At 40.6% G+C, this 144,179-nt stretch overlaps 2 protein-coding genes across 2 annotated transcripts; one reads left to right on the top strand and one right to left on the bottom strand.

The window, feature by feature from the left end:
• The first annotated feature begins 24,016 nt into the window (after nucleotides 1-24,016).
• Nucleotides 24,017-46,726, top strand: CCKAR (cholecystokinin A receptor). The gene is made up of 5 exons (XM_063310139.1): nucleotides 24,017-24,422; nucleotides 25,798-26,049; nucleotides 39,302-39,560; nucleotides 43,684-43,811; nucleotides 45,328-46,726. The coding sequence occupies exons 1-5, from the start codon at nucleotides 24,302-24,304 to the stop codon at nucleotides 45,867-45,869; spliced, it is 1,302 nt and encodes a 433-aa protein (XP_063166209.1). The 5' UTR covers nucleotides 24,017-24,301; the 3' UTR covers nucleotides 45,870-46,726.
• Nucleotides 46,727-74,783: 28,057 nt separating this feature from the next.
• Nucleotides 74,784-112,651, bottom strand: RBPJ (recombination signal binding protein for immunoglobulin kappa J region). The gene is made up of 11 exons (XM_063309603.1): nucleotides 112,590-112,651; nucleotides 88,537-88,575; nucleotides 85,951-86,046; nucleotides 84,313-84,478; nucleotides 82,334-82,508; nucleotides 81,541-81,678; nucleotides 81,300-81,412; nucleotides 79,417-79,557; nucleotides 77,887-78,042; nucleotides 76,984-77,087; nucleotides 74,784-76,137 (listed from the first exon to the last, which is right to left on the bottom strand). Exons 1-11 carry the CDS (start codon nucleotides 112,607-112,609, stop codon nucleotides 75,822-75,824), a joined length of 1,464 nt encoding a protein of 487 aa, XP_063165673.1. The 5' UTR covers nucleotides 112,610-112,651; the 3' UTR covers nucleotides 74,784-75,821.
• Nucleotides 112,652-144,179: the final 31,528 nt, after the last annotated feature.

The following is a 144,179-nucleotide window of genomic DNA, read 5'->3' as shown; positions in this document are numbered from 1 at the left end:
TGGCCATCAATCATGACCGGAGCAGGAGAAGGAGGTTAGGGATGCCAGCGGGAGGAGTGGTGGGCAGGCTTGAGCAAGCTGCAATGGAAAACGGGGTGCAAGCGTTTCAAATTGTGAGGCAGGTCCAATTTAACAGTAACTGGATTGATAAGACCAACAATAGGGAAAGGGCCAATGAACTTGGGAGCAAGTTTTTTAGAGGGTTGTGGTGACTTGATAAATTTGGTAGATAGATACACCTGATCCCCAATCTTGAAGTCATGTTGCAAGGAACGATGCTTATCGGCTTGAAAGTTGTAAGCAGCCTGGGCATCAGCCAAAGCTTGTTGAATCACCGGCCAGGAATCAGACAGCTTAACAGCCCAGTCCGATGCAGAACATGTTTGGGAAGGGGGTTGTGGGAGTTCAGGGATGGGAACAAAGTCGTGACCAGAAACCACACGAAAAGGAGTTTGCCCGGTACTTTGATGGACAGCATTGTTGTAAGCCACTTCAGCAAAAGGTAGTAACTCCACCCAATCGTCCTGATGGTAGTTAATGTATGCTGTAAGAAATTGTTCAAGAGTGGAGTTCAACATCTCAGTAGAACCGTCAGTCTCAGGATGGGAAGACGTGGACAGTGCTTGTTTGGTGCCAATCAATTTTAAAAATGATTTCCAAAACTGGGAAGTAAACTGTGTCCCGTGGTCACTGACCAAATGGGAGGGGCTACTGTGGAGGAGGTAGATGTGGATGAGAAACAGGCACGCCAATTGCGGGGCTGATGGGATGGATGCACATGGAATGAAATGTGCTTGTTTGGAAAAAAAATCTTTTACAACCCAAATGACAGTTTTCTTCTGACTGGGAGGAAGATCCACAATAAAATCCATAGAAATCTCATCCCAGGGACGGGACAAGCTGGCCACTGGCTGTAGAAGCCCCTGTGGTTTCCCCCTCTTACGTTTTGACATTGCACAAACAGGACAGGAAGCCACATAGTCTTTTACATCACGTCTCAACGTAGGCCACCAGAATTGACAATGAACCAAATGTAATGTTTTGACAAAACCAAAGTGCCCAGCAAGTTTATCATCATGGGAACGCTGTAAAATCTCAGCTCTTAAAGTTTTGGGCACATAAAGGCGATGTTCCACTCATGCCAGACCGTTTTCAAAAGAAACAGTGTCTTTATTAGCTAGCAACCAAGTGTCAGATTTCAGTGCCTGGAGAAAGTCCTTCTGTAACTGACAAGGAACTTGCACTTTCCGCTTCCCAGACAGGGCTGGGGGCAGGGTTGCCTGCGCACGGGTCTGGCTCTGAGTGACAGCAACCAAACCCAGTTGTGGTTCAGTGAGAACAGTCCCAACCACATCTGCCCCCCCCCCCATTGACAGAGACAGGTTTACTTTCTTTATTTCGAACTGAAATAATTTTGGGAAGTTTTTAACGTAAAGAACACGGTGGAGCTGCATTCTCTCTCAAACGTGAGCTAAGATGTGTAAGTGGAAACAAAACTGACTTCTGTTGGCTACATAAATGTGTCCATGTAGTACTCCGAGTGAAAATACAATACAAATTGGGGATACCATTGCCATCTTCCAAGTTTTATTTTACTTTGCAGACTAACCTACAGATTTCCCAACTGTTCTTTGCTTCCAGGCTAATCAAGGTCATCTAGATGGGGAGATAGTTCTAAAAGCTGGAAGAGGTCTGTGTGTCCCAGATCAAGTAAGACAGATTTCACTTTAATAGCACATCACTTTTTATTCTACTCTATAGACAGAAGAAATTAGGTGGAGGGAAGACAATCACTACCAGTGCTGTTCCCTTTAATGCAGCCTTCCAAGGTTGCTTTTCAACTAAGAAAAATATCATCCTTTTGGGAAATAAACATAGACTCAGTGTCACATTTCTTGTGGTCCTTACCAAAAGAGCGATAGATGGCTGGGTACGAGTATGTTGAGTGACGTCAACATAGCCAAAGGCTAAGAACATTTCATCCAGAAACTTACATTTCTTAAGAATTATATACCAACTGTACTCTAAAGAATAGCTAGATTTATGGATCTTGCTTTGTAAATAATGGGTGTAAAACAAGTTGCTGAGAAGTTGTGTACTGTAAGAGCCAAAGTGGCTGGAGGCAGACATCTTAAATTTTGCCCTGAGATGCTGTGACTGTTTGGTAATACAACATGTTTATTTTGCTTAGATATTTTACATTATATTATTTACACAATACCTGTTTGGTTAGATCGTATCAAGCTCCCTGTCCCCACTTTGGCCTGGTTAAAAAAAAGGGGGAGGGGCAAAATTAGATACCAGGCATGCAGTTTTTAATCAGTTGATAAAACAACCATGGTTTTTGTTCACTGCTGATATTTCAGTTAAGTGCGCATATTTATATTTAAAAAACACTGATTACTGTTAAGCAATAGAAAACCAAAATTAAAAGTTAAATCATTTTCTTCTAATTATATAGTGTCTTTCCTGTATTATCTTTTAAATTTTCACATTCTTTTTCTTGTTTCACAAGGCAGCTCCACTGAGGCCTTCGGCAAGATGCAAATCTATTAATAGTCTAAATCAGTTAATCAGTTTGGTGTTGCAGTTTAAATGCAGAAAGGCAAAAATAGTCCATTCTAGCTACTGGCAGAACTTGCAGATTAAAACTGCTATCACAAAAGTGAGGTTTTTTTGTGATTTTTTAAAAAATGGATTGAGATATTTTTGTATACTGTACATGCTTCTTTACTGTCCATATTTTTCAGATCCTGTTACAGATACTTCAGATAGAAATACAACTTTTCAACCAATTTAGACTTAGGAAGGTCGAGAAAGCTGGACCAATACTAAGTACATACCACATACTGTATATGCTGGTCTATGACCGAAATAAAATTTGGTTTGATACACATATAACCTTATTTTTTCCTTGCAGGCTCCCTCCTTACCAAATATCAGCTTCAGGATACCAACATAATGTGCTAAACCTCTTGCTTCATTCCATGGGTTTGGAGCCTAAGCTGATTAAGGAGTGCTTACATTTGAATGGAAATCTACAAGGCCACACATGATGTCATAGCAGTAAGATTACTGATGGAACCTATTTAGAATAGTAGGAATTATAGTCTTGGAAGTAGGGACGCGGTGGCGCTGCGGGTTAAACCGCTGAGCTGCCGATCGGAAGGTCGGCGGTTCGAAACCGCGCGGCGGGGTGAGCTCCCGTTGCTCGTCCCAGCTCCTGCACACCAAGCAGTTCGAAAACATGCAAATGTGAGTAGATTAATTGGTACCGCTTCGGCGGGAAGGTAACGGCGTTCCGAGTCGTCATGCCGGCCACATGACCCGGAAGTGTCTATGACAACGCCGGCTCCAAGGCTTAGAAACGGAGATGAGCACCGCCCCCTAGAGTCGGATTCGACTGGACTTTACGTCAAGGGAAACCTTTACCTTTACTATAGTCTTGGAAAACACTATCCTAAGCTTTTCTCACTTCCAAATCTATCTGGTTACACAACTGCTCATGGATCAAAGACAGGGTTATTGTTATTTACATTGGCTTTATCCACTTCATGAAATAAACATACCTGACAACTTAATAACAACTCTGAAACTAATAAAAAGAAACCCCAAATACAGATGACAAACAATAGTTTTCATGGGAACCCTTAGGAATATAAATTATCTCACGCTAGCAGAGATAGCCCAAATGTAACATCGAAATTAGTTCTGAACAGACATCTATGAAAATATATATGAAACCTTTTTAAAAAAATTACTTTGTCAAATTGCCATTGAATCCTTCCATTTTATAAGTCTGGGTAAGACAACCATCTTCAGCAAAGGATCGTTACCTTGTCGTGGTGCTGGAGCTTGAGCACCTCAATGATGCCATGAGCTAAACCGTGAAGGGCCACCCAAGACGGGAAGGTCATGACAGAGAGGCCAGACTAAATGCGATCCCTGGGGAAGGTAATGGCAACCCACCCCAGTATTCTTGCCGTGAAAACTAAATGGATCAGTACAACCAGAGATATGTCGATATACCATCAGAAGATGAGACCCCCAGGTCGGAAGATGGTCAAAATTCTACTGGGGAGGAACAGAGGATGAGTTCAACTAGACCCAGACGTGATGATGCAGCTAGCTCAAAGCCGAAAGGACGGCTAGCGGCCGACGGTGCTGGTGGTGAACGGCGAATCCGATGTTCTAAGGATCAACACACCATCGGAACCTGGAATGTAAGATCTATGAGCCAGGGCAAATTGGATGTGGTTATTGGTGAGATGTCAAGATTAAAGATAGACATTCTGGGCGTCAGTGAACTGAAATGGACTGGAATGGGCCACTTTACCTCAAATGACCACCAGATCTACTACTGTGGACAAGAGGACCACAGAAGAAATGGAGTAGCCTTCATAATTAATAGTAAAGTGGCTAAAGCAGTGCTCGGATACAATCCAAAAAACGATAGAATGATCTCAATTCGAATTCAGGGCAAGCCATCTAACATCACAGTGATCCAAATATACGCCCCAACCACAGATGCTGAAGAAGCTGAAGTAGAGCAGTTCTATGAGGATCTGCAGCACCTACTGGACAACATGCCTAAAAGAGATGTTATTTTCATCACGGGAGACTGGAACGCTAAGGTGGGCAGTCAAATGACACCTGGAATTACAGGTAAGCATGGCCTGGGTGAACAAAATGAAGCAGGACATAGGCTGATAGAATTTTGCCAAGACAACTCACTCTGCATAACAAACACTCTCTTCCAACAACCTAAGAGATGGCTTTATACATGGACTACCCCAGATGGACAACACCAAAATCAGATTGAGTACATCATTTGCAGCCAAAGGTGGCAGACATCTAAACAGTCGGTAAAAACAAGACCTGGAGCTGACTGTAGTTCAGATCACAAACCTCTTCTTGCACAATTTAGGACCAGACTAAAGAGATTAGGAAAGACCCACAGATCAGCTAGATATGAGCTCACTAATATTCCTAAGGAATATGCAGTGGAAGTGAAGAATAGATTTAAGGGACTGGACTTAGTAGATAGGGTCCCAGAAGAACTATGGACAGAAGTCCGCAACATTGTTCAAGAGGCGGCAACAAAATACATCCCAAAGAAAGAGAAAACCAAGAAGGCAAAATGGCTGTCTGCTGAGACACTAGAAGTAGCCCAAGAAAGAAGGAAAGCAAAAGGCAACAGTGATAGGGGGAGATATGCCCAATTCAATGCAAAATTCCAGAGGTTAGCCAGAAGAGATAAGGAATTATTTTTAAACAAGCAATGCGCGGAAGTGGAAGAAGACAATAGAATAGGAAGGACAAGAGACCTCTTCCAGAAAATTAGAACCATCGGAGGTAAATTCCAGGCCAAAATGGGTATGATCAAAAACAAAGATGGCAAGGACCTAACAGAAGAAGAAGAGATCAAGAAAAGGTGGCAAGAATATACAGAAGACCTGTATAGGAAGGATAACAATATTGGGGATAGCTTTGACGGTATGGTCAGTGAGCTAGAGCCAGACATCCTGAAGAGTGAGGTTGAATGGGCCTTAAGAAGCATTGCTAATAACAAGGCAGTAGGAGGAGACGGCATCCCAGCTGAACTGTTCAAAATCTTGCAAGATGATGCTGTCAAGGTAATGCATGCTATATGCCAGCAAATATGGAAAACACAAGAATGGCCATCAGATTGGAAAAAATCAACTTATATCCCCATACCAAAAAAGGGAAACACTAAAGAATGTTCAAACTATCGAACAGTGGCACTCATTTCACATGCCAGTAAGGTAGTGCTCAAGATCCTGCAAGGTAGGCTTCAGCAATTCATGGAGCAAGAATTGCCAGATGTACAAGCTGGGTTTAGAAAAGGCAGAGGAACTAGGGACCAAATTGCCAATATCCGATGGATAATGGAAAAAGCCAGGGAGTTTCAGAAAAACATCTATTTCTGTTTTATCGACTATTCTAAAGCCTTTGACTGTGTGGACCATAACAAATTGTGGCAAGTTCTTAGTGGTATGGGGATACCAAGTCATCTTGTCTGCCTCCTGAAGAATATGTATAATGACCAAGTAGCAACAGTAAGAACAGATCACGGAACAATGGACTGGTTTAAGATTGGGAAAGGAGTACGGCAGGGCTGTATACTTCAACTTGTACGCAGAACACATCATGCGACATGCTGGGCTTGAGGAATCCAAGGCTGGAGTTAAAATCGCTGGAAGAAACATTAACAATCTCAGATATGCAGATGATACCACTTTGATAGCTGAAAGTGAAGAGGAACTGAGGAGCCTTATGATGAAGGTGAAAGAAGAAAGTGCAAAAGCTGGTTTGCAGCTAAACCTCAAAAAAACCAAGATTATGGCAACCAGCTTGATTGATAAGTGGCAAATAGAGGGAGAAAATGTAGAAGCAGTGAAAGACTTTGTATTTCTAGGTGCAAAGATTACTGCAGATGCTGACTGCAGTCAGGAAATCAGAAGACGCTTAATCCTTGGGAGAAGAGCAATGACAAATCTCGATAAAATAGTTAAGAGCAGAGACATCACACTGACAACAAAGGTCCGCATAGTTAATGCAATGGTGTTCCCCGTAGTAACATATGGCTGCGAGAGCTGGACCATAAGGAAGGCTGAGAGAAGGAAGATCGATGCTTTGGAACTGTGGTGTTGGAGGAAAATGCTGAGAGTGCCTTGGACTGCAAGAAGATCCAACCAGTCCATCCTCCAGGAAATAAAGCCAGACTGCTCACTTGAGGGAATGATATTAAAGGCAAAACTGAAGTACTTTGGCCACATAATGAGAAGACAGGACACCCTGGAGAAGATGCTGATGCTAGGGAGAGTGGAGGGCAAAAGGAAGAGGGGCCGACCAAGGGCAAGGTGGGTGGATGATATTCTAGAGGTGATGGACTTGTCCCTGGGGGAGCTGGGGGTGTCGACGACCGACAGGAAGCTCTGGCGTCGGCTGGTCCATGAAGTCACGAAGAGTCGGAAGCGACTAAACAAATAAACAACAAACAAGATAACCATCCCCAAAGTTTTTGCTTAGGAGGGCCTGTTTGTTAATACGGTATACCAAGCTTCCAAGTCTTCTATTAATGTCTCCAATTTAGGCATGAAATAATGTTCCATAAATAAAGTGTTCCATAATTTTACAGTCCCATTGACTTGAAGCCAATATTTATGTTTTGAGTGTTTATCTTATTTTTTATTTTATTTTTTGCTTATAAATGTTATAAACCACTTCAGTCACATCCGTCTCTAAGCATTAATACAAATGCAACAGCAGCAGGCCAGTGAGGAACCAGAAACCCCAAGGAAACATACTCTGTAATCAGAGTTATAAACTGTGTATATCATTTTCCTATTTAAGAGCACTCGCCAAAATCATCTTCATCAAGCAAGCAGGATGGAAGCACACTTGCTGTTGCCACGTTTAAATTGAAATGAGGATTTTCAGATTATTTCCACCAAGGATTAAAATGGAAGGCATATGCCATTTTTAGTTAAGCAGTAAATTTAAAAGTCCATTTGATTCTTGTCTACAGAATTTGTAGATTAAGCCAGTTAAAGCTCCTGTTTTGAAAACTGCTGTATTAAAAAAAAAAAGAAGCTTGGCATGTTGTTACCACAGATGTCTGACATGGTGGTACAATGATGGCTAAATGACCCTGCTTGCCCCATGATGTCATTGCCCCTATGTGCCATTTGCAACAATATCATGATGCCCACAGAGCCTCTTGCTTCCTCCATCTCCCTGTGGACACCCATGATTGCAACATGGATAATTCTTCCTGCCCCAAACTATCACTTGCTGGAAAACATCAAGTGCTCCCAAAGACTTCTCCAAGATTGTATTTATTTTTTTTATTGCATTTTTTCACTTTTCAGCCCCCCTCCCCCCCAAAACCCCCTCACAAATGAGCTTACAAGATCAGTGGCAAGACAGTCCAGGTTGTCAGGCTAGTGACTTAGGCAAAGAAAAAGGGACAGGAGAAGAAAGCTACAGTATGTTTCTTAAAAGTCATTGTGTAAATTCCCTTTTCACAGAGCGGTATGGCTAACCGGAGGGTCTTCCTAGCTCTAAGCAGGGTTGGCAACCACAAACCTTTCACTGCAGGACCAAGGTAAGAACCTCTATTTCTTCTAAATCACTAGGACTAAGACACTATTCCATGGATTATTAAATGCTAAGCAACTGTGAAGAATTTTATTGAAATATCCTCAGCATTTTTCAAGAGCAAGATGCCCAAGTTATTAGTTCTACCAAGTTATGACTTCAGAATTCCAGTTGCTGTTAATTGCTATATACAGCTCCTGGGCCTATTGTTTCTCAACTCTTTTTATGTTTCTTTCTTTACAAAAAATCTTGCATTCTGCCTATGGAATGTGTACATTAGCATTTGTTTCACAGATAGGAAAGGAGCCATAACATCATAACTAGGTTTTTCAATTTCCACAGTGCAGCTTGGAGGATGACTGGTTACACAAATGTCTGAGAGGTCATATACCATAATCGAGACAAATATTTATTCCTGTAACCAAGTTTTACCGGACATTCCCTGTCATAAATCTAACACTCAAGTGGATGCTTCAGAGGGGAATTAGAAGCCGTTAAAAGGTAAATTCAAAAATAGAAACACTTGAAGAACAAGATGTAACTAAACACAGTTGTCTTCCATGAAGGTGTTTCCTTCTTGGGAAAAATGCTTGAATGCTACACAGAGAATATAACAGCTCATACTATTTGTTTGGTTACCCATGTGCATGTCTGGTCCTTGGACAGCTCATGTTTTAAAGCCCTCAATGGCTGGAGCCCAAAAGATCTGAGAAACCAACCAGCTTGCCTCCTCTTTAGGCTCTACGGGGAAAACTTTTTGCATTCTGTCCTGTTCATGGCTGAGCTATAACTGGTCAGAAGAAATGAAAAGACCTGCCATGTTGTTTGCTCAAAGGTTCTCAAAAGTTTCACTCTTCTTTTTGATACACTCTTCTTGTTTTACTGCCTGCTCAGGCTTTATCTTCCAATAAGCATTTGGCCTGGTGGCTTTTTTCTGCAATGAATGCATATCTTTGAAATGATTCTGGACCTATTTGCTCAGTCATCTCTGTATTTATTTACTTAACAGTTATTTTAAGACACATGTTCTGCCAAGGCACCCGAGGTGGTTTATCATTTGAAGATATGGGAAGAAATGAATGTGGCACAAAATAGAAGTCAGTCAGAACTTTCTAATCTGGGTTTCTGCTTTTTCACAGGTCAAGGAGGATTTACAGACTTCAGTGAGAGAGGAAGGCAGGCAGGCAGGCAGTCAGGCAGGCAGGCAGCACAGTGACTGACTCAGGATGACTGGTAGATCTCTAATATCTCAAGAGGCACTAAATATTGGACCTGATTGCTCAACCAGAGATGATAGCCCCAGCCCAGATCATGCTATTCCTTATTTATTTATATGCATGGTTTCTATCCCATATATTTGGTACTCATTTGTGTTCCTATTGCAGTTAACAAAGTAGATAGAAACCATAACATAAAAAGTTGTAAAAAAAAATGAATTGTTTAAACTAATATGAAATGTGCAAAGGTTGTTTGTTCTGTTGACCATTAAATAATAGAAACTAAAATATTCAGATTGCTCTAATTTTTTTTATTTGGTTATTCTTAAAAAGCTGGGAAAGCAAATTGCTTTTTCTTCCTCTAATGTCTAACTAATAGTAAGTACCCATTGAAAAGATGCTTTCTAGTCACCACTTGTACAGTGTCAGGTGATGGATTCCTTCTGAGAAAAGCTTCAGATGATAGGTTACAAGATGGACTGGAATAAATGAAGGAGAAATGGATCAGAAAGTATTTGGATCCTAAGTTGCATAAAGCTTTAAAACCAGCAGTTGGAACTGAGTTTAGAAATGTACTAGGACCCATTAGAGTTGTTCCAGTTTGTTGGACCCTTTTAGTGGTAGAATTACAGTTTTTAAATTGTTTCAGTGGTGGCCTCTTACAAATTACGTTGCCTTCCTCAATCTAGTGCCCTTCATATGAGCTCCCGTTATCACCACTCATATAGGACATGTTACCTATCATATTTGGAAGTCATCAGATTAAAGAAGGCTACAAAAAAATACCCCCTACCTAAGTTCAAATGCCTGCAAAACTATAGCCACTTTGTATTTCTAGCAAGAGTTGAAGATGGTGTTATCAGTTTCATGAAGACAACTTGAGCATCATGAAATAAAGATGAAGCTACCAATATTCCCAGGAGAGGTTCCACAGGGAGGGAGAGGGAGTGACAAAATGTGGGTGAGATGAACCATCTATCAATATGTCTCCATCTTCTCAAGAATAAATTTCAATATGGACCATAACTGTACTCACTACTGCTTTCAAGACAGTTCGGCTTCATCTAACTCTCCTGGAAAAGTCTGACAGATGTGGATGCCATTAGAACATTGAAACAGCCCTTTCATCTTTCCCAGAGGCACCACTGCATACAATAAGTGAATCAGGGATGACATTGGATAGAGCTTCTGGCCCTGTAGATCCTTGCTTACAAACTGGTCCTGCTCTTCTTGCCCTTTCTTCTCGTACTGTATCTGTCAGGGTTCTGTGAGTGGCAGGAATCTCAGAGAAGGAATGCCAAGAATGTAAACACCCAACTGCCTCCATTGAATGATTCAAGGGAACATGGGGAAAAGGTGTCTTGACAAAGGGGAAGTTGTGGAAACATTTGTGAAAGATCTGAAGCAGCACTGCATATAAATTCAGTACTGTAATGGTTGCCTATTCTAAAACACTATCAGACTCATGAGCAGGAATTCAAAGATATCTGATTTATTAAAGAATAGTATGCAGGATCACAGAGAAAACTGAGAATGATAAAAGTGCACCAAATGCAAACTAAAAACCCTCGGTGCAAATGAAATCCCCCCCCCCCCGTAGAATCTTCCCAAGTTCACAATTCCACATGCTCCTATGTTCAAAGTCCTTGAACAGAGAACATAACCCAAATGCATTCCTTTGTAATGAATACAGATACAGAGCTTGGTACAAAGTTTCACAGCAGCTCCCTCCCAAACAGAAACACGCATCAGTGCCATGGCATGTGAAACGTTACGATGTATACTATACATTGAAACAGTGAACATGACATACCGACCCCCCAAAAGAAAGAAAAGACTAAGCAGCAGGCTTCAAAGGGTAAGCAAGGTGGAAATGGCGAACTAACTCAGGAGCATTAACATGGCGGGCAGACACCCATTCAGGATGAGGAAAGTGTTTCCATCGGACGAGATACTGGAGGGTGCCTCAAAGCTTGCGAGAATCAACGACCTCCTTGACCTCAAAGTGCTGTTGGCCGTCAATCATGATCGGAGCAGGAGGAAGAGGTTGGGGATGCCAGCAGGAGGAGTGGTGGACAGGCTTGAGCAAGCTGCAATGGAAAACAGGGTGCAAGCGTTTCAAATTGTGAGGCAGGTCCAATTTAACAGTAACTGGATTGATAAGACCAACAATAGGGAAAGGGCCAATGAACTTGGGAGCAAGTTTTTTAGAGGGTTGTGGTGACTTGATAAATTTGGTAGATAGATACACCTGATCCCCAATCTTGAAGTCATGTTGCAAGGAACGATGCTTATCGGCTTGAAAGTTGTAAGCAGCCTGGGCATCAGCCAAAGCTTGTTGAATCACCGGCCAGGAATCAGACAGCTTAACAGCCCAGTCCAATGCAGAACATGTTTGGGAAGGGGGTTGTGGGAGTTCAGGGATGGGAACAAAGTCATGACCAGAAACCACACGAAAAGGAGTTTGCCCGGTACTTTGATGGACAGCATTGTTGTAAGCCACTTCAGCAAAAGGTAGTAACTCCACCCAATCGTCCTGATGGTAGTTAATGTATGCTGTAAGAAATTGTTCAAGAGTGGAGTTCAACATCTCCGTAGATCCGTCAGTCTCAGGATGGGAAGACGTGGACAGCGCCTGTTTGGTGCCAATCAATTTTAAAAATGATTTCCAAAACTGGGAAGTAAACTGTGTCCCGTGGTCACTGACCAAATGAGAGGGGCTACCGTGGAGACGGTAGATGTGGATGGGAAATAGGTGCATCAATTGCGGGGCTGACGGGATGGATGCACATGGAATGAAATGTGCTTGTTTGGAAAAAAAATCTTTTACAACCCAAATGACAGTTTTCTTCTGACTGGGAGGTAGGTCCACAATAAAATCCATAGAAATCTCATCCCAGGGTCGGGATGGGCTGGCCACTGGCTGTAGAAGCCCCTGTGGTTTCCCTCCTTTTCGCTTTGACATTGCACAAACAGGACAGGAAGCCACATAGTCTTTTACATCACGTCTCAAGGTAGGCCACCAGAATTGATGACGAACCAAATGCAATGTTTTGACAAAACCAAAGTGCCCAGCAAGTTTATCATCATGGGAACGCTGTAAAATCTCAGCTCTTAAAGTTTCGGGTACATAAAGGCGGTGTTCCACCCACGCCAGACCATTTTCAAAAGAAACAGTGTCTTTATTAGCTAGCAACCAAGTCTCAGATTTCAGTGCCTGGAGAAAGTCCTTCTGTAACTGACAAGGAACTTGCACTTTCCACTTCCCAGACTGGGCTGGGCTGGGGGCGGGGTTCCCCACACTCGGGTCTGGCTCCGAGTGACAGCAACCAAACCCAGTTGTGGTTCAGTGAGAATAGTCCCAACCACATCTGCCCCCTGGTCAAAATCCTGAGGTAAACGTGACAAAGCATCGGCCAGAAAGTTTTTCTTTCCTGGGATAAACAACTGAAAAACTGAGCCCAGCGAATTTGTTTAGGACTGAGACACCGGGGGGTGCGGAGGGCTTCCAAATTCCTGTGATCAGTCCAAACCTCAAAAGAGCATTTAGCGCCTTCAAGGAGGTGACGCCCCCCTTCCACTTCCAGGGGGTGCGGCTTTTACAGCAAACGCCTCCTTTTCCCAAACATGCCACCGGCGTTCAGTTTCAGAAAATTTCCTGGACAGATAAGCGCACGGTTTTAAGTGATTTTTAGAATCTGTCTGTAACAAAATAGCCCCAGCTGAGGAGTCAGAAGCATCAACTTGGACCACAAAGGGGCATTCAGGATCGGGGTGCTGTAGAATAGGCTCAGCAGTGAAAAGGGATTTCAGTTTTTTTAATGCTGCCTGGCATTCAGGCGTCCAATTCAGCACTGCTCCAGGATGTTTTACCTTGCGTGTCTCCCCCAAGCCCTTGGTACGGAGTAATCAGTGAGGGGCAAGGCAATCTCAGCGAACCCCTGGATAAATTGGGGATAGTAATTACTGAACCCGAGGAAACTTTGCAATTGCCTCTGGGTTCTCAGCTTAAAATTGCCTGAATTTTTGCAGGGTCCATTTCAATGCCCTTGTCAGACACCCGAAAGCCCAGATAGTCAAGTTGGGTCTTGTGGAATTCACATTTGGAAAGTTTGGCATAGAGTTTGGCATTTCTAAGCTTGCGTAACACCTGTTTGAGGAGGCGTTCATGTTCCTCCTCGGTCTCAGTGTAAATGAGAACATCATCCAATTGAACCAGGACCCCTTTAAACAAATGATCATGTAATACTTCATTAATCAATTGCATGAAGACTCCGGGCACCCCTGCCAACCCAAAGGGGAGGACTTTGTACTGAAATGAACCCAGTGGGCAATTAAAAGCAGTTTTCCACTCATCCCCAGCTCGACTGCGGATGCGGAAATTGGCTTCACGAAGATTGAGCTTGGAGAAAACCTTGCCCTTAGACAAATGAGCTAACATGTCCTTCACGAGCAGAAGAGGGTACTTGTTGAGAATTGAGACAGAATTTAACCCTCGATAGTCCGTACAGAGTCGAAGCGTGCCATCTTTCTTTTTCCGGAATAGCACAGGGGCCCCAACTGGGGAATTAGCAGGTTCAATAAACCCCCTTGACAGATTTTTGTCAATAAAGTCCGGTAATGCCTCAAGCTCCTTCTGAGTCATTGGATAAATTTTTGGCTTGGGCAATTGAGCATTGGGAACCAACTCTATTGCACAGTCAGTTTTCCAGGGGGGGGGGGGGGTAGCTGATCTGCTTTCATTTCCCCAAATACGTCTGCAAAGTCTTGGTATCAATCGGGGAAGCCTTCTAAATGTGCCAAGCTAGGGCGCGGCGCGGCGATCGCAGCCCATCCAACCGCCGCATGTGCAGCTCTCTCCGCTGTAGGAGCTTGGTAAAACCCATCTTTAAAAGTCACAGTTCTGTGTTCCCAGTTTATATATGGGCTTCGATAGGTCAACCAGGGGATCCCCAGAATTACCAAGGGATTGCCAACAGGTGCTACAACAAATTTTAAAGTCTCATGGTGGTTGCCCATTTGCATTGCGACAGTTCCAGTGAAATGGGTTGCCACCCCCCCCTGCCATTGAACCATCCAACTGTGTGAAGATCAAAGGCTGCTGGAGGGAGAAGCTAGGCAGGTCCAAAGCAGCAACCAGATCAGGGTGAATTAAACACCTGGAACACCCAGAGTCAACCAAAGCCCAGACCTCTGTAGTTTTTGTGCAGGAGCCCAATTTCACTTTTACTGCTAAAGTGTGACAGTCAGCACTCACCATAGCATCCTCGCGCCCATCCTCCTCCACCTGCCCGCAGGCGCTCTTCATGGCAGGTGGCTGGCATTTCCCGCCAGCTCCTTAGAGTCATCTTCAGCCTCTCCCAAGGAGAATACTTCCTCAGCATTGGCTGCGCCCTTGGCTGCTGTCATCCGCTGCGGGGGGGGGGGGCGATTTGGTCGGCAGCTTCCCCGCTCAATCTCCAGCCTTGGCTTTTGGGCAATCAGCTGCTCGATGCCCTTCCTTTCCACATTGGAGACACTGTCCCCTCACGTAGTGCTGATCTCTCTCCTCATCCCAGCTCTATAGCTTGGCCGGGGAGCAGTCGCAGCACTTTGGGGTGCCCTCATGGTGGCAGGTGGTCTTTCAGATCTTCTAGCTTGCATGAAGGTATGCTGAGCATGCTCAGCCTTGCCTGCCAGACAGATCCATTCGTACAATGACTCTGGGTCGTCTCTACACAACGCCCACCGTAGGATGTCCTGGTTGAGTCCCTCTTTAAACCATTCTATTAAGGTTGACTGAGACCAGTTGGGGATTTTCCCAGCTAGAGCCTTAAACTCTAGGGCGTAATCAGCTACAGACATTTGGCCCTGGGTAAGATCCTTCAGCGCCTTCTTAGCTCTTGCCTTGGCCAGAGGATCCTCAAAATGCAGCTTTAACGCCCACATGAAGTCCTCGAAATAATCAAGTGCAGGGGAGTCAGCCTCACTTAATTGAACATATCAGTCAGCCACTCGACCCTTCAACTTGGTGGCAATGGCAGTTATCTTAGCCTCTTCGGAAGGGAAGTATGCTCCAAACTGCCTCATGTAACTTTTAGCATTAGTTAGAAAGAAAGATAACTTGGTTGGATCCCCATCAAACTTGACAGAAAAGTCTCTCACCCCCACTCTGGTTGGAGTGGAATCGGCAGCTGCTTGAGTGGTTGGGCCCCAGGTTATAGTAGCTTTCCCTCTTTGGGGGCGGACACTGGTGATCAAGACCTGCGGGGTGGAGATTCATCCCGGAGCCATCTCCAGCCCTGCTCCGCCGGCGGTCCGGATGGGGGAGGTTGCATGAAGCTGGGATCTTCTCCGCGCCTCCCCTGCCCCCCCAATGACAGAGACAGGTTTCTTAGCATGTACTCCATCGATTCTATTTTGGCCTCCATCACTCTTAGCCTTTCAGGGGTTTGAGATTCCTCCCTCCCTCGCATGCTAGGCTGTCTCTCTGTTGATACCATGGTAGATTCTACGTCTGGGGTCAGCGGGAACTGATACTTCCAGGATGCCTGGGACATCCCTGGCTGGGGTTGTCCCACTTCATCCCAGGTGATCAACTCAGCGGGCGATTTGCCGGGTGCCGGTTGCTCTGATTCTCCCCATCAGATTCCTCCACCTCAGGACTGGAACTCGATTCCACCCAGAAATCTGAAGGTTCTGGGGTGAGGCTCAGTTCTCCGCTCTTGACGGTTGACTCGGGCATCAAGCTAGCCATCTCAAATCCCCCGGTCGTGAGCTTGGACTCAGCCATCGTTAACTATTTTCCCTCACAAGAAACTAATCTTGGTAGGAGCTAACAGTACAATTTTGGTGATTCTCAGCTTTATGTAATGGTTGCCTATTCTAAAACACTATCAGACTCATGAGCAGGAATTCAAAGATATCTGATTTATTAAAGAGTAGTATGCAGGATCACAGAGAAAGCTGAGAATGATAAAAGCATGCCAAATGCAAACTAAAAACCCTCAGTACAAATGAGATCCCTCCCCCCGTAGAATCTTCCCAAGTTCACAATCCCAGGTGCTCCTAACGGTTCCTGATGGTCTGCGGGAAAAGTCCTTGAGCAGAGCACATAACCCAAACACATTCCATTGAAATGAACATAGATACAGAGCTTGGTACAAGGTTTCACAGCAGCTCCCTCCGAAACAGAAACGCGCGTCAGCACCACGGCATGTGAAATGTTACGATGTATACCGTACATTGAAACAGTGAACATGACAAGTACCATCTCTCCTGCCTGCTCAGAGGCTGTCAGTGGGTTATAAAGCCTTCCTTTTCTGGCTTGAAATAAATATTAGTTCTCTAAGTCTCTGGGGATTTTTTGGCTTGTATCCTTGTCCTAATCAGGGCAGCATGACATAGCACCTTCACTGCTATTTGACTTTTTGCTTGCCTTTCTAACCTTGCAGTAGGCTGCCTATTCTGCTAATGTTACTAGAAACTCTCTATCAGTACTTATACCTGATTCTCTAAAGCCAAGACATCTTTGATGAACAGATGAAGAACAAAACCTTCACATCTAATTACCATGTTGTAAAGGATCTCCTGTAGGAAGGTGTCCTTCTGGACAGAACTACCAAATATCTCCTTTATTCATAACTCTCTTGTCATTGAGCAATGTGTGCATCACTTTTGCATTAAAAAATGTCCTAAAATAAATGAAACCTTACAAATGGTAATGAAAATAACATTTGTATCCTTCCAGTCCCATTTATTCTCTGCACAATATAATACTGTATAAACAGAGGACGCTGTCCAGATTACCATGGGCCATTCCACTCCAAAATGCATTTTCTTATGGATAATATAGACAAAAGCATTACTGAGAAAGCTGATAGTGTAATCTACAAAATTCATCCTTAGTGAGACTGGAAACTTTTGTTCTAGACAGCTGGCAGATAAGACTCTTTTATGATGTTATGTGGAAATAATTCAGTCTAATTTCATTTTTGTTGTATTCCTAATCATAGAAACACGCAGGCTTAGGACTAACAAGATGTCCAGGGAAATGGGGAAAATGGGAAAGATAATCATACGGGGATGTTGGGGAAAGAGAGAATTTGATCCAGCATTTCTTCCCTGTTCCTAACCAGCTTTATCCTACAGTTTTTCCCAGTAGATAACTATTCCAATCCTCCTTCAATGATGTCCCGGATTTTCCCCTCTTGCCTTGTTTCCACCACGCAGACATGCCCACGCCCACAAACATATATCCCAATATTTCCACTTCTGTGTCTTCACTTCCCCTATTTTCCCCTCTTTCCTCCATGTGCTGGCAGAAATGGAGATACAAAGTTGGAAACACACATCTGGAATTCTGTTGTAAGTAAAGTTTAGGGGGTTAGAGGATAATAGATTTCAGAAGACCTCCAACGATGACATGAGCATCCCTTTCTCCTCATTATTCACAGGCTGATTTCTTTATTTAATATGTGATTTTTGATATGTACTTCTCAACTGGTGGCCGAAATAGAAGAACAGGAAGGAAAGAAGGCAGGCAGGCAGGCAGGCAGGCAGGCAGGCTCAAAAGATGAGAAGGAAGAAGGGGGAAGATAGATGTAGATCTAACTATAGAATTGAGATACCATTTTATGTAGAGTTCATGAATAGCCATTCACATCACTGTTTTTACGGTAATGAAATAATAGGGAAACTTGAATATTCTGAACTTTTTTATGTTATCCAAACATTCCAGGATCACACAAAGGTCCATTTATTGTGGCATTTTGTTTTCCAGCAATGATTGGATAGATAGCTGATACCCTTACCAAGTATAATACACAGCCCCTGCACGTAAAGGATGCATATTTAACTTTAATATAAATTGCCATTATAAGATAGGCCAGGGTGGGCAGTTCCCATATCCCTATATTTGTATCCCTCAAAGCCCAGAAAATCATATCATGTTGTGATTCTTCACTGGTTTTGATTAATAAAGGAAAAAAAATATAGGGAAGCCACAGAGGACGTTTAGCATAACTTGCAATCCAGTAACAAAGAATTCACCCCCAAACCAACCTAGCTTCCCCTGCATGTCTCAGACCACCTTCTTGCATTATTGCTATGTCATTTCCAACATTCACACAGCACTGAAGAGTACTTTTTATTACTATTGTTATTATTATTTCCACAGGATAGAAATACGTTTAATAATTCAGAAGAAGAAAACTGAAGTCTTCTGGTGACATCTTTGCAACCAGAGAGATATACCATTGGCATGCCATTGTCTTCTTCCAGATGGTGGTCTCTCATCCAAGGACTAACTAGGTCTGACCCCACTTAAGTTTTCAAATTCAGCCAGGGTTAGGTAGATGCTGCCACTTAGCTAGGCAGAAGAACAGTAATGTCCTCCATGTTCTAAAGTAATGAGAGAATAAGGAAGATGACCTTGTTGGAGATATTGTGGTGGAATGTGAGGGTGACCTTGGAAGATGCGGGAAAGAGATGCTGCCTAGTGGAATGATCAGATAAAAGAGAAGGGAGCCCACAACGGAGTAACGGCCAAAGAAAGAAATTGAGGAAGGACCTGCCCTAACTACTCAGGCAGTGAATATGGAGGCTGGGAGACTTGCAAGATTGATGTCAGTGCCCCCCACCGCCCTTCTGAAATCTATTATCCTCTAAACCAGACAGGAAACAGAACTAGATGAGCTAATTCTACTTTATTGTAAGGCTACATTAACAGAATCTTGCAAGTTAATTGTTCCCAAACAGAACCTTTTTTAGGCAACAATTAATGAAAAACCACTGCAGTGGTTAAAATACTAGATTGTTGTTATTAGTTGCTGTTGAGTCATTTACTAGATTAGGAGCAATAAATCCCATATTCGTGGCAGTCCACTCTCTACCATAGAAACTCCTACCCTGACTTGGGGGCAGTCACTCCCTCCCTGGCTTGTTGTTATGGGGGGAAAACTGGAAGTGCTGTGGATGTTGCCTTGAACTTCTGGAGGAAAAGTGGGTCATCAGTCTAAGAAATAAATGATAAATAATAGTCCTGGTCTCCCCACCATGAAACAGGAGGACTTTAGGCCACTAGGAAGAGAAAGCCACTGATAATCCAGTGAAAACACACCCAGGCAGTTACATAAACAATTTTCAGATAACTTATCAGTAGAGCTTGGCTTTAAGAATGTGCAAGGGACTCTCTTAAGACTTGGGAAATCTCCCACCATACCTGTATGTTGCTGTACTTGTACAGACACAAGGAATAGGACAAGCATTAAGAGAGTCTTTTCTTGCTAATGCATTTCCAGAGCTATCCATCATTTGAAAGTCTTTTGGTTGATTACAGTGTTTAATCAGGGATATTTAAATACATTTGCATATTACCAAAAGCTTAATTAATATAGGTGCTTGCCGAGGACAGTAAGCCTCTCGTGTCTTCAATGTAATGAATGATGGCCCACATCTAATTGTCAGAAGTACAGTCTGATTTCTCCCCATCAAAATCCAAATGCAAGCTTCACTGGCTTAATCTACCAATTAATCTGATTGAAGCTTACAGCTTTGATCTGGGATAGGCTCAAGGGATCTCAGCTCTGCTGGGTGGCAGGGACAGGAGACTCAGCCACCAAGCCTGAACATCAGTGAGCAGCACTGCATTTTGGCCTGCTCAAGGCTGGTCAAAGACTGTAATAAGGATATTTGATTTGATTTTGGCCTGCTTGAAGGGATCCTGGCTATCTCCTTTCTGTGACAGAACAAGCTGCCATGGCAGAGACTGTATTTGTTTTTCTCTAAGTTCTAGGTTTCCTTCTGTCTGCCTGCCAGAAGAACAACTTTAGTCAGGTAGACATATCTGGAAATACCTGGGCCCTATTTGGCCTCAGTGGCTAGGCTTGCAAGTTGCACAGTCCTTACAGTTTTAATGCAGGTCGATTAAGGAAAGCAATTTGTGGATTCCCTGGACTTTGATTCCCCTCCCACCAAGGCAGGAGAAATAACCTCCATCGCTGTCCTTCATATGAGATGGGATTGGGATGGGCGTGTACGGTATGCTTTGAAGAACCAGTTTACCTACTGCTGAACTGCTTGACGAAAAGGTAGCTGGCACAGAGATCCATCTCTACAAAGTTTCTGAACATGGGTCTAAGGATCTTTTAAAACCCACGTCCAAAACATAGCCTGGATGAAAGGTCACAGAGTGAAGTAGTGGGAAGAAGAAAATGATTGATAATGAGTGACTTCCAACCTCAGTTCATGCTGCAAGGGAATGCCAATGCTGGTAGTGAGTATAAGTAGCTTGTGGGGGAGGCAAAATGGGATAGGAGTAAGCAAAATAAGAGATAAGAGACCATCTTGCCAAAAGGGAACCTGCCCCCCACGTGAGGTGTCAGGGGCTAGGTGTCAGCCTTTCTGGGAAACAGATCCCATGCTTTGGATATGCTGCCCCTAGAGGCACATTTGGCTCCAAGTGTTCTTTAATTCCAGCAAGCCATGAAGCCAATTTTATTTCAATAGCATCACTGTGAGTGACCACTAGTTTAGTTTAGGATTATAGCTGGGAATACTATGTTTCTTTTCTTACTTGGTCTGTATTTTCCATGCTGCGTGCGACCCAGAGTCTTGTGATACCAAAATTGGAAAACAAACAAATGAATAAAACGGTGCTCATTTTCCCCAGTAATAAAATGAGTAGAAAATACAGCCACATAAAACCCTTTTTCAGCAGAAGCAGTGGAAAACCAGCAATACAGTCATTAGTAACCAAATCAGCAGCAGAGATGGCAGAGTCCCACTCTTTTTCTCAGTTTATACATCGTTGTTTGTTTGTTTTTTGAATAGCAAGACTAGCACTTTTTCAGAAGCGTGCTAAATCCATGTTTAAGGAACAGGTATTTTGGGAGCCTGTGTAAGACTGGACAAGCGTAAAGTGCTAGTTAGGCACTCTGTGGCCCTCTGAGGAAGCTAGAAGTCCCAACTTTTCTACAGCCAAGCCAAAATGTCCAGCAACTGAAGAGGAGAAGATGTTCCTCAGGATCCTGAAGCGCCAATAAGATGTGACAGATCCTGGTTCCTCACTGGCAATGAAGCATGTTTGATTATGACCACAGCAGAAAGGAAGGAGAAAAGAGAAAACTTTATTTTAAAACTGGAACAGATAAAGATACCTTTAAGATGCCTCAGTGCATGGCTGGGGATGAGAGGAAGATATTAAGAGCATATTATATAAACATGATTATACAGCATGTTTGTGCCTAGTTATGGAGTTATGAGAATTGAACCCTAAGTCTGCTATTTAAGCCAAATGGTTTGCTGTCACTCATGGGACGGCCTGCCCTGGATCAGATTACCTCTTCAAGAAGCTCTCCTCACACCATTACTCATCATAAAACCCCTCAACCTCTGCTGCACTTCAGTATTCTCCTCACCAGCCAAACTTCCAGGCACCATCAACATGACCCCCTGATCTCTCACTACAGTAATGGAACTGCATCTGTGCAAAAGGGTAGATACTCAGGAGCAGGTAGGGTGTTGGCTGCAAGCTGGCTTGTTTGCTTTCCTTCTTCCATCTCTATCCAGCAGTGAGAAAGGGGAGCTGGGAGAAGAAGGCCATTGCTGGTTGATGGACCTGAATGATGGGGAAAACATATACTTGGTTCTCCAAGGAGACTAAATCAGGTTTTGTTGCTTGCTCCCATCTGGCCAATCTTGTCTGGACTCAGAAGGTAAGCAGAGTCTGACTTGGTTAGTATGGATAGGAGACAACTAGGAAATCCTAGGGTTGTAGGAAAATTCCAGAAAGCGACAGTGCTCAACCACTTCCATACTGTTTCCAAGAATAAGGATGTGTCTATGAAATTACCAGGAATGAAGATCATCTTGAAGGAAGAGTTGTTACTTTACCCACTAGTAACAGTGGGATTGATCTGCATTCAACTCTTGTACATTTAGATTGAGGTAAAACAGGAGAAGATAAAGGAGCCATTATTGATACATAATACATTCTCACTTATTTTACGCACAGTTACTCCTGCCAAACCAGTATGATTTTGTTTCCCTGAAAGTGGCAAAGTTTCATTATGCTGTTCATAAAACTTGACACACTTTGATTACCTCAGTGATTTATGTTTGTATTTTATATTACCTGAAACAGAAAACTATTTTGTTAACTTGCAAAATTCTGGTCAAAAACTAGAATATGTAGTGGTTTTAAGTGTTAGACTAGGATCTAGGTCCCCCTCAGCTACAGAAGTTTGTAGGAAGACTTGGGGCCAGTCCAGGCTACCCAACAGGATGGTTGCTATAGGGAAAAACTGAAGGAGCACTATCTACATTACCTTGAGTTCCTGAAGGAAAGGCTGACTCTAAATCAGGTAAATGGAGCTGGTAGAATTCCAGACATCTTCCCATCAGAAGTTAAGATCGTATCTTCAAGGGTTCCCGAGAAGAACCCTATTCAAGAAATTAAATGCAGTCAATGAGTTAATAAATAAATGACTGTAATTTAACACGTGGTTCACTTTTCCACGTGCAAATAATTTTCTATAGAAAGAGATGCCTACAAAAATGTAATGTGTCCCTTGCCTAGCCTTTCAGTCTGAATGAGAACGTTTCATGGTCCGTACGTATTATGAAGAGCATTTCCACGGAATAAATTAGATACGATGATGAAGATGATGTGATTTCCTGTCTGTTTTTTCACCCCTGAAATGCAGAAGAGAGGGGGGAACGATAGTGAGGAAAGGGTGTTCCCACCCTTCACCACCTGGAAGATTCAATGAATTTGAGAGGAAAATGACAGAAAGGAAAAAGATTCAATGTGTATCCCTTTTCTTCACTTCTGATGGCAACCTCCTTCAGCTTGCCAACATCTGCTCAGGTCGCAGATCCAATGACTTCAGTTGGATCAGTAGGATCCTTGCGCTGAAATTGCTAGACTTAATGTATGCACCTTACATTCTCTATCAAAACCCAGACCATAACCGAGAGTTCCTACAACGAATGCTTTAAAATTGTATCTGTGTCTGTTATTGTAACTATAATCTTCTGAAAGTGCCATTCTTAACAGTTTGAACTAGGTGTACCCTACAGAGGAGGCATTTTCTGCAGTGGCGCTCATTTCTGGATGCTTTCTTTGAAAAAGCAGAGCTAGCACTGGTATTATCATCTTTCCAGTGTCAGGAATTTCTCTTAGCGCTGGCATTTTAGAAGACTAACGCGCTCTCTGTCCGCCTGCAATTTGCACAGAGTGCTATGGCTGTTACAAAAAGTGCTTCTATTGTATTTACATGTCTATTTGGATAAAGGGCAGTGCAGACACGTTTTCAACGAAGAAACATTTTCCCAGTTGGGAAGTCTAAAAAAGGTGCGTGTCTCTCTGTGTGTAAGAGAAATGGACAGCAGATAAAAGGAACAGTCCTTTTCAAAACCCTCAGGAAACTATTGCCTCAGGCTGTTATTTTATGCGCATCTTAAAGTCCAGCTGAACTCTGGGGACGTCTGATGAAATCCGTCTTGAAAGCAGCTGTCAAAATCTGATTTGTGGCACTTCAAATTGCAATTGACTGATTGCTTTGGGGGTGGAAGAGGCTTGAGGAAATGTGAGGCGACCAAGAGAAATGGTGGAAGGGGTTAATTCTGTAATCATTCTCCAGTATGGTTATGATCCCCACTGCAGCCACAGTCAATAATAGGGAAGGGGCGGGTCTAGGAGGCAGGAAAAAGAGTTCTGCTGTGCACACATGCGTTCCTTTCTGCAGTATCCAGCTTTCTCATGTCTTACTAGGAACAATTGTTCCCATGCTCCATAGAACACTTTGGACTTATCATTCCATATGGGTGGCTGCAGAACAGCAATCTTGGACAACTGAGTGGGTAAAAACACCCCACTGCAGGTTTTTACCAAGACTCCTTTGCCTTCATCCAAGAATGGATCCTTAGTGGCCAAATTATGCAGCCTGCCATAGAAACCCACCTCAGGAGAAGGAAGGATGGATATCTTTAATGACAGCCTGATTGACCTCAGCTCCAACATTTCTGCCCTCCTGTGCGAACTCGACTTAGAAAATTATACCCTTTTCTGCATGAACCACTCTTCTCGGCCTTTTAAAGGTGGGTGCTATTTTAAAAATAAGAAGGAGCATACCGGTAGCTAATCTAAAGTAAACAATTTGTGAAGGATTTTAAGGCAGGCTGTGTGAAAGGTGACATTTGTTGATCCAGAAAGAGGAAAAGCAAAAACAAGTGTTTTAATTTTTCAATTATAACTACTGGTGGTACCAGAAATGTTAAAAGTTGCAGTGCAGGACCGAAAAGCTTCATGAGAATTAAGTTAAAACATTTGAATAAACAGTCTGAGTGCTACTGCAGTTCCTATAAAGGGTAGATAGCAGGAATTAACCACTTGTGTTAGAACGTGCAATTATGTATTAGTCTCCTGCTGTCTAATGGAATCACAGTACTAGAAAAAATTAAAACTTTTGGTAGTACCATGGTGCAAGAAGCAGGAATAACATTTTAGAAGCCTAGCAGACCAACCCCTTGAAGGAAAACATAGGGAGTGTTGCAAAGAAAATGAGAAGCAGGCAAAGGAGCACATTGGCTGATCAAATTATACTTTAGAGGGTAATGAAAACAATCAAAGATCTGTGGTTTGCACTGGACTCCAGATAAGATTGCTGTAACTCTAGAGTTACTAGAGTTAAGATATCCTCCAGTTCTACTAACTTTAATCATAGTTTCTCAACCCCTTGGGGCAAAGGTACAAAACTGAGAGCAAGTATAAAATTTCCAATCTTTGCAGGCAGGCAGGCAGGAATTTTCAGGAGAGAAGCATCAAGCAAGGGACATGATTAGCCCTTCCTCCATTTGTCATGCTTCCCTGTTTTTTGCATCACTGTCCTTCAGCTAACTGATGTACATGTGCTCAGGATCTAACTGGGGAGAAATCAGTTGGAGCACAAGGCTAAGTTGATCATCTTTCCTCCTGCTTGTGACTTCTCCCCTGCAAATGTCATCTGTCCCTGTCACATCATTCCATTTTGAACCACTGGCAAACCCATGCTTGGTACCCCATAACTGCCAAGGGTGTTGTTCCAGGCATAGTGAAGGAGGACATTGCTCATGGTCTTGGAGAGGAGAAGACATCTGGCAGATTCACTGCACTGGCATTAACAATGACAACAAAAAGGTGGGTGGGGGCAAGGATGTGAAAAGTTCCTTTCCTTCAAGTAATTGTAGGAGTCCTAATAAGGGCAAGCTACCCATGGTGTGCAGGGAAATGCTTGTCTCACTGGTTCCTTTCTAGTTTTCATGTCTCAGTGAGGAAAAACTACACCTCTTCCAAATAAAAACCAGATGCCTTATTCTCCATGTGTAATATGGAGCATAGAAAGGAAGGGCTACCACCCCTGAGCATACCACATGCATCTTGTGATTTTCCATGATGCTTCTTTTGATTCTGATTGTTGTTCACTTTGGCTTGCAGAATTGGACCAGACAGTTCGGATCCTCTTATATTCCCTGATTTTTTTACTCAGCGTCCTGGGGAATACCCTGGTTATCACGGTGCTGATCAGAAACAAAAGGATAAGGACAGTCACCAACTTATTCCTGCTGTCACTGGCCATCAGTGACCTCATGCTGTGCTTCTTCTGCATGCCCTTCACCCTTATCCCCAACCTCTTACAGGATTTCATTTTTGGCAGCGCCATCTGCAAAATTGCAAGCTACTTCATGGGTGAGTCTGCAGAATTGTTGTTACCTCTCTAGGGATCACTGTCAACTCTGCAACTGTCCATCTTGACTTGTTGGCTAAATTATCTTGTAATTTGTAAAAGAAAACCCATCTTGTAACAGAGTACGCACATGTCCAAGAGGGAACAGGCACTTCTTTATTTATTCTGTTCCCTTTCTATGGGCTTTTCTTCTAGGAAATCCAAAGGAAAGTGCCCAGCTGCCTCTCATTTACCTCCAGAGCAACCCTGAGAGTAGGTCAACCAACTATTTGAAAGGGAGATTTGTGGTTGATGGGGAATTTCAAGCTATGTCTCTCATGTCTTGGTCTAACACTATAACCCTATACCCCAAGGACACCTTTCAGTGCTTCCTATACACTCACATAACTGCAGATGGTGGAGAAGAACACCACTAGTGTCCTAACTGACCTTCTGAGAAGTTCCCAAAGGACTCTGAGGTTCTCTGGAATGCGGTTGGAAAATGACATCATTACCTGGGCAACATGTAGATCAGTATTTCCCAACCAGGGCAATTGTTGGAAATTGCACTCCCAGAATTCCCCAGCCAGCACGGCCATTGTGGAGAATCTGGGAGTTGAAGTCCACACATGTGGAAGTTACCTAAGTAACACTGGCTTAGATGCTTCCATTAAAAAAAAAAAAAAAGAAAAGACTGCAGCACTTCCAAACTTGTGTTGTATCTTGTCTGTTGTTATTGGCCCAAAATCTCCTAGTTAGAAAACTAGTCAAGCTGTTCAAGAGCACTGAGGCAGAAGTTCAGAACTTAGGCTGGGTGGCCTTGAATACCTTATCCAGCTCTCTACAGGTGGATTTTGCCCTTTGATACACAGAGACACTGGAAGTGGTATTATCACTAGAGTTGGTGTGGAGTGCTCTGCATGTGGGTGAGCCAAGCTGTTGATATATATGTTACCTAGAAATAAATCCCATTGAACTCAGTTGATCTTACTTTCAAGCAGACAAACCTGAAATCAGGTTGTCCCTCACCTGAGCTGTGAACTCATTTGGTGCTTTTTTTTTTAATTCTAAGCCTCATATGTAGCTTTAGGTAGAGTTGTCAACTGGACAAAACTTAGAAAGGGAAATTTCTGACTGACATGTTTATTGAGCATTTGTGAGTTTTCATATACTTCATATACTAAAGGCATTTATCTTCAGAAGAAAAAGTTGCCCTTGAAAAAGGCTACCAGATCTGGATCACAAACATCTGGATAATCACTAGAGTTAGTTTCCTATTTTTTCCGACCATCTAGTGGTCATCCAGATGTGTTCAGCCCACATCTGGTAGCAAAAGTGGTGTTTCTGTGGCTGTTGAGTTTTTATTACTGTACAGTGTGTTTGGGAACCTATTTCTCCAAAGTCATGCAAGGTAAAACCATAATTAGGCCAACAAAGTCTTACAGAATTGTTGCAAACATTCAAGGTTTCAAGTTTACTCCTGGTTCCAAGATCAATTACATTTTTTCCTCTCCTTTCTCCTTTCCAACTCCTCTCAAAAGGAGGCTAAGAGTAAAGTTTGAAACTTTGCTACATCTGTTGGTAAATACTAGATTATTTTCCCACAACCAATATGACTGCAGATGCATTCTTCCAATGGGGCTTTCCAGGGAAGAAAGGAATTCTGTACATTCTGAGAAGTATATTATTAAGAGCATCATTGCAAGTTAGTTTCTTGGTGAAGGGCCTGGAGTGGGTGGGGAATGTAGGATTTTTAAGCATCAAAGAAGTTGGCAGCCCTGCAATGCAGGAAGCATTGCAACTTTCATCTGTGGATTTATTTTCTTACTTATTAGGAGAAAGCAATTTGCAAAGGGCAGAGAATGTGTGAGAATGATTATTGCAATGCAGGAGAAGGGTAGAATATATATTATTTAAACACTGTAGACAATCTTCAACATTTCCCATTTAAGTTACCTTGCTCTGCTTTTTTCCTTTGGAAAAAAAGACCAAACAAACTAGAAGAGGAGGCAGACTAACTAAATAGGTAAGCAAACAGATCAATCAGGAAGAGAAGAGAGAAGGGAGGAGGGGCAATAGAAAGTGGCCATTTATCTTGTCTACCAAGTCCATCCGCTTGTTGCATCTGCCGTTTCCAGAATCTTGATTTTTATTTCATTTTATTTATTTGCTAGCTTGGTTAGACTTCAATACTACAGTATATGCACATAGGTGAAAATGAATGTGTTCAGTGTAAGAGTGACTTTCTTCAAAACATACACTGCACTGCCCAGCTGGAATCCTTACATGTAAATCCATGAACCAAAATGGGATTGCTTCTGTGCTAGCACACATTGGATTGAGCTAGCCAACTATCCATTTAGTTTATTGAACGGACCATAAATTAAGTCATTGGCAAATATATAACTATTGCAACATAATATCCTATTGTTTTTAAAATATTATATATTTGGTTTTGGTTTTAACTGTCCACAGATGTATTGGGCATAATTTTTGATGATTGTATAATCCATCAAATCCTATCTAAGTAATCTTGTACATCCCATCCAAGTAATTTGGGTTATGAACTCAATCAGAGTTACTTATTCTTAAGTAGGATTGCACTATGAGGCATACTGTTAAAAAATAAAAGGTAAAATTATGAGCTATATACTTCCTTCTATTATACATCCATCGGAAATTATAAAAATCAGGGTCACATTATTGGCTGCACGGTACACTTAATCTGTTTACTGAATTACCTGATTTCCTGGATTTGCACAATATACTGCACCCCAAACTTAGCCAGAGAGGCTGAGTTCACACAGCAGAGAAAAGTTAACCCAAATCTACTTTGCAAATTATAGAAAAAAGCATCTGCTAGCGTGTTAAGAGTGTTGTGCAAATACAGATCTTGTATTTATACAACTGGATCTGATAGGATGATGATCGATTTAGTGAATTCATATGATGAACATCAGTTTTATCACACTTTTTGACTCTGTTTTGAACACATTTCAAGCATAAATTTGTGCCTGTGAAATCTCCATTATATCATAGCCCAATAACCAACAATATAAAAGAACTTAAAATGTAGGTCTCTTTCCTACAGTGGTAATATTAATCCTACTGCTACAGAGTACAGCAACCTTTCCTCGGCTGGGAGCTAAATAAATTGCCTGAGAAATCCCAGGACCTCCAAGGTAGCCACACCAATGTTGGATGTCTTATAAATGATTTCAGTTGTCTGATGACGCAGGAGCTATATAACAGTGTGGTCCCCATCCCAATTTTTGTATATGCCCAACATTACATATGAGAGAGATTGCATTTCTTTGTTTCAGAAAGAATTGCACTGGCTGTCTCAACTCTCCATCAAATGGGCAACAGTGCTGGGCACCTTTCAAATATCCACCTGCTAAAATCACCACTAGCAAAGCATTAAATCCAGAGAGAAAAGGCTCCCAATAAAAGAGAATTTCTGGAGCCGCACTTGCTAAACTGAGACCCCAAGCTGTACTTTAAACACTTCCTTGGCTTTCTTTAAACTTAAAAAGGCAATACAGTTCGTGGGGTTGGGGTGGGGGGGAATGTCAAAGACAAAATTTTGCCATCAGGGCTGTCCTCATCTGTCTTTAAAACTACCTCTCAGAATAAATAAGGTTAGCACAGCTGGTGAGAAAAATCAGCTTTAGCCAAAGGTTAAAACAGCATCTTCATATTCTGGGCTCTGTTGTTGTCACCAATCCTGTTTTCAAACACATAGTGCCATTAGGGACAGCCAGTACTGTAAGAAATTAGACTGAATGATCTCTAAAGGTCTATAATCTTTAAGGGAACAGACTAAAGCACCATCAAGCAGCTGTGCTACCACCATAGTTTCAAACACGTTATGTACTACAGGGACAATTAGTCCACCATCTGTCCAAAATACTTTGGGGCAGCAGTGCCAGCACCTCTCAATGTGTGTTTCACATGTTCATTAAACTCCAAGGTTGTTGCTATTTCCTGACTATACATTTGGGCTCTCTTCCCAAGCTGGTAACTAAGAGTAAGAAGTTCAGCTCAGTCATCTACTTCATCATCATACTGGAGAGAGAGAGGAGGTTATGCATCTGAAAAGGCAAAAACTAGAACTAATTTTTTTTATTTTGTTTTCCTTATTCTCATTATGCTAAAACTTTGGTCCCTCGGATTAATTTTCAGGATGGACCTAAGGAAGTCTTGCCTTCCAGATCCACATATCCATAATGGATATAGGAAAATTGCAACGCCAAATGTAATGAAGGTCATTGAAAGCTTAGGTGACTTTAAAAGGAGAAATAACACAAATTCAGAAAGTTCAGGACCTCCAATAGCTTTTTGATATGATCTTTCAGTGACACCTCCAGGTTCAGGAGCAGTTACATTCTGATGGAGACCAGAATAAGGTCTATCTCCTTCATACCCTCTTTAGAAGATTTCCAAAAGTCATTTCTGGAAGAAGCATATTAGATTAGGACATTTGGTACTACTGAGCAAGGATTGGGAAATCTGGGAATTCTCCAGATGTTCCTGGGCACAGTTCTTTAAGATGGAGGTGAGTTAACTTGGAACCCAGTTATACTTGTTTTGTTTGCATGCAGTTTGGAGGGAAGAATCAGTTTCTTCTATTACAATGGAGGAGCTATCAATGTATCTGGGACATTGAGTAAATTTGCCTATTCTGTGGGCAGGTGTTCAAAAGTGCCAGGATTTTGGCCATGCCCATGCAATCAAAGCCCCATCCTTTTAAAATGTGAGTTGCACGTTATTTTGCCAGCCTGTGGGGCTTTGGAATATGGAAGGCAAGAGACTTTTGATGTTCATCTATCATTCTCTCCCAACCTAATTTGCTTCACAGTTATGTTGAAGCGACGATGGCATTTTGAGCTCCTCAGCGAAAGGGCACCAAAGAAATGTACCAAATAAATAGCAGGTGGACATGCTGTGAAGCACTACCCAGATTAAAAAAACATAGCTGGGAGGAACTGACTACATAATTTGATACCTGCCAAGGAGAAAAGCAGGGGGCTTTTGCAGAAAGAAAGACTGCTTAATTAAAATGAGCAACAAATGGTGTTTTACCCTAGTAAAATCAATGACAGCTCCAAATACAGCAGATATTCCTCCAACCTCTTCATTTCCTGGAGAAAATTGGAATGTTCTACTAGGCAAAGCAAAGTCTAGCTCCAAGCAGTCTTACCTGCTTCAAATTTCGACTTTTTCAAGAAACAGGAGTTTTTTTTTCAGACTCAGAGCTTTTTAGAGGTTGGTTCCCTTGTGCCAGAGATTTATAATGTACTTATAATCTTCTTTATAATATGTTTAATTACAAACCTACAAGCTGATGGGAGGGGAGGAATTCACAGGCAAGCTTCTCAAACACTGCTGGAAAAGTTGAGTTTCTTTCAAAAGCAAATGGTGTGCTTTCCTCCTGATACAGTTACAAACCCTGAAATATCTCAGCTTCCTGGCTAGATTCAAGCTTAGATTCTAGGAATTCTGGACCACATCTGAACAAGATCACTTTGTTTTCCAATGTTTCTTAAAATCCATGCCTTTGGAAGAAGCAGGGTGTTTAGTCAGTAGACTGCAACAGCAGCAGCAACAGAGGGTGAAAAGATCCTATCTTCACACTCGGTAACACTCTCCTTTCTTATGAATGTCTTAATGACACTGAGAATTCAGTTATACCTTGAGAAGGTCTAACATATGTCTTATGCTAAACTATAGCCTTCAGTATTACAGCTGTATGAACACTCACCTATTCACCTGGTATTTGTGGGAATCAGCAATATATTTTTCATTGTAACTGAACAGTATCTGGTTGTGCCACATTGTGGTGCTAGGAAAGAACTAATTTAAGAAAATCAATCAATAAAATATGTATTACGTTTTCCAGATGACTTCATGCATTTTCAAAGTAAGTTAACGAGCATGCTTTGATTTAAGAAGAGACCCAGCTCATGTTTACTCAAAGCAAATATTCATTTTTGAGTACACAGGCATGCGATGTCATGGTAATGATCTTTAAACTACAACAACAACAACTTGTTCATTTGCACAATAAATGTACACCATACGTTGTATTCAAATATATTTACAGAAAAGGCATCAATAAGAATCAAATTAACCACAATACAAAACCACAATTCATTACTTGCTATAGTTTCTTTTTTCCAAACAATGAGTTTGAGTTTTATGTTGTTTTGAATCTATTCCTTTGCTTTAAGGTGTTTACGATACTTAAAATCAAAGTAAACTCCACTGAGTCATTTAGGAAGGAAAGTATAAAATCATAATCATAATGGAAGGAAGATTCATTCCTAGAGCCCACCACAGTCTTCATGTTTCTGGTCCCTTTGAAACTCAAGACATAACCTTAACATGGCTATATCCCTCTCCAGACAGTGTTTAAGTCAGTGTTTCTCAACCTTAGCAAGTTTAAGATATGTGTACTTCAACTCCCAGAATTGAAGTCCACAAATCTTAAAGTTGCTAAGGTTGAGAAACACTGGTCCAAGTGTAGAAAAATAGTAAAAGAAGTCAAGTTGGCAGCCACACCCATGCGATTAAAGCATGTTTTACATGCATCACATGGCTGTGTTTGCCATCTTAACTTTTTTGGCCCTGAGGATGGATTTGCAGAACTTCCTCCCCTTACAGTCAGGCAGGCTGCTTGGGAAGATGGGTACTATCAGACATTAAAATGTTACAGTGTGGGAAGAGCATTTATGGATTCCTCCTTTCACCTCTTCCATGTAAGAAATGAAAGAAGCATATGACAGTAGATTATGGAATCTCTCACTTGAAATTGTGGTCAATGTCTTTTTACTGGGAGGAGAAAAGCCACAAAGAAGGGCTTTATGCCTGGTGAATCAGTTAACTATCAATGCCCTGGTTCATAATGCCTTCCAACTGGCTTAAATACAGTTATTTCATTTTAAGCTATTGGGATGGCAATCTTCTGTTATGTTTGGAAGTTACTTTGATTTCAGCAGACATTCAGCTTTGAAGAATCTATGCAGGAAAATGGAAGTTTGAATGATGCCTAATAAGGGATCTTTCTTAAACCATGCAAGACCTACCCGAACTGTAAATACGTTTTATTTCTTCCATTAACAACATTCATACAATTCATCTGCACTTTTTTATACTGGATATTAGCTCAGTTTATGCTTATAGGATTGCAAGGGTAATAGACTTAAAGATATTTTAGTTTCATGTGATTGTGGCATAAGATTAAAGACATTGCAATAGAGCAATATGAATGAAAACAGATTTTGTATATGAAGGCTTCTGCATTAACAGTTACTTAACAGGTATGCCTCTGTAGTTATGGTCTAATTTTAAGGTCTGTTTAATTTTTACCTCTCCTGACTGGAAGTGGGGAAATGCATTTATCTTAGGCAAGGAAGCAACACTGTTTTTCTTTTGAAATATAGTCAAATTTGTTTTTATGAAAGCTTATTTATACAATTGCAGACCCGTGTAAGTCTAAATAAGCAAGGTTCAGATCACCACAGTCTTCTACAATCCATGAATGTGTTCAACATCAGGAGACTGACTCGAAAAATAGGTATTCTCATGATTTAGCTTTATATTCTATAATATAAAAGTTGAAAGTGGCATTCTTAGTACAAAAAATGAAGAATTTTTCCCCCTTTTTATTGTGTATCGACATAAGCATATAACATGTAGGATTTCTAAATAGTTGCTGTTTGAGCTTATTATAAAGAGAATATGTTTAATCAATGTAAGAAAAGAAATAGGTGAAATAACTTTCTGTGAAAAAACTGTACCTGAAATTACAAAATGTATATTGTACCTGCACTGCCCACAAGGATCTCATGTTCCTGAAAAACTGTAATAAAAACCAAAAGGCAAAGTCCATTTTCAAGAAAATGGGGAACACTTTTGATGAGACAGTCAATGAATCAGTGGGGCATAAAAATGACAGTCAACAACTTAAAGTTAATTGCAGATATAAGATCCATAGAAAAACTGTTTTTTTTTCTTGGTGATTACCATCATAAAGGCATTTCAAGGGAATATATCAATATGACATTTACAACAGCACCAAAACGTTTTGGAATTTATAATATAGGAGAAGACATACAATTTCTAAGAGTTATAGTCACAAATGGCATGTCCTCTTCCTCAACACTTTGGCTGTCATTTAAATTTCATGTCTTCAAATGTGGTATGTCAATATGGCAAATTATACTTTTTTGTACATCTATATTTGCTAAACATTTTTTTTTTCTTTTTTCTTTAATGATGCTGGGAAAAAAATGGTATCTCTTATGACACTAATGTCAGAGACAGAATTTTGCTCATTAATCAAAACATAAATTAGGAGGAATTTTTATAAACTTTTCTCTCACATTTGAGGACAAGAAATATGAGTAATGTCAATATGTTCTAGGCATCTGTCATTGGGTACTGGACATCTGGATTGTGTAATATTTGATTTGATTACGACTGTCTCACTTTGTTAAGCCTTTGAATAAATATTAGTCTCCCTCTGTTGATTTATTTGCTTGATAACTTATTTTAAGAAATCCCTCCATAGACAAAAATTGTGACATTATACAGGGATGGTGCCTTAACCTCAAAGAGAAGGAAGTAAAAGAAATGCTTCCCAAAGAAATATATCAGTCTGTCACAGAGCCTTTTCAGGGACAATTGCTGGTTATAAACCAAGAATAATCATAATGAATCTCTACATGATTCCTTCTTTGAAGGCAGTCTAATGTTCTGCTAGATACAGAACTTTGCAAACATGCGTCAGAAAGTTACAATGGGTAATCAAGCCACCTGTTCAGGCATCAGCAGGCTGGGAAAGGGATGTCATGTTTATGTCAACACCACGCAATTTGTGTCATTTGAATGATGATGTCATGATGCACTTCCATTCTTATAAAAAGATAGGAAAAGTTCATTTAAGGTTGAAAGCCATTTACTATCTTTTCTAGAGCATTCATATGAAAGGGTGGTATCATAATTTCAGCCTTTCCTGTATTGTAAATCAGGAATAATGTCATCCTTTAATGAGTCAGATGATCAGAAACCTTGGTAACACTTCTGGTTTCCAATTACATCCATCCATCCATCCATCCATCTCCTAAATGTCAAGGTACATGTTTTCATCATTCACTTACTTTGTTGCAAAAAGCTACATGTTCAAGATCTGTGCAAGCATGGTAACTTCAGCATTCTAAACATAACTTATTTACCCCAATGAGACAAGAGCTAAACATCAGCTTATCTAAACAACAGTTCTTGATTGTCTGAGTTGGCCAAATCCACTAACATGTTCATTACAGAACATTCCAGGGGCATCTGCAATTGGGGAAAATCCAAAAAATCACAATGCTGGACACAACTGTGTGACCGAAGTCCCGCACCTTTTTAACATGCATCATGTATACATAAAACATAGGTATGGCTTTGATTGCCTAGTTGCACCACCATCTTGACTTTTTTGACCTCCCCTCAACACTTCTGTTAGAAATTTCCTTAATTCAGCTTATGTATGATAGAATAGTGCATAGTGACAAACAATATTCAAAGCTGGTTATATTGCAGTTTGATGCCATTCCACTTGAAATGGATATTGGATTTGGTGATAAAAAATTGAATTGGATTAGAAAAAAATAAAAAGTTTTCCTGTTTCTAGTTTAGTTTCCAATTTTATTAATCTTGGCTTCTGCCCTAGAATTTAGGGATTAATATAGGAAGTCTGGCATTTTTTCTAATTTTATTACTCTATTATTCTTGTTCTGAGATGCATTATCCAATTAATTCATCATAGGCAGTTAAAATCAGTGAGGTCCTGAACAGAATGAGAGCCAATACAGCTGTAACCATTCTTATTTTTATTGTGTAAAAATAAAAATTATAAAATACATGGGGAGTAATCATATTAACTGCATCTAATTAATTTTAATTAAAGGAAACTTAGATTTTGTCATGGCTGTTACTACTTTTTAGTCCAGTCTGTGGTACTCCTTCCTTCCAAAAAGTTGTCCATCCTTGGCATATAACAATCCCATATCCCTAGCAATTCAGTAATCCACTAAATGAATATTTTGGTTCATTTCTATCTCATGGAATTTATAATTGTCTCTATCAGTCCAAAGATCTCAGCCCCATAAATTAGTTGGGGAGAGACTTTCCAAAGAGAAAGGTGAGGAAACCCAATTTCCTCCGTTTGTGACAAAACAATATCTTTCAAAGATTTCAGAAATTCAGCTTGGTTAAGTTTAGATGTCAATTCCTTTGATGTCAAGGAACTGAAATGATTTGTTGAATAAGCTACTCATCAAATGATAGGCAATTCCTGAAAAAAAGACCGATGAGCTTTAATACACTTGATGTCATAGGTCTCTCTGACCCATCAGTCTATTTTTCAGTGGCCTACTGGTCCCAACAGAGCATTATCTTCCTATAATCATACATTCAAAGGACAAGACCAAAACCTCACGTGGAAGAGGATGGAGTGTGAGGCTGAATTCAAAGCCCTGAGTTGAAGGAGCAGCCATAATTTAACCTGGTCAATTTTGTCAAACTGACATTTTTCTGTTTCATTTTTGGATCTTAAGTAAAGCCTACATTATTCTGTTTATTCCTTTGAGATTGTATTACTTGAAAAAAGTGATTATTCTACATAATGAAATAAGAAACAAGATCAAACTTCTAAGTGATATATGATCATTTGAAGGAGGCAATAGTAAAATATATCACCTGTTTAATTTTCATGTTTTAATCTAGTTTAGACTTAGTTCTCCTGTTTCAGCTCTGGAGCCTTCTTTCTTGACCTCCCTTTCTGTGGGAATCTTTCCTGTTAAGTAGGGAGGGGGGGAGAATGCATGCCAGTCAGCAGATCTCAGGAAATAGTTTTTGTCGTTGTTTGCTTATTTGTTTTAGGACAGAGGTTTGCTAGGATAGTCTTTGCATTAATCTTTTAACTTCAAAAGACATTACCACTATCTTTGACTTCTGAATTAGTTTCCACAGATTCTGGGAATGTAATTTGGTGTTATCAGCCAAATAGCTGATTTGCCCTACTATTAAAGACTTGGTGAAAATTCACTCTCTGCTTCCCCAAAATCAGTGCTTCAAACCAGGGCTCAGATCGTAAGGAAAGTACACGGACTTTAGTGAAATCACCAATTGCCATTCTGTTTCAACCCAGTTTTCACCAAGTGGTTAAAAAAATTAATTATTGGAGAGGGGAAAAGGGAATATTATTCTGCTGTAAATTGGACATGGTATCCAACCCATCCTTCACTACCTGTGAACTGTGTGCCACAAGGTGCCATTTTTTAAAACACTGATGGGAATTAAAATCCAAAACACCAAATTGCCCACCTCTGTTTAAGCCCTTCCTCCACCAGATAGGTTCCTTTTCCTACAATACATGAAAAACCAGCTTTTTTTGGAAGAATGCCAGATTTCAGAAGTGACTTCCTTATTTCATTCTCAACTGTTTAGAAAGCTATCTAATCTACCACAATGGACCAGCTGAAGCTATTTTGACAAGGCTTTTTTTGTTGGCAATTACAATATCCAATTCTCTTTGTGTCCTAAGAACCTGCAAATTGTAAGTTAACATCTATTCACCTTTGATCCCCTTCACATCCATAACTAGTTGTGCTCAAAGTTGGTAATAAAAATTTAATACTTTGATCAGCACATTATATGAATAAGCATTATTGCTTTCCCTTGGAGAGAAATTTGTTGTAGGAAAAGGACTGAAGTTGTTTAAAAATGAAGAAAGAATAAGGGGCTCCATTCCTAAAATAGATTAATGGTCCAGTTGCTGACGATAGCAAGCCAAGAAAGGAATTTTCAGGTGATCCATTAGCATGGCAGGCATCTCTGCAGACTTCCAAATTTTCCACGATTAAGGTTTGGTTTTGATTAATCAAAAAAATCTCTGGTCTTTATAATTGGTTCCTTCATTTTTTTTGTGCTACTCAAAAAGTACCAAACTTATTGAATACACATGACAGATTTCTCCAGATGAAAAGATTGATGGGAGATATAATTCTTCTTCTCCAGGACTTTTGGATATATAGCAAAAACCAAATAGAAGACCTTTCTCATTATGGCTTTGTAGCTACCTGTTTCTCTCTGAAAGGGGAAACATACTGTATTAAAGTCTTGGGTTCTTCTCACCTAGATTCCTGTGATAACAAGATTGTTTTCCACTTTTTGTGGCATCATGTTACCTAAATCTCAAAATGTAAAACTTGTGTAGCATTCCAAACCTGCACACGTTATCAACATACTTGGAGTCAACATTCTTCCTATATTAGCACACATATCTTATAGAATAAAAATTAATCATCACTCATGCAGTGATGGAGAGGCAAAGGGTTTGTAACACCACAATTACATGGATTTTTTTTAAAAAAATCTTTGTATAATGATGAACAACCTACATTTTATTTGTCTCAGCAGGTGATATCAGCTGACCAATCTTGTCTGGGCTTTCATGCTAAGTAGGGTTAATCCTGGTTAATACTTGGATGGGAGGCTACCAGGAAGACCAGAACTATAGGCTACACTCAGCAATTGGAGAAAAGCACACCTTGGAAGAAAAGAAGGGCATACCGCTTCCATCCTTTTCATAAAAACTTCATTTTTACCCCTTTTTATTGAAAACAGAATTCTTCATATATTTGAAAGACAGAGAGCAGATTGACTTCAGTGATATGAGTTCATAACCATGCTGAAGGTTCTTTGCCAGGATGTATAATTCCTCTTTCTCATGAATAGAAAACCCACTGTGCTACGTTGTGAAGATTGGTAAACGATGACTATCCTATACTTCCTGGTGGCTCTATATATATCAGGAAACATTCTGAAATTGCATCTCAAAATAGACATTGCAAAGGCTCTATTCCTGAGGAACATAGTGAAGATACTAACGTGACATCAGTGGTGGCTCTGAACCCAGTACAAAGTACAAATCCTACCACAGTCCAGATGTTGCTACACTACAGCCACAGAAGCCTCAGCCAGCCCAGGAAAGGATGTTGGGAATTGTAGTGCAACAGAATCTGGAGCTTCACCACAGGTTCCTACCCATGCCATAAAACTAGTTAGAATCACTCATCAAATTTACGTAAGGCTGGCTGACTGTTGGTAGACACAACAATTGCTGCGCTGGCTTCTTCTATCTTGGTTATATAAGATTGTAAAAATGAGACCAGTAATTTTCTTCTCTTTCTGCTTTCCTACCCACCTTGCCCTCCCACCTAGGTGTCTCAGTGAGTGTGTCAACTTTCAGCCTGGTGGCAATCTCTCTTGAGAGATACAGTGCCATTTGCAAACCACTGCAGTCTCGGGTCTGGCAGACCAAATCCCATGCCTTGAAGGTAATTGCAGCCACATGGTGTCTGTCTTTCACCATCATGACGCCATACCCAATTTACAGCAAGCTGGTCCCTTCAGCGCTTCCTAACAGTACAGCGTCTAAGTGTCGTCTTCATTGGCCAAGCAAAGTGATGGAGCAGTCTTGGTAAGAGTGGACCACAGGCCCTTGTTTTTTTTAATGGCATTTATCTTAATCTACTAAATTATGGAAAGCCCAGTAATTTGTTATTTCAGTGGAACAAAGTAAGTATAATACTATTGCAACTAATTACAATAGTAATGGATGTCCTGATAACAAGGTTAACTATATAATTATAGCACAGTAAGTGACACATACATAGTAATCAATTGAGTCTTTTTTAATCCCTCTCTTGTTCTAACCTTTGGTGCATCCATATCACCCTCCCTACATACTATGGGCAATGGATATGTTCTTCCCATATGTCAATCCAACTATCTTCCCCAGGATCAAGTCATTATTCACTGTTGGGGCATGGTTGCCTTGTAAGAAATGGGGAGAAATTCTATTCCCAAAAGATTCAGATACAAAAGCATTGATAAATCAAGCCTAAACATGTCAATCTGGAGACCCCCATAGTCCAGGAAATAAAAAATCTGAGCAATCGATCAGGAGCAAGAACATTTCCCTCTCTCTCAGATGGGTCTTTTAAAAAAAAAAAAAAGGACAGAAAACTTCCTTTTAAACTTTGCTCTTTTTCTTCCATCTCAGGAAGAAAGGACATCCTTCCCTAGACTGGGTCCCACCATCTCAACCCAGAGGAGAGAAAAGGGTCTTCTACATGCAAATTAGGGTCCTTTTCTTTGATTTACATGATCTGGGTGTTTCTTTGTATCTTTAGTCCAATTCTGTCCCGCTTGTGTTGTGTGTGTGTGTTTATCTGTATTCCTGCCTGGAAGGTTAGCTGTGAGTTAAAGCCTTCAGGACCTGATATTTTCCTGTTCCCTTTTTCCTTAAACTCCCACTTAGCTCCTTCACTTTACACTACGTAATAAACATCTTGTCACTCTTTTGAAATCAGCAAGATCATTCCAGAAGGGAATTTAGTCTTACACCCATCCTGGACACTCTGGTAGCTAAGAAAAGGCCAGAAAGCTGAGAACAGGAAGGCTTTATTTTACTCCCTTCCTCCTGTGTAAAAGTGCAGAGAGGAATTTTATCTGCACAAAGGATGTGGAAGTTTCTGAAGAGGATCCCCAGGATCCTGTTTGGGAGTGGGGAGGAGATACAACAGTAGGGGTTCTCTTGGAATGGCTTAAGGACCTCCACTTGGGAAAACCAGGGATCCATCTCACCATATGTGCAACCCGGCACTTATTTACATGCCTGTACATATACAAGTCTCAGGGAAGAAGAACTTTTTGAGCTATATGTACAGATCTCACACAGCAGGCAATGGTATGATAGAATATATTCAGATTTTTGGAGGAGAAGGATGTGATGGTAAAAGAGTGCTATTAAATCATCCTGAATTTAAAGATATCCTTCTCTTTTAAGGAGTTTTGAATGAATGAATGAATGAATGAATATGTATTCACTCTCTCACACACACATACACACACATGCTTCCATTACCATATTCCTTGTCAAATTAGACAACTACCTACAAAAATTGTTGTGTGCACTAGTCTTCCTTTCAGATAAATACCACAGTTGTTTTACAATTATCGGTTTCTTTCAAGATTTACAGCAAAGTTCATGGGCCTATTCAAAGAAAACTTCAACAAATAAATTGGAACAAAACCATGTTTCTTCAGCAGTACCTCCAAAAACAACACAAATTATCATCTACCCTATTTTGGTTTTGTGTGATTTTAAATCAAACAGATTTATGCCTGAGGCATGAATATTAGTCAAAAGTGTGCTTATTTGTTTGAGACAATATTATTTAGCATTTAGAACTACTGTAGTGAGTTGGCCAAAGATGCCAAATTAATCAGCTGTAACTGTAACTGAAGTTCAGGGGGGAGATGTTTTCTGTAATATACCTTCTCCAGATGGTATCCTGATTGTTAATCATGACAGTGCTGGAAAGCAAAACAATTATGTTTAAATTATGTCTTAGTACACTCTACAACAATTTCAGATTTCACGTTAGAAACAGCCACATAATAATAAACTTTCTAAAAGTTGCTCTGCTGATCCACTTTAAGAAAAACAGAGATAATTATGGCAAAGAGGGAGGCATTTATTCTGGAATAAATGTTCATGGACTAAATCCTATTTTGGGATTCTGCTTTTAAAATAACCGGAGCTGACTGATCCATTCACATATGCCAGTCCATACAAGCATGCACATGTCCTCATCTTTGTGACTTTCTCTTAAAATACATAGAAGAGAACAAAGCAAACTGAAATTATCCAAGAACCCGCTCCTTCTCAGACAACGTGCTCTGAGTAACACACTTCCGTAATTGGAAACCTTACTTCAGACTTCAAACCAAAACACATTCGAATGCTTTGCACACACTATTATATCCCCCCCCCCTTTTTAAGTGCCACGTTCTGGCTTTGCCTTGGATTTCTAAAGATGCCAACTCTTTCAAACTACATTTTTAAACTGAGGATAGCAGCTGAACTTTGTTGAAATAATTTGCCATTGCAAAACAGACAGATAGATTCTGCTTTCATGAATGTTGTAGTTATTATAATCGACACCATTGGAGGTGTCCTAAAAATTAAGCATTGGTGGCAATCCCACCAGCAATACTTAGACAAGTAATCATTTCAATCAAGCAATTAAATTCTTATAATTTAATTGCCAGTACATGTATTTATCCAATATAATTATGACTATAGCACAAGTATATTTATCATCATTAGTTTATAATCGTTAAACATTATCACATGCATTCTAGTATTCATTTGCCTGCAGGACTAATGTGCATTTTGATTTATTTCTCCCTAAAATTATGTCCATCAAGAGCTCACTTCTCCATCTCAAAGATAATCATCCACATAGAAAACTGTTGGAAGTTTCCAGCTTCCAACTGGAATAATTTTAGCAGACAACAAAATCCATTCATTTCAGGGGGACCTGAATGCAATTCCAAAGTGTGGGCCTCCAACCAAGACTATGGGAGAAGAAGGGGTTTCAATGGGCAAAACGTCTTAAGACCTCCCTCATCTATATATTGACTTCCCCACATATACTTTCAGTTAAAGATAAATAAGATCCATAGCTGGTTACTGTGTCTTTAAGGCTAGATTTCCAGATGTGAAGTACATTTCCAGCCCTAAGCACCTCTTTAGAGATATCGCAACATCTGGATCCCTACCCCCGTTTAATGTAAAGCACAATGAAACTGTATTGTGCTAGTTATGGGAGGAAAAACAACCCCAGAGAGAAGACAGTCTAAGCTCCACCTGGTTTTATACATGTTGCCCTCTAGACATTTTTGACCATCTCCTGAAGGACATCCCTGTTGACTGATTTTGAGATAGCATAGAGAAAAGCGGTTATACCCGATCACCCATCATCTGCAGCCGGGTCAAATTGCTCTAATTCATGGGAAACATTAGCTGGTTTATGCTGCAGAGATACATATTCTCTGTCTATTGCTCTGGGAGCCTGAAGTCTAGGAAGCAAACTACATGTCCAAGACCTCCTCTCTTGCATGTGTAGGATTGGCTGAGTTGCCAACTGGTTCAGAAAAGGAGCTGATGTCTTAGTATGTGCTTTTAAAGGCTCAATAAGGTTGAAGACAGCAGAAATATTGTTATCCTCCTAATCATTGTAGGTGGAAAACTAAAACATCATTCTCCATGGTGTGTACTCTTGCCTTATTATCAGGCTTGAAAACTTTGACCAACACTGTTCACTTTTCACTTGTTTGAAGATGTATTTGCAGTGAGTTGGCCCTATCAGTTCATCTTTCACTTTCTTTAAAATTATCTGTCTCCGATTCCAGAGAGTTGAAAACGGTGAAAACGGCTTGACCAGCTCATAAAATGAATCTCAGCTGTGGTGAAATGTAGGCACCTTATGAAGGTTTCAGTAATAATTCCCCGTCCAGTCTCAAATTCAGATTCAATTTAGAGCACCATTTTTGAAATCTAACAAGCAATATCTGAGATGCCTCCCATTACCTTCTTCCCTATTATAAACAGTAATTGCTACACTCCTTTTTAAAAATACAGTATAGCAGTGGTAGAGGCAGAACAAAATGCTGAGAATTGGCTTTGCTGAGAGGTGGGTAAGAAAATGTGAATTTTCTGCTGATCTAAATCTTGCTTGTGGCTTTCCCAGGTACATTTTCCAGCTCCTCATCCTTTTCCTTATCCCAGGGATTGTAATGATGATCGCTTATGGATTAATCTCCTTGGAGCTCTATAGAGGGATAAAATTTGATGCGAGCCACAGAAAACCTTCTCGAGGTAATCTTGAAGACTGAACCAGTCCATTTTCTTTCAGTCTTAATAGCTTGACATGTACACACATGATAAGTGAAATATTTGATCAACGCTAAGATTGGAATCATGTTGCAAATGCCTCCAGTGTGATGACTGCCTATTCAGCTTACCATTAAATTCGATTCATACGTGATAAAGTAGAACTCTCTTTAATGGAGTGTCGTGTGCAATAGAGAGAAAACGTTGCAAATAGAAGTTTCCGCACTTCCCCAAGTTAAACAGCCCAATGATTTCAACCCCCTCCCCCTTCTTCGGTATGCAGCCCCCCTTTCCGTGCCAGTCTGTTCTGTTCTGTGCAGATGTCTGCAACAGCTCTGCCAGTTGACCTTGGATGCCAGAGATAGTCCAAACAAGATGTTTTCACACTCCTGGTTGTCCCCCTCCTACTTCTACTGACTCACAAGTCTCAACCCATGTTGATTCCATTCAGGCATGCAAGTCAGATCAGATGTTCTGGGAACGTTTGTTCTGGGAGCATGACATCCAGTTTACTGACAATAGTAAGGTGATCATTTGCAAGCAACAATGATGCTTTTATTCTTAACATACACTAGTATCTAGCTGGATGTATGTGTGGTTTTCAGACTCCACTGGATGTGCAGAGACAAAACTTTCCCAATGAAATTATAACTATGTTTGAACAGCTATAACTGAATCATTAAAAATAATGATCTTGTTCCCTTTTAACAATGTATTTCTAATCCAGCTGCTCCAAATGATAGCACTTGGCTGGCCTTGGCTGATTTGGAAAAAGCTAAGCAGGGCAGGATCAAACCTAGTTAGCACTTAGACCAGAGACCACTAGGAAATTTCAGGACTCTCTGCTAGACTGTAATGGAAAAACCATTCTGGAAGGAGGCCATGTCAAAACATTTCCAAACTGTTCCAAGAAAAGAATATAGACCTGTCTATGAAATTACCAGGAGTGGAGTATGACTCAAGGGAGACATTTCATTATCATGTCACCTGACTCCCAATGACTGGGCAATTTTAATATTTCAGCTGGGGCAAGAAAGATGAGTTAAATTTCCAAATGGAGTACAGATGTCAGTTTGTCAGAGGGGGAAAAAAATCCTAAGAGTGGGATGTCCAAGAAGTCAGGATGGCAGCTGCACTATGTGGTCAAAGTGGCATCCATTTTTACACGGTTTGCATGCCATCTTTGTGATCAAGGAGCAGGGATTTAACTGCACAATCACAGCCATCATCTGGACTTTCTTTTTTAACTCCCCCTCCTCTCTGCAGAGGCCCCTGCTTAAGAGTCCTGAGGCTTGTTAAAGATCAATACACTTCGTTGTCACAAATGTTTTCGTGGACCATCCATTCAGTTCCTCCCAAGAGAATGGTGTTTTAGGTAATCCTACTTGTGAAGGAGGCAGAGGAGTCCTAGGAAGGGAGTGGGTTGGTTGGAAGCCAAGAGGCCAAATTATTTTGAATGCTAATCAGCGTTAATGTCATTGTTCCTGCTCTCCACATGCAGAAAGGAAAACTAGTGTCAGCAGCAGCAGCAGGTATGAAGATGGGGATGGCTACTACTTGAAGAAGAACAAGAAACAGCAACAGATACCCCTTCGCCAACTTTCAGCTACCAGCTCCTGCAGCAACAGCCAGAAGATTGACCGCCCGAGGAGCAGCTCTTCCACAGCTAACCTGATGGCCAAAAAGTTAGTGATCCGAATGCTGATTGTGATTGTGATCTTATTCTTCGTTTGTTGGACTCCCATCTTCAGCGTCAACACCTGGCGGGCCTTTGACACCACCTCAGCTCACCTCCTCCTTTCAGGAGCTCCCATCTCGTTCATTCATTTGCTCTCCTACACCTCTGCCTGTGTGAATCCGATTGTCTACTGCTTCATGAACAAACGCTTCCGCATGGGTTTTCTAGCAACCTTCACTTGCTGCACCAAGCAACACCTTCCAGCAGTCCGAGCAGAGATGGGAGAGGATGAGGAAGGAAAGACAACCAGAGCATCTCTTTCCAGGTATTCTTATACCCACATGAACATGGCCTTTCCTCCATGATTTGGGGAAGGGGAGAAGAACATTGCAACCATTTCAACTTCTGCCATCACCTTCATGCATCAAGCTCATCTAAAATGGTTTGGTACTTCTGCAAAGGCAGGTGGAGGTGATAGGAGTGGGAGATGAATAGCATACTCATTGATCAAAGGTCTCCCATCAGAAAGGGAAGGATTTTGGCTTTGAATCTTAATGGTCCTAAATGTATCTCAGGTAGAAACGGTCAGTGAGGTTCACCATGAAATTTAGTGCAGCATATCCACACACATACACTGCAAAAAAGTTAGTAACAAGCATGGTAAATGCTCTTCTTCAAAGATAGGATAGGGGTTTTTTTGTCCTTTCTCTGTTGAAGAATTCTTTGTGCAGTTGTAGGATTCTTCCAAGGCCATTTCATAAACCCAGAGTTATACTGTCATAATCTATGACAAAATATCTATAAGAGGAAGGAGAAAATTTATCCATGGTTTTCTCTAATTAATTTTGCTGCTGGGCTTCAGTGCCTTTAAATTAACTGCGCCAAAGGTAATGCAAGACAAAGATAAAAAATATAATAGTTATTTGGGAAAGTAAAGAGTTTTATGTTGGGAAATGAACAATTAAGCCCCCAAGTACCTCACGATAGGTTTATCACGTTTTTCTGTGATAATTTAGCATAGCTTTGATTCAGAGCCTTGGTGGAGCAAGGAACTGATCTGACTGTAAATTTTTATTATTGTCTCCAGCCAGCAACAACATGCGAGACCTTCTAGGTCAGATCAAGGCTTTGCTTACCCCAGAATCCTGTGTCATTCTAATGCTTTGTTTCCAGAGAATCCACCATCTGTACACAAAAGCAATAGCCCTGCTTTTGGTGTTCATGCACCAACAAGCAGTATTTGGACACCCTGCCAATGGATAGGAAGGCTTTATTTAGCTGGCATAGCTGAGAGCTGTTGATATTCCTTTCTTCTAAATGTGTGCCAGACTACAGCTGTCATGGCCTTTAGAAATACATGGGATGACCAACACAACTAGACCACAAGACTGGGAGTAAAATTAGGCTGAAACGCTGCTTAAACAGCTCATGAAAAGTTTGTAACTCTGTTCATAACAACAAGAACATCTGTATTTCCCCCAAGATTCCCATCTGTCAAACAGAACAGGTAGACCAGTTTAATGAAAACAGTATTTTTCTGGGTTTTCAAAATACAACCCCTTTATCTGGGAATTTGAACTTGGCAACTGTTGATAGAGAGATCCATATACTGTACACATCTGCTTTCCTTCCAGGGATTTTAAATCATGTTCGTGCCAGGTGTAAAACTGTCAGGACTATATTCTTTCAGAAACTCCTAGTTCACTTCCTGATCTCCCTGCAGATGGGCAGGAATTATTTTTTTTAAGTCCTGATTGACTTATAGCCAGACCTTCTCATGTGCAGAACCCCACTTTGGATTGCTCTCTCCACAGCTGGAGGCAGGTTAGTTCACAGACTGACCGTAATGGATACCAACATCAGAAAGCAGCGTGGAGTCCTATGTTATAGATCTAGCAGCATTCAGGCTGTCAGAACTCCAAGTGTAGTCACTTTTCTTTCTTACTTCTAAAATCTGTATCCTGCCTTTCTGCCTAAATGACATTCAAAGCAGTGATCAATAACCCTAAACCATAAACACAAACAATTTCTTCCCTGATGATTCATAGGGTCTTCTAGCATCACACAACCACCAAGGAGTCTGTTCTCATTCCATCATCCAAGTCTGATTGGATGGCACTAGAAGATGTTATAAATCGTTAGTGAGCAAATGGCCGCAGTTAAAGTCAGCTCCTCACTACTCATTTCAGCTCCTCGGAAGGCATCAACTCCTTTCCTAAAAGGAGAGGCTGAGCATGTTCCAGAACTTGGTAGCAGATCCTTTTTCTTTGGTGGGCATCCAAGGGACCAAGGCATCCAATCCAGTAATACCTGTGCAAACTAATCTGATCAGAACCAGCAGTAAAAAGTTGTTAATATCCAATGTCAGAAATTATGCTGTGATTGCACCCAACTCTGGCCTAATCATGCTCTGGCAACATAATATCCCTGTGTCCCCATGATATTGTCTTCTCCTCATCTCCAATCCATGAATGAGACACACTCAAATCATCCTTTGTTATACTGGTGTTAAAATAGCATTTCTCCTCTGATTCCAACTCTATCCATCCGTTAGGGCACTGCAGTAACTGGAAAACCAATGGTGACAGCACATTTAATGTCCTACAAAGTCAGGTATATGACAGTTAAGCAGCAATGAAAGGTTTAGAGTCTAGAATTCAGACCAGAGTGAAGTCACAGATGTGTTGAAAGCTTGGATGTTCCAGATATAGCATCAACCCAACCAAGCTTTGCATCCTGGCAACTAGCTGCTCAGAAGGGCTACTCACAAGAAACATCTTTCTCTGAAAAAGGGTTAGGATTAACTGTTCTTGGTGAACAGGGATGTCCATGGCAGTTCCTCTGGATGAAGCCAGAATAAGCAGTTCCTGAGGCTTTGTTTTGTCTTCAAAGGACACTTTACTCCTTGGCTTCGCTGATGCCTATGGCTTAGATTCCAGAACTGGGATCTTCTCCCAGGCTTTTGTGAGATTCACTACCATTTTTACTGTCCACATGATATTCTATTTGGCACCCAACTTCTTTTTTGGGGGGAGGGTGCTAATTGTTGTAATTATTCTTTTATTTTTATTTATTCCATAATTTATCTGGAAGAAAACATGATTGGGCATATTAAAGGCAGAACGAACAAACAGGAGAGAAAAATGAAGATGGGAATAGTTACAGATGCCAAAGAAGGCCATAGAAATTTGAGGATCCAGCTAACTGTTTAGGAGATCTGATAGGAACAGAGCATATTCAGGATATAAAGAACCCTTGACTGCCAATGCAAGAGACAACATAGGCAGTTGATGAAGGAAAGGCAGGAGAATTAGGAAAAAGAATGGGAATGGGGGACATTATAGAACATCTTATTTTAGAGAAAGAGCTGGAGATAATTATTCCTTGGGGGCTTTCAGTGATTTGAGAATTCATTCCACAAGACTGGATCCCAGCTGAAAGATATCTTTCCTCTTGAATTAAAGACAGGTGCTTTAGTTCATCTCTACACAATATTGATGAGAATCAAAGGTGGACATTTTTGTCAGGTACTTAAAAATAAATCATAGTCATTTTTGTTCCCCGAGGGAAAAAATCTAAAGCTAAGTGATATTTTTATTAGCAAAATAAGTATTCCTTTGAGTTGAGTTCAACTTTTGGCAATTTTATGGATGCCTGCTTTTTAGTGATACAGAACATCTTGTGAGATGTATTTTGCCTTCCCCATCTAATCAGATTTCCAACTGGTCTCTCATCCAAGAATAAACCAGGTCTTACCATACTTTTCTAAGATTAGCCAAGACTGGATTTCAGTTTTCCCATTCCATTTTTCCCATTCCAGCATTCATTTCCTTGTATCAATATGGGGAGATGAATTCCGAATAACGGAACTGCCAATAAAACTAATTAAAACAAAGTTCACACAGAGAAAAGTGTTTCTTTGCACGAGTTAATTAGGTTCTTGCATCACTTCCACAAGATATTAACCCATTAACTGAAGTGGAGATTGACGCTACAATCACTGTTAGCCATCCAGTAAATTGGTTCAGATAAGCCATATCCCTAAAGTAGATCTGGAGACAGCTAAAATGCTGGAAGGAAGATGAGATGCCAGGCCACTGAGTGGCTGACAGAAATTAGCTAGATTCCTCAATTAGATCAGAGAACACATAACTTTGATTATGTGAAGGAAATCAAATAAGGGTTACACAATGGAGACTGTGGAAAGTTGAAACGAAGGACTGGAAAGCAGTGAATTCCACGGAAGCTTTTAGATGTCTCCTCCTGTTAGTTGATTGACACGCATCGATATACATGTAAAGCTGATCATAGTTTGTGTTCCTGTTCCCTTAAATGATTATTTTCATTTATACTCACTCTCCTGTGCTTTGGATATGTTGTGGAACCTGCACCACCTTCTTCATTTTCTTGAACAAGAGGAAAAGGGCATTAAGTGATTTACGCTAAATGTGTCCATATGTTCTGCGTCTCCCTGCTATTGAACATCCAGATGTATAACTGCATAATTTTATGTTATCTTTCATATTAATATGCCTACAAATACATTTATTAAAAAGATATTTTACCTTGCAGCATTACCTGTTTTCGTATAAAAGCAGAAATCCTTGTTAATTTTTTTCATTACTGTGAAACAAGCATAAAGGGGTAGGATCGTACCTTCTTAAAATTTGTAAATTCAATTTATCATACCCTTGAGATCATTCTTCTTCAGGCTGAGCTCAACTCCTGGTGATGTAACAGACACATCCTTGTGATTTTCCTAACAACAGTGAGGAAGCGGTTTCCCATTACTTTCTTTTGGTGTGTTTTTCTATTTCCTCAAGCTTTGGGATGATCTGGTGATCTCCCAAGTATTAACCAGGCCTGATGCTGCTTAGCTTCCAAGGATCTGAAAGTCAGCTCAAAGATTGCTACAAAGGAATGCCTACTTGTGTATGCTTGTCCTTCTGTTGACACATAACAGAACTGGGGCTGTCTACAGTAATCATCAAAACCATAAATCATAAGTTCCTTTTTTTTCCTGTTTTACGTAAAAAGTCTATAAGTGGTTTCCAGTCAGCAATAAGTGTAGATACTGTCTTTTCTCTGATTAAAGACAGATTAGACAGGATAGATGATAGAAAGAAGAGAGCTCTGTGGTAACCAAAGAGTAAGAGGTAAACTTATAATTGTACTTATAACTGCTGTAAAGAAGATGCGAAGCTACTTAATATTTTTTCTTTTCTATTTTTCTATTACTTTTCCTTTCTCGCACTTTCAGCTTTCTCTTTCTTTTCCTTACTTTATATTAGTTTGTATTAGTTTTTATCTTCCTTTAAAAAAAATCTTTAATAAAACTTTGATAAAGAGATAGAGAACTGGGGCTGCAGAATTCAAATTGTATGGAAAACTTATGCTTATAAATCCATATGGACATGTCCTACTTAAGAGATGAGGAAATGTCAGAAGGGGGTGAAGGTTCGCATGTCGAGATTCCTTCCTTTTGTATGCATTCTGTATGCCTGAAAGGAGAGCACGCTCGATCTCCTTTGTGTTAATATGCCTTAATTAGTTATCATTCAACATACTGTGCTGGGCTACTATAGCCACCAATCTCCACTTTCATGAAATTTCAGTCCGTAATGGGCATTGGTTGCTATGCTTTCAAAAGGAGAAAACACTTTTTCATATACAGATAGGCACCAATCAAATTATATAAGCTTAGATTTTGTAATTATTCAGCCCAGCTTCCTGGCAGTCCCATTTCCATCTTCACTTGGGTTTGATTAGATGCACGGAGCTCACATGATCTTACTTGTGAGAGATTTTAATGGTAATCATTTGGAGAACACTCTACAGGGTAATTAGTGGAAAAAGACTGGACCACACTCTAATGAGCTTCTTTGTTTTTTCTTACATTCTGTAACAAATAAAACCAAATGTATCTTGAATGCTGAAAGGCAGCAGAGTACCATAGCAAACCGTTGATTGCAGCGTGTGAAGATGAAAGGCTCCCTGTGCAAGCACCGAGCCACGTCTGACCCTTTGGGGGGATGCCGCTTTTGCGACGTTTTCTTGGCAGACTATAGCGGGGTGGTTTGCCATTGCCTTCCCCAGTTGTCACCTTCCCCAGCAAGCCGGGTGCTCATTTTACCAACCTCGGAAGGATGGAAGGCTGAGTCGACCTGAGCCGGATACCCGAGAATCCAGCTTCTGCTGGGATCGAACTTGGGCCATGGGGAGAGTTTCGGTTGCAATGCTGCCACCTACCACTCTGCACTACACGAAACTGTTGACTGCAGTGTACATCTATGAATAAATTGCTTGAAATTAGGAAAACCCAACCATAACTGTGGTCACATTTAGACAGAACTCTTTGACCTATGCCAGGTGGGCCCTACCAAGGCAACCTTCAAGTATGTGGACTTCGGTTCCCAGAATTCCCAGCCAACATGGCATTTCTGAGAAAGCTGGGAATTAAGTACATCTGGATTCAGGAAGGTGATCTGTGCAAAAAGGTCTGGTTTTGGCTGATTGATGAGTGTAAATGAAGTTATTTATCACTATCTAGGGCAGGGTTTTTCAACCTTGGCAACTTGAAGATGTGTGGACTTCAACTCCTAGGATTCCCCAACCAGAATGGCTGGCTGAGGAATTCTGGGAGTTGAAGTCCACACATCTTCAAGCTGCCAAGGTGAGAAACCCTGGTCTAGGGACTTTTTTTTGCAGGCATGATATTTCCTTGATGTTTGCATAATTAGACAATATTCAATACATAGAAAAACTTGTGTGTTCCTCCCACTTGTACCTGCAATAAGCTGGTTTTGTTCGGTTCTATAAAGCCTGCAAAATCTTGCTTGACAAAATCTTGTCAGACAAGACACAATATATTTATCTGTTAGATTTATATCCCACCTGTCATGTAGGAGCACAAGATGGCATACCCAGCCTCTCATATTTTTTTCTCCCCAACAACCCTGTGAGGTAGACTGGGCAGAAAGAAAATGACCATTCCAGAGTCTGAGGGAGAATTTGAAACCGGGTCCTTGGTGCTACTGGGCCTGTTATATACACTCAGTGCATGGAAATTCCTCCTACTGTCCTTCTAACTTGCTTGAAATCTTTGATTTATAGAGTTCTAATTGGTCATTTTTATAGCCATCTAATAATGCATTAAAATTACCATCTGAAACATTGTTGTAAATATGTCTGTGAGGTCAGTATAATCCATGGGTTTGCATTTGCTACACAAGGCCCAGAGACACAAGATGCAGCTGACTTCTGAAAAAGAACAAAGATTATTCCAATCTGCTGATTTTGAAGCTCCACCGCCATAAACCCACAGAATAAACAGACTGCCTTTCACCCAAAGAGAAACTTCTGTTCATTTTCTCTCTATAGACAAAGAGCATGGATGTTTTTAAGATGAGGAAGGAAGGAAGGAAGGAAGGAAGGAAGGAAGGAAGGCAGGCAGGCAGGCAGGCAGGCAGGCAGGCAGGCAGGCAAAGCAGTAAAGGATGAAAAAGGGAGAGGACAGAGGGGATGGAACTTCAGAACTGTCTTCTGAAAACTGAATTTAATTGGAGTAAGAAAAAGGCTTGGCATTCATATTCCCCTCTTGGAAGTTTTGCTGTTTCTCTGCCCCAATCTCTGGTTTGTAGAAGAAAAGCTTCAATTCTTTGGCTGTGCTCAGAGACACTCATGGGGGTCCACGATTTAAAAGCTGGGGGCAGCTTCTCCCCTTTGTTCAGCTCAGCTTGTAACCCATCAGCCAGGTTGGAACCAACAACTATTTCACCCAGGATGAAGTGGTAGTGCTGGTACCTTCAGGTTGTTGAGCCCTAGAAGGCTGGTGAATAGTAAGAGTCACATACAGGGCTGAGCAGATGATGTTTGAGGAGGATAAGGAAAACTCAAATCTCCTTGGAATAGCATTCAACTGCTTGTGACGTCATGGATACATCTATGTGGTTTTCTTGGCAAGAGGACAGGAATGGTTTACCATTGTCTTCTTCCAATTATTTTGTAAACTTTCCAGACTAGCTTCCAACCCAGAGATATTCTGTAGTCTCCTATCCAAATTCTAATGTTAACCTGACTGGGTTTTTGTGATCAGCCATGGTTAGCTAAATGCCACTTGGCTATACAAAGGAACAAGTAATGTCCCCATCTTCTAAAGTAGTGCCATGATTCCCTAACAGAATCTCTTTAGAAAATGATAAAACCCAACATGCTGTAGTGGTTAGATAATGGATTAGGAGCAAGGAACCCCACATTCATGGCAGTCCACACTCTGCTATGAAAACTCCTAGTGTGACTTGGGGGCAGCTGTTCCCTCTGTTATTGGTATGGGTAGCAAATTGGAGGGAGGAGTGCTATGGATGTTGTCTTGAATTTCTGGTGGAATGGTGAGGCATCAGTCTAACAAATAGTTCATAAATAATTGTCATGATCTCCCCAACATGATACAGGAGGGCTCATGCCATTAAGAGAAAAATCAACATTTTATGTGTGTTTGATATAGTAATGGATCGAATTAACCCACATCTAGGGACAGATACATAAACCAATTTCAGAGAAAGCTTTATATGCCACTTTGCATTCCTGTTGACAAACAGGAGATACATCAAACAAATAAACTATCATTGGGGTCAAATTTCTATCTCTGACCACCCACCCAATCATAGACTATGTTCTCATAACAAGGGCAGATTTTAATTTAGGAAAAAGCACAGAACAAACAATTGGCAGTATTTTCTCCAAGGAAATGCTTCCCTAACCTTTAAATCAGTTGCACCAAAATATTTTGCTGCCTGCAGTGCCTCCATCCCTTCTTTCTATATAGGGGTGGTCTGCAAGGTGTATATATGGCTGCGAGAGCTGGACCATAAGGAAGGCTGAGAGAAGGAAGATAGATGCTTTGGAACTGTGGTGTTGGAGGAAAATTCTGAGAGTGCCTTGGACTGCAAGAAGATCAAACCAGTCCATCCTCCAGGAAATAAAGCCAGACTGCTCACTTGGGGGAACGATATTAAAGGCAAAACAAATACTTTGGCCACATAATGAGAAGACAGGATGCCCTGGCGAAGATGCTGATGCTAGGGAGAGTGGAAGGCAAAAGGAAGAGGGGCCGACCAAGGGCAAGGTGGATGGATGATATTCTAGAGGTGAGGGACTGGACCTTGGGGGAGCTGGGGGTGGCGACAACTGACAGGAAGCTCTGGTGTGGGCTGGTCCATGAAGTCACGAAGAGTTGGAAGCGACTAAACGAACAAACAACAACTGCAAAGTGTGGTCAAAAAAGTCAACATGGAGGCCACAATGGCACAATCAAAGCTGTCTGATATTTGCACATAAAAAAGGTAACTTTTTTTTTACTCCATTGGGGTCTCCATCTTTACTTCTTTGACAATTCCTTGAGGATACCTGATTCTATAAAAATCTAATGGAGTTAAATGTTTCTTCAACTCCAGTTGAGCTGCAGCCCCAACAGGTGTTCAAAACAGGCGTCCCTTGCTTCCTCAGGAGATCCTCAATTAGAAAGCAAATGATTCCCTTCACCTTTGTGAACAGAAGGCCCTGCACATGTTTACCTCATGCTGATGGAAGTCCTGAAGGAAATGACTTAATTTGAGCAAGTAAGAAGGGAAGTGGTGGGGTATTTCATGTGGCTCTGTGAGATTTCATCTGTCTTGAATCATCTGAATACGGCTAATGGGAACCCTTCCCTCTCCGTGAGAATAGTGGGTGACTTTAGAAGATGAAAGGGCAATTTGCATGATTCATTTTGCTCCCTCTTTCAACATCAAGTTGCTGCTTTGGGCCCCCCAGCATCTGTTCAGAGAGAACTCTAGATCCAGAAAGGGATTAAAGTGTCACATAATCCTAGTCCCAGCTGCATAGAAGATCTGCAATGCAGATGATTGTGCACCTCACCTTAAATGCTACCTCCAAAGGCAGTCTATTCCAACTTCAAGTAACTGTGATAGTTGCAACATTTCTTCCAAAATTTGCTCCTGACATTTCTACTCACTGCTTTTCAGGATTAAAATAACAATGGTGGCTCTAGAGGTAAGATGATTGAAACCATGGCTTCACCACCTCTGCATTCTTTTGAAGTTATTCTTCATGATACTTGGCTTTCAGATTCCTCACATTCAGGGACTGTGATGGAATTCTGAGTCCGGGAAAGACGATTTTCAAAATGTTACAGGTCAAGAAGATCTGTGCATTCCTTATCATATGGTAAATGGGGAGCCACATCACCCTGCACCAAGAGACAGCAGAAAGATGATAAGAGAAATCCAGGAGGTTCCACCTTACCGTACTGATAAAGGGGTGCAAAAGAACACATGCATTGTTTCCCAAATCCTGTAACCCAACTACTTTTTCTTTCAGTAAGTTTGAACAAATGAAAGTCCGTGAAAATTTAGCTTTGTCTGAAAGTGTCTGTCGGGGGCCTGACAGACTCTCTTCTAGATCCATTCCAGGATCTCAGTGCCATTAAAATATGGGATCCAGGAAGGAACCAAAGTACTCCAGATATGGCATGGGAAAACTTCTAAGTCTCATCTTGTTTTGATCTCAAAAACCTATGTGAATATGTTATAAATGCTCATTCATTCTAGCTGCTGCATGAGAGATTCTTTAAGGTTGTAAGATGAACTTCTTTAAGGAGATCATTACTGGTCTATGATGCTACAGCTTCCTCTCCTAGTTTAACCAAGAAGAAATGCAACTCAAAACAGTAAGCCATCATGGGGGCTTAAGCCATATTTTACCAGGAGCAAGTAATACATTTGTGTTAACAGCACATTTTAGCTAAGCATTCATCCCTTTTTATAGATGTGTACAATCTACTGGACAGGTTCTACATAAAAGCCAAAATACTATTAATGGTTATAACCTGTTACAGCAAAGGTTGGTTTGCCCCTAGACTCTGTGCTCTGTGAGCAGAAAAGATGAGGCATTCTTCTCGATCTGCAAAAGTTATCCACTCTGTGGACTTGGGTTATTTAAAAACAAAAAACACAAATCTCTCCAGGAACACACTTTTATTTCTAGATCTCCAGGGAGCAATCCCACTATGAATTGTTTCCTTTTGCCTTCAAAACATGTTCATGGCAGAAAATACAAGACTGGGGGAGCTAAATCTTACTTGCCCATCATGCTCTGTAGGACACCAGCAAAATGCATTCATTATGATCAGCAGGGAGCTAAACATTAAGTAGCCAACTGCCGGTTAAGCATTAACTGGGAGTTCAGGAGCAGCAGCAATAGATGTAAGAAGTGGAAGCACAATTGCAGAACTTGAAAATGGCCATTATATATACCCATGCAGTATACTAGTGGAAGAACAGGCTGGGCTTAGACATGGGCACTCCACAATAGACAATTGCCTCGTTTTACCCCATCTTATCAGTAAATATATAACTGATGGAAGGCACCTGTTTACATCTTTTATTGATCTTAGTGCAGCATTTGACTCTATAGAGATATCTTATGGAAAAAGCTGGCCAAGTTAAATATGGAACCTGTTTGTTGTTTATTCGTTCAGTCACTTCCGACTCTTTGTGACTTCATGGACCAGCCCACGCCAGAGCTTCCTGTCGGTCGTCAACACCCCCAGCTCCCCCAGGGACGAGTCCATCACCTCTAGAATATCATCCATCCACCTTGCCCTTGGTCGGCCCCTCTTCCTTTTGCCTTCCACTCTCCCTAGCATCAGCTTCTTCTCCAGGGTGTCCTGTCTTCTCATTATGTGGCCAAAGGATTTGAGTTTTGCCTTTAATATCATTCCCGCAAGTGAGCAGTCTGGCTTTATTTCCTGGAGGATGGACTGGTTTGATCTTCTTGCAGTCCGAGGCACTCTCAGAATTTTCCTCCAACACCACAGTTCAAAAGCATCGATCTTCCTTCTCACAGCCTTCCTTATGGTCCAGCTCTCACAGCCATATGTCACTACGGGGAACACCATTGCTTTAACTATGCGGACCTTTGTTGTCAGTGTGATGTCTCTGCTCTTGACTATTTTATCAAGATTTGTCATTGCTCTTCTCCCAAGGATTAAGTGTCTTCTGATTTCCTGACTGCAGTCAGCATCTGTAGTAATCTTCGCACCTAGAAATACAAAGTCTTTCACTGGTTCTACATTTTCTCCCTCTATTTGCCAGTTATCAATCAAGGTGGTTGCCATAATCTTGGCTTTTTTGAGCTTTAGCTGCAACCCAGCTTTTGCACTTTCTTCTTTCACCTTCATCATAAGGCTCCTCAGTTCCTCTTCGCTTTCAGCCATCAAAGTGGTATCATCTGCATATCTGAGATTAATGTTTCTTCCAGGGATTTTAACTCCAGCCTTGGATTCCTCAAGCCCAGCATGTCGCATGATGTGTTCTGCGTACAAGTTGAATAGGTAGGGTGAGAGTATACAGCCCTGCCATACTCCTTTCCCAATCTTAAACCAGTCCGTTGTTCCGTGGTCTGTCCTTACTGTTGCTACTTGGTCGTTATACAGATTCTTCAGGAGGCAGACAAGATGACTTGGTATCCCCATACCACTAAGAACTTGCCACAGTTTGTTATGGTCCACACGGTCAAAGGCTTTAGAATAGTCAATAAAACAGAAATAGATGTTTTTCTGAAACTCCCTGGCTTTTTCCATTATCCATCGGATATTGGCAATTTGGTCCCTAGTTCCTCTGCCTTTTCTAAACCCAGCTTGTACATCTGGCAATTCTCGCTCTATGAATTGCTGAAGTCTACCTTGCAGGATCTTGAGCATTACCTTACTGGCATGTGAAATGAGTGCCACTGTTCGATAGCTTGAACATTCTGTAGTGTTTCCCTTTTTTGGTATGGGGATATAAGTTGATTTTTTCCAGTCTGATGGCCATTCTTGTGTTTTCCAAATTTGCTGGCATATAGCATGCATTACCTTGACAGCATCATCTTGCAAGATTTTGAACAGTTCAGCTGGGATGCCGTCATCTCCTGCTGCCTTGTTATTAGCAACACTTCTTAAGGCCCATTCAACCTCACTCTTCAGGATGTCTGGCTCTAGCTCACTGACCACACCGTCAAAGCTATCCCTGATATTGTTATCCTTCCTATACAGGTCTTCTGTATATTCTTGCCACCTTTTCTTGATCTCTTCTTCTTCTGTTAGGTCCTTGCCATCTTTGTTTTTGATCATACCCATTTTTGCCTGGAATTTACCTCCGATGTTTCTAATTTTCTGGAAGAGGTCTCTTGTCCTTCCTATTCTATTGTCTTCTTCCACTTCTGCACATTGCTTGTTTCAAAATAATTCCTTATCTCTTCTGGCTAACCTCTGGAATCTTGCATTTAATTGGGCGTATCTCCCCCTATCACTGTTGCCTTTTGCTTTCCTTCTTTCTTGGACTACTTCTAGTGTCTCAGCAGACAGCCATTTTGCCTTCTTGGTTTTCTCTTTCTTTGGGATGTATTTTGTTGCCGCCTCCTGAACAATGTTGCGAACTTCTGTCCATAGTTCTTCCAGGACCCTATCTACTAAGTCCAGTCCTTTAAATCTATTCTTCAACTCCACTGCATATTCCTTAGGAATATTAGTGAGCTCATATCTAGCTGATCTGTGGGTCTTCCCTAATCTCTTTAGTCTGATCCTAAATTGTGCAAGAAGTAGTTCATGATCGGAACTACAGTCAGCTCCAGGTCTTGTTTTTACCAACTGTATAGATGTCTGCCACCTTTGGCTGCAAAGGATGTAGTCAATCTGATTTCGGTGTTGTCCATCTGGTGAAGTCCATGTATAAAGCTGTCTCTTAGGTTGTTGGAAGAGAGTGTTTGTTATGCAGAGTTGTCTTGGCAAAATTCTATCAGCCTATGTCCTGCTTTGTTTTGTTCTCCCAGGCCATGCTTACCTGTAATTCCAGGTGTCATTTGACTGCCCACCTTAGCATTCCAGTTTCCCGTGATGAAAATAACGTCTCTTTTAGGTGTGTTGTCCAATAGGTGCTGCAGATCCATATAGAACTGCTCTAGTTCAGCTTCTTCAGCATTTGTGGTTGGAGCGGATATTTGGATCACTGTGATGTTAGATGGCTTGCCCTGAATTCGAATTGAGATCATTCTATTGTTTTTTGGATTGTATCCGAGCACTGCTTTAGCCATTTTACTATTAATTACGAAGGCTACTCCATTTCTTCTGTGGTCCTCTTGTCCACAGTAGTAGATCTGGTGGTCATTTGATGTGAAGTGGCCCATTCCAGTCCATTTCAGTTCACTGATGCCCAAAATGTCTATCTTTAATCTTGACATCTCACCAATAACCACATCCAATTTGCCCTGGCTCATAGATCTTACATTCCAGGTTCCAATGGTGTGTTGATCCTTAGAACATCGGATTCGCCGTTCACCACCAGCACCGTTGGCCGCTAGCCGTCCTTTCAGCTTTGAGCTAGCTGCGTCATCACGTCTGGGGCTAGTTGAACTCATCCTCTGCTCCTCCCCAGTAGCATTTTGACCATCTTTCGACCTGGGGGTCTCATCTTCCAATGGTATACCGACATATCTCTGGTTGTACTGATCCATTTAGTTTTCACGGCAAGAGTACTGGGGTGGGTTGCCATTACCTTCCCCAGGGATCGCATTTAGTCTGACCTCTCTGTCATGACCTTCCCGCCTTGGGTGGCCCTTCATGGTTTAGCTCATGGCATCATTGAGGTTCTGAAGCTCCAGCACCACGACAAGGTAACGATCCTTTGCTGAAGAATATGGAACCTATATTTGATAAAGGCCCTCTACCAAATACACGCTTGAAAGTCCATACTGGAGTCAATGGCTCTCTTACACAGAGCATACCCACCCACAAAGGTGTCAGTCAAGGATGTATGTTGTTTAATCTTTATGTTAATGACATCCCAGGATTCCTCCGTTCTATGGATGTTCACATGCCAAAGATCCTCAACAGACATATCAACATCCTCTTATATGCAGATGACATGGTTTTGATGGCACATTCCCAAGTAGGCCTGAGAAGACTGATGGGGAAATTTGGTGCTTACTGCACTGCAAACTTCTTAAACATTAACACGTCCAAATCCAGAGTGGTGGTTTTTGGGAAAAGATGGGACAAATACAATTGGCACTTGGATGGGGAGCCTATAAAACTAATAGACTCTTTTTCATATTTCGGGGTGGTTTTTACAGATACAGGGCCCTGAGTTAATCATTACAAGCAAAGTTCTGCAAAGGCCACAGCAAGTTCTAAAACACTAATTAAACTACTTAGTTACAACCACCCTTGCTCTCTGCTTTCCATTCTGAAGGTCCACAAGGCAAAAATTGTACCAGTGGTAACATTTGGTGCTAAATTGTGGGGCCTATCAAAGGCTTCCTTACTCAAACAAAATCAAGCATGCTTTTTAAGAACCATTCTGGGAACCAACAGGAATACACCCACAGCAGCAGTAAGAGCTGAAACAGGCACCCATTCCATTTACAGCCTATCAGTAACCAAAGCCTTCAACTACTGGTGGAGGATTCTCCCAATGGAACCTGACAGACTACCAAAAATGTGCCTCGAAGAACAGATGGGCACACCTCAACCCTCCACATGGATCAACCAACTCCTCCAAACTATCGCATTGTTCGGCTTTTCATCACAATACTTACTTTCATCCAGAGACCAGGCCAAGGCAATATTGAAACAAAGAGTCTTGGATGTTAATGCCCAAACAGACATTGAGTCACTTGCACACAATAGGTCGTTGAAATGGCTGGCCAAGTATAAACTGTCCTTTCAAATAGAAAAGTACCTGACAACGGGTCTGACGCAATACCATAGGATAGCTCTTACTAGAGCAAGATTTGAGCAACTAGATTCTATGGTCAAATACGGACGATTCCACCAAGTGCCTTACCTTGAGAGGACATGTGTTTGTGGAGCACCCGAAGTAGAAGACATTGCACATGTCCTATTTAACTGCCAACTATATGCCCCAGCAAGGGCTCAGTGCCTCCAGACACTAATTGACAGAACCACATACTGGGACCTTAAGAAAAAGACTATGTTACTTCCTCCAGGGCACAAATACGTATGTGGTCAATAGAACTGTCAAGTTTATAGTTAGGGCTGTCCAACTGAGAATGCAATTTATAGAACGCATTGCAATGGCATGTAAAGGTGACAAATTCATTTAAACTCACATTGTTTCTGTATGTTATCACTTGTTTTATCACATCCTGCATTTTTATCTTACAATTTTATCTCTATTTTACCCTACCGTATTTTATCATATTTTATCTCACCATAGTATATTCTAGTTAATTTTACTGTTTTTAGCTGTTTTATGGTATCATATTTTATATTGGCTGATGCCCAACTTTCTGATATGGTCATTTGACTAATCAATAAAGTTATTCATTCATATACCCATGCAGACACACACATTATAAAATCCAATAGGGGAATGAGGAGAGATGGATTTTGCTGAAAGGCACATCTCAATCAGGTTCACTACAGAGGGAGCGTTATCGAAGTGGCTAGATTTATGCTTCAGTTTCCTGGTGTTTTCATAAGCCAAACTTCATTAAAAAATAAAAAAATCAAACAGCCTCATATCCCATTCAAACTGCCTTGTCTGCAATTGGATCACTCATCAAAGCTAGAGAGGGGCATTTAAAGTTCCAACACAATTCTCAGTTAAACGTAACATACTGCGGGTCAATACTGAAGTAGCCTCTCCTGAATCTGTTCTCTTCCCTGCAATCGGGACGTGGAAGAATTGACTGAAGTGACAAGAAGAGAGACTTAAGCTGTAACTCAACAGTTGGATAATAGGGCCCTCTTACAAAGGAAGATGGCAGGTTCTCCTTCACCAGGGGCATTGATTCAAAAACTTACAATTCTAAGCAAGAGGATGTTGTTGGATCTGTAACCCAACATATTGGGTTAATCTGCATCAGGCCTTACATCTCATCCAGAAGGGCAATTCCTATGTTGTTTACAACAGCCTGAACATCATCCCTCCCCCTGCCTGGGGGAGGCCTGGGAATCTTTTAAGGGGAAGCTGAACTTCTCCAGGAGGAATATATTAGATTATTCATTGCTGCTGTTACTAAATATACAATCCCCCAGCACATTTGCTATCTGAATGGCACGCAGAAGAATAAAGTGCCGTATTAAAATTCAGCTGTGAAAACAGTAACAAAATGAGGCATAAAAATATTTATTCTAGCAGAGAGAAGTAAAGGACAACAACTCAAAACATAACAAATGCAACTCATTGGTAAATAGTCTTTTTTCAACTGAAACAAATTTATTAAAAAGACACAGACTATTATTTTATAATCTAGCACCAGAAAGACAATATAAACAATGGTAAATGAGTTTCTCTGAGAATGTGCTTTCACAGCCAGGTAAGAGAACCAAAGAGCTCATTTTCTTAGCAGCCACACTTATACTTGGTGAAAGTTAGTCCATCATCAATAGTGGGAACCCACTGCATGACTTTGGACTGATTTCTCTCTCAGTCTGACCTATTACCCATGGCTGAAAATGGGGGGAAATGAAGAGGGCAATATTATGGTAGTAGCCAGAGTTAAGCCTGTAGGAAGGATGGAGGTCTTAAACCACCTTTCACAGAAGCCTTCTGTCTTATCCTATGTTCCCCTGGAATAGCAGCTTGGTAGTTCCCATGGCTACTATCTACCTTCCCTGATGTGGCATGCTCCTAATTTTGGTGTGGCTCAGTGTTTCCACAACCTGCTGATCTTCTGGTGAATAACACCATAGGAATATAGATGGAGAAAATTCCACTTTGGATGTGGGGGAGAGAAGAACATGTAACTTTACACAGAAGAACAAGTCACTGTAACATCTCGTTTTTTTCTAAGGATAACTTCAAAAAGGAAGCTGTACTACATAATAGATATAGGCCATGACTGTGTAGCTGTGACTAGTGGTATAAGCCCTTCTTTCACCTTGGAGATGAAGATAAATCAATCCCACAAGGAATAAACAAAATTATTTTTTTAAAAGAAGAGATAAGATTGTAGAAAAAGCTTTTATCTTTAAATGTCAAAGTGCAGATTTTCAGTGTTGGAAAAAATAGATTACAGAGCTACTCTACTCCAGGGATCTGGCAACTGCAAATGAACACCCCAAGAAACTATCCAACAGAACATAAAAAAATAAATACAAAAATTTTGGCAGATGACAAGATGGCACTAATTTGCTAGCTATAAAAGTTTCTTTAAAGAGACAAACACCAGTGATTCTTTTGTTCACATTGACATAAAATACATTGCCTTAAATCAGGCACAAGAATAAACATGATTGTAACAGAGAAAATAAAAATTAAACTTAGAGCAGTTTCTAGCTAGGTATTTGTTTATTTCTATCCATCAAGAACCTGACCCTTGAATTAGATTTTCCCTCTGTTTTAATTTACCCAGACTCCTTTGTTTTTCAGAAAGTTCCAAAATTTAAACCAGGCCTGTAAGAGAATGATCTCGGCTTTCTGCACCTCCCACCCTGGAGGTCAGCCTGTTTGACAGGAGAGGGTTTTAAGTTAGTTAAATTTACCTTTTACTTTTCTTTCGGGAGCTCAAGGAAGAAAGAAGTGTCAGTAAGAGGCACACAAGCTGTTTTTCAAAACAATTATATCTATATACCACTTTTATTTACTGCTCCATTTCCAAAACTAGCAAATAAATGAAATTAACGGCTGAAGTCAGGATTCCAAAAAGGATGTTATGATCTGGTACATGTGGAAAGACTCTGGCCCTTGTAAATGCAACAAGGCAATGCAGGAAAGAGTAGACAGTCTTACTGATATTCATTCCTCCCACAGATCAATGTTTCTGCCACCAAAAGCCTGCGTTCCCCCTACAACCTAATTGTTTCAGTTACATGTGCTTGCAAAGATTGTGTTGTAACCCCCTTGTATCACTTTGAAGAAGCATAACAAAATAGCCTCAAAAATACACAAAACTTAGCAGAATGCTGCAGATTTAGCTGACTCTCTACACAGCCTGAAGCCAACACCTCTCCCCACCCCCCAAAAAAACCCCTGGCTCAAACAGAAATGGGGGTTGTACTTGCCTTTTCAGATAAAGCCTTGATCAGTTTCATTCCAGTCTTTCATTCTCAGCCAATAATTCTTATTGTTTGCTTTTAGCTGTCCTTGGCATCTAGCATTCAGGGTGTTTGCACTGCAGTTTGTTCTCAGTAGATGTGAGATCTTTCCACCTGGACTGGCTTTTATCTTTGATAGCGGCTAAAAAGGTCTTTGAAAGTAGGGAGAAGTTTGTCAGGTCAATGATGCATTGCTTCAACTTTTATGTGGACACATCTGTTTCCAAGCAGTGCAATGATGAAACTGATTCCTACTTTTTGTCTTCTGCCTTTCAAACATGCTAGGTGATAAACAGTTCTTAAAGTTCCAGAGAGTTCCCAAGGACACCTCCCTGGCTTTTTCTCTACTTTTCCCATTCCATCCCCTTTGTCCTATCTTAGAGCAAAGAACCACTCTGAGACAGTATCTAGATCTCTAGTGTTCATCATCCTACTCTAGTAGACAGAAAATTCTGCCAGACTGAAAGACCATGGGAAACCCACACAGATAAACCCAAAACGCAAGGTGGGTCTGCTCTGAGTTTCTTTGAAGGACAGTTCAAAGCCTGTAAACTACGCATGCATTTTCCCCACTGGATAGGGGCCCCTTCCTGCTCACTATCAGTACTCATGACACCCTTCCTTCTAGGACTTACCAACTCCTTAATAAAGTGAGCTAAGGTAGTTATAGAAAATACAGGCAGCTGTTTATTAAAGTGCCAATCATACTTAAAGCAACAGTGATACTAGATACTGGGACCATATGTATGTTTTTTTTTAAAAAGCATAATTTGTATATATTGTATAGAGAATCAATCACTCAAATGAGTTTGACCAGCTCTTGAGCATAAAAGAGTGGTTTCATTGCACCATACTTTCTGTATTTGCATTTAGATCCGTTTTCTCTTGGTGCACAAGACATTCTGTTTGGAGATTCAGTACCAGAAATCCAGGGGAGGATAGGTGGAAAATGAAAATAAACTGCAAGTGGATTGACTGGAAGCTGAAGTTGCACCAAGTCACAGCAATCCTTCTGAAAGGTCACCCTTAAATATCTCACAAAGACAAAACAGGGACTAAGATTTGCAGGAGGGATTTACAGAAAAGAAAGATGGTGTTGTTATATACACACCACTGGCATTTCTGTGACATTACCATGATGGTTACCTTAGATGCTGTTCATAATCAACCAAGAGAATTTGACTCAACCTTTCTGCACCTAAACCCTCATTACATGTTAGTTCTGCTTACATTTACATCTCAGTGTCTTACTTATTTGGCTGACCAGGTCTACGTCCACCAAATTATCCAAACACCCTAAAATAAAGCACCTTTTGGTGAAAACACTTTAAGAGAGAGCAAGGAATCATCACCATCAAGAAAGCACTCTGTTAACAGATTCCGCCCCCCCAGAAATCCATAGGTGAACGCCTTCCAGGTTTTTAAGACATCTCCAAATAAGTAGAAACCAGCTTACCAAACATAGGGTGCCCAATCTGATGAAACAGTTGCTCCCTGTTTCCAAGCAGCATACATCCCCATGTTCCTCTGAACCAGACATTTAAGTAAAATACTAAAAAAGTGACATCTATCCACATTCAGAGATGCTAATGAGGTCTTAACATTAAGTTTCCTTTACGTTAAGCTTGGCTCCTGGGAATTTCATGGACCTGGACATGCAGTTTTCTTGGCATCATTATGCTGCTATCTTCTCCTGGGATATTTTGGTGACTTTCCATCTAGCCTCTCACCCTGGGATTTCCTGGTGGTTCCCTATCCAAGAACTACCCAGTTTAGACCCAGTTTAGCTCCATGTGATCAAAGTCAGACAGGTGCTACCTGCTCTCCCTAATCTCCAGTCTATGTGCACTTGCCTCCAAACTATTCCATATCAGACTACAGGCTCTTCCAACTGAATGCTCTTCCTTACACCCACAAGGACACCCAATGGAGTTGCTTGAAGAAAGGGCTCCTAATCAAGTTCTTTAGCTGCTGTCCTAATTTCCTTTATGCTGCATATGTGTATGTGGGTTTGTGTATAAGTGGTTACATCAGCCCCATCTGCAGTCCAAAGGGTACAAGTCAGATAGCAAATGAGATCTTGTGCACAATTGTATAACTCACCCACTCTAGTTAATGGGAGAGCAAGCCAGACTCTAAAATTATCACAGGCTCTTGAGGTAGTCTTGACCACCCATGTAGCCTGCAGCTAAGCTTGACACAAATAGAGTCCACTGCCAATTTTCTGCTTAAACTAGCATGAGGTCCTCAAGAGATTTAATTTTAGTTTAGGTGGCACTTCAAAATTGACATCAAAACCTTCACTGGCCTCAATCTTACTGTCACTGCATGTCCTAAGTTTTTCAAATGGTATCAGACAACTCAGTTGAAAACAAAATCAGACATTTCTTCAAGGGAACAGAGGACACAATAGTTCTGTTGGCTTTTTGGCTCAGGCATGGGGGAATGGAAGTCTTTTTGGGTATAGAGATACTTTAAGTAAAGAAATAATTTCTTGGCTGTTTACAGTACAATACAGGTTCACCACCACCATGGTTTATCTGACTCTCAAGTACTAAATGCTGGAAATATATAAGATATGATGTAAAGGCAATCTTTACAAACACACCACCAAAAAAAGGAAACTAGGATTTGGTAATAATAATTCTTCTCCAATATTAAAAGCTTACCAGTGGTGATGTTCACATGAAGATGGGACTCCTTTCAATCCACAGTGAGCTTTATCGCCAGAGGGTCTTAAGATTTTCAATCTACATATAGATACTTCTCTTTGCAGCAAGCTACACCTGATTGCAACAGACTTCATAGCAACTCTGTACAAGTAGGACCAGGGAACACAACACAGTTGTGTAAAGGAGAGGTGGTAGTGCACTCTTTGAGTAGCGGACTTTAAAAAAAACATACTACAAACTTTTAAAATTAAGCATTATTAGGCAGTAAAATATGAAGAATAGGGGAATTATTAACAGCCACCGTAAAACCTAATAGTCAGTTTTGCAAGAGAAGCAGAAGAAACTTAAATATTAGCATTGAAGAAGTGCAATGGGTGCCAAGCTATGATCTAAAAACCAATCATTTGTGGCTTGACTGTATATAATCATTGCTGTAAGTCCCAATGTGTGTGTGAGCCTGCCCCAATCTTGTAAGTTTAGACAGTGGAGTAAGATTCCGGCATTCTTTCCAAACCTTGCAAGCTTTCAACAAGGACAAGAACATCCCATCAGATGGGGTGGCCTGGCAAGAAGCTGGCCATTCTTTAAAGATTGGTTGAACTTGGTACTCATGACCACCTTGTGACAACTCATATGGTGGTCCACAAAAAACTTTCAGTAGTGGTTCACCTATTGGAGAAGGCTGGGAACTGATGATGGAGCACATGACAACCAGCACTGTAGTTTTTCTCTGTATATTTTAGTAACTTTATAATGAAACTGACACCAGAACGCTGACTCTGAGAACTGGTTACCTTAATTGCTCTGAAAGGGAGGCTCATGCTGTTAGTTGGAAAACAGGTTAAGACAGTATTTCTCAACCTTGGCAACATTAAGATGTCTGGACTTCAACTCCCAGAATTCCCCAGCCAGCAGAGTTGGTGAGGAATTCTGAGAGTTGAAGTCCAGACTTCTTAAAGTTGCCAAGGTTGAGAAACACTGGGTTAAGAAGCTGTCGCATGGGAAATATAATTTAAAGTCATATAACTTCTATAAATAAATACGGATCAGTCATAATGGAAGGGAAGTTGGAAAATCTACAAAGCTGAGGGGCCAGAAAATCAGACTAGTTTTTGGAGGAGAAAAAATTGATAGCTTAAAGTGATGGATGATAACCTGAAGACAATACTTTGCTGGATGAAGAGAGCAGGGAGACAAGTTGTGATAAAGCTTTGTGGTAGACTTGCAGCATTAGAAGGAAATTCAGCAAGAATCTTTGATATTAGCTTGGTTTGCTAAACAAATCATGCCTTAGTGGGACCAGTTTATTAAAAAAAAACCCACAACCATATTCGGTGGTTTCCAGCAACATCCTGAGGAAAAACCATGCTTTGCAAACAACATCTGAGCTCACACAATGTGCCAAGCCAGAACTAAAAAAATACCCCACCACCTTGTGGCTAATCAGGGGATGTGCACCCTTATTAAATCATCCCATACGCCCAGAGCAGCATGGAAAATTGCCTTATGTTGGGCTAGTGCTTCTAACTCGTACAAAAGAGGACCAATTTTGACTTCTTGTTGACTCTCAGTATACTCATAAGAAACCAACCTTAGTGAATTCAAGCCTGCTTAAGCAATCTCAATTATCTTTTTTTAAAATAAGAATTTTATTAAGTTTGAAAGAAAGATAAAAACTACAAAAAGAAAAAAAAAAGAAACACTACAAAAAGAAAAGGAAAAAACTTAAAAAGTGCAAAACACAAGAAAAAAGAATTTTGGAGATTACATAAAGTGACTTCTGACTTTCAACAAGAAGATACAGCAATTTCCATATTCAATCCCTTACTCTATACCAAACCAAGAGCAATCTTAATTATCTCTCATCCCTACATTCAGTGATGGACTGATCTGATTAGATCATTTTCTATCTTTTCTGAAGTTCAACAGAACAAAAATAAAAGCTGCTCAGAACTCACTAAAAGAGCTGCTCTTCCTGGGTCCTCTTCTTATTATGAAAGGGACATTTTATTCCTTTTTGTAAATAAACCTCTTAGTTAGCATCTTAATTTTGTCTGTCTTGTACAGTCTTTTCTAGTAGCGGATTCATTATGTACAAGCCAAGGGCAAGACTGAGTGTACCACAGAACCAGACTTCAACATTAACACAGACACATGTACACAAAACCAAGAACAAAACAATCATAGTATCAAATAATGTGAAGAAAACCCATGGCAGGCTTGCTAATACACCATGGAGACACAAACACTCCACTGCAAGAACAGAATCCTCACATGTGTTAACTGGTTTCTGCATGTTTAAACTAGGACAAGGGCCCCTACCTGCCAAGTGTCTTTTGAGGATTCCACCGATAACCATTAAAAAAAACCATATTGCTTTATACTGGGTACTTTTGTCTTGAGAACTTCCTAAAATGTGTGTGTTTTTTAAGATGAATGTTTAAGATCAACATGAGATGTACATCTCTGAACATTCAGCAACACCGTATAGATCCTTAGATCTATCTTAGACACGGGAACATGTAGCCACCATTTCCTATCTCAAAAAGCAAAGCAGATGTGGACATAATCAGTCCCTGAATGGGAGACCACTAGAAAATCTGGGGGGGGGGGGTGTACATTGAAGTGGGAAGTTTAAAAAAAATCCAAGGCAGTGGCAACTCACTTCTGCTGTGATTTGAAAAACAACATAGATGTTTCCATGAGTTACTAGGAGTCAAGGCCAACTTGTAGACAACTTTCCTTTCTAGGGAATTCATGCCTATTCCTCCTCAGAGAAGAATCTAGAAACTAACTATGTAGACCTAGTGTAAGAATAAAAATGTGTTATCAAGAATGGAAGGAGTGAAAGGAAACCAGGCAAGAGAACCAGAATTAAGCAAATCAAAGCAGAAACCGTTATCAAATAAGGCAGCCAGGTAGAATGACAGTGGTATGAAAGATCCTGCCTCTCTACAGTGTTCCCAGTTCTGGAGAAGCAGTGGTATTAACATGATTTTGCATAAACACGAGAGCTTCTTCAATTATCTTTCCAACAATCTTCAGGCTGCATCATTTACTGAAATGCAGATTCCTCCCATTCTTGGAAAGTCTTTAAGATGATTGGGTCTCCTGGAATCTCATGTATGTTTCCCCAAATTAAATCACCATAGCATTCATTCTATACGAATTGCCAGAAGAACTGATGGCATTTTCTATCCTTAAAAAAAAAAAAGAACAACTACCTGAACTATGCTGCCAGTTCAAACTTCAACCCACACTGTTTCATCTAAAGCTAACTGGCACTGAATTCAAATGAAATTAAAAACAATTCTTTTTTTCTTATTTAATAAATAATATCAAAAAGTGAACTAGTTCATTATTTACAATATAGGAATAAAAACAGTTTTGTCTAACTTCTGCATTTTTTTTTACAAGTGTTATGAGAGTTTTCATATCCAGTTTAGTGGAGTCCAGATCTTCACGAGTATTCTTGAATTCTGGCATGGATTTGTCCTTTCTTCTGCTTTACACCTGGATTACTTTGTTGTTCCCTGTCAGAAAAATGCAACTGGCTCCTTATATGGAGAAATACATCAACATTTCAACAAGCTTGTGATCATTTCAAAGTCATATGATTTTTGATGAATTAAGTCACATGAAGAGTAACAGAACATTTAATTCAATCTTAACAAACTTCAGTGAATTTTCTTTTAAAAAATCAAGTATTCAATGTGCCAATTACACACTGTACATGTGACAACACACATCATCTTGTTTACATTTTATTTTTATTTATTCCGGCAAACTGCTCACGTCGCAGACTTCAGTTTTTGGATGAAACAGGTCACCGAGCAGTTTGGGTTTTGTATAAAAATTATGGTGAAGACTTGCTCAGCCTTCTTATTGCTACGAAATTTTACAGGTGCGTTTGCAAAATTAAACTCTTACAGGACCGAATGACCATGTACACAAACACAAGAAAAATGTAATAACTAGAGCCTGCAAGCCATGTTTTACCTGGTAAGTGACACGCTACTTCCTAACTGGCCGCTATTACATAAAGGTTGCTCAGAAGTAAATCCTAGTGATTTCAGTGAGGCTTACTGCTGTTCATACTTTCAGCCTATTTACCTATACAAGAAAACCCACGCACACCCACTGATGTCAAGGGAAAAAAGCCGCAAGACCTCACCATCCTTCCCCGTATGACTAGAGCTCTGCAGAGCAGGTTTTTGCCCACCATATCAGACAGCAGCCAACTAAACAGGAGTACTGACAACTATCCATGGTAGCTGTCTATGCCTGCTTGGCCAAGACAGCTACCATCACTGGGATGAAGAATGGAGGGAGCCCAGCAAGTTTCTTACTTCCAAGGGTGCACGTGGTAGCCTAAAATAACAACAGTAAAACCATTTGAATAAATCCCTTTGCACTGTATGTGAATATTTCCAAGTCAGCATTCGTGAGAGACGGCTACAGATGTTCTTCCTCCCTCATCCCCAAAGGCCAGACTCATGCATTAACGGCTTGTCATTGGAAATGTGTGGGAGGGCCCAGACATGATGTTGAAGCAGTTACACATATTGCAGTTTCAGTGGAAAGGGGGAAAATATGTATGAGAGAAAAAACTGAACCATGTTTCTGACACAAAGCTGCTACTCAATCCCACATTTACAGTGCTTGGGGAAAAAAAAAGTTAAAAACATCGGACACAAAGAAGTACACAGTTCTGAATTCCACCATATACACAGCTTTCAAAAAATTAAAATGAACAGCATGACTAGTAACTGAAGCGGATTAGTTCATTCTGCAATGAAAGCCACCCTCGAGCTATTTGGTCCTAATTTAATTTAACGATTTAAAATATAACTGTGATGCTCACAACTTAGCTGTTCCCAGGCAGAACAAAGCAAGTTCACTTGTTTTTAGATTATTGGGAAAAAGCTGCTTAAACCACGGTCCAAATCAATTCCCCTCTCCGTAACAATGGAAGCATCAGGACCAGATTACAAATCAAGTAGAAGATTTTGACAGGGAGAAGGACCTCCTTGTTCTAAGGGGGGTGGGGGGAAGACTCTCAAACAACAGTAGGAAAAAGCAAAGTCCCTTCACCACGCGTGTAGTTTTATCATGGGCCTGATGGATTTAATATCCACAGATGCCCCCCTCCCATCCCCCCACTGTGGGGAAAACAGACTGAAGTGGTGCTGTAAAACTGACCGCTGATTCCAAGGAGGAAGTTACAGTTCCATCCCTTTATTCTGGGATAGCTCACAAGCAGCCAGCTGACTCACAACAGAAGAGAACAGAGAATGGCAGTTTTATTCTTGTACAAATAACAGTGGGAAAGAAATGCAACATTAGCTTATTTGAGGTTTCTGTTCCAAGAACTGAACAAACACTTCAATGACGTGAAAATGCAGCTGATAAGACTCAGAAAAAGGTGGGCCACGTGAGCTCTTCTCAGGGCAATGAGGCTCTGGAGACTATTTCCAAATCTAACAGCATCACAAAAGGTAACGTAATTATTCCTCCCCCCCTCCAATAAATCTGTAAAAGCTAAGGTTGAAAGATATTGCTGAAAATTGAACTGATTCCCCCCTCTCCAATGCTCTCCTAGTTGTTACAGGTAGATAAAAAAGAGAGAGACAAAGAAAAATAAGCATGTTTTCTACCAGATTCCTTCAGAGATACAAATGCCAAATATATACTGTTCAATAATGGCTGACAGAAATTAGACAGATTAGCTGGCAAGCAATATGCAGAGAGGTTAAAACTGAACTATAGTAAAGGGTTTTAAAGACTGCCGAAACAGCCTGTAAAGGCTGGAAGGGTTATAACAGTTTTAATCAATTCTGAATGGGGCAGTTAAGCTCTCTGAGACTAAGGAAAACCCAGGATGCCATCAATTTTTGATCCCCAAAACTGTTTGCTAAAGTGTGGAGTCCTTGGTACTCTCTGAGCCTTGCTGTTTTGCGCTAAAGGCTGTAATCTATTCCACAAAAAAAGTGCAGCATAATACTCCGTAGAACTCCAGCACACTACAGAGATTTCCTGTACATCACAATAAGGAACAAGAAACAGGAAAAATATGGAGGGCCGTGAGCAAACACTAGTAGGAGGTTAAACAAGCGATAAGGCCACAATAAATCCTTGCCTTTGGTCACTGGAAGGATGAGATGAGGCAAGGTGGAAAATGGTTACTATTAAGAACCAAGAATCAGTAAAAGTGTTATTTGGAAATGATTAAATGGCATGAAAAATCCAGCACGCAGGGAAGAGCCTATTTTAAAACAGTGGCATTGAAATGACCAACTGTGCTTAGCAGCTGCAGTCTTCAATTGAACAGCCTTTAAATGGGGGGTGGGGGGTGGAGAAAAAGAGTAACAGCAGTAGATTAAAACTGTAGACTATGTGGAAGTCATTCAGGATGCTTGCCCATGCACACAAATGCTGCCTTTTAAGAACCTCAACATCAGCTACTGCACTCTGTTTTCTGTTTATGGAACAATGAAGATTTATAATGAACACAACATGTCACCTTTACAACGGAAGAAGTTCCCACTGAAACTAAACTGTGCCGATCCTAATTCTGTGCTTGCAAATGAATATATAATTTATTTATAATCTGAAATCAATTATCCAAAGAAGGGAGGGGTAAAGACAAGACATGGCGAATTCCTAATCATGTAGTGCAATTCAAGGACCAGTCAACCACTTTTCTTCCATTCATGGCATTTGAGAATCCACCAGTACATTATACAGGATCCACACAGAGGACAGCCTTGTGACTAGGCTCAACATGTGTTGGGCTTCTGGGTCACCTACTTATCCATCAAACCCAAATCACTAGAATTCTAAAACACAACGTATCTGGAGACGCCAGTCAATGGAACCTACGACTTGTGGGATTTTTCATCCATGTTTTGGAATTCTTGACCTACTAGCTTCAGTCTCAGGAGAAGATCCTTTTGAATGCCAAGAAATCCTCCTTAATGATATTCTGAGGAGACACAAGCAATTATATCTAGAATGGAAATCAGCTGACTCCCCATGAATGCACAGGTTTTAAAAATGGAGGCCCTACTGGACCCATTCACAGCAAGCCCCTATGTTGTTTTACCCAAAGTGACTAGAAGAAAACAATGGTGTAATTTGGTGCTCATTTAACATGTGACTGGAAGATGATTTGAATAATGCACTAGAGAACCGGGAAGGAAAAGGGGCAGAATAGCCCTCATCAGTGCTTCTGCAATCAGAAATTACTACATACTAGGAGGTTAAGTACAATCTCTTCACATGCAAAGGGGGAAAAAAAAATATGGACATTAGTTCACTAGAATGGCATAACACCTGAGGACAGCCATGATAATTTGCGATAATTCCCAACACAAAATAAAGAGAAGCGCCCAACAATTCTGTTTGTGTCCGATGTTTGAAGTAAATGTTGGTGTCTGCCTATAAGACAGAAAACATGCAGCCAGATAAAAGTTACTGGGAGCAGACCAGTTTTTTTTTAAAAAAAAAAAAATCAAATTACGCACACGTACGCACACACACACTTAACTTACAATTAATAGCAAATTATGTACAAGTATAGCCAAAATTAAAAATAAAGCCAACCTGAAGAAATCCTGAAAATATTTTTCTGGTGTATGTATTGATGGTGAAAGGGAAGAACAAATCCTTTTGAAACGCTCACATACATTAGACGCAGGAGCAGTTAAAATAACTGCACAAGAGGCCACATTTGTAATGTTAAAAACCTCAGGAATCAACATTATAAATACATTAAAAAAAACACACACAAAATAAGAACGATGCACAACGATGGAAAAAGTAGCTCTAGAATCAATGTATGTTGCATGTATTGCAGGCAAGGCAGAGGCATTTTTAAAGCTTTTGCACAAACTTCATATACTCTTAAAAAAAATATGCTGGCCTTTACAAGGTTCTACTTGCTGAAAAAAACAAAAATTCAGAATTCAGTTCATAAAAAGTCACAAGACTTCAGTTTAAAAAAATGCAACAGTTCCAGCCACAGACCATATACATATACATATACATATACATATATGGAAGAATATGGTAATTAGATTATACAAGCATGGTCAGGCTTGGAACCTGAATATACTTCAGAGCAAATGCTCAGAGGGAAAAAAATAATATATAAACTATTTGGTAACAAAAGCGTACTATATGTTGTGATACAAAAGGCATGGTGAAAATGTACCTTTTCTACTAAAGCGTTCCTTGGTCCATAAAAACCATGTTATGTCCATGTTTTCTAGTTCAATTTGAATCCCAGCCACTTCTGCTTAACTGTAGTTACATGTCCATTTTTAAAGAGACAACTAAAAATAGATTTTCAATATAGGGGTGCTGGCCCCCCATGCATTTCTTTTTTATTGTGGCTTCTACTGAGATCAGCACTTGTAGGTGATAAAAGTTCAAAGAGCGGCAAAGAGGGTCTTTTCCTCCCCCTGTGAAACCACAGTAGTAGTTCCGTTTTGTTGTTTGAAGCACTTGAAAGTTTTTAAGAAGTCCCACACAAGGAGCAGTGGTTAGGAAACTACTGTGGCTGTTGATGACGTGACGCTGGTGGGGTTTGTGCTGACGTTTGTGTAACTTCCCTCGTTGTTTGTGTTTGCTTCACTGGATGCCAGGAGACTTGAATTGGCTCGGAGGATGGCCCCTGCTGCACTGCAGTGCGGCCGAGGGCCTGGCTCTGGGGTGTATGTAAAGGTAAGGCTGGTGGAGTAAATTATGCCGTCGTTGCGGACCAACGTGACTGGAACCTGGACGGGCTGGCGGACCCACCGCCACCCTTCCCGGAATGCAGAAATATCGGGGACGACACACAGCATGCTCTCAGCACACCTGGGAAGAAGCAGAGGAAAACGTTAACTTCCCCCAGGAAAAGCCATCTTGCAAAGCTGCCATGGCATTTCAAATCCGACAGCAAGAAAATCGAATTTTTCCACTGGCATGAACTGCACAATAAATTTACATATTTATAATCTCTAGCTAAGCAGAAAACAAAGAATTATTTTGCATTATTTCCCTGAGTTTTGCTGAGGGAAGATGCAGTGAGTTATGCAGGCATTAAAGCCTCACCTCTGCCACCTTAAGGTGTCAGGAGTCCCTATCTGAACTTTCTGCAAGGTATGGATTACCAATCTTTGCAGCTGTAGGCACACAAAGTAGTATTTGAAATAATCAATAAACAGAGTGGAGAAAGCTGGAAAGCCGAGTGTGATGTCCAATACACCTTCTGCCCCTTTCTTGCAGCCCCACAAAACTCTTAATAAAAACTGTAGGGAAGCTCATTCAAATAATTACACACTAGTTAGGTTCTTGTTAAGGCTGCTAGAATTACACTCTGCAGCGTCCATGTCGAAAGAAACTGAGTCCAGGACAGCAGCCCCAATCAACACAAGTGAAGAGGAAAATGTTAATTGAGAGGATGACGGTAAAGGGCATACCTGTTTATATTTTGGAGCAAGTTAGGTTCTGTTTGTTACTTTAAGAGAAAGTGAGAAGAAAAATGTAAAAATGGCTTCCTAAATTAGAATTTACCTCAAAAAAGACCTTTCTTCCAAATACGCAAACTCATGTAAATTTGTTATTTCCGTTAAGTGAATGAACGGTTGATGTGTCTTGCCTTTACAGAATCCAAAGCCAATATCAAACAGTTACATTAACATTGCAAAGACTATACAACACCTGTACATCGTTTCGGCTTCCACATCCCCAAACCAGACACGCAAATTTGGAGTGAAGTTCTGCCCAGTTAGTTCCAGCATCGCTACATCTCCGCCACCATTGAGCTGTGAAAGTAAAAGGAAAGGTAATGCACAACGTTTATTGTGTGAAACACACACAAGGATGCATTGATTCAGGGAACCCGCTTTGAATTAACTGAGCTCTTGGCAGAGAAACAGTTGAATCTTCAGAGGGGAAATCTTCATCCTTACCAGATGAATATATGAAGGATATCAGCTTCCAAACAACAAATGAGCCTGTTTGTTTCTTTTACTGGGCTGACTCCAACATCCAAATAAAATGTTGCAAAAGAGAGAAAACGCTCCTTTATGGCTAGCAAATACAACCACTATGTCATATACTGGGTCCTCTCTAGGTATATTCCTGAATTCCTAAAGATGCAAGTTCAGCTAAGTATTTTCAAAAAGCAGCTGACTTTTCAAATTTCCAAATGCAATGCGAAACCATGGCTGGTTTATTTTTATTTTTTAATTTGAACAATCCAAGGTTCTACCTACCATATGGGAAATATACAACCGAGTAAAAAGGAATCTATTGCTGAATCATGAAACATTTTAAACCATTTTCCAAACGAAGTTCCTACACAATTTTGCCACTTCCCAGAAGAATGTAAAGCAGTCCATTCACAGAGTCATAACAAGTAGCTCTCTTTACTGATTTATATCCCTGCTGCAATCTAATTAAGGACTTCCAGCACAAACAGAAATGTATTCAATTAAAGGGATTAATATATAATTAATTCTATTAATGTAATGACACAGCTCAGTCCAGAAATAAATTAATCTACACTAGGCATGTGTCCAAGCAGCAGTGTTTAGAAAGGAAAAAGAAATGGTTGCTTACCTGAAGACTTTCTACAACAGGCACAGGGGTTACAGGAGCATGGACCGGTCCCATCCCCTCATAAAATGTGTATTCTGCTTTATCTGTGCTAATGATTGTCCATGAAGCTCCATCGTTAATCATCTCTTTATTTGGTTCTTTGGGGCATGGAGTGGCCTTTAAAAAAACAATTACCAGACACTTGAGAGATCATAAATAATCCCTTGTGCAAAAACAGAGACCATTTATCTATCTATCTATCTATCTATCTATCTATCTATCTATCTATCTATCTATCACTCAAATTTTTGCTGCCACCCATCTCCCCAAGAGGGCCTCTGAGCAGTTCACAATAATATGAGGACTTTCTACTTTTTATTTCACAATAATATGAGGACTTTTAATACGTGGACTAGGGAGCCTTTCGGAATTGTAACAAAGGTAGTCCTCAGGTTATGACAGCAACTGGGACTGCCGTTGCTCAGCGGCCCCAAGATGTGCAAATCGTTAAGTGGGAAGAGGTGGGAGTCCCAAGTAAGGAGTCGGGGGGGGAGGCCCAGGTCGGCTGCTGGAGGCTGTGGGAAGGTGGGGGTGCTGCCGAGTAAGAGATCCCTTATACTCTGTAGCGGGCTCCTTGGGAGAAAAAGCAGTGGGAGTGACTTACTGGGGCAACTTGTGACTTGCCCTGCCAGCTTCCCCATTGAGTTTGCTCGTGGGAAGCCAGCAAGGAAGGTCGCATGTGGTGGTTATGTGGTGCGGCTTGCCGATGACTACCTGTATTAAGAGCTAAGAGTAAAAAAAAAAACCCACTCTCTTCATCAGTGCTGACAACTTTTTCAGATATGGATGGAGTCTACTTTGGCTAGGGCCTTCAGTAGAGCACAGGGGGTTACTCTTCCACTTTTTTCTAAAAGCTGTGACACCCTCTAAAGTAGAATGGTTGGGAAGAGCTTCTGAAGGCAAATTGGTGCTTAAGGGTATGACCAGGCAAACAGCTAGCTCTTGTCGGCAACTTCTTAAACCAATAGGTCTTTTCCCAGAATGGCAGTGCACCTACGGAGGACAGCCACACAATCCTGGGAAAAGACATAGCTGCTTTAAGAAGCACCTGTTTGCCTACAAACCGGCAGCACTGTCCAACCCTGAAAAGTAACGATACTAGGCCCGAAATGCAGACCATAGCTCTACGTATTCCCTTCAGATGTGCCTTTTTCTGAACAGCTTCTCTTTCTTTCAAGCCCCTACAGCTTCCTTTGCAAGCCAACCCTCTATCTAACTTGCAGCTTCTCCAACTACAATGCTAAAATATGTGGCAGGAAACCAGCAGGAGTGACCCTTTCTCACATTCAAGGTGCCATCTGCAAGTAAAGTGTGCAATATTACACAGTGTTGCAAATATAAACCCCCTTGCCTTGCCTTGCCATTATAAGAGGAGGAGGTATCAGAAGGCTGTAGTAGGTGCTACAGCCCTCACGGTACTAGTTTGGGGATAGGCACACTGTCAAGAGACCATTAATGATACACGCTACACTAGTGTGTCAAGCAACTTACTTGAAATTGGATAATTCGCTCTTGGGAAAGGCACAAGTACATTCGTTCAGTATCTTTAAGGTAGAACGCACACTTATGGAGTTGGGATACTGGATCATCTGCATCTAGCAAAGCGGTTTGTTTGTCCACTTTCCGTATTATCTGTCAATAAATACAGTTAATTATTTAGAAAAGTTTTTTAACCATTGAGATCACAAATGTATCACTTCTAATGCCTATCTCCACATGCACGATCAGTTGGTAATGGGTATCAATATTGCTGCTGAGGAACTGTGGTTATACTAGATATACTATTAGAGTAAGCTAACAGAGCACCAGCTTTCCTCATTTCATCAAAATTAGCATGTAAATCTTTTCAGAGGGTGATACTTGCAACCTTGATAGGAAGGCCAATATTATTATGCCCATTGCAAGAGGGTCAGATGTTGAAAGAATGGTCAGGAAGTAGGATGAAGGGAGAAGTAAAACCTGCAGCACCCAGTACTCCTTAATTTATGGAGGATGAGATAAAGTGTCTAAAGAGATGCCTGAAGTGACACTGACAAAAGAGAAGGCACCAAGATGCCAGTTCCAACTTTCAAATTGAAATGTTCTGATATGTAGATTTATATCAATGTAATTTTGATTTTTTGTGAGTCTACAGTGCTCATAAGCCTCTTTGTCTAGAACTTGCTCCTTCTTTTTAGTTCAATCTATGATTATATTTGCAAATTTAGTAAATAATAATTAAAAGAAAAAAAGGCACTTATGTTCCCTCTGAGCCGGATGCCAAATGGTTAGGGTCTCACCAGATGATAGAGACGCTTGGCAAGATCAGTTGGGGTTATTTCAAGACTGCGATGCCTGAGAAAGTTGACAGAATGAGTTCAGCCACCTGGAAATTGGATCCTGGCTCCTCTTAGATGCAGCCGGAGGGGCCCAACCGCAAGGATATAGGAGGTGCTGAATCACTGGGTGCCACCCACCTTGGAGGTGGTAATGAGCAGAGTCATCCTAAAAAACACATTCCTTAACCAGGCTGTGCTGGATAATTATTGGCCAGTCTCCAGCCTACCATTTCTTGCTAAGATTGTTGAGAACATGGCTAGGCTCTAACCCAGAAAATCTTAGATGAGACAGATTATCTGGATTCCTTTCATTTAGGATTTGGGCTCGGCTGAGGGTCCAAAACCATACTGATTGCTCTAAAGGATGACCTATAGCAGAACTTGTGGGAAGCTGGTGCTTAAGACAGCCACATGGTTTTAAGGGTTTCAATGGGATACTGATTTTATGGATTTTTCAATTTTGCACACTGTATGTAAGGTGCACAGCACAGAGCTGTTCAAGTAGATGCATATGTATAAAAATAAATCAAGCAAGCAAACATACATACATACATGAATTTGGACTTCTTAATACTACTCTATTACGTACATTCGGCGCACAGCTAATTATAAGTCTATTATTTAATAGCAGAAATATGAATAACCTGTCTGGCAATTGTAGAAAATCAATTTATTATTTGTATCACGGCACATCTCAAGTGCATGACTAGGGGGCTCGCAACAATAAAAATAAATAAAATATATATGCAATACAAAAAATAAAGCAAGAAATAAAATACACAGGTGCCGGAGAATCATGAAAACAACACAGCCAAGAAAGAGGATCTGTCCCACACTTGGGGCCCCAGGCTCTCAGACAGAACAAAGTCTTCAAAGCCTTAGAGAAGACCAGCAGGGTGGGGGCCAATCTAATCTCAGGAAGGATGATGTTGCAGAGAGCAGGCGGCACAGCATTATCACTCAAAAACTCTGTTCCATATCCTCTACATTTTAACCACGCAAATATTCTTTAAAATGATTCAATGGTAGCAGATACACTGAAAATACAGAACGTACCAATCTCGGGAGTGCCATGCCAGTAACCGAACAAACGAGTTTGACGGTCTGGCCGTAATGGATATAGCCATCTCGAACCGTGAATTCCTCTCCTTCCGATTCATCATCATCCACTGTGCAGAAAAGAAAGGTATTGGTATGCCAGGCAAAACTGAATCGGTTCCAAAAGAAAGCATAATGCTACTATTTTCAGGAACGCAGGAAAGAAGAAAAAATCACCAGCCGTTTCAGCTTTACTCACAGAGGTGAATGTAAAATGCTCCCCATTGTTGTGAGCTGGCATGAAAGTTCCCTCCTTCTACGTGCAGATATCGGGTGCTAACTGTTTGGGACCGAAGTCTATTGAACAGCGCCACTTTCGTCCCTGATGCAATACATACTGCAGGAGCAAAAACAGAAGCCTTAGCCTTGCGGAGAGGAAAGATGTGCCCACAATGAAGCCATGACAGCACTTCGGCTAATGCGAAAACGCAAGTTTCTTCCAGCTATTTTAACACCTTTGGAGAATGTTTGCCTTCTGCCTTTTTTTTTTAAAAAGGGCAATCTCCTTTCCTAGTCAGAAACTGGCTCTAAATAAATAAATAGAATAAACTAGTCTAGATTATCATTTTTAACTGTTTATCTTTAGAGACTGTTTTACATGTGATAGCACTTGAAGCATGCTTTAAAACAGTGTTTCTCAACCTTGGTGTCATGTTCGCATAGCACAGCTGGCTGGGGAATTCTGGGAGTCTGAAGTCCACACATCTTAAAGTTCCCAAGGTTGAGAAACAGTTTTGAAATATTGTTACCTCTTTAATCAGATAACCTCAAAAATACAACACATACAATTGTTGCGGCTCTCTCACTTCTGATTGCTAGAAGCTGAAGTCAGATACCTTCTCTCTTTGTTTCAATAGTTCCGGTTATTTGATGACAGCACTGCTCTACCCATGCCCACATTCATAAGCGTTACCAGCATTTTGTCTGCTAAAATCACAGCACACACACGAAGCACAGACAAGAGTCAACGAAGCTCGCTGGCCGATACTTACAGTCCGCATTTTTCAGCGACTGTTTCTTTTTAGAAGGCTTAGAGATTACTTTGATCCGTTTGCTAAGGAACACGCCGATATCGTCGCTATTCCCGTAGAACATTTTCACGGATAACATGAAGTGCTTTCGCTTGTCCGAGTCTGATATGTACAAAGTTTTAGCTGTGCAATAGTTCTGTGGATCAGGAGAGACAATCATTTAATGTTTTCCATGGAAGCCCTGTTACCCATAATTATGCCTAGATCAGAAGTTTTCAGTAGTAAAATTACAACGAATTTGAAATGTCAAATCGTGATCAGCATGGTGAGAATTTCAAGTACATGTGTGTCCCTCCCTCCCCTTCTTCACAGGGAGAAAATGAAGGAACTAGATCAGCATCAAGTATTTTTAAGAAGATAATGACTACTGTGAGTAGCTGGTACACTAATTCCTGCTTTACTCTTCTCCTGTAAGGGGAAAATCTAAATGGAAATGTATTGCTTATTCTGTCGTTTAAACCCAGGGCTGTAGCTGGTTTCTTCAAACCAAGACAAGGTTCCACCATCCAAACATGAGGGCTTAGCACTTTCAGCTTGCTTGGGAACAATCAACCAGGATTCAGAACTTTAGGCATTTATTTTTTTCCTTTTTATTGTGTTGTTATAAATCTCGATACACTGCATTATTTCAATACAGTAATATTTATATAATATAAAGATTGTTGACATTCTTTAGTCATTTCTTGTTCAATTCATTTTTTGTGCAAAACAGAAGCAAATATTCTCAGCGCAGCATCAAGTTACTTGTTCACAGTAAACCAGGATAAACCAATAGTGCTGGCTTATTGTGATATGCTAACATGCCTAATTCATTGTCAGTGATGAAAAAGGGGGCATTAGGAAGGTCTGGAGTTATATTGGATCAAGAACTCTCTCCATACTGTATTGCATTAATAATCCCAGCAAAAGAAGAGAGTCTTTCATCATAAAACTATCTGATAATTTCATTTTCTCTGATAAAAAGGCAAGGAAATTCCCTCTTGTTGAGAAAAACCAAGCCTACAATATCAGAAAATGATTTCAAACAGGATATTTAGGAGTAAAAGTAATCCACCTCCCTTTCAGTGAGGGAAAGCAAGGGAAGTCTTTTTTCTTATTACCCAGAATTTTTGCACATTTATCAACACCACCATGAAGGATATATAGTGTTTAGCAAAGAAAGTTCAGCATCTATATACAGATAGTCCTTGTTTACCGACTGCCTCGGACAGCGACTGTTTGCTGTGATGAAAAAGTAGCTTTGCAACCAATGCCCGCGTTTAAACCTTTGCAGCATCTCAGTCACGTGATTGCCATTACAGTCGGTTAATATGTGATGTCCTATGCTTGACCTATCCCCACTAGTGCATTCCTTTCAATGGGGATTCCCCATTGTGTGCCTGCTTACTCTCCTGTAATCCCTTCCTCTCCAACGAATGTAATACAGACATCAATTCTCTTCTTGCTAATTATCCCAGCACTGGGGTGAGCATTCCAAAGGGCAGGGGAGTGGGGGGAAAGAGCTGTAAGATTAACCCTTTTACCCAGCTTCCTTGTGAGTCGAGTTCCGGAAACCTTCCCCACCATTTGGGCCCACCTGGCTGTTTTGGGGTCATATCCTTCTGATGCTGTAAAGCAAAGGAAAGCTGAAGCACAACTGTGGTCATGTGATTTTTCACTTAGTGACCGCTTTGCTTAAAGATTGAGTTGCATGTCCAATTGTGGCTGCTAAACAAGGACTACCTGTTGTATAAAAACAAGACAGAAGACTATGAGACCATCTAATTATTAATGTTTGTATAAAAACAGGATAAAGACCACAAGATACTCAGTTGCTACAAGTGAACAGAGAAGATCCAAATTTAGTACATTCACCTCTTGAACTGATTTATTACGAACACTGAGTGATCTATGACAGATCAGTAAACGTGTTCACAAAATGTAAGTTGCATTCAACCAACCTTTCCTTCCAAGTTTAACTGCTGCATTTCTTGGTCGCTATTTCCAATCCCAATAAAGGCGCATGGTTGCGATTCTTGTTCAGAACAGCCATCTCGCTCCATTTGTTCTTTTTTTTTCTTCCATCCACTACCCATAAGATAGACACATGGAGGGGGGCAAAAAAATCTGAGGATGAAGATGAGAATGTTAGGTTCACCCGGAACATGTATTCCCTTTAGGTAGCAAGTCATGTGCATCTTGTGCAAAATGCCATTTTTGAAGGAAATTGCACCAAGAAAAACTATACATAATCTGAGCTAAAGGGGATTTTGCAACCAAGCTAATCCCACCCTAGCAGGGATGGAGCTTAATTGGATTCCCAAAGTCTCAGAAATATACTTACAACTTCTACAAATCCTAGCCTAATGTAGGATTGCCCCAAATCCAATCAGATTTCAGATTTGCTTTTGTTTGGCACTTCTGCTGGCACCTCTAATAAATAACATGATTTCTCTTCTGGTAGACTTGGAATTAGAGAGCCAGTCTGGTGTAGCGGTTAAGACATCCAGCTAGAAACCAGGAGACTGTGGGTTCTAGTCCCGCCTTGGGCACAAAACCAGCTCAGTGACCTTGGGCCAGCCACTCTCTCTCAGCCCTAGGAAGGAGGCAATGGCAAACCACTTCCGAACAACCTTGCCAAGAAAACTGCAGGGACTCGTCCAGGCAGACGAGTCCAGGCAGTTGCCGAGAACTGGACACGACTGAATGGCAAAAAAAAAAAAAAAAAAAAGACTTGGAATTAGTGAGAAGGTAGTGACTTGTACCTCCACATGCATTTTTAGTTAGGACTGGGCCTTCAAGGGTAGAAACATGCTATTTTAAAAAACAATTTTTTAAATGACATTTAACTCTATCCACAGAACAAACCTAGTATGTACAGCTGTGGCTTCATAATGCAACGTCATGGAGCTAACAAATTTTGAATATGATGCAATCAAAGCTAAGCTCCAGGGAACTTAAAAAAAGAAACCAAATATGCAACTTTCTCCACTGAAGTTGAACTTCAAAGGGGTTGAACTTGAAGATGTTTTAAGTTTTCCTGGCTCATATCTAAAAGTTGCATTTAAGACATATATCCCCCGAGAAGGCTGGCACTGCCTTATGAAAAATTAGATTATTATTGTATTCCATGGATTTAGAGATTTTTAAGCTACAGGAACGAGGGGAAACTGGTATCAGTTTGGAACAACAAGAGTAAGAATTTAGTCTGAAGCATTTTACAACTGAAGCATTTTCCCCAGAATAATCTCTAGCCCAGCTTTTGCTTAGAGTTATACGCACTATCTCTGTTTTTTTCTTTTTTTAAATGATTTTTTTGTTGTTATTCATTTGGTTGACTGAGGAATGTATGCATGGTAAGAATTTAACTTACTTTAAATGGTCACTAGAGGGAGCTCCATACAAAGTACAGCATGAACATAATAAAGACCATTTAAAATAATTCAGAACAACTTTAGACCGTAAAATCCTACAGATCCTGAACTGGTATTTTTCAGGGCTTTTTTTTTTTTAACTAGAGTTTGTCGACCAATACTTCAGAAATGAAAGCCCAAACCCAAACCAGAGAGTATATTTTAAATTTCTACATCCATCATTACCTCTTTTCGTTTCCATAGGATTTCTGAGCAACTTTTGCATGAAGTATTAGGACTGTTTGATCACCACGCTCCTTTAAATAGTTCCTCATAGCTTCCCTAAGAATTGAAAATGGCAATCAAGTTAATAGAAACCCAATTTCTATATGTATTTTTAAAGGCTGACATTTCCGTGCGTCCGAACTGCATGCAGGCTACGTATCTCTCGCAGGGCCTGCCAAAGTTTGCCCACACAGCTGCGAGGGCTCCCTCTGCTCCAAATTCCCACCACCATCTTGCCACCCTGTTGCAGTCAAGACTGTCCCGAGGAAGAAGGTACACAAGGGGATGGTTTGTTTTCCTGGGGACGTTCCCAAGGGTAGATAACTAGACTGAGGGAGAGCACATGAGAGCATTTGGATAACCAGCCAGTCTTGGAATTGAGATGAGAAAGTAGGATGCTTGCTTTCCAGTGAGGACCATGGCTGCTTAACTTAGTTTCTGACTCTTATCTTCTTCCCAAGAAAAATATCCTCCTGCACAGCTACCCCAGGCCATAGCAGGGGCCTGATGGGCTGAGTGCTTCCTTATCCCTGCTAGAGGCTTGGGCCTCTAACCCAAGCCATAACAGCCATAACTTATATGAAGAATGGAACTGATTCTGCCTAATAAGGCAGCTGCAGCTAGGTCTAAACATTCTTCCCACCTTCCTCAAGCTGATAAAATTAAGTAGTTAATATAAATAAATATATGCAAGGAACTGGACATGTACACCATCACCAAGATATGGAAATGCCACAGTACGTCAACCACAGATGCATGGGTGGGATGATCTCAGATGTGGATGTTTGGAAAGGTCTATCCTCAGCAGAATTAAAGATGTGTTTGAGTTATTCAAAAAGCAGAACTGGGCACCTGTGTTGTCTGTATCCCTAGTTCAGCTAATCAGGGCTTGTTTTATAAGCCCTCATTGCAGAAATTCTGAACTGCAGTAGAGAGATGGAGGGCTTTTCCTGCCTTGGCCCATATGGTTTGGAATCACTAGATTTTAAAGAGAAACAGCTCATGACTGGCTGATTTTTCTAAGTCTCTGGTGCATGTGAACCCTTTTGGCAAATGAATAAAGGTCGCTTTAAGAATCATTCTTCCTGTACTGCTTTAACTTTTGTCCTACATGTTGGGAAAATGGCCAATAAATATTTTTGGTTTTGTGGTATTTTTATGTTAAGAACAGACCCCATAAAGAGATGAAAACTTTGTTTATTTCATAGCTTGATCATCTAGATCTGTTCTATAAATATATACTTAGAAATGCTTGTTAGACCATATTATTTTAAGGCAGAAGAGGAACATGTTTATTTAATATCCATTACATTTAGATCTAGTTTACCTGAAAAATAGGTACAACTCATAAAAAGTACTGCATGCCTCTCAGACTTGGGGAAGAGAGGAGGAATTCTAGGTCAAATGTTCACGGAACTAGTGTTATCAAAGAAAAGACTATGCTAGAATTCTTCTCCAAGACTTCTGATTTTCTATGCGGAAACAGTAATTCAAACAGTCAATTGCCTTGAGGCAGCCTGAACTGGTACAGTACTGTACTGTCAAAAACAAGTTTTCAGTCTCAATTTTTTGTGCTCTAGATCAGAGACAAAGAACGGGGTCCAATCTAGTGACCAGACTGATCCCCACCAGCCTCAGTGGACTGGATAGAGTAATATTACGGAAGTAATATTAAGGAGAGCCTCATGTGGCGCAGAGTGGTAGGCAGGAGTACTGCAAGTGAAACTCTCCCCATGACCCAAGTTCAATGCCAGCGGAAGCTGGATTCTCTCCTGGGTAGCCGGCTCAGGTCGACTCAGCCTCCCATCCTTCCAAGGTCGGTAAAATGAGTACTCAGCTTGCTGGGGAAGGTGACGACTGGGGAAGGCAATGGCAAACCACCCCGCTATGGTCTGCCAAGAAAACGTCGCGAAAGCGGCATCCCCCCAAAGGGTCAGACGTGGCTCGGTGCTTGCACAGGGGACCTTTCACCTTCAATATTAAGGAAGGAAAGCTCCACACTTATGTATTTCCAGGGGTGGGTGGGTGCTTTCTCTTTGTAGATGTCATGAGCACTGATGGCGAGCAGGAGGGGGCCTCTATCCAGGGTGGAAAACGCATGCGTAGTACTGAGGAGTTGAGCAGCCATTCAAAGAGACACAGATCAGACCCGCCTTGACTTTGGGGTTTATCTGTCTGGGTTTTTCCCACGCTTCTTCAGTTTGTTAGGATTCTGTCTTATGTAGCAGTAATAAACACTAGAGACCTACTCCGCATCTCAGCGTGATTTCTGACTGTTAGGACAGTAGTAGCAGGCAGGAAGAAGCTGGTCTCCACATTTTCCATGGAGGATAAAAGTAAGGAGAAATCTTAACAGCTCTGTGAAGGTGCAGACGAAGCTGCCTACTCCTGTACAGAGAATGACAGAACTGAACTTAGAAGCCACTAGAACAGACAGCCTGCTCTCCTAGCTCTGACTGCTTCAACCATCCCTCAAGGCAACGGAGAGTGTAATTTACACCACTGGGGAAGGGCCCTGCTCAAGATAACACAAGACCTGAATCCTACCTGGTGAGCCGCTTAGGTGGAGGTCGCTCACCAAATTTCCTGTAGGAAAAAGAAAAACAAGTCATTAATAACAAAACGGGCATGAGGTACAAGCAAAATGGTGCTAGTGGATGCCAACTTGGCTGAGGGATCTCTCTTGCTTCCACGTTCCTTACTTGTTTTAAAAAAGCGTTTTGCCTAAGACAAAACCAGGTGGATGGAAACTCCTATTGCTCTGAAATATATTTCAAAAATTACTATTCTGAGTGACTGCTTACTTAATAAAAACAAACTGAATTAAGTTATGATTGAGCTGAATTATATTAGCTATTTTTAAATTGGGCATAGATTAAAAGAAATGGGGGTTGCTGGTTGCCCGCCCCTGCTATAACCCAAACCATAACAGCTGGTTTCACACCAAACATTCAGCCAAAACCAAGCAAGCCACATCAGAGTTTGGCACAATGTAAAAACCTTCTGTATGTTTTTCCAATGTCTGAAATACGTTATGGTTTTTAAGAGTAGGATACTACTTATATGCAATCACTAAAGATAACTGCAAGGAAACACGATCCGTTAATCACGCATAAATAGCAGAAGACGACTAAAGAAGAAAATCAGCCTCAACATTATTTCCACAGGAATAACACTCCAGATTTATGTTACAATGTAGTGTTTTATGAAGATAGCATTGACTGACGTTACATAAATACAAAACTGAAAAATGACTATTGCAATGAAAATTCTGCAGTTATTCTCCCAATCTGTTATTTTTCATAGTATACAATCAACCCTACGATAATACAATACCATGTAAAGATATTTTGGTTAGCTTAGCATCTTAATGTGGCATTTTGATGGCAAATGGATATAGGAATTCCTCCTGTTAATAGGGCTTCCCTACCTAAGAAAGCAACTGTTACTTTATACAGGAAATCAAATAAGCAGTTATGTGTAAGAAAATTACCATCTCTGTATAATATCTGTATTAATGAATGTTATATCCTACAATTTAACTCAGTTTGAAAAAAGAGTTTGGTGGATATTTAAAAAGTAATCAACACATGCTTAACATGGATTCTGAATAAACCACAATGGATATTAGAAAACAAACAACAAAAAGCACAGGTAGTCCTCATTCAGCGACTGACTTGTTTAGCAACTGTTCAGTTACGATAGTGATGAACAAGTAACTGCAAGCAGTCCTCGCATTTACAACCTTCCATCTGTAAAGCAAAGGAAAGCCGAAGTAAGATCATAAACACAGTCACAGTTTCACTTAGCAGCTGCTTTGCTTAACGACCAAGTTGCCAGACTGAATTGTAGTCACTAAACAAGGACAACCTTTCCAAAAGGAATCTTAATGACAGTTCTTAAACTAAGAACAGAAATTAATGTACTAATTGTACATTCCTTCCTGGACCTCGTCAATATCATAGCACTTATTAACACTATCATATTTCAATAATACCTACAGGTAAATTCATACATACAAAGCTATAAAATATATACTATGTATGTAGTGGGTTTTCCTAATAATGCTTGCACTTGTGCAATCACCTGCTTATAGAAAAGAACTGGGCATCCTTTCTGAACTGATGAGCACATTTGGAATTTTGAAAACATTACAGGAGTAGAGCAGTGTTAGTCCATGGTGGCGAAAGAAAGAAAGAAAGAAAGAAAGAAAGAAAGAAAGAAAGAAAGAAAGAAAGAAAGAAAGAAAGAAAGAAATGAGGAGTCTAGCAGCACCTTTTTCAACCAATCAACTTTATTAAAAGGTAAATTATTTATTTACCTTTAATTTATTTACCTTATTATTTATTAAAAGGTATGTTATTTATAAAAAATAATAATAGATGCGGGATAAAAATTAAATAAATAAAAATAAAATCTTTCATGAGCTGCAGCCTACAAAAGTTCATACCTTTCAATAAAACTTGTTACTTGGAAAAGGTGCTCCCACACTCCTTCAGAATTTTGAAGCACATTAAAGACATGTTCATGAAATGGCTGCCAGGAGTTTGCCTATTCACAAAAGGGTTGTCACACTGGCCGTGGCAAATCACAAAACATCCATTTACAAAAAGACCGATTTGTGACGTCTCTTCTTCCTGCTTGGCCATCAGGAATGTTCTCTACCACTTCAGCTTACTTGTGTGCACACGACCCAGTCACAACCTCATGTTGGCACAGAATGGGTAATATGAATGTTCAAGGAGAGATACTGTCTTTTTCTACAGCATGTGAAAGCTTACCCTCCAAGCTTTGTTGTTTTTATTCAATTTCAATTACCTTTATCAAGATAATAACAGATGACAGTTCTGAGTAATATGAGACCAACACTTGGTGTCTAATCGCTTCAACTGATATTACCAGATCAGATTTCCTGAATTTCGGTAATTATGCTGAATAATTTTCAAAACATAGGCTAGCCTATATAACTTATACTTCCTTTACACAGGACATGAAGCTGGTCCTTTGATGTGGTAACATCTGGAGTCTTTCACATATGACTGCTTCATGCACCATGTAAAAGAGGGCAAGATCACTGCTTACGGGCGTTATTAAACCTGTCAACATATAACATAGTTCAGTGAAAGGCATCAAATAGGCAGCTACTATGTTAAGGATATCAGTGTGTGCTCCAGTGATCATCAGCTATGTTGGATGAAAAAAGACACTAATTGGCTGACTAGACTGGAGGAGGAATGCCGTGCAAGATACAGAGATAAAGCAGTAATAGCACAAACTATAGACAAACTCAGTGAGAAGCTGCTGGTACTGTGGGAGGAAAAATGATACTCAGGCTTCTGACCACACATAAATTTCAAGGGCTTTGACAAGATCTGCACTTGCATGCTTAAATCTTAAGCACTGAGATAAAATAGATTAAAAGTGTTTTCTTTTTAACTAGAGGTCTCTTCCAGTATCCAATGCAATATGAGTGTTATTTTTATTATGTGCCACTAGATTATATTTTAAAATTAGTTCAGAAACTAATCAGAGATTAACCCGTGTTGAGTGAAATCACTGGAGCAACATAGCAAAGAGTATCAGATAATTGTCAGACAGGAACTTCTGAGAGAGTACCACATAACTACTACTAATCCTAACTGTCATGAGTAAGGGTGGCGAGCAGGGGGCTCCCATCCAGACTGTCAAGCCCATGCGTAGCACTGATGAATTGTTCAGCCATTCAAAGAGACACAGATCGGGACCGCCTTAACCCTTGGGGGTTATATGTCTGGGTTTTCCCACGCTTCTTCAGTTTGTTAGGATTCCTGTTAAGTACTAGCAATAAATATTAGAGACCAGTTCCATGTCTCAGTGTGTTTCCTGGTTGTTAGGACACAAAGTCTGTCACTGCCTCTACGTTTTCTCCCTCTATTTGCCAGTTATCAATCAAGCTGGTTGCCATAATCTTGGGTTTTTTGAGCTTTAAGTGCAACCCAGCTTTTGCACTTTCTTCTTTCACCTTCGTCATAAGGTTCCTCAGTTCCTCCTCACTTTCAGCCATCAGAGTGGTGTCATCTGCATAGCTGAGATTGTTAATGTTTCTTCCAGCGATTTTAACTCCAGCCTTGGATTCCTCAAGCCCAGCACATCGCATGATGTGTTCTGCATACAAGTTGAATAGGTAGGGTGAGAGTATACAACCCTGCCGTACTCCTTTCCCAATCTTAAACCAGTCCGTTGTTCCGTGGTCTGTTTTTACCGTAGCCACTTGGTTGTTATACAGATTCCTCAGGAGGCAGACAAGATGACTTGGTATCCCCATACCGCTAAGAACTTGCCACAGTTTCTTATGGTCCACACAGTCAAAGGCTTTAGAATAGTCAATAAAACAGAAATAGATGTTTTTCTGAAACTCCCTGGCCTTTTCCATTATCCAGCGGATATTGGCAATTTGGTCCCTAGTTCCTCTGCCTTTTCTAAACCCAGCTTGTACATCTGGCAGTTCTCGCTCCATGAATTGCTGGGGTCTACCTTGCAGGATCTTGAGCATTACCTTACTGGCATGTGAAATGAGTGCCACTGTTCGATAGTTTGAACATTCTTTAGTGTTTCCCTTTTTTGGTATGGGGATATAAGTTGATTTTTTCCAATCTGATGGCCATTCTTGTGTTTTCCAGATTTGCTGGCATATGGCATGCATCACTTTGACAGCATCATTTTGCAAGATTTTAAACAGTTCAGCTGGGATGCCGTCGTCTCCTGCTGCCTTGTTGTTAGCAATGCTTCTTAAGGCCCATTCAACCTCACTCTTCAGGATGTCTGGCTCTAGCTCACTGACCACACCGTCAAAGCTATCCCCGACATTGTCATCCTTCCTATACAGGTCTTCCATATATTCTTGCCACCTTTTCTTGACCTCTTCTTCTTCTATTAGGTCCTTGCCATCTTTGTTTTTGATCATACCCATTTTGGCCTGGAATTTACCTCCAATGGTTCTAATTTTCTGGAAGAGGTCTCTTGTCCTTCCTATTCTATTGTCTTCTTCCAGTTCCGCGCATTGCTTGTTTAAAAATAATTCCTTATCTCTTTTGGCTAACCTCTGGAATTTTGCATTTAACTGGGCATATCTCCCCCTATCACTGTTGCCTTTTGCTTTCCTTCTTTCTTGGGCTACTTCTAGTGTCTCAGCAGACAGCCATTTTGCCTTCTTGGTTTTCTCTTTCTTTGGGATGTATTTTGTTGCCGCCTCCTGAACAATGTTGTGAACTTCTGTCCATAGTTCTTCCGGGACCCTATCTACTAAGTCCAGTCCCTTAAATCTATTCTTCACCTCCACTGCATATTCCTTAGGAATATTAGTGAGCTCATGTCTAGCTGATCTGTGGGTCTTCCCTAATCTCTTTAGTCTGATCCTAAATTGTGCAATAAGAAGTTTGTGATCTGAACTACAATCAGCTCCAGGTCTTGTTTTTACCGACTGTATAGATGTCCGCCACCTTTGGCTGGAAAGGAAGTAGTCAATCTGATTTTGGTGTTGTCCATCTGGTGAAGTCCATGTATAAAGCCGTCTCTTAGGTTGTTGGAAGAGAGTGTTTGTTATGCACATTGAGTTGTCTTGGCAAAATTTTATCAGCCTATGTCCTGCTTCGTTTTGTTCACCCAGGCCATGCTTACCTGTAATTCCAGGTGTCAGTTGACTGCCCACCTTAGCGTTCCAGTCTCCCGTGATGAAAATAACATCTCTTTTAGGCGTGTTGTCCAGTAGGTGCTGCAGATCCTCATAGAACTGCTCTACTTCAGCTTCTTCAGCATCTGTGGTTGGGGCATATATTTGGATCACTGTGATGTTAGCTGGCTTGCCCTGAATTCGAATTGAGATCATTCTGTCGTTTTTTGGATTGTATCCGAGCACTGCTTTAGCCACTTTACGATTAATTATGAAGGCTACTCCATTTCTTCTGTGGTCCTCTTCTTCATAGTAGTAGATCTGGTGGTCATTTGATGTGAAGTGGCCCATTCCAGTCCATTTCAGTTCACTGACGCCCAAAATGTCTATCTTTAATCTTGACATCTCACCAATAACCACATCCAATTTGCCCTGGCTCATGGATCTTACATTCCAGGTTCCAATGGTGTGTTGATCCTTAGAACATCGGATTCACCGTTCACCACCAGCACCGTCGGCCGCTAGCTGTCCTTTCGGCTTTGAGCTAGCTGCGTCATCACGTCTGGGGCTAGTTGAACTCATCCTCTGTTCCTCCGCCGTAGCATTTTGACCATCTTCTGACCTGGGGGTCTCATCTTCCGATGGTATACCCACACATCTCTGGTTGTACTGATCCATTTAGTTTTCACAGCAAGAATACTGGGGTGGGTTGCCATTACCTTCCCCAGGGATCGCATTTAGTCTGACCTCTCTGTCATGACCTTCCCGTCTTGGGTGGCCCTTCACGGTTTAGCTCATGGCATCATTGAGGTGCTCAAGCTCTAGCACCACGACAAGGTAACGATTTGTTGCTGGAGAATCTTGGAAGCTAACTAGAGCTAATCTTGACCCTGGTTCATATTTGGATGAGGGACTGCCTGACAAGATCAGGGTTGTTGTTTAGCATGCTAAGTTGGAAAAAGCAGGGACAAACAACTTCTGTAATGCTGAACGAATGCAATCACCATTTGAGCTTGCACTGAGTTGTCTTTACCTTTTAATCTTCAGTTAGTGTCATGAGTAAGGATGGCGAGCAGGGGGCTCCCATCCAGACTGTCAAGCGCATGCGTAGCACTGATGAATTGTTCAGCCATTCAAAGAGACACAGATCGGGACCGCCTTAACCCTTGGGGGTTATATGTCTGGGTTTTCCCACGCTTCTTCAGTTTGTTAGGATTCCTGTTAAGTACTAGCAATAAATATTAGAGACCAGTTCCATGTCTCAGTGTGTTTCCTGGTTGTTAGGACATCAATCCTAACAAACTCCTACTCCCATCGAAAGAGGGAGGAACAAGGAATTAAGGAGATACGTTTAGAAATGTCTTCAGAAAACCAAGAAATGCTGCTCGCCATCCTTACTCATGACACTTTGTATTCCTAGGCACAAAGATTACTGCAGACAGTGACTGCAGCCAGGAAATCAGAAGACATTTAATTCTTGGGAAGTGAGCAATGACAAACCTCGATAAAATAGTTAAGAGCAGAAACATCATACTGACAACAAAGGTCCGCATAGTTAAAGCAATGGTGTTCCCCGTAGCGATGACTGGGGAAGGCAATGGCAAACCACCCTGATATAGTCTGCTAAGAAAGCAGCAACCCCAAAGGGTCAGACATGACTCAGTGCTTGCACAGGGGACCTTTCACCTTTCACATTCCCCATAGTAACATATGGCTGCAAGAGCTGGACCATAAGGAAGGCTGAGAGAAGGAAGATAGATGCTTTTGAACTGTGCTGTTGGAGGAAAATTCTGAGAATGCCTTGGACTGCAAGAAGATCAAACCAGTCCATACTCCAGGAAATCAAGCCAGACTGCTCACTTGAGGGAACGATATTAAAGGCAAAACTGAAATACTTTGGCCACATAATGAGAAGACAGGACACCCTGGAGAAGATGCTGATGCTAGGGAGAGTGGAGGGCAAAAGGAAGAGGGGCCGACCAAGGGCAAGGTGGATGGATGATATTCTAGAGGTGACGGACTCGACCTTGGGGGAGCTGGGGGTGGTAAGGTAACAGCATCCAGCCAGCCAGTTCAGAAAAAACTAGTTGCCTAGAGCAACTAGAGGAATAGTCTATACTCTTCTCTTCAGCTCCATGGTAGGACAGAATGCAAGGGACTTTTAGACTGCTATATTTCAGAGGGGCATCTTGGAGGCCCAGCTAGGTGTAAACTGATGCATCTGAGATAGAGCAGAGGAAAACGGTGCTACTCAACTCAAATGTGTATCATTACCACCACTCACCATTATTAAAGTTACTAATAGGTATAGACCAAACAAGCATAACAAATTAGGTTATAAAAAGATAAATGATATCAGTAATCTTTATATCAGTGATAAAAATATGATAAATATATGAATTTTTTATTTAATCCATTCAATCATGTCCAATTCTTGGAGACTGCCTGGACAAGTCCTTGCAGTTTTCTTGGCAAGGTATTACGGAAGTGGTTTGCCCTTCCCTTCTTCCTAGGGCTGAGAGAAAGTGACTGGCCCAAGACTACCCAGCTGGCTTCGTGCCCAAGGCGGGACTACAACTAGATGTATAATATCCTGGTAAAACTGCCAGGTAAGCATATGAAGGAAAGAGAGGATATCACAGAGAATTTGGCTATATTGATTATTTAAAGTCTTGGGTGGGAAAAGATGGTACAGTAAAATCTCAATTTTTATGGACCAACTGGGAGATAGGATATTTGGTAAAGTTAAATACTATATTTATTAAATTCAAATTTATCTAACATATTTTAGGTCTTTTGCTTGCTTATATAATTATACAAATGATGCAAAATTATGAAAATCATATAAATGAAATCAACTGACTAGACTGCTTTGCAAACTATGTCTATTTAGTCCAGTGCTTCCCAAACTTTTTCCTTCATTAACCCAAACCGCTTATCAGAAAGTCCTTTTTACCCAATGTAGGTAAAACACTTGAAGTCAGTTTAATGGATTTGTGGGTCTTTACCCAAAGAAAAACCACTTTTACCCAATTTTCAGTAATTTATCCAGGTATGGGAAGCACTGATTTAGTCAACTGATACAATCAACAATTTATTCCATTTGCATAATTACATGAATAAATGAATGGTCTGAAACTATTCTACTGGTGCCTTAACTCTGCTTATTTGGAGATTCTGAGTTTCCATATCCAGAATCCTTTGTCTGAACATTATTCATAGCTCAAGGTCATCAGCCCATCCAATGTGAACTCATGACACAGCAATTTATCCTCAGCTCCATAGGGACAACTAATTATCAAGAAAGTTTAGAGGGGGCCAATCTGAGATGAAAAATGAGCTTTAACACACTTTTATGTATAAACCTTGTCTTTGTCTCACCCTTGGTTAATCCCACTGCAATACAGAGAGTACCCTTTAGTACACAACTAGCCACCTGCAATGCCTTCCTCAAAAACTGATTTGCCTCATACACCATAAAATTGAACCAGTGAGGATCTCGGCCTCGAACAGCTTTATCATACCTCAGACATATTTGGCTCTCAGGTGTGGTGGAGGTATAAAATACTGAACTTACTGCAGCGTAACAAACAACCCCAAGTATGTGAAGCATGTTGCTTGCTCAACCCTACATCCATCAAGGCTTATATTCTTTTTTTAGTCCTCTTACAAAAGTCACAAACTTAAGTTTTATTAAAGTTAATTTGCAGCAAGTGTTTTTGTAAAAGAGGAAAAATGCTTTCAAAGTTCTGTTTAAACAAAATGACCATGTAATTTCCATATAGCAAAGTATGTCTCTAAGTCTAGGGATTCTGTTTTAAAGAACACTTTACTATACCACTATGTAATTGTTGTAGAACAAAAATTCATCCTAACTTTACTCTCCATGTGGGTATTGCTTCCAAAAGATGTCCCACTTTGGCTCTCCAAGTAATATTGGTCAGTGGTTTACATAAGAGAATGAGCAGTTAGCAATCTACTGAAGAAGTCTAAAGCTTGACCTTAGAGACTGAATCAAAGTCTTGTTTGAAAATTACAAATTCTGCATATTGGGCCAACTTTATGGGCATATTTATAAACCAAAGTGAAGCTCCAACCCTGAACTACCTTGGACTGTTGAGCTTTAAAGCCACATGTTAATCTATGTAAATGTTCTCAGAGTCCAACCAGTCTTGCAGTTTCCAGTATAAAATTCCTGGCATAAAGTTTGAGAGATTGATCAGGCAATACTTAGATCATTATCCATACCCTTCTTAAAGATGGGGATTATAATGGCTAGACCCCAAGCTTTAGGGATTTGTAAGAGCTAACTACTAAATATTAATGTAAATTTAAAGTAAAGCCAACACTGTCCCTCTCCACTCTGCATTATTCCTAACCAACTCAAAGGGAAACAAGACATGGTCAGGTCCTTTTATTACTAATTATTGTCCTGTTGTATTAGTGTTTTACTATAATGTATAATAAATGGTACATTGCCTAAACTCCAGCCAGACTGAAGTGCTGGGTAAGTCCCATAAATAAAAAATGCAATTTAGATACCTCTGAATTCCAGCAGGGGATTAGAGAGGCAGGAAATTCACATCTAGCTCCAGTATGGGTATGGCATTCTGCTCGTGATGGCTCAGAATTCAATGGTTCCCCAACCAAAATGTTGTAGAAGTGTTGTCTTTCACTACTGTAATCAGTTGCTGCCAGGTGTCCCTTAAATATTGCTTTCTAAATCTTCTATTAGAGGCTTACAGAACTCTTTTTCTGTTGCAGAGAAAAGAATAAGCAATGAGTTCTTGTTTAAGCTTTGTAGACAGCAACCCCTGCCTACTTTGTGCAAATCCATTTTTTAGCAAATCAGTATTTTGATCCATACGAACAGAAGCTTATTTATTTATTATTGATCGGTATTAGCCGCCGCTGACCAGTCTGAATTAGTCCCTTATAATTTATAGAAGCTGCTTCACATCTCTCCTATTGCTTCACCTAGGAGACTGGAGTACCTGGTTAGTAACTGGATGGGAGACCATCAGGAAATACCAAAGGTTTAGCCTAGATGAGGAATTTGACAAAACAGCATTTCTGCATTATTGCAAAGTAAACCACATGGATATATCCATAAAGTCACCAGAAGTCAAGCTCATCTTGAAGACACCCTTTCTTAAGCTTTGTATTTTTTATTTTTTTATCTATATACATTTTATATTCCAACTTTACATGAATTTAATGTTTGTGGAGTCCCTGGTGCTCTTTGAGCCCTGTTGTTTTCTTGCAGATGTTTCATTGCCAGACTAGGCAAAAGCTTCAGTGCGAACCAAAGTTCGCACTCAAGATGTTGCCTCGTCTGGCAATGAAACGTCTGCAAGAAAACAACAGGGCTCAAAGAGCACCAGGGACTCCACAGTTCAACCCTGAGCTGCAAATATTCGCTTCAATGTAATGTTTGTCCAAATCAACACAGCCATACAAAATCCATAAATAATCCAAGCATGCTGGGTGGGAGGAGATTACCAAGTGTACGATAGGCCAAAATACATTACTGAAGGATTTTGCTCATTCTTACAAGGCATGATTCACATATTGCATTAAACCATGCTTATTCATAATGTAATTTCTTTTGTTTTTGGCTTAACTCATTGAGAGAACCCAGCTGTACAGTAATGTAATTAAAGTAATGTAACTAGTGAGAGGATATAAATTTTGAGAAACAATTTCAAATTAATTGTTCAAAAGCAATCTTTATCACACATCTGCACCAACTTTTTCAAAGCTTTAATCTATTTCACTTTATTATAAAGCATTTGTGAATACCAAACCTCTAAAGAATAGCAGACAGGATATTTAACATTGTCTTTCTCTTAAGTCACAAGGAAGTTTAGTGACCTTGGGTCAGTCACTAATTCTCAGATTAAACTACGTCACAGTAGCATTCCAAGGATAAAATGAGGGGTGGGGAAGGACCCGTGAATCTAATACATGTTGCCCTAAATTCTTTAGGAAGTTTAGCAATGAAAGGGTATCTATCCAAAAAGAAGTCCTTCTGTTGTTTCTCTATTGCATTCATCTGCTATAAGTAGCCAAAATCCTTCCACAGTGCTTGCTATGTGCAGGTGTGCAAAGAATCAGAGTGCAAAAGTTTGAATATATACATAGAGAGAGCGAGAAAGAGAGAGAGGCTACATGCCCATATTTATCATAAGGCCTAGCATGAAAGCCGGCTGGGTGGCCTTGGGCCAGTCCCTCTCTCTCAGCCCAAGAGCCAGTCAGGTGTGGTATGAGAGTTCTAGTCCCGCCTCAGGCATGAAAGCTGGCTGGGTGACCTTGGGCCAGTCCCTCTCTCTCAGCCCAAGAGCCAGTCAGGTGTGGTATGAGAGTTCTAGTCCCGCCTCAGGCATGAAAGCTGGCTGGGTGACCTTGGGCCAGTCCCTCTCTCTCAGCCCAAGAGCCAGTCAGGTGTGGTATGAGAGTTCTAGTCCCACCTCAGGCATGAAAGCTGGCTGGGTGACCTTGGGCCAGTCACTCTTCCTCAGCCCAATTCACCTCACAGGGTTGTTGTTGTGGGGAAAATAGGAGGAGGAAGGAGTATTAGGTATGTTCGCCATCTTGAGTTATTTATAGAAATTATAAATGCAGGATAGAAAACAAATAAATAAATATAGTACTGTTCTCTCTCCATTAAACTGTCCTAACCTGTCTATGACCATGTCATCTCAGTCATTCCATATAAGTTCAAGGGCAGACAAAACTACACTCCACAGAACGTTTAAAGGGAAGGATGCCCCATCAAGCTTTTTTTTCCCTTACTACAAACAAGTTTAAAGGTTCAAGGCTCCATTTACATAAATGGCTTCAAATCATTAATACAATATTAACTTTAGTTTGTTTGGTTTTTTAGCTTCAAGGTAGGAAGGTTTTCAGGCTTTCCACTGAAGTCCAATAATTTCCAGTGCTATGTTATCAAAGGTAGCCTAATCTTCTATGTAATTAACATGAACTGCTTGTTCTTGAGCATACATCACTCAAACTTATAGGCTAGAATTAGGCAAGTCATAATAAATTTACAAGCCTTCTGCCTGGAATTAGTCTGGCAGAGCATTTGCAATGCACAATAGTTCAAAAGAAACTCCCCACAGAAACTAGGGATACATCAAAGATATTTTATGAAAAATCAAATGTTTCTGTAGCAGACATCCCAAGATTGAAAGGATGCACGGAGATTGCTTTTTCCCTCCAGCTAAAGGGCTGTGCAGCTGCAACCACCAGCACCCCCAGATCTGCAAGCACTTATTGGAAACTCTAGTCTCATCCAGCACCAGCAAGCCGGTGGTGTAGAGCAGAAGGGGCATTAACAAGAAATAAATGCTTTGGAAAGCATTGTATGCATATTGTTAGAAGATGTATATCTTTCTTTCGGAAAGAAAGGACATACGTCTTCTAACAATATAGCAAATAAATATTAAAAGTATCCTTTTCTTTCAACATGTGGATAGGATTTTTTCTGTTTCTGCATGTGAGAGAGACCTGCTAGCACAGGCAGGATCAATTTTATAAATGTGGCACTTTCTTTTACAGGAAACTAAATTTAATCAGTAGTTATTAATTCAACCAATATTCCTTTTTCTTTGCCCTGGCCCTACTCTTTTTTGAAGCATGGCTTTTGGGGAGCATAATACCCACCCAAAACTGGTTTCAACTGGAGATGGCAACTCTGGTTTGACACAGGAGGAAACTGGGGTCTGCACAGGAGTTTGATCTATCTTCACTTATTTTTACCTACCTCCTCTTCCAAAGGAAGAGGGGAGAGCTAACATTCAGAACTGACTTCCTCTCAGATAAATACAGTAGATTTGGAAAACCTGTTGGTGACCGCTTAATCCAATGGCCAAAGCAGCTTCTACAATGCAAGGTGCAACTATAACAGAGTCTTCAAACATTTGGGATCAGGGACACATTTTTAAGTATCCGGTGAATACTAAGGGCAAGTACCACACTCAGTAAACCAAGTAAAATGCAGTGGTTGAGTTTCAGATCCAAATACCAAATGACCACAGCAAGCAAAATGTTAAAAAATGGAAAACTGGCAATGTTCACAAAAATCTCTTAATATAATCTCAACACAAACAACACAAGAATCTTGATGCAAGGAACAAACATTTAATGAACACTGCATCCCATTTCCTTGGGAGAAGAGCAATGACAAATCTCGATAAAATAGTTAAGAGCAGAGACATCACACTGACAACAAAGGTCCACATAGTTAAAGCAATGGTGTTCCCCGTAGTAACATATGGCTGCGAGAGCTGGACCATAAGGAAGGCTGAGCGAAGGAAGATCGATGCTTTGGAACTGTGGTGTTGGAGGAAAATTCTGAGAGTGCCTTGGACTGCAAGAAGATCAAACCTGTCCATCCTCCAGGAAATAAAGCCAGACTGCTCACTTGAGGGAACGATATTAAAGGCAAAACTGAAATACTTTGGCCACACACTGAGAAGACAGGACAGCCTGGAGAAGATGCTGATGCTAGGGAGAGTGGAAGGCAAAAGGAAGAGGGGCCGACCAAGGGCAAGGTGGATGGATGATATTCTAGAGGTGACGGATTCGTCCCTGGGGGAGCTGGGGGTGTTGACGACCGACAGGAAGCTCTGGCGTGGGCTGGTCCATGAAGTCACGAAGAGTCGGAAGTGACTGAACAAATAAACAACAAGCATCCCATTTACTACCCCCCTCCCAGTCTAACATCTACTTTAACAATTTTAGCAAAGAAGAGTCTATCATCTCTGAAGACAATGCATTCCATTCAAGAGCTCTTATCATTCAGAAGCTTCTCTGAACCTATTGCCAAAATAATTTCCTTGCAATTCTATCCATCAGTTCAAGGCCTTCCCTATGTATTAAAAGCACGAGACAACCCTTCAGGTATTTGAAGACAGCTATTTCACCTCCCTTTTTTTCCCTTTCCAAGCTAAATAGACTGAATTATTTTAACTGGTTCTCTTAAGGCTTGGTTAAAAGACCTTTGACTTCCGTTGGCCTCTCTTCTCTATGTACATTCCAATTTCTCAGTATCCTTCTCAAAATTGGTGCCAAAATATTCTAACTATAGCTTAAGACAGAAAATAATAGTACTATTACTGTACTTGATGGGACATTTCTTCTTATCAGCTTAAAATTAGCAGCTACTCTAGACTCACATCTCTATGTCCAAATTTCAGAAGAGGAGGATACTCTCCCCTAATGAGTCTGGCTCATTACAAATGAGTCTATAATCTATAGTTAAGCGTGACCTATAGCTTGGGTCTGGACAACCAATAATTACTTAACTACTCAGCACATTTTTAAAAACACTTATAGACTGTTTAAAAATGTCCAATGTATCAATGTCAAGTCTGCAAGTTTCTAAAGCCACATTTCTGCATTTTTTAAGATAGAAGCCTGAAGACATACCAATATTTCGTTTGACCCATACTCCAAGAATCCTCAATGAGGAGAAGAGCCCTGAATTTCATTTGCGAACTTTTATTATTTGGGGGCATTATTCATTTGGTCCTCTAGACTCAACTAAATTCAACAAGCTAGATGCTCTCCTATCATCTCCTTTATCCTGGACTAACAGTTCTTCCTTTATTCTCCTTTTCACAGACTGAACACAACACACAACCGATCTTGTGGGAAAGGAGTGAGATAAAATCATTCTTCCCTTTCACTTGCCACTGATAATATTTCACATTTACCCCTTCATCGTCCTCTTCCCATTTATCACATAAACAATATATACTTCTATCATAGCTAAATGGCCAAGGGATTTTTCCCCCTCACCATTGGTTAGAAAAATAATATTTCTGAATTCAAAGAAATGCCTGGTTAGCCATATTGCTTTTAAAAATGTATTTCATTGTTCATTCATTTGGAACAACACATTCAAGAACCCACAATTAACATGGTTTCAAATGGTTAGGAAGCTTCAACATGAACTACACAAAATCAGCACAGAACTACTCATAAAAAGTTCTATGGATAAAAACACTTGGTTAGATAAATGGGTTGGGACAAGGGGACCATCTTTCTGCATCACATTTCTAGGTGTGTACACCTGCAACTGGCATCTCTTCCTCTGTTTAAAACACTGGTCTCAGTAGGTAGCAGCTGTTGGCTCACATTGTCAGGGCTCAGAAGCAAAACAAAGTCTGGCCTGGACACTATTTGATTGGGAATGTCAAGGCTGTAGGCTAAACTGGAAGTTAAAAAACATCCTGGAAGAAGGCAGTGCCAGCCCACTTTTGAACCATGGCCAAGAAAATTGCACAGTTGGGTCCATTAGTCACCAGGATTCAAGCTCCACTCAAGGGCTTCTTTATCTTTAAAATCCATGAAATTAACTTCTAATGCTACTACTATTACTACTGATAGCAAAAGCTCTAATAAACTCTTTAAGAACTTGCTAACTAATCCCACTATAATTTAGTGTGAGGCAGACAGCTTCATCAACTCCAGGCAGAAACTACTACCATATTTCATAAGTACAAAGCAGAACTTCACCTAATGATTCAACCCATGTACACCTTCGCTCTTGACAAAAACAGAGACTGAGAAAGAAGCAACAATAGAATTGCCTGGAAGTAGGTTAGAATCCCAGGCTACAATTTCTCAACTATGCTGTGCAGTTGGATATGTATTTGTAAATGCCAGGTTTTCCCCCACAATAGAGTACTATGCATATTCACATTCACCTTTTCAATTCTTATTATAAATAAGAGAATTCATCAGAAAACTTCAATGGAACAATTAATATGATTTTATCATGTTTTGCATGCTTTGAATAATATTAAATATACTCATATCATAGTACATAGCATGGTTTAATGCAAAACATTAATTAGAAATCCCACTGTGCCACACAGTTCTTCTTCATGTTGATGCACTATGAGTAACTATAATCCCTACAACTGACTCAAAGGTATCATTCTCCCAGGATGATTGGTGGGGGAAGTTGCAGTTTCCTCACTCACCTAAATACTCACACAACAGCCTAGGCAGAAATGGGTCACTACCAGATGAGATAAAGTATTTTCTTTTTTTAAATACTGCAAATGAAGAAAGGGGATCCATATTACTGCCATTGTTCGAACAAATCCACAAACAGATCTACAGAGCATTAACTGATATACTGTAGAACAGAAGAAAGCTTCCCTTTAAAAACTGAATTATATAGCCATCAACTTGGGGGCATAAAAGCATACATGGCATTATCTATTCCCTAAGGCTCACACATTGCATAAACCCTGCTGAGCATTTCAGACACAAGTTTCTGCATTTATTTTCCCCATCCACATAGCTCTTACTCCCATCCTTAAAGTACTCAAAAACATGCACTGAACAGATTAACAGTGTCTCAGGCAAAGACTCCAAATGAGAACATTATCCTATAAAAAGGAATCTCCTACCAAACAAATACTGTATTAGACGAAGAAAACCAGGAAAAATGCAGTGTATTGCCAGATGGGGGAGCTTATACACCAAAGGAAAAGAGCACACCAACAAAACCAACTCACTGGACATATAAAACAGAAATGCAAATACTGCAGATCTTTAACTGCAGAAAATCTAACACAGCTCAATTAATTATTTTTCAAGTGCTCAGGACAGCAATGATAAAAATCATTATTACCACAGTGCTTTCAGATGAGCATTACAGTGTTATCTTAGAGTTAGCTGGTTGCTTTTGAGGTCTTCCTGTAGCATATACCTAGCAGCAAGTTCTTCAAAATGATATATGGCTCATTAGTAGGTTACATACTTTCAGTTATTTAGTCTGCTGTCCAACATTCGGAAATTACCTATTATTTTTCAACTTTCTGGTTATTTATTACACTGAATAAATAGTTAAGGCAGTTTGCAGAAATTTAAGACCTACAAGATACCGAACATTCCATACATTTAAATGGTTTCTTCCCAGGTGTGAATATATATTTATAAGAAGAAAGGTGACTGCTCCTATTATAGACTTTTTGTACAGATGTGTAATATAACAGTGTGAAGTACCTCTTAGAACATGAAAGGGGGCTTGATAAAATCTAAGATGACCAAGTAAACAGGCAAGCTAAATTTGATTAAATAAAATTACACTGACTATTGGCCAAATTTAGCATTAATTGGCTCTATATTTCTTTACATGAAAAGCTTGTTCAAACACTATGTAACAAATGAAAAAGAAGAAGGTAACATTTATTACAAGGGAGGAAAGAATGCCTGGAGTCCTCAGACTGAATAAAAATGCAATCCTGTCATATATCAGCAATCTAAGTAACGTCTTAAGCTATACTGTAGAATTATTCTATATCACAACCATCCCAAATAGTTAGAATAAAGCATTATTCAGGATGTTTAATATAAAAACAGTTTGTTATCCATGGATGCATCAGGTAATACACATGTTTGATATGTAATAGACACAACTGTAAAAGCTGGCTTAAACGATAAAGCTTTAAATATTAGCAGACTTAAAAGCAGATCCTGAACTAATGTTTCATAGTAATCACAACGTCAGCAGAAACCAGACTAGAGTGTCCACAAATGCATAAACAAGGGTAGGTTTCCCTCAGCCACGGAAGCTCATGGGTGACTTTGGGCAGTCACTATCTCTCAGCGTAACCCCTCACCACAAAGATTGTGGTAAGAAAAAAGTTCTTGAGTTCCTAGAGGAAAGACAGATATAAATCTAAAGAACGAATGCATAATAAAATAAACTTTTGGTCCCTTGCTAGCAAATCAAAGCCCTAGCTGTTTTAGTAAGAATGAGCTTCTAACATGCATAACAAATGAACACACAGAAACAGCTTTATTACTGATTTCAATTTTAAACTTTGAAGAGAAGTTTCTTGTTTTCAATTATTTCTAAGTGAAAGCCTTCAAGATGCTATTTAAGTAGCATTAAAATACCCACCAAATAAATGCACGAAAAAAATGTTGAGCTGACATTTTTTTATTTATTTTCTATCCTGCCTTTATTATTCTTATAAATAACTCCAGGCAGCGAACATACCTAATACTCCTTCCTCCTCCTATTTTCCCCACAACAACAGCCCTGTGAGGTGAGTTGGGCTGAGAGAGAGGGACTGGCCCAAGGTCACCCAGCCGGATTCCATGCCTAAGGCGGGACTGGAACTCACGGTCTCCCAGTTTCTAGCCCGGTGCCTTAACCACTAGAGCCAGCTTGGTGTAGTGATTAAAACAGTAGTCTAGGGCCAGAGAGAAGCAGGTTTAAGCCCACCCTCAACTATGGAAACTCACTTGACCACTTTCACTCTCAGCCCCACCTACTTCACATGGTTGTTACTGGAACAACTGGAGAGGGGAGTGCTATGTAAGCTGCCCTGAGTTGTAAACAAATAAATTGCATTTATGAATTACCACTCTCCCAGAGTCATTGTTACAAGATGGGCGGTAAAGAAATACAACAAATAAATAAATAAATGTCCAATGTGATATGAACTATAGCCCTTCACTGATACAGTGACTTCAAATATTGAAGCCCGTACTCATCAGAAATTAACATAAGACTTAAAGAAATTATCTTGTCCTTTTCATCCTGCTTTCTTCAGTGAAGTTATCTAGCACGTTATCCTGTCCTTCTTAAAAAGCCTTTGTTAAAATAAGTTCTTGAAAGTCTCTGCGGCATTCAATATAGGCAACATACTGAAAATTCATGGCAGCAAATGTATGTAAGGGTTCTAAACTTCAGTGAGAAATTACAAATAATTCGGCCAAGAAGAGTCCACATTGTTCTTCAGACTGAAGCCATACCACACAACCAACAAACTACCTTCCCATTAGTTGTGAAGGCCAGGAAAGAGGGTGATGGGGACTAGAAGCACTGCTTTCTTTAATATTATCTAACACTGCAAGTTTAGGAGAACACTACAAAAATGGGCATGAAGTATTTTTTCTTTAAGATGAAGGGCTCTTTTTAGAAAATATTTTACCAAAAAAAAGTTCATTCTACTCCCTTTGAGTAAGTCTATTTGTAATGTTAAATTTTAAATATAATCAAGTTCCTAACCATACTTCTAATACTTTAGATTTTTAGCCTGTCCTATCAAAATGTCAGTGAGTAACTAGTGCAATTCATAGTCAACCTAATACGTAAATAAACTTCTCAGCCACCAAATATCACAACTAATGAGGATGACTTAAAATACTTCTAAACGAATTTGGCTTGAATGCTAATAGTTTCTAGAAAGGGAGAAGCACCAAGAAGCAATGAAAATTGATCCTTACTCTAGATACACAAGACAAGAAGGATTCTCAGTCTCTGAGAGTGGTTGTCTTGACAAGCAGTAACCACGCCGAGACGAGGAATAGGTCTCTAGTGTTTTATTACTGCTACAGTAGACAGAAAATCCTAACAAACTGAAGAAGCGTGGGAAAACCCAGACAGATAAACCCCAAAAGTCAGGCGGGTCTGTTCTGTGTCTCTCTGAATGACAGCTCAAATTCTCACTACTACGCATGAGTTTTCCCCCCTGGATAGGGGCCCCCTCCTGCTCACCATCAGTGCTCATGACATCGGTAAGTCTCTAAGGGAAGAAGGAAACTTTTTGATATAACAATACAACAGGGGTACACAACCCAGGCAGTTCCCAACTCTCTTTTGTAGAGTTTCCAAACTCTACAAAACTCTTTTGTGAAGTCTCCAAAGTCATCTCCAACATCACCTCATGATAACTTGCCATGTTACAGCGCAAGTTCCTATCGACGTTTTGTGGAAATAATTAAAAATAATTAAAAACCTGCCTGGTAAACCCTAGATTTTCTTTTCCAAATGCAACCCCCCTCACATAAAAACACAGGCCCCAGCTGTTAACAGAATTATCTCATTTCTTTGCTGCTGCTGCCTTGGAAACAGAAAAACTGCTTATCCCTGCAATAAAATCTTGCAAAAAATTCAGACAGACTGTAAGCCCGTACAACTGTGTCTACATAATATATATGTAAATATATATTAAAAAATAGGAGGAGGAAGGAGCATTTGGTATGTTCACCGCCTTGAGTTACTTATAAAAATAATAAAGGCAGGATATAAAAATAAATAAATAAATAAATAAATATCTAGAATAACTGCCCAAATAAGCTCATCTATTTTTTTTTTAAAAGCTTTCTTGGCTGTTTACCTGAGGGAAATTGATGTAAGTCTCAAGTAAGCAATTATTTACATGTATGGATTAATACTTAAAGACTAAAATACTGTAAAACATAAAGACTGCACTTTTTAAAAATGCTACATTTAATGAAACCTGTTTCTATTATTTCTCAGAAAAGTGTAAGGAACCTATATCAGGAGAACAAATTTATTTTCAGGCACATTTTGTTTACCAATTTGAAGTTACAGTGCACTGGCAAAAAGTAACTAATATTTAGCTCTGCATTTCAACATAAGGAAAGATAGCAGAAAATAAGCATCCTTTTTGTTTTCCCTGAAACTTACTAATAAAACTAAAGGGGACGCACACCCCTGCCTCCCAGTCTACGACACTGTAGCATAATGCTTTGAATGCCAGATATAGAAAACTCACATTCAAATCTCAATTCAGCTAAAGGCTCAGACGTTGAGCAAACTCAACTCACGTCATAAGACTGTCATGATTCTGAACTGTTTTGTAGAAAGGTTAGATGCAAAGATAATAACTTGAATTTATAATTTGCAAGGCACTTTAATATTAATCCTTTTCTACATCCTTCTCTGGCTTAAAAAATATCTGCCTAGAATATTTCTAGCAGAATCAAATCATCAGTGTAAATTGGTAAATAAAATGGGTGCGTGCCTTTAATACTGTCACTACAATACACAGCAATTTCCACAAGTTATTACAAGTTCTGCAGCATCACTGACCTACTTGTGACATGCAGTAAGCCTGTAGGATATGGCTTTCAACTGGAATTCTGAAGATTTTGAGCCTTAAAAATAAAACCATACAACTTTACAATTAAGAAAAACAACTTTTTCTTATAATGCACATCATATTCAAGTTTCTGAAAGTTCATTTGATGCACAGTGTGTGGGAAGTTTAACTTTCACAGGCATGAACTGACGTTTCAGAGTCATGGCATTTACTCCTTTAAAAATCTCTCAAAATATAGCAGTATCAAATCACATGCACTTGAGTTATTTAGCAAACTACCTGGTTTGCTTTGCAAATGACATTATATAACAATACATCAATTTATACCTGCTGCACAAGTTGCCTGTATGTTTCAGGGTCTACTGTAATTCAAAATACTGGCATTGAAACCTGACACTCTTAAATTATTTGGATTCAGGAAACATGAAGGAATGTCTGTGCTATTATGAAATGCTCCATGTGTTAAATCAGATAGACTACTTGCTGGCCATCTGTTAAGAACATTAAGATTTCTGGACAGTAAAAGGTGCCTTCACTGATGGTCCATACCCTATGGAATTACAAAAGAGATATGGCTACGTAAGTTACTTATGAACAGATTTCTTTGACTTTTAACTGGACAATTTCAGAAAGCCAATTATTTATTTAATTTTAGCATATTTAAATGAAGCTTATTTGATTTAACATTATATTGATATGGGATTATGTTTTACATGATAAGCTATCCTAATAAAAGACTGCCATTTTGAAAGGCATATAAGAAAGACATTAAGTAAATATATCATTACAGGCTTTGAGGCTCAGCATACTCAGATACCTTCAAGTACTTTAAAGGCCAGATTAAGAAACTGCCACGGAAATACCATGAGCTGCTTTATCCTACCATCAGGCAGTTTTCTAAACTCCCCAGTCTTCTCTGCAAAGCTATCTAAGCTTTTCTCCATGATCCCTGCAAATGTTCAGGAATAACAACATCCAAACTACCATTTCATGAGAACACCAGAAAGCACGAGAACAAAACAAAGCAGATTTTATTGAGAAGTCAATACTTGAGCCAGAAATAGATTTTAATTTAAACACCATAATGTTTATGGCAACAAATATGGGACTTCCCCCCACCCCCCCCCACAAAATCTCTGAATTTGTAACTATTTAAAGTGTGATAATTTTCCATTTAGTTGAGATATCAGTTACTTCACAAAAATAGCAAATCTTTAATTTTATTTACATCCCAGAAAAGTTGAGCCGCAATCATCTCTTTTCATCTGATTGTCCCAACTTTTAGAATCCAAGGACATGATTTCAGATTCCTCAGAAATTAAATAAATAAATTAATTAATTAATTAAATAAATAATTGGCTTTCTCAGAAAAAGAAAAATCCTGCTTTTTTTTAAAAAAAAGAGGAAAGCACAGCACCAATGAGCAATCATAAATAAAAGAAATAAGAATTCCTTTAAATACTTAGACAAAGTGTACCATAACAAAACTGAACAAGCAGAAATTACTACAGTGGACAACACAGAATCAGCACCTCGATGATAGTTCTAATAAACAATCACAGCATACTAATTCTCAGTATTTTTACAAGTGAATTTTACATTAAAGAGACAACAATTTCACATATTTTGAAAAGGTCTGTGAGCAAGGCAACTACTCAAAACTGCAAATCATACTCTCCCTCATTTAAAAGTTAACTACTTTCAGATAATCAATGCTAACTGAGCCACCATTTACTTGTAACACCGCAATGAGCGCTCTAATTGAAAAACCTTGAGGTCCAATTCCAGCCCCCATCTCAATATGTTTTAGGGCTACATGAAAACTCTAAAGTTTATATATTACTGGTATTTGTGGTAGCAATAACAATATTTATACAGAATAGGTTTGGGAGAAACATAAAAACAAGAGAACCTCTACATTTTACAGCGGAACAGGTTCAGTATATTTATGTGACCCAAAACTTCCCTTGCAGAGGAATCTCCCATTATCACATCTATCAAATTACAAACACACAAGGCACGTGTCTCTCAACCCAATTTCAGGGAGCAACTCAGCCCTTAAATAGGTTACAAATGTGGTGCAAGAAAGGTGGGGGAAATGAGTGCTATTATGCAACAGATGTGGCCATTATAGCCAGATAATTATAGGGCTAAAATGACAGCTCTCCCTCAAACAGCTGAGTCTTCCTACAGAAACTAATAAGTGTCCTCTCTCAGAAGTGAATAATGCACCACCTAAACTCTCAGTATTAATAATAAACTTTTTTATGGTCTGAGAGCAGCATGCTCATCATATCCCTTTCCCACCTAGGGACACTGAAGCTCCCAGCTCTCAGAACAACAAACAAGGAAACAAGCAGAGAGAGAGGGAGTCAAGTCCTCCCTTGTTTTCACGGGGGAAGGAAACGTTGTGGGACTTCAGTTCCACCACATTAACTGGTGCAAAACGGCAGCACAACACGGGACTCCAGACACCAACGCCCGAAGGCTGAAAGCGCTACCGGGTTACACACTGGCCCAGGGCGAGGGAAGACCCAGGCCCAAGCCCCCATTCAGCCACTGACTCTCTCTGGGGGACTCCGGACCAGCCGCCCCCTCGCTCTCGCAACCCAGCCTTCCTCACGGGGTTGGCGTTTTTCAGCAGCAAGAGCTGCGTTTACCGCCCGGGCTTCCTGCAGGGGAAGTGGGACGGGAACCGGACCCCCCAGCTAAATAAATAAGTAAAGGCGGCTTCACGTGTCTTCGCCTTCACACGTTCCCGCCCTGACACAGGCTGCGGGCGCCCGAGGAGCCTGCGGTCGCCGCTCAGACCCTCCCCGGCCCGGGCCCGAGGCAGCGCAGGGGCACCCCGAACTCCTCAGCCTCCACGAGCCCGAGACGCGGCCTCCCGCCCCGCCGGTCCTCCGCGGAAGGAGCCCCGGGGGTCCCCAACCGAGAGGGCGTCCCGCGTCCCACGCCCCGGCCAGCCGAGGAGCGGCCCGCGGGAGGCCAAGGCCGGGGGCCTCGCGGGAGGGCGAGAGGGGGCGACTCCGGAGGAACTGTGCCGCGCACCCCCCCGCACTTACCCTGTCACAACAGGCGCCATCTTCCACAAACTCTCGCCAAAACTCCTACTCTCGCGAGAAGCAGCCAATGGGGTCTGCCGCGCGCGCGCGCCTGCGCGAGGGCGTGCGTGCGGGCAGGTGCGCGCGCCCGCGCACCCCCGCCCTCTCCCTCTCCCTCTCCCTCTCCCTCACGCTCCCTGGACAGCCATCAACGCGCACGCGCGGCGGTTAACCTGTGGGCGGCACGGCCGAGCCTCCTCCTTTTCTTTAATTAAGGGAGGGGCTAAGAAGAAAAAAAGACGAGAACGCCGCGTTCGGTCCCGCCCACTCGCTTACTTACTTTGCCCACCGGCTGTCTCTCCCTCGCTCGCTCTCTCTCCCCGTCTCCCTTCCGCCCCAGGCTCAGGCGCAACAGGCGTGGGAACTGGACTCTCAAGTCTCGCGAGACGAAGGGACCTGCCGGGTGGGAGAACCAAAGGGATTCCCTGCTCGTCGGGCCGGCGTCGTCGGACCTGTCGGAGGGGGAGCGGGACAAAACCATTCGCACACGATTGGGGGGTGCGCCGTGTGCCGAAGGAAAACCGAGCGCTGCAGCGGGACCATTTCGGACGGGGCGGGGGGTGGTCGTGGCTGAGGGCGATTTGAGAAAGTAGTCAATAAAAATAAATAGAGGTAGAATAAGAAAAAAAGAACAGCCTCTGAGGTCTGAATCAAAATAAGAATATAGAAAATAAAAACAGAATGATGATGAAAAAGCCCTTTAAACAAGAATGAAATGTCAAGACAAAAATAAAATGATGAACAAGTCTGTTCAAAAGTTTGAGGATAACATTTGATTATGTTTTAGGGAGGGGGAAATACGTTATAAAAATGTTTCTTTTATATATTCACCGCAAGGGAAAAATTGTTTTAGAGGAAATGTTATATTGAGAATGAAAATATTTTATAGAAGTAATGTTTATTTCAGTTTAAATTAGAGTAAGAGACTGATTATTGAGTTATCTATATCTTTGTTGTAGAAAGTTGGAAGTCTATGTAGGGTTTTTTTTTGTATTTTCACATTTTTAGTTCTTTTTTTCTTCTAGTATACTTTATTTCATTTCTTTTATGTATTCAAAAATTAATAAAGCTTTAATTAAAAAAAGATAAGGAAAAAAAGAATAAAAACAGTGAAGAATGAATAAAGGATATAAAAGTAGAATGAAAGTAAAAAAACATGAACCAAAGGAGAGAAAAATAATTAAAAATGCAGGGAAAGTACAGAGAACGGGGGAAATATTAAGAAAAATCATGAGCAAAATAAGCTACCCCTCTTCAACCTGGTGTTTTGTATCCAAATTAAACTGGGGACACCCCCGACACACGTTGGTTAGTTGCTGGCTTACAAAAGCATAAAAAAACAAGTCTCTGAATTGATATCTCCCTATTTTTTCTGGGTAGCCATACAGAAATGATTTTTTTTACCACTTCCCATCTCATCTTCAATTTGTGCATTACGAGTTCATCTGAGCCTGTCTGGATCTTTGGATACCTGCCAGCATTAACCAAAGTCTGCCATGGACAGGAAAACAAGACTGGCACACTATATTCCCTAGACCAGAGTTTCTCAACCTTGGCAACTTGAAGATGTGTGGACTTCAATTCCCAGAATTCTGGGAATTGAAGTCCACACTTCAAGGCAGGGGTGATCAACCCTGGGGGTGGTTAGCACCCTAAAGAGGCCCCCATGTATTTATGAATTTACATTAAGAACTTTAATGTTGCCATCCTGGATTTTATATTTTATATTTATATTTTTATTTAAGAGGTACTGTTTTTATTGTATTTTAATCTGTTTTTAGTTTTAGTTTTATTGTAAACCGCCCAGAGTCCCTCTTTTGAGGGAGTCAAGCGGTGACCAAATTTGAAAAATAAATAAATAAACTCCCTGGATTTTGTCCCGCCTGTTATTTTGGGGTCTCTCTCATCTGCATTTTAGGGCCTCCATTGCATCCTAGGAAACTGGCAGAAAAACCATTGCTTATTTTGCTTGCTAACATTTAACCTGATTCCTCCTCATTATGCAACAAGGGGAAACTCTGCAGTTTGCAAAAGTCTCTGAATTACTGTGCAGCTGGTGATTCAAGACTGGGACCCATCAAAGCTTGTGCTATAATAAATGCATTAGTCTTTAATGCCACAAGAACTGTGTACTCTATGTATGAATCAGGGTGTCTGGAGCAGATGTTGAACTGGCCAGCTTCTCTCTCCCTGCCCCCCATGACTGTGGGGGAAACCTTGGAAAGGCACAAAAGACAGAATTCAACACACCTCCTAAAACTTCCAAAACCCTGTTTTGGACGTTTCCCAAGCTCAGGATGAGTGGTTTGTATTCAAAGACAAAAAGATGCTTTGAAGCTGGTGTGGGTGTGGCCCCAGTCTGGCACTTTTTAAAGCAGCTGCATCTTTTTCCAGGGATCATGCAGTTGCCCTTTATAGCACCATAGAAAAAGACACATTTAAGAGGTGGAAATAGGTGCTATTTTTAAAAATTTTATTAAGAACTTTATTCAATTTCAACATAGTTATAATACAACATAAAAAACAGGTGCTATTTTTACAGATGTTCCCAAGCCTCCTTTTGTCTTCAGGTTAACAGCTTTACCTGCTTCTAGATTTCTGTTATTTTTAACCCCACCACCACCACCACCACCACCTTCAGGTCATATTTTCATTTTGGTGTGACTACTATAGACTTTTATTGGTTTTTCCTAACTTTTGTCATGCATTCATGACCATAATACATGCAGAATTCTCTCTATAATGCTTGGGCATGAACTCCTTAAACTCACTCCTGGCAAATGGTAGCATGCATGCTATTTCAACTCAGCTAACTATGAATGATGTCTGGATGTTTGCCACCATCTGCCTCTAGATGATCATTTCAATGTGCTTCAAATCCTACTGTTGCGGTTTAAAAAAAAAAAAAAGTTGGAGCAGCCCTCATTATGAGCTTTAAAATAATTGGGACAGAGATCCATGTCCAAAACAGGGTTTCAGCAGTTTTAGGAGGTGTGTCAAACTTATTTTTAAATCAGCATAAGATATGTAATAGAAGAATAATTTCCACAAAATTATATGTAGGATATCCATTGATATTATCCATTCAAATACTGTATAAACATCTTGTCCCATTTACTTCTATGTCTACTATAAGCCTGAGTAAGTTTTTCTTATGTGATGCTTTATCAGAAAGAAAAGGGCAGATTATTCTATAAGTAAAGTTTTTTCCTATATGGGGAAAACCTACTTCATTGTATTTCCAACTTTTTTTCAACTTTTTTTTTAATCCTCACAGCAATCCTATAAGACACATTAGGCTGCAACGTGACTGCCACAGAGTTTCTCAGGGGCTGTATTCCCTGGCTCACTTACCCATTGTTATCTGTGTTGGATACATCATCCCCATTCACCAAATTGTTTCTTTCATGGCACAAAATTTAGGAAGGATCACCTGGTGTCCTACTTTCCATCTCTATTCTGCTGCTATGGCTGGAATAACCATAGGGACTGTCCCTGCTGATTGCTCACAGTATTGTTTCCAGTGGCTCTGGAAGGCTCTGTGCCTTTTTGTATACATAGATCACTATCTGTGTTTCTGTTACATAGATGTCAATTCTCACTTGTTGTTTGTTTATGCATAGATCTTCCACTTTTGCTCCATTTTGCAAGTCAACTGTTTTTGATGTTTGTGGGTGTTCAATAACTAAATGACAAGCTAATTTTTTTGTAGCTGAACTGGGTGGCGTGGGAGCTTGCTCTGACCTGGATATAGGGCTTGGCTGGGGGGGCCGGGGGGGCGCTGGGTGCAAGCTAAACTAGAAATTACTCACCGTAATTTTCCAGCAACCTGAACCGTGGTTCACTCATTCTGCCTATTTATCCGAAAAAGGAAAGTAACAGGCAAGTGTTGTTACACGTGGACCACTGACTGCTTTCAAATTCTTAACAAACTTGAAAAGAACTTGCCATTAAGATCTATCTATCTATCTATCTATCTATCTATCTATCTATCCATCATCCATCCATCCGCAAACTCTTAATGATCAGAACATTCCTTGCTTCTTGGAGGTTTATTCCCTCATACAGCCTGGTGATTGCACCCTTTAAATGTGCTCGTTCTATACAGTATATTTACTTCTAACTCTTCAAATAGGTCAACTAAATCTTGCATTTTAAACATCCCGCTGCTCATTGTCTTCCCCGATCTGGAACACTCTGTGAGCCTATTTGCAATAATTATTCATTCTGACCATTCCACAGCAAAAGGGACACCCAGCAATTTAGAATATCCATGAATTCATAGAGTATTGTTTTTTTAAAGTAAAAGTCGTACTTTCATGCAAGCCAAAATGTTTCTGAAACACCCTAAATTAGGACAGATTTCTTCAACCTTCATCTTCGAAGTAGTTTCAGACTCCTCAAATGTCCATTCAGCATGGATGACACCATCAATTCTGCAACAGTATAGCTCTCCCAAACAGGATAATTTTCCTAAAACTATTTTCATTTTGACATCAGTGGGTTGGCCTGTACTTGTGTGATTCAACATCAATAACAGAATTTTTTAATATCTCCTGCCTCTTTTATACATAGCAAAACTAAAAGAGAAAGAGAAAGTTCTAGTACGTATCTTAGGACTCTAAATCGTATAGGAAGCCCAAAAACATAATCCTTCGTGCTTTTTGGTATGCCGTAGTAAAAGAGAAAATACAGAAATCTGGATGCTATAGCTGTATCTGATAAAAACACCTGATGAAATCAAGTGTTGTAATCTATCCTGATAAAACTTGGGAGTTGCCACACTCAAGGAATTCTTTTGGGACTAAGTGTAATCTCAAAAGTGTAAGTAAAGATAGAGAGTTCTGATAATCTTTACTCTACCATTTTCTCCCAGCTGCTGTTCTTTATCATGTTTTATTATGGTATATTATTCTATGGATTTTATTACGGAATATGGAAGGGACTTTTGTCTGTGCTAATTTTTGCTCTACTGTATGAAGTCTTTCATGGCTTGACACCAGTACCTGCAAGGCTATCTACTCCGGGTGGTATCAGCCCAACTGGTTAGATCCACTAAAGAGAATCTGTCATGAGCACTGATGGTGAGCAGGAGGGGGCCCCTATCCAGGGGGGAAAATGCATGCGTAGTAGGGAGGAGTTGAGCAGCCATTCAAAGAGACACAGAACAGACCCGCCTTGACTTTTGGGGTTTATCTGTCTGGGTTTTCTCATGCTTCTTCAGTTTGTTAGGATTTTCTGTCTAATGTAGCAGTAATAAAACACTAGAGACTTATTCCTCGTCTCAGCGTGGTTCCTGACTGTTAGGATATCAACTGCTACAAATTACTCACTTCTGGGAGTTTCAGGGGTTGAGGTATGGAAGTGCTGCTTCCCCATGGCAGCACCAACCTTGTGGAATGGCCCCACCAACTCTTTGGAGAATAGGTTGTCCCCTTCCCTGTTGATTTTTCAAAAGTTGTTGAAAACCAACCACTTTTAGAAAGCTTCCCTTGATTTGGTGTTCCCATTATATTTTATTGAATATAAATATAAATATATATACCATTATATGTTTATAATTATATACATACATCATATAATTATTACTATTATATTATATTATATTATATTATATTATATTATATTATATTATATTATATTATATTATATTATATTATATTATAGTGATTTTACTTATTTATTGCTTTTTTAAACTTATAACTGCTGGGTTTTTTCGACTGTACCATAGAAGGGTTAATTGTATTATCTATTCTGTGTAAGCCACCAAGAGTCATTTGTGAATTGCAGCAGGATAGAAATATAAATACTTACATGAATAAACAAATAAATATTGTTCCTGGGCCATAGAATTGCATTGGGCTACCCATCTTTAAAAAATAAAATAAAATGCTACATTTAAAAAAAAAAGATTTTGGGGGGTCAGACTTTTACTTCTGTATAAATTTTAAATCAATTTTAATGCATGCTTTAATTTTTGGATTTTTTAAAAAATTGTTAGCTGCATGCATTCAGCCCTGTAAGACAGCTGGATCTCATCTCTATTTTAATACCCCACTTCCCTGAACAATGCTAGACAGGCATTGGTGTAGAGTTTAAAATGATGGCTTTCTAAGAAGAAACTAAGCAGGAAAATATTTGGGGGTCATAGCTTATAGCTCAATGAAGGTATTGACTCAGCATGTGGAAGGCAAATTCCATGTTATGGATCATTAGGAAGAAGAATGAAACTAAAAGCAGCAACATTTTTAATGGCCTTCTGCAAATCTATGGCATATCCACATCTGGAATACAGTGTACAGTTCTGGCTGCCACATTTGAAAAGGCTGTAACAGAAGTGGAAAAAGTGCAGAAGAGGATAAATGCTCAGGATTCTTTAGCTTGGAAAAAAGATGATGGGGAGGAATCATGTTGAGGTATGTAAAATCATGTATGAAGGAAAATAAATAGATAAGAAGAAACATTTCTCTCTCAAAATGTTAGGACTGGGAGTTATCCAAATGAAGCTGATTGGAAGGAAATTTAGTGGCAATGGCTGTTAATTTGGAACTTCTTTAAAAGGGGATAAAGTCAGGGAGGACAGACCTGCAAAGAACTATTGGTCTTGAAGTCTCAGTGTTTTCCTTGGCTTGGGGAGCAGCAGGCCTCCAAATACCTATTTCAGGGGAACAACAGCAGGATAAAAGTAGGTCCTGCTTGAGAATATCTCAAAGGTGTATGGTTGGCCACTGTGAGAAACAAAATATGGGTTAAGGTGGGCTTTGGCCTGGTCCAAAAAGGCTGTTCGTTTTGAATGTCAAGAAAACTTTCCAAAGGTAAACTGCACAGATAATGCTGAAGCGGTTTCTTGTGCTGGAAAAGATATTCAGATGTTGTGATGTATCTATACCTACAAAGATCAGAATAGTGCAAAATAGTCTTGTGACACTCTATGGAATCGAAAATTGGGCTTGGAAGAAGCAGGATAGGAAAAGTACTGATAGTTTTGGACTTTGGTGTTGGAGAAGACTCCTGGGAATACTGTGGCTATCAAGGAAGGAAGGAAGGAAAGAAGGAAGGAAGGACGGACACCTTTGTCCCACCATCTGCTGGGGGGGAATCTGGCCAGTTGACCAGGTCAGTTGAGCACTAACCCATGATTGCTGCACTGTGAATAAAGCATTCATAGGAAGCATGGATCCATATGGATCAAGAGGTAGGAAATGTCAGCTCTTTCACCATCATCACACTAATTTGCTTGAAACAAAGATTCTACAATATACTGTGTTTTCTTGTGAAAAAAGATGCTGTAATCCAATGATGGTGTTTCTAAAGTGCCTTCAATCTCCCAGCAGGCAAACACCTAGATTCATTTTATATGTAATGTAGCATCGTATACACACAATATCCTGAGGTGTCAATCTGTAAAACTCACCCAAAGAAAGGCATGGAAATCTCTGCGACAGATTTGGAAACAACAGCAGTAGTCAGAGCAGATACAAGACATACAATTTACACAGATACACACCTGAAAAAATATCACAGGTAACTACAGAGGGTTCTAAGTTTGCTGAGGAAAATAAGAAGGTTAAAATATCCTTTGAATTGAAGTTAATGCTTGGTGACTTCATGGATACATCCAAATAGATTTCTTAATAGCAATACAGAAGCAGTTGCTATTGGCTTCTTCAGCTTTTCCCTCTACTTTCCTGCTAGTCTCTCATACAAAAACCAGCTAGGGCTGACTCTGCTTGACAAGTCTCATCCATGACTGCAATATAGCAACTGAAGGATACAATTTGTTGAAAAGCAGTAGCAAAAGACAGGAATTGCACTCTACGTATACTAATACATATATATACTTGCTCAGAAATTCAAGTTCATATATTTGGCAATACTATAAAGATCATCTGGGTTAAAAGGATAAGAATAACTAATGAAAGCAGTACTGTTATTAGTGTCAACAACCAAAGGAAGATGTGGATGATACTTTCCAAAAAAGCTTATCTTTCAATAAGCCATGTAAAAGTGATAGGGAATGTTAACTACACCAGCATCTGTTGGAAGATCAACTCTGCCAAGCATGGTCCTCCCAAGACATTCTCAACATACTTTGCTAACTTGACTTCTCCTTTGGAGAGTTGAGAGTCAAGGGGGGGGGAGGGCAAGGAAAACTGTTAGAACACTTTTAATGAACTCAGAACAATGATAACTAGGACTCTGAGGCAGGAGAAACCAGTGGAAAAGAAGAGCCCAAGATGGATCTTATTTTTTAACCTTTATTTACAAATTTATAAATTACTGTAGTTAAGGCTACTCTAAGTGGTATACAAAATCAGCAGCCGTCAGCCAACACCATAATAAAATGGGCTGAAATTCCTAAGGAAATGAGATTCTAAAAGCACAACTGTAAACAAGACTGCTGGGGGAAAGCAGAGCATCATTCTACAGAAATCTTCTGAAGGACCAACCCCCCCCCCCCAAACAAACCCACATTTGACACATATAGAAGATGGAAAGAGGTACAGGTCATGAAAGGAAGAGTACACACAGGTAGGAATTCAAGAGATGATGTAGACAAGCTAAAGGTGAGGAAGAGGTCAGGTTGATGAAGGATAGCAAGACTAACAACAAGGCCTTTTCAGATATGCTCAAAATAGAGAATAAAGACAGCAAAATTCTAACAAGATGACATAAAATGCAAAAGAATTAAACTCTTGCATTAACTCAGTCTTCCTGGGATGTAGGTATGTATCCTACCAGGCATTTGTGAGCAGCAGGATAAAAGGGAAAGATTGAAGCTTGAGATAAATAGAAATATGATCAGGAAATATTGAAAAATTGAAACCAATCTTGTTCCGTTAGAGAAATGGTCTGACAGTAACAGAATAACATTTAACGGAGTTATACATTGCACGGTATACACTTAAAAATAAACATCTTTTTCTTTTCAGAGAAAATATTGTTTCTTCCACTCCAGCTCTAATTGTGGATTGGCAGATATTTTACATTTACAAGTTTCATGTAATTTGCTAATTGTTCAGTGTAGTGATTAAGATTTCAACCCTATCCTTATTTTCTTTGGAGTAAGGCTCTCTACATAGAGAGAGACTTATTTCTGAACAAACATGTCTAGATTTACACTATACTTTAAGTGACCCATATCCCCAACCTTCCCCTTGGGGTGCGGGGATTGAAAGCAGGAGACAATCCATGTTCAGATAGAATAACTCACAAACCCACAGACTGACAGAATGCAGATTCACAAAGCCATCCTTGTTTCTTTCTCTGGGGAAAGAAAGTGGCTCAATCAAAGAAGGGCTCTAAAGATGGATCAGGTCATTGGACCCTCTAATCCTCCATTTTGGGTAATACAGTGGCCAACTGGATGTAACTGAGAAGCCCATATGCCTGGGCTGGGGTACAGCCCCTTCCCATCATGACTTCCCAGCAATCAGTATGGAAGGGTAGTTTCCTGTGATTCAGGAAATGGTAATCAGCCATCATTGTTACTAATTACTGATACACTGGTCCTCCATGAACCTGTTTAGTCCCCTTTTAATAACATCAAACTTGGCTGCTATCATCAAAATTGCTGGCAGTGGATGCCGCAGTTTAATTATGCAAAAAAAGGAAGTTACTGCTTAGCAAGCAACAGGAGCTAAAGACCAAGAGCTAAAAATATCTAGGGGTTTCCTTGCCCTATGCAAGGGAAAAAACCTTTCCTTCAAAGGCCAGAAATGTTCGAAAAGAAGCAGGACTTCAGAAAGAACCCTGAAGGCACCCTAAAATGCTTTGCATTCCAAGAGAAGAAAAGTACAAAATAGGGTCGCTGTGAAAACAAAACTTGCACGTGCTGAAATTCAGAGATAGCTGGGAGGTCAGTGAATCTGCCATGCCAGAGTTCTTTGGCTATTTTAGAATAGGCTACCAGATTGAGCTTCAGCAAAGGATCGTTACCTTGTCGTGGTGCTGGAGCTTGAGCACCTCAATGATGCCATGAGCTAAACCGTGAAGGGCCACCCAAGACGGGAAGGTCATGACAGAGTGGTCAGACTAAATGCGATCCCTGGGGAAGGTAATGGCAACCCACCCCAGTATTCTTGCCGTGAAAACTAAATGGATCAGTACAACCAGAGATATGTCGGTATACCATTGGAAGATGAGACCCCCAGGTCGGAAGATGGTCAAAATGCTACTGGGGAGGAACAGAGGATGAGTTCAACTAGCCCCAGACGTGATGACGCAGCTAGCTCAAAGCCGAAAGGACGGCTAGCGGCTGATGGTGCTGGTGGTGAACGGCGAATCCGATGTTCTAAGGATCAACACACCATTGGAACCTGGAATGTAAGATCTATGAGCCACGGCAAATTGGATGTGGTTATTGGTGAGATGTCCAGATTAAAGATAGACATTTTGGGCCTCAGTGAACTGAAATGGACTGGAATGGGCCACTTCACATCAAATGACCACCAGATCTACTACTGTGGGCAAGAGGACCACAGAAGAAATGGAGTAGCCTTCATAATTAATAGTAAAGTGGCTAAAGCAGTGCTCAGATACAATCCAAAAAACGATAGAATGATCTCAATTCGAATTCAGGGCAAGCCATCTAACATCACAGTGATCCAAATATAAGCCCCAACCACAGATGCTGAAGAAGCTGAAGTAGAGCAGTTCTATGAGGATCTGCAGCACCTACTGGACAACACGCCTAAAAGAGATGTTATTTTCATCATGGGAGACTGGAATGCTAAGGTGGGCAGTCAAATGACACCTGGAATTACAGGTAAGCATGGCCTGGGAGAACAAAACGAAGCAGGACATAGGCTGATAGAATTTTGCCAAGACAACTCACTCTGCATAACAAACGCTCTCTTCCAACAACCTAAGAGACAGCTTTATACATGGACTTCACCAGATGGACAACACCGAAATCAGATTGACTACTTCCTTTGCAGCCAAAGGTGGCGGACATCTATACAGTCGGTAAAAACAAGACCTGGAGCTGACTGTAGTTCAGATCACAAACTTCTTCTTGCACAATTTAGGATCAGACTAAAGAGACTAGGGAAGACCCAAAGATCAGCTAGATATGAGCTCACTAATATTCCTAAGGAATATGCAGTGGAGGTGAAGAATCGATTTAAGGGACTGGACTTAGTAGATAGGGTCCCGGAAGAACTATGGACAGAAGTTTGCAACATTGTTCAGGAGGCGGCAACAAAATACATCCCAAAGAAAGAGAAAACCAAGAAGGCAAAATGGCTATCTGCTGAGACACTAGAAGTAGCCCAAGAAAGAAGGAAAGCAAAAGACAACAGTGATAGGGGGAGATATGCCCAATTAAATGCAAAATTCCAGAGGTTAGCCAGAAGAGATAAGGAATTATTTTTAAACAAGCAATGCGTGGAAGTGGAAGAAGACAATAGAATAGAAAGGACAAGAGACCTCTTCCAGAAAATTAGAAACATTGGAGGTAAATTCCAGGCCAAAATGGGTATGATCAAAAACAAAGATGGCAAGGACCTAACAGAAGAAGAAGAGGTCAAGAAAAGGTGGCAAGAATATACAGAAGACCTGTATAGGAAGGATAACAATATCGGGGATAGCTTTAGAGCTAGAGCCAGACATCCTGAAGAGTGAGGTTGAATGGGCCTTAAGAAGCATTGCTAATAACAAGGCAGCAGGAGACAAGGGCATCCCAGCTGAACTGTTCAAAATCTTGCAAGATGATGCTGTCAAGGTAATGCATGCTATATGCCAGCGAATTTGGAAAACACAAGAATGGCCATCAGATTGGAAAAAATCAACTTATATCCCCATACCAAAAAAGGGGAACACTAAAGAATGTTCAAACTATCGAACAGTGGCACTCATTTCACATGCCAGTAAGGTAATGCTCAAGATCCTGCAAGGTAGACTTCAGCAATTCATGGAGCGAGAATTGCCAGATGTACAAGCTGGGTTTAGAAAAGGCGGAGGAACTAGGGACCAAATTGCCAGTATCCGCTGGATCATGGAAAAAGCCAGGGAGTTTCAGAAAAACATCTATTTCTGTTTTATTGACTATTCTAAAGCCTTTGACTGTGTGGACCATAACAAATTGTGGCAAGTTCTTAGTGGTATGGGGATACCAAGTCATCTTGTCTGCCTCCTGTAGAATCTGTATAACGACCAAGTAGCAACAGTAAGAACAGACCATGGAACAACAGACTGGTTTAAGATTGGGAAAGGAGTACGGCAGGGCTCTATACTCTCACCCTACCTATTGAACTTGTACGCAGAACACATCATGCGACATGCTCGGCTTGAGGAATCCAAGGCTGGAGTTAAAATCGCTGGAAGAAACATTAACAACCTCAGATATGCAGATGATACCACTTTGATGGCTGAAAGCGAAGAGGAACTGAGGAGCTTTATGATGAAGGTGAAAGAAGAAAGTGCAAAAGCTGGGTTGCGGCTAAAGCTCAAAAAAACCAAGATTATGGCAACCAGCTTGATTGATAACTGGCAAATAGAGGGAGAAAATGTAGAAGCAGGAAAGACTTTGTATTTCTAGGTGTGAAGATTACTGCAGATGCTGACTGCAGTCAGGAAATCAGAAGACATTTAATCCTTGGGAGAAGAGCAATGACAAATCTCCATAAAATAGTCAAGAGCAGAGACATCACACTGACAACAAAGGTCCGCATAGTTAAAGCAATGGTGTTCCCTGTAGTAACATATGGCTGCGAGAGCTGGACCATAAGGAAGGCTGAGAGAAGGAAGATTGATGGTTTTGAACTGTGGTGTTGGAGGAAAATTCTGAGAGTGCCTTGGACTGCAAGAAGATCAAACCTGTCCATCCTCCAGGAAATAAAGCCAGACTGCTCACTTGAGGGAATGATATTAAAGGCAAAACTGAAATACTTTGGCCACATAATGAGAAGACAGGATGCCCTGGAGAAGATGCTGATGCTAGGGAGAGTGGAAGGCAAAAGGAAGAGGGGCCGACCAAGGGCAAGGTGGATGGATGATATTCTAGAGGTAATGGACTCATCTCTGGGGGAGCTGGGGGTGTTGACGACCGACAGGAAGCTCTGGCGTGGGCTCGTCCATGAAGTCACGATGAGTCGGAAGCGACTAAACGAATAAACAACCAGATTGAGACTGCAAAAATACTGAAGACCACTAGATGGGAGCAGAGAGTTAGTGGTTCCTTTATTTTTTTCCTTGTCATCCATATTTAGGTGGCCCTTATCTTTAAAGAGTCCTATTGTAGAAGGGCCAAATACCTATAACAAGCTTCCAGATTGTGCCTAGTAAATTCCCCAGATTGATTAGATGTCAGCTGGTGTCTATGATCTACAGTATTCCAGTACTAGAGGAGTAAACTCCACTGCAGAGATGCCTTCTAATAGGGTTATCTTAGGAATTCCTGTTGTCTTCCACATATTTATTGACAATTAAATAATCTTGGATCCTACTCATTATCCTGCCTATTGTAATTGTTTTCCCCGAATGTAGCAGAACACTGTTGTATTCTGAGCTGATAAAGAGCATCTACCAAATTTGTTTCTTTCTGGGTGAACTGTATAAATTAAATTAACTTATCTGGAAGTTTTGCTTCTCTGAGTACCTAAGCATTGGGAAAGTCTGAGATCATGATGACTCACACTTCACAGGATATTCAACAGACATAGTTTACGTCTGGTAATGACAGTGACATTCCAACCACATTTAGATCAGGACCTAGAGGTAGAACCCTTTTATTTTATTACCACGCTCCAGAGAGAATTTATATGCAAACTTTTTCTTCTTGTTTGTAAAGTCCTATCTGATTCCTTAATTTCTACATAGGGCATCAGAAGTAAATATCAATCTCTGGTTCAACATCATCTCAAGCCTGGTGTGAAACCAAACCACCTCTACTGTGGATGCTTGTGAGGCAAAACAAATGGATTCCATTAAAAATGCAAAAAGGGCAGAGTCCCTTTGCTCCCTTCAGAAATAGAATTCTTCGGAACTCTCCTGAATTATGCAGGAAGAAGTACAGAAGAGGTCTGTGAGAAGAAGAATTCCTTTAAACTGGAGAGATTTCTGATGTTACAGCAATATCCATGTGATCAAATCCGCCATAGAGAGAGGGAACAGTCACAGATATATTAGAAGATAAGGAATTCCTTCTGGGAACTTCCTTAAAGTAATTTATCTTCAAATCAATGAAACAGTAACATTTTATCATATTAAACCTGTGCTGCTTTGTTACTGAGGCAAAGTGATGCAGATGGTTCTACCCGTTGGGAAGCCATTTGGAAGTAAAATGCTCATAGCTGAAGGCAGCAATTTTATGGGATTAGGTGAAGCCTTAATTACTCTTATGTCAGCTGATTCCAGCTAGGATGATTGCTGTGACCCTGTATTTGATCTTCTACAAGAGCGTCACCTGCTATAGAGCTATAATTTTGCTGAAATTAGGTAAGCAGTTCCTTCAACTTCCAAGCTGCAAAAGTTCTATCAGGAATTAAGTGACTGGGTCCTGCTGCAAAAGTCCTATAAAACCACAGGTATTCTGTTAAACCTTGAGGAACGTGGAGTTGTGAACTTTGTCATGACCATGTGGATGAGGTTCCCATGAGTACTCCCTAGGGATGTTGCCATTCCAGGAAGTAGATACTTTTAAGAGTGCAGACTTGGGAACCCAGATCAAGCCATACTACAGATAGTGAGCTGATTCAGATATATACAGCATATAGATATACTGTATCCCATGATTTGACCACTCAGAATATGGTGATCACCAAAGGAAAAAAAAAGTAGGGGGGAGGACTGGGGGCAGTCTCATGCAGTAGACAAATCAAATAAGAGTCTGTGTTAGTGTGGTTTCCTTCTTTCTCCTCCACTCCAGTAGAGTGGCTACTGAGAAATGTTGGAGGTCCTGAAAAGACTATGATTCCAGGGTCCCCAAGCCATTTCCCCACTGGTCCAGCCATCTTCCCAACATAGACTATATACCAGTAAGCTCCCTTATACCAGCGGACAACTTTGAAAATGAACTTACATGTCAGATGCTTTCACAGCATCATAATTTCTATTGTCTATCAGTCTTCCTCCACCTTCTCTTAATATAAAGCCTTACACGTTAGGAACTGTTTCACATACTATATCTGTCTGTCAGTGTTATAATATGAAAGTGTGTGATGCTTAATCTGGTGTTATATGTGAATCTCCTTTAGTCATCAAATGTAAACATGCACAGGTGAACTGTGGCTGAATATCACTTCCTGAAAGTTTCCAGAACGATTTAAATCTCTCTACCATCTAATCCAGGGATTCTCAAATTGTGGGTCAGGATCCCCCTTATGGTTGTAACTTGGGATAGATCACTTTAAAAAAGAGGGGGACCTACAGAGGCAAAGTAGGAACTCTTTCAAAACTCACTCTGTGGTTTGCTTCTGGTTTCACCATGGTGAGCAGTTGCACAGAGTTTGAGAAGCCCTGTGATAGCTAGATTAAAATATAATTAAGTAAGTAAGTGCCCTATTTCTTGCACAATCCTAACATGAATTAGTTTTTATTCATGAGGTGGACACACAAATTCATTTATCATTTAAGAGCAGTGTTTCTCAATCTTGGCAGCTTGAAGATGTGTGGACTTCTCAACCTTGGCAACTTGAAGATGCCAGCTGGGCACTTCTGGGAGTTGAAGTCCACACATCTTCAAGTTGCCAAGGTTGAGAAACACTGTTTTAGAGGATTGTGATACCACAAGGTTTGAGATTCATTTATTGTGTTTCATCCTTGAAGAAATTCTCCTTCCCTCCTTCCTTCTACCATCAGCACCCCTTTTTCTGAAAGTCTTGTATACTTGGAAGCTTCTCAGATATCCTTTCAGTCCACCAGAAGAATATCTGATCTCAAGCAGATATCATGAAGCAGAAACTGACCTATTTTACTCCAATATATGTCCCTTCCTTTCCTGCTATATTCCTTAAGAAATAAAAGCTGCTTATACCTTTGAAATCTGCAACATTAATATTGTATTGGGAAGTTTGCTCACACTTCTGCTGCTGATGGGAGTGGTTTCTTTTCCACTGATTTCTTGCCATACCATCCGCTTCTCAGTTAAATCCTTTCATTTCCCTGTGAAACCAGAGCAGATACAACATCTGCAATCAATTTTCTCTCTTCCCCCCCCCCCACCCCCTGGCTTAGAATCTTGTTTCCTTCCTAACATCAGGCCTGAATAGAGGCAACCTTACATTAAAGACACTATCGTAACTCAGACGTGCTGTTGATCCAGAATGCAATGGGAAAACCAGTAGGAGGCAGGACCTGGTCTTTATTTCCATTTTTTTTCTGGACCCACTTCAAATAAGCCCTAGTTTTTAAGCTCGTGTAGAACCAAACTGCTCAAAACATTCCAAATTTGGTTGCTTTTACTATTGGGTGATGCCCACTAGGTGTAATTGCTGCTTTGTAAGTGTGTGTGAATAATCTGCCATTCTTAATCATTCCGGTTTATTTCATATGTTTTAACTGATTGTTATCTGCTTAGATCTCTCTCAAAGGAAAAGAAGAATGCAACTGTTTGAAATAGATACATAGAATGGACAAAGATGCTGCAACACATATTTAAATTATTTTTAAGAATATTTTACCTTGATGAGGTATATTCTTAATGCAACAGAGTTATCTCATAAGCCAGACTATTAAACATTCAGCTTTATTCAGATCTATGTATTTAAAGACCTAAAAATTCAGTTTTAATCTATGGAGACCAAAACAACAGATCCACCAACAGGGCTGGTTTAACCTCCAGACCCAAGTGCCTGGGGGGAAATCCAGATTTGATACCTTTATGAATTTAATACCTTATGAAAAGCCAGAAGAGTCAAGGCCATCCAGATCTCTGGGGGGATGCTGTCCCTATACAAGACACCTGTTGTATTCTAATTCTAGGGCTACCAGATCTGGGCTGCAAAAATCTGGACCACCACTAGATGGCCTCAAAAAAACCTTTGCAGCCATTTTGTGGTCATCTGGACTTTTGCACCCAAACTACATAGCCCTAAAGTGCAGCCACCATTTAAAAGTGCAAATGAAGAACAGCCCTGGAGGGTTCTGCACTCCCTAATTTTTCACTTTCCTTTCCCAATAGTGTAGCCGACACAAGACAGCTGAGCCTACAGACTGAGGATCATGCCTGAAAAACAACTCCAAGCTAAAGGTCTATGAGGAATTATATCACTTCCTTGTATTTTCTCTAAGGGCAAAAGATTAGAGAATATGAGTCAGCCTGGGGTGGGAAAAAAAAACTGAACTGAAACAGCCAAGTTACTTTTTCTCTATACGTTAAAAAAAAAAAAAGGCTGACAGCTGAATCTGTACAGCAGAGAGAATGCATACCCTTTCAAACCTTATTTTTCCAAACTTTTCTTCATATCTATTACTTGTTGCTATAATAAAGGGAAAAGTCTAATAATTAACCTCTCATGTAATAATGAATAAAAATGTGGCTAGAGTTTAAGTAGAAAAGGTCTAAAGACAATTGTGTTTTTTATCATTTGGACTTGGTTGAAATCCTGGAAGTTACAAAAAAAAAGGAAGGTGTCTTTCATAATGAAAAAGTGATCTGTTTAGGCAGAAAAGGTGGTCATGAAAGGGCTGGGTTCCAAAGTTTTTTTGGGGGGATGAAAATTCCCTTCCCCAAAAAGAAAAAAAAAAGATAGTTGCAGGGAATACCAGCTGGGAAGTGAAGGAATGCCAGCTGATCATGAAATGGCTGGCTGGCATTAGAGCAGAAGGACGTCACAGTGCACAACTCTAGTGATCTGGAATACTCCCATCATAGTTTGGTCAGTTATTCTTCATTAAAAAGAGGAGACTGAAGAGGACGTACACAACAGCAGAGGAGAAATAAAGTAATTCCTAATTAGGGCAACCGGACTTGGGTTGCAAATCCCAGTGGATTGCTAAATGGAAGTGGTCTAGAGGTCTTCTTGATCTGCAGCCCAGATATGGTGGTCCTACCACGACACCAACCTCAATGCTTTCATCCCCAAAGGAGGAATTAAGGTTGATGGCTGGAGGTAGGGTTAGTTCTTTGCAAAGGCACTCAAGAGCTGTCTCCCACCAGCAGAACAGCTGAATTTGCCAAGGCCAGAAGCAAGAAGCTAAGACCAGTCAACACTGTTATCAAAACACATTGCCTCCTTGACCAAGGCTGAAGCAAGCTGCAACAAGCCATTATCAGATAAGGAGGGAGAAGTATTAGAGTTAAACCCTGGGGCTACTGGAGAGGACCTGATTACTTGATAGTGTTTATTTTTATCTGAAATGAAAGCTGCTTCTTTATCCAACCCACCTTGATTCTTCACTGTGCCTGAGTCAAGAGAAAGATTTATTGCTAAACCCTGGCTGAAGTTCTCACTTAGCTTTGCAGGTGCCTTCTAAGACTGAATTTCTTACAAATTCAGGCTTGTTTTTACCACCTTCCTTTGCATATGCTGTTGATGCAGAAATATAAAGCTGTTCCATGACAGTAAAGGCAGGATTCATATCCAGATTTTTATTAATCAAGAAACATGGGGTTGGGGTTGGTTTTCTCAATAGTTTAGCTGCCTTGCCCTGAAAAGAGAGAATGAAAGACTTGAATGATAGAATTTCTAAAATATATCTGGCCTATTTTTATGTATCCTTGAACTCACAGTTTGACAGGCATTTTGTGGCCGCTCAAGAAGCTGGCAATTTAATGACTCAATTGTATTTTCCAGTAAACTGCTTTAATTTTTTTTCACTGTTTAACATATATTCTGTGCAACAGCCACATTTTGAATGTTCACATTTGTGCAATTTTCGCTGCTCCTCTTCTAGAAGGGACCACACTTTCCCCTGCTCCTTCCCCTGGCTAAGTATAGTTGGGGGCAGATTGCTCAATTTAGGTTTCCAGCGTATGACTCAAAGGACTTTCTTTCTGGCTGAAACTGGTTTCCCTGCAAGGGTGGTTCTGAAGAAAGATGACCCCACCACCCTTCCAGGATGGTGACCTACATCAAGCAGCCTTTGAAAACTGGAAATGCCGATCAGTCACACAGTGAATTAAATAGGGGAGTGAAGGGAGTGGATTGCATGAACAAGATAAACTGAACTGGCTCCCAATTAGAATCCAGGCATAATTCCAAGACCTGATTTTAGGCAAAGGAGTTGATTTCCCTTAAGAGCCCCTCCATAAACTAAAGGCTATACTATATACATGCCTTTAAAAGGAGATAAGGAAAAATTAGGGTTGCAACTCCAGTATACTAAGAAAAGATTAACTGTCTCTTCCTATATTAAGGACTACCATTTATGGAGTGCAAAATCCAGATGATTGCTAGATGGCACCAAAGATTACAGAAAACTCTAATTCTCTGCTGCCACCTAGTGCGTATTTTGATTATTGCAGTCCTGTCTTACTCAAGCCTAATTCACATTTCTGCCTCCCTTCCCCGCAATTGCTATTTGCTGCAGAAGCTAAGGAACATACTTTTTTTCTTTACTAAAAGAGGGCAATTTTAGTTGACATAAGGGAAGATTTAAATTCCCTCCTCCCAGTAAGGGAGACTGCATCTGCCACTGTTTTGAAAATTCAGCTTAAATGAACTCGTGTACATTCAGTTGTGATATAATGCATGTTTCTACAACATAAATTTACTCATGCATGATTGATAACTAGGGGAACAATGTCTGCATAGCCCGAAGCACATTTGCTTATGCATGATTCTTCCAAGTTTCAATTTTACACTAATGAGAAAAACGTCAGGGAACATGGTGAGCACTACCCAGATGAACACAACGTCTTGTTGCTTTGTTGGTTGCCCAGCTGAGTCAGTTGCTATGCATGCACCTCTAGATGCTCAGAGCATTAACATAATTAGCATCTATTGCACCTCTCTCCTTGTTTCACAAGGTGTTATTACTGCTTAAGTAGGCTCTTCCTCCCCCTAGTACACTAATCTCCCCCCCTTGAGTGCCAAAGAAGTGTGCTGGTGATAAAATTTCAAGTGGAGAAATAAAAACTTTATTGAGAAAAAGGTTGAAAGTCTCAAGCACTTGGAAAGGCACAAACCAATGTACGATGTTTTGGGTGTTTTGGCCTAAATGACGCACCTTTACAGGCAATCAGAAGAAATGCCAAGAAAATATTAGGACTGTTGATCATGCTTGGTAATGTTTTGGTTACAATATATTTTCATTCTTGAGTGATAGGTTAGGACTCTATTTTTCCCCCATAAGCCCTTTATTCCTATTGCACAATTCTGCATAGCAAGAGGATTTCTAGGAACACAACTATTGCATTATATAAGGACTGTATTAAAGGCTTGTGTGAATGCCTCTCTCCAATTTCTGAATAAAAGCTTATCTCAGGTTTTTGTGTGTGCCTGAAAATAATTCTTCTTCTTCTTCTTCTTCTTCTTCTTCTTCTTCTTCTTCTTCTTCTTCTTCTTCTTCTTCTTCTTCTTCTTCTTCTATTTCTTCTTCTTCTTCTTCTCCTCCTCCTCCTCCTCCTCCTCCTCCTCGAATCTGTTCATTACAGTTGCAGCAATCCTTAAAGCACATTTCTCTCTTTCAGGCTCATACAAAAGAATGAAAAACTGGAATTTTTAATGAATAGCAGAGACTGCTGAACTCATGTGAGGTCTGAATTTATTTTTTGGAATCCCTTTTGAAGTGGGCACAGCCCTATTATCTAATCTCATGCAATATGTACAATAATGTTGCCCTTAGATTGCAAGGAGAAAACCTTCCCTGTCATTCTTTCCTTTTTCTGAAATATGGCTGGTATGGATAAAAGCTAAACTTTGTGTGAACTTTAGAATTTTGTAGAATTAATCTTTTGGGCCACTGTTTTCAAAGTGGCAGCCAGTATGGTGGTGTGGTTAAAGGCACCAGGCTAGAAACTAGGAGACAGTGAGTTCTACTTCTGCCTTTGGCATGAAGCCATCTGGTGACCTTGGGCCAAGCCCTCTCTGTCAGCCCTAGGAAGGACGCAAGGGCAAACCACTTCCAAAAATGTTGCCAAGAAAACTGCAGGGGCTTATCTATTTAGTTGCCAGGAGTCAAGATTGACTTGAAGACACACCCCGTTCCCCTACTTCAGAATAGCTCAAAAGATTAACCCTCTGATTGATTGATTGATTGATTGATTTTATTTGATGCCATCTGACTCCAAACGGCCCTTGGCAACTTACAATCCACCACAGAATATAAAAACAATGTGACAGGAAACCACAAACAACAAAACCAATCTAAACGAAAAGAAAGAAGAACAGGATGGCAAATCTGGCCAACATCCCAAAACATCCCACCGGCCTCTAACATCCACTGGAAGGCGCTATAATTCACCTAGCCCAAGGAGAACAGCTGGGTCTTTATGACCCTTCAGAACACCAACAGGGTGGGACCAACCAGAGCTCAGGGGCAACTCATTCTGGAGGGCAGGTTCTGCGGCAGGGAAGGGTCACTTCCTGGGTCCTGGTAGCTGGGAGTTCTAGGAACTAAAAACTCTAGGAAAAAAATTGGGGAGGTTGTACTTTCAAAACTACTGGATAGCACTAGTTTGGGGAAAGTTAGTACAAACTGTCATTGCGGAACTGATATTTTAGTGCTTTCTTATTTATTAGCTACCTTAATCCTCATTTGCGATGGGGTGTAAATATATGGGGCTCCTGCCATTTTAGAGTGTGAATATCTCAATTTTTAAATCCAAGAAGTTCCCACTGAATCTGGGTTCTAAGGAAGACTGGTTTTGAACTGGAAGGTGCTGACAGTGGAGGATGGACTGGCACGCAGATACTGTGTTGATGCAATTGTGTTCTTTACAGCAAAAGGATATGAGAAATGCTGTACATTTCAAGTGCCGGATTAGGCGAAGCCACATTCAGACCCAGCAGGGACCCTTCTCATGTTGATCGGCCAAGTTCTTCCTCAACAACAGTTCTCCAACTCAACTCAGATTTAAAAAACCCTCACAAATGTTTGAAATATATGTGGAAATGAAACCTGAAATAAGCCCTTGTGTAATATGTCAAGATTCCCTCCCTTTGCCATATTTGGCCTATGTAGTGCATCCTGCTATCCAAATTATCCAGGCTCAAAGGAGACGGCATTATGTTGGCTTCATACCCCAATTATTAATAGAACTTTCCATGAATCTCCATGAAGATTCAGACTTTTCATGGACTCTTTGGCTGCCAAGTGACTTTATTTGAAAGGCACAGCAGCTGTTCATGAAGTGGCAAATAAATACAAGAAAAGGAAAAGACAACCCTGATATGCCATATCATGCAGAAACCCCCGATGTGGTTTTCTATTTTGCAGTTCCTGCTGAGAAAAGGGTTGGAGAGGCTAAATTATAGCTATAAATCTTTGAATTTCTACCCTGAAGTCCCAACCCAAACCAGCAATTGAGCCAAGCGAAAAAGGTTGACAGCCAATATACAAGTATGGATTATTACAGGGAAAAATGAGCTACACCCACTTTAGGTGGCTCACGATGAAAGCCAAGATGCAGATCTTCAATCTAGCTGCCCAGTCAAATCATCATTATACAAAACAGTATATACCACCACATTATCTAAATCCAGGCAGTACTTCCAAATTTATCACGTGGAGCTGTAACTCTCTAATAAATGTGAAGTCTAGCTGAGTAGGCAAGCCCTAGGAATTCCTCATTTGTGCCTCCAAAGTCCTGAACTTCAAGGATATAGGAGGCACGATGCTCCCAACTATTTTGCAGCTAGATCAGTCTTAAGTAAAGACCCATGGTGTGCACAAACTACATTTCTTCTTGCTTACTTCCAAAAGGCTTTGGTTCATGTTAGAATTATATCTTCCTTGTGGAACCATATTCTTTTCAAAGTTTTGCTATGTATGTGAAGCATCTGGCCTTGCTTCAGGCCTCTCCCCTGGCTGAATTCAAATGTTCCCCGCCCTTTTCAAGACAGCCAAAACCTCCTGGCATGAACTTTGCTGTCTCCACAGCTGATTGCACTCTTTCTTCTACTGCTTGTCTTTCAAGTCTGTGATGTTCCCCCTGACTTCTCTCTGAGGTGATGAGTGGCAAAGCCTAGCAGATTTTTCATACCTTGAGGGGGTGCATTTGGGCTATATAGAATAAGGTGGGGGGATTACTTTAATGCCAATCCAACAAAGGTCAACTTTAGCCTGTCTCACTCCTAGGCTGGAGAGGACAAGATGACAGCAATGTCATTGGGCCACAGCAGAAAGCATAAGTTTCTGCATGTGGAGAAAAGGCTCTTAGCTCTTACTTGAACCAAGTCTTGACAAATAACCTTGAAGAGATTTCTAATTTGGTACACTACCCTAGCCCAGGACACCAGTTTCATATATGTTCATATATATGTTCATAAGGGATATGCATCATCTCTTTGCCACTGTCATCATTCAGTGATCCTTTCCTGCCATCCTTTCAGTAGATTTGGGGTTTTTTCCCCAGGATATTCTTGAAAGAGAAGTAATAGCCAGCTGCAGAGCAGTAGGGTCTTCCATGGAAATCAGTGGGAACGAGTAAGAGTGGTGACAAAACAAATGTCATTCTAATCAACTATATGCAAAACAAATGCCAGTATGAATTATGAATGGTGAAATTAAATAATGTATAGGATACCCGGAGCACCACCTATGAACTAGTCAAATATAACATAACTGATTAAAAGTTTTTCATTGGCCAACTGGTTCAACATAGGAGTGGGCATGCATTAAACCAGTCATGGCTAAAGCATACACTGAATTAAACTTACCAACATTTAATAGTTAGGAGGAATCTGATCACACCTTTTCTGACTAACAAAATGTATTAAAAGGCATAAGGTTGTGAGCTGAAGACGATGAAGTGAGTTGCAGCTCCCAAAAGCTTATGCTGCTTAAGAAACTCTGTTAGTCACAAAAAGTGCTACCCCAGTCCTCCAGCTTGTTTGCCACCATAGGCTAACACAGCTCTTCTCCCACAGTGACATTTAATAGATCAGTCTGTTTTAGAATGATGTGAGGAAAGACTAGAAATGCATCTGATAGAAATTTTGTAATGAGGTCCAGCAGATCTGCAGAACTTCAGATAACCTCTGCATGGCAGCAAAGGGTGGGAACTTTCCACATTTCTTTGCTGCCATCTGATGGTAATTTAGAGTGTCCCAGTCCAGATCGGATTGCCCACCATGATGTTCAGCAATCTTGTTTGTTTATTTAAAGCATTCTTACCCTGCTATTCAGTCCAAAAATAATCCCCACACAGCCTCCAGAAACCAGTAGGGATTATCTATTGCCATTTATTTCTGTAAAACACACCCCTTTTCCCCCCTGCCCCCCACTTTTCCATTTTTTGAGCTTCTCAATTGTAGAGTTGGTTTGCTTGAGATCCAGCAAAAGACTTCAACCAGTAATTTCCACTGCAGGCTTTGTACGACTTGCTAAGCCACAACAAATTGCCTTACAGTTGGTTTTCAATAGGACCTAGTTGCAGCAATGAGCAAAATCACACAGTTCAATGCTCACCTACGTCAGTGCAAACCATGCATAACCAGCTTTGTGGCTGCTATTACTGATCTACTGTACTTCATGCAGCGTTCGGCGGTCCGTTGTATTTGCACGGAAAGGGAGCTACGGTGTTAGTCCTCTCTAGATGCATCTTAATGCTCTTTACAGTGAGAACGGGCTGCATATACTGTATATTAGGATTATGAATTTAAATTACATATTTGCAGTGCTTTGCAGGCATCTGGCAAAGAAAGCACTTGAAGGGTTAGATGGTGCTACAAACGCTGACACATCTAAAAAACAGAAACAAAACAAAACAGATAAAACTGAAGCCAGCAACCATTAGATCAACTTACAGGAAAAGAATTTTGCTTAGACCTTTGGGGAATAGAGGGATGCAAGCATAAGCACAAAAGTAAGACTGGGGCCAAGAATGTCTGAGTACAGAGGGGGAAATATAAGCCAAATGTCAGTGACGCGTATTGCTGAAATGTCATTGCGGCAGTAACAAATTACAAAATAAAAACGCAACTTTTGGCAAGGACGCTCTTGAAGTTTGTTAGCTTCCATGCCCATTGCAGCCAGTTCTGGGAAAGATCTGGCTACAGAACTGGAATGAATATATCCAGTACCTGCAAGTGAAGGGGGCTTAGCAAGCATGCTTGAACACCCTTTCCAAGGGAGAGAGCGATCAGAAAGAGGAAGCGTCCATGGCAAAGTTCTAGCATTGCGTACAAAAGGTTGGGAACACCTTTTCCAAAAGCTTGCTCCTTCGGAATAAAATTTGTCGGAAAAAGTGTTCCTGGACTGCTAATTTTTGTCGTTCTACCCTAGGGAGCTAACCCAGCTCTCCTCCTACAATGTATACCCAAGATTGCTGATTCAGGCTCTGCAGAAAGAGTAGCCGCAAAAGAAACGTTGCCTATTGCATTACATAAATAAAGGTGGAGCCTCTGTCCAGTCAAGGTTAGCTCCCGGTGGCTTATCTTGGCAATAGTACAAAAGTGGTTTGTCACTGTCTCCTTCAAGGACATTTTGTGACTTCCCAGACTAGCCTAGAACCCCAAGATTCCCTAGATATGGACGGTTTAACTCATAATTCCCCAAGGCTGTGCTCCTTTGTGCACCGTGCAAAAATGCAGAAATAAAGCCTCCTCTGAGCTGCCTGCAGAACTATAAATATTTCAGCGCTCTGGCTTGATGCTCTTTCACACAAGAGTCACACCCATTGGGTGAGTCATGACATGTTGCAACCAACAGATTCCCTTGTAGGCCACCAGCTCTTATGCTTACCCACTCAGGTAAAAGTGTGCTTTAATGGCAGGTATAATAATAATAAGATGCCACTTCTTTATGTCCCCGCTTTTATTTTTAAATGACCTTACAAGGATGTATTACTCATATATCTCATCCTCACATGCATTGGGACATCATCTGGGAATGTTAGGCTTGCTTTAATTGTGGTGTTTATTTATTAAGTTTCCTTCAAATCAAGCTTGACTCCTAGTGGCTTTTATAGGCATAAACATACAGTTTGCTTTGTCAACAATATGAAAGTAATTTGCCATAGCCTTCTTGCAGGTTCCTAGTAACAGATTCCCAGTAACAAATTCGGGATTCCCTGGAAATCGACATCCAACTACCAACCATGCCTGACCCTACTTACCTTCCAATCCCAGACAAGTTCATGTAGATGTTGCCTTTCACTTACACTAAAAACTCCATCCATCCCAGACACCAAAAAGGAGCAACAGAATTGCTTCTGCTTTATGCAACTGCAATTGGAATAGATTATCTACCTCCTGAGAAGCTTCAAAGGACTTCCAAGGCTGGTGGGACTCCAGCACAGATTAGCTAAGGTCCTTCCACTGAATGCTACTCTGCCCTATCCCTTTACCACCTACCCAGTACACCATGCAGACCCATGGATAATTCTTATTGCTCTTGAACCTGTATGATGACAACCACACTTTATGCCTCATTGTTGCGGCACTGATTGCTTCCTCCTGGCCCACTGCATATAAGTGGCCCTGATCCATGGCTAGTTTCTAATCTATGTAGGTGAAAACAGAACTTCTTTATAATATGGGGAAAAATGGACTGCATCTTCATCACATTGAGTTTTGCTTTGCTTGCTCTCCTGGGGAAAGTATCTGTAAATCCTCAAAATATGCTTCAGCCTCAAAAGCAGGGAGACATATAGATTGCAGCAGATGTCTAATTTATTTTTATTTATTTAATTTTTATCCCACCTTTATTATTTTTATAAATACTCAAGGCGGCGAACATACCTAATATTCCGTCCTCCTCGTATTTTCCCCACAACAACAACCCTGTGAGGCGAGTTGGGCTGAGAGGGAGTGACTGGCCCAGGGTCACCCAGCCGGCTTTCGTGCCTAAGGTGGGACTAGAACTCACAGACTCCTGAGTTCTAGCCCAGCACCTTAACCACTAGACCAAACTGGCTCTAATGCCTAGGGCATCACCCAGATAACTTCTTCCAAAAATAATGTTCTCCTTTTTTCAAAAATGGTTAATATAAATGGGTTAGTTAGCTTGTATAATAGAATAGAGGATAAAAATAGGTGATTAGACAGGACATACTTGCTGTTCAGAGTTGGCCCAACCATAGAAGCAAAATGGGCAGTGAAACACAACCTTTCTTTAACAAGTATGACCCAGAACCCTCCTCTGTTAAGGTCTTCAACCTCTATCGGGCTTTTGAGATTCTGTTATTATACCCTTTCACAATAGAGTTCCAATATTTCTTGTGGTGTCTGTTTCTTGACCAGGTCTACCTTGAAGGGCTGATAATCACAAACCTCAGAAATAAAGACATAAATCACTGTTCACCTTATAAATCAGGAATTGGAAAGCTATGGCTCTTCAGATGCTGTTGGATTAAACATTCCATCTTCAATTACTATTGAACATGATGATAGGGGCTGATGAAAACTGAGTCCATCAACATCTAGAGGATTACAAGTGTGGATCTTCATGTAATCAAGTAGCACCATGAGCATGAATCATGGAATCACCAAAGGCTCCAATTTTTTACAAATACACACACACACACACACAATCAAAACCAAACAAGAACCAACATCCTAAGGGATAAAAATGTCCTGAAGGGGAGAATTTCAAACCAATCCAAAGATGACTGAAAAGGCTTTTGTTCAGGAAGAAGGGAAATTCTTTCCTTTTGCCTCTTGCTATGATTTCTCAGTTTCTTCTTCTCTTTTTCCAAGCAAACCTCACTAAGGAATGCCTTATCTCTGCTCCTAGTAAACAGCTTTCCTGGATTGTGTCTGCCTCCAGAAGACTCCCATTTTTCATGGAGGCATCTCTGCATGAGTCACTGATCTCTGAGCTTGTCGTCTTTGGAATATCAACAAAAAGAAGCAGCATGCTGTGCTTTGCTAAAGGCAGATTTTTCATGTTAGAATTTTAGAATACATGAATAAATGTACCAATTTTTCATCATGAAAAGCAGTGAGCTAACTGCTAGAGAGCCATGTGCTAATGTCTCATGAAGGGAACCATTTAAAGATCAAGTGAACATTCTAGCCAGTATAAAGATTATCTTCGAATTATTAACAGAGGAAATATGAAAAACAATTTAAAGAGCTTGTGTGGAAATGAACTGTGTCTCTTTAGCTTCATGACAGGACCTTAATTCAAATCCATCAAATTTCAAGGCTGGATGCAAATCTGGATGGAAATTAAAGTATACATTTTCTTGCAATGACTTAGCATACCCGCTGTGTCGGAAAGCAAACCATAGTTCCTCTGGAAAGCTAAACCATATCTGACTTATAATTTTGAAACTCCTTGGAGATTTCCTTTGAACTTCAACCAAGAAAAATCCTATCTTATAACTAATGGAATTTGTTGATTGGCTGACAGAGTGGGTCAATATTAGTTTTGGCAAATGACCTTGGATACATTTGCTTAAAGAAATCTGCTGGTCACAGTGCTAAAAAGTTATGTCAGTAGAGTCTCTTTTTGCTGGAGCTGTGATGAAAAGAAAGAATCGTTTCCAAAGTTACTTCCAGAATTTAGCCTAATCTGTCTTGGTAAATGTTATTTTATATATTCATTTTTGGAACACTATATCTTTCTTGCACATTTTCCTCCATGCCTTCCTATTTATGGCAATTCTCCTATACCTTCCTAGGTAGAATCCATCTTTTGCAGTTTGTCTTTAGAATGTAGCTATAGACAATTTTCATTCAATCCCAGCTGAAATGGTAAACCTTTGCATTGACTCGGTCGCTTCCAATTAAGCTAGAACAGACGGAACTCTTACCCACAAACATTCTTCCGGCAAGAAGAAAACAAAACAAGCCTGAGAGAAATTGAGGGAACTTTCTCCTGGCACAGAGTTTTCTAAATGGAGGACAATGTTGGTTGAAAAAATATTTCATCACGAGAGCAATAATTTTCCACTCAAGTGGTAAACTCCAAAACACACTCCCAATTTTATCTACTGTTCTTGAGAGCTAAGCTAAAACATCACAACAAAAACAGAGGGGCTGCCATTGACTACTACCAACTGGAAAATTATATTTGCCCTACGTGCAGCAAAACACCGCCTCCACTAAGTCACTCTTTTCTGTTGTATTTTCCAGACCTTGAAGATATCTCTTTGCTGCTCTGTCCTTGGCATTAGCCCTGGGTTTATCATAATGGTTTAGTTCAGCTCTCAGGAATAGTAAATAAAGTTGGGAAAGATTTCTGGATTATGGTTTATGGTTTAGTCTCTCAGCAGACACAGCATTTGGCTAGGCTGGGCTCAGAAGGTCTGGTTAGTACTTGGGTGGGAGGTCCCCAAAGAATACTAGAGTCTGGGAAACTGGGAAGTCCAAAAATCATCCCAAACTTGGGATGCAAATTGCAGATCACCTGAGTATGGCTGCAAAGAAAAAAAGGATGTGTTCATGGAATTACCTGGACTTTTCATTTGGAGGAGCCATTCATTTTATATGGGAATATGTGAAAAACTGGTTAGACATATTATGTATCGTAAATCTATTTTCTCTTCCTCAGATTGTAAACCATACTGTGTTCTAGGATGCTAACACTAAGAAAGAAATCCAAAATCCCACTTTGGGGACAACACCTGTATTGAGATGCCCCGAACATTACAAATCTGTGAGGAAGAGCTGTTCATTAGGACTAGTTGGCACAAACAGCAGAGAGACAAGTAAGTATCTCTCTTAAGCCCAACACTGGTTTTTAGACCCAGCCCCAAGATGCAGACCCTATTAATTATATTTCAAGAAAACACCACCCTGCAAAAGACTTCTCGATTAGTGGATTGAAATATGTTGAATTCTGGTGAAAGAAATATTACAAAAATCAGCATAGTTGGCATGCAAAACCTAGGTCTTATGGGGAAGGAACATGGAAAGGGAGGAAAGAGGAAACATCACACACAGAGCAAAAAAACAAACAAGCCCTAAGAATTAAAGTGGCTTGGAGCAGTCACCTCTTTGGAGATTTGCAATTCTGTTCTAGATATTTCTGCCTGAACAGATTATTCCTCTTTGGGGGTGGAGGGGAATGGACAAATGGTAGGTAGAAGGATGAAGTCTTCTGAATGACTTCATCTCGTTGCTCTATGAAATTTCCATAATGAACAATGCGTGTTGCTCATAAAAAAAGTTCAATGGTAAACACCCTTCTCTTGTAAATTAAAATGAAGCTATAATTTTATGCCCAGGAACAGCAGGTGAAACCTGTTCCCTCAATTTAATGCCCTCTAGATGTGGTTAAACCACCCATGAAGATGACTTCTGGTGGAGAGCCTGAGTCTTGCTCCCAGGCTGTGATGAAAGTAGTTCCCATTGGTGGATTTTGGACTTTTTTCTTATGGACCATCTGTCTTTTGCTGTGTTGGGGAAACAAAATCAAAGTTCTTGACAAGGCAATATACCAGAATTACGTCCTTTCCCCATTTACACCTAACCACTACACAAGTATGTCCATACAAGACCTTTTTCTCCAAATGTATCTTCACAGGGTTACCGTTTTTTCCCTCCCTATCCCAAGAGTGAGAGAAGCTTAAATCATCCTTAGCTGTACCAGTATTAAAATAGCGTTTCCATCTTTCTTAGGCACCACCCAATGGCAGCCTCAAGGTGTGTAAAATCTGGTAAGCCTGGCTACCAATTACCTTGGTGAGAAGTCAGGTAACTGGCAGGGACTTGAAACAGAGGCAGTCAGAGGAGGACAGGAGTTGCCAGTGGGGCAGCAAATTTCATGTCATGTCAGTACAGTTTTCTGCTGACTCAAGGATGGGTGGATAGACCTCAGCTCAGCAGTGAGGGAAGGTCCTACGTTACCACAGCAAAAGGTCATCCATGTGCAACTAATGTGTTTGGCTGGAAGGAAAGGGAAATTGATGAATGATGATCTAAGAAGAGCAGAGCCTCCCCACAGGAACAACACAGAAGCTATTTGGGCCAAGGAGGCCTGTCGGTTTCATAGAGGAAGTTGAGAAAAGCTCCAGTCCCACAGGATTCCTTATTTGCAATGTTCCGCAACTTGTGATTCCGAAGAAATCTAGCCTTGTTGTTAAAAACAAAACAAAGCACAGAATCTCTTTAGCCAAACAGGCATAGAACTGTTGTTCAGTTTCTTTTATTTTTACTTTATTTATTTTCTGGTGGAAGGTCCCCTGTGCAAGCACGGAGTCATGTCTGACCCTTTGGGGGGATGCCGCTTTCGTGTCATTTTCTTGGCAGACTATAATAGTCCTTCCTCCTCCTATTTTCCCCACAACAACAACCCTGTGAGGTAGGTTAGGCTGAGAGAGAGGGACTGGCCCAAGGTCACCCAGCCGGCTTTCAGGCCTAAGGCGGGACTAGAACTCTCATACCACGCCTGATTGGTTCTTGGGCTGAGAGAGAGGGACTGGCCCAAGGTCACTCAGCTGGCTTTCGTGCCTAAGGCGGGACTAGAACTCTCATACCACGCCTGATTGGCTCTTGGGCTGAGAGAGAGGGACTGGCCCAAGGTCACCCAGCCGGCTTCCGTGCCTGAGGCGGG

The sequence above is a fragment of the Candoia aspera genome, chromosome 8 (genome assembly GCF_035149785.1).
Source record: "Candoia aspera isolate rCanAsp1 chromosome 8, rCanAsp1.hap2, whole genome shotgun sequence".
NCBI lineage: Eukaryota > Metazoa > Chordata > Lepidosauria > Squamata > Boidae > Candoia > Candoia aspera.
The sequence above is the reverse complement of the archived record's forward strand: the minus strand, read 5'-3'. Positions and strand labels throughout refer to the sequence as shown.

Bases quoted from the DNA above. Each gene is read 5' to 3' on its own strand.
- CCKAR (XM_063310139.1), top strand. From the start codon at position 24,302: ATGGATATCTTTAATGACAGCCTGATTGACCTCAGCTCCAACATTTCT. The intron at 39,561-43,683 runs GTAAGAGTGGAC...TGGCTTTCCCAG, and splicing joins AAAGTGATGGAGCAGTCTTG to GTACATTTTCCAGCTCCTCA. The intron at 43,812-45,327 runs GTAATCTTGAAG...CTCCACATGCAG, and splicing joins CCACAGAAAACCTTCTCGAG to AAAGGAAAACTAGTGTCAGC.
- RBPJ (XM_063309603.1), bottom strand. From the start codon at position 112,609: ATGGCGCCTGTTGTGACAGG. The intron at 84,479-85,950 runs GTAATGATGGAT...CTTCATCCTCAG, and splicing joins TCCTATGGAAACGAAAAGAG to ATTTTTTTGCCCCCCTCCAT. The intron at 76,138-76,983 runs GTGTTGTATAGT...GCTTCTTCCCAG, and splicing joins GAAGCCGAAACGATGTACAG to GTGTGCTGAGAGCATGCTGT.